The sequence below is a fragment of the Syzygium oleosum genome, unplaced genomic scaffold (genome assembly GCF_021117445.2).
Source record: "Syzygium oleosum isolate NSW1041296 unplaced genomic scaffold, Sole_v2.1 Sole_v2.23, whole genome shotgun sequence".
Classification (NCBI taxonomy): domain Eukaryota; kingdom Viridiplantae; phylum Streptophyta; class Magnoliopsida; order Myrtales; family Myrtaceae; genus Syzygium; species Syzygium oleosum.
Genome location: NW_026607507.1, coordinates 6,100,446 through 6,219,422, shown reverse-complemented (window position 1 = coordinate 6,219,422; position 118,977 = coordinate 6,100,446). Strand labels below are relative to the sequence as shown.

General features: G+C 42.4%; 14 protein-coding genes, 1 long non-coding RNA gene and 1 pseudogene across 22 annotated transcripts; 8 read left to right on the top strand and 8 right to left on the bottom strand.

The window, feature by feature from the left end:
* The first annotated feature begins 7,749 nt into the window (after positions 1–7,749).
* On the top strand, positions 7,750–10,555 carry LOC115662045 (protein IQ-DOMAIN 33). The gene is made up of 6 exons (XM_030584211.2): positions 7,750–8,069; positions 8,155–8,427; positions 8,585–8,791; positions 9,458–9,571; positions 9,651–10,016; positions 10,210–10,555. The coding sequence occupies exons 1-6, from the start codon at positions 7,998–8,000 to the stop codon at positions 10,315–10,317; spliced, it is 1,140 nt and encodes a 379-aa protein (XP_030440071.1). The 5' UTR covers positions 7,750–7,997; the 3' UTR covers positions 10,318–10,555.
* A 487-nt stretch (positions 10,556–11,042) lies between these two features.
* Positions 11,043–12,153, bottom strand: LOC115662046 (eukaryotic translation initiation factor 1A-like). 2 transcript variants are annotated; one of them, XM_030584214.2, is made up of 2 exons: positions 11,992–12,153; positions 11,043–11,731 (listed from the first exon to the last, which is right to left on the bottom strand). In XM_030584214.2, exon 2 carries the CDS (start codon positions 11,706–11,708, stop codon positions 11,271–11,273), a length of 438 nt encoding a protein of 145 aa, XP_030440074.1. In that variant the 5' UTR covers positions 11,709–11,731; positions 11,992–12,153; the 3' UTR covers positions 11,043–11,270. The 2 variants fall into 2 exon arrangements, with proteins under 2 accessions (XP_030440074.1, XP_056177528.1); XM_056321553.1 differs by lacking the exon at positions 11,992–12,153 and adding an exon at positions 11,897–11,917.
* An 829-nt stretch (positions 12,154–12,982) lies between these two features.
* Positions 12,983–17,504, bottom strand: LOC115666264 (uncharacterized). Its single transcript, XM_056321552.1, has 11 exons — positions 17,302–17,504; positions 16,714–16,847; positions 16,102–16,183; positions 14,734–14,804; positions 14,500–14,601; positions 14,320–14,409; positions 14,055–14,129; positions 13,899–13,931; positions 13,722–13,802; positions 13,515–13,574; positions 12,983–13,436 (listed from the first exon to the last, which is right to left on the bottom strand). Exons 1-11 carry the CDS (start codon positions 17,354–17,356, stop codon positions 13,266–13,268), a joined length of 954 nt encoding a protein of 317 aa, XP_056177527.1. The 5' UTR covers positions 17,357–17,504; the 3' UTR covers positions 12,983–13,265.
* Positions 17,505–34,763: 17,259 nt separating this feature from the next.
* Positions 34,764–38,312, top strand: LOC115664099 (GDSL esterase/lipase At4g26790-like). The gene is made up of 3 exons (XM_056302329.1): positions 34,764–35,218; positions 35,786–36,281; positions 37,907–38,312. The coding sequence occupies exons 1-3, from the start codon at positions 34,823–34,825 to the stop codon at positions 38,101–38,103; spliced, it is 1,089 nt and encodes a 362-aa protein (XP_056158304.1). The 5' UTR covers positions 34,764–34,822; the 3' UTR covers positions 38,104–38,312.
* A 1,128-nt stretch (positions 38,313–39,440) lies between these two features.
* LOC130134708 (uncharacterized) lies at positions 39,441–41,199 on the bottom strand. Its single transcript, XR_008814243.1, has 3 exons — positions 40,918–41,199; positions 40,382–40,805; positions 39,441–39,808 (listed from the first exon to the last, which is right to left on the bottom strand). It is a non-coding gene; the product is annotated as an uncharacterized LOC130134708 (long non-coding RNA).
* A 5,360-nt stretch (positions 41,200–46,559) lies between these two features.
* LOC115666626 (GDSL esterase/lipase At2g04570-like) lies at positions 46,560–49,235 on the top strand. Its single transcript, XM_056302471.1, has 3 exons — positions 46,560–47,010; positions 47,827–48,316; positions 48,794–49,235. Exons 1-3 carry the CDS (start codon positions 46,645–46,647, stop codon positions 48,985–48,987), a joined length of 1,050 nt encoding a protein of 349 aa, XP_056158446.1. The 5' UTR covers positions 46,560–46,644; the 3' UTR covers positions 48,988–49,235.
* Positions 49,236–51,902: 2,667 nt separating this feature from the next.
* LOC115680612 (uncharacterized) lies at positions 51,903–53,459 on the top strand. Of its 2 annotated transcripts, XM_056321465.1 has the most exons (2): positions 51,903–52,683; positions 53,065–53,459. In XM_056321465.1, the coding sequence occupies exons 1-2, from the start codon at positions 52,045–52,047 to the stop codon at positions 53,095–53,097; spliced, it is 672 nt and encodes a 223-aa protein (XP_056177440.1). In that variant the 5' UTR covers positions 51,903–52,044; the 3' UTR covers positions 53,098–53,459. The 2 variants fall into 2 exon arrangements, with proteins under 2 accessions (XP_056177440.1, XP_030460290.1); XM_030604430.2 differs by lacking the exon at positions 53,065–53,459 and having other exon boundaries at positions 51,906–52,913.
* A 1,466-nt stretch (positions 53,460–54,925) lies between these two features.
* LOC115680737 (centromere/kinetochore protein zw10 homolog) lies at positions 54,926–60,640 on the top strand. 2 transcript variants are annotated; one of them, XM_030604570.2, is made up of 14 exons: positions 54,926–55,570; positions 55,736–55,873; positions 56,111–56,284; positions 56,415–56,576; positions 57,293–57,526; positions 57,603–57,752; positions 58,271–58,363; positions 58,643–58,738; positions 58,893–59,021; positions 59,147–59,224; positions 59,302–59,460; positions 59,531–59,681; positions 59,780–59,862; positions 60,136–60,640. In XM_030604570.2, exons 1-14 carry the CDS (start codon positions 55,010–55,012, stop codon positions 60,217–60,219), a joined length of 2,292 nt encoding a protein of 763 aa, XP_030460430.1. In that variant the 5' UTR covers positions 54,926–55,009; the 3' UTR covers positions 60,220–60,640. The 2 variants fall into 2 exon arrangements, with proteins under 2 accessions (XP_030460430.1, XP_030460431.1); XM_030604571.2 differs by lacking the exons at positions 59,780–59,862; positions 60,136–60,640 and having other exon boundaries at positions 59,318–59,460; positions 59,531–59,617.
* An 836-nt stretch (positions 60,641–61,476) lies between these two features.
* Positions 61,477–64,536, bottom strand: LOC115680757 (triacylglycerol lipase 2-like). The gene is made up of 9 exons (XM_030604590.2): positions 64,259–64,536; positions 64,062–64,169; positions 63,548–63,688; positions 63,204–63,314; positions 62,960–63,103; positions 62,808–62,848; positions 62,599–62,678; positions 62,405–62,500; positions 61,477–62,318 (listed from the first exon to the last, which is right to left on the bottom strand). The coding sequence occupies exons 1-9, from the start codon at positions 64,457–64,459 to the stop codon at positions 61,999–62,001; spliced, it is 1,242 nt and encodes a 413-aa protein (XP_030460450.1). The 5' UTR covers positions 64,460–64,536; the 3' UTR covers positions 61,477–61,998.
* Positions 64,537–65,627: 1,091 nt separating this feature from the next.
* Positions 65,628–68,366, bottom strand: LOC115680627 (triacylglycerol lipase 2-like). The gene is made up of 9 exons (XM_030604445.2): positions 68,178–68,366; positions 67,960–68,070; positions 67,695–67,835; positions 67,499–67,609; positions 67,260–67,403; positions 67,132–67,172; positions 66,625–66,704; positions 66,205–66,300; positions 65,628–66,078 (listed from the first exon to the last, which is right to left on the bottom strand). The coding sequence occupies exons 1-9, from the start codon at positions 68,364–68,366 to the stop codon at positions 65,759–65,761; spliced, it is 1,233 nt and encodes a 410-aa protein (XP_030460305.1). The 3' UTR covers positions 65,628–65,758.
* A 4,256-nt stretch (positions 68,367–72,622) lies between these two features.
* LOC115680626 (ethylene-responsive transcription factor 3-like) lies at positions 72,623–73,891 on the bottom strand (annotated as a pseudogene).
* Positions 73,892–94,583: 20,692 nt separating this feature from the next.
* On the top strand, positions 94,584–98,501 carry LOC115680779 (tyrosine-protein phosphatase DSP1-like). Of its 3 annotated transcripts, none has more exons than XM_056302347.1 (6): positions 94,584–94,887; positions 95,085–95,178; positions 97,495–97,552; positions 97,653–97,696; positions 97,796–97,911; positions 98,132–98,501. In XM_056302347.1, exons 1-6 carry the CDS (start codon positions 94,631–94,633, stop codon positions 98,136–98,138), a joined length of 576 nt encoding a protein of 191 aa, XP_056158322.1. In that variant the 5' UTR covers positions 94,584–94,630; the 3' UTR covers positions 98,139–98,501. The 3 variants fall into 3 exon arrangements, with proteins under 3 accessions (XP_056158322.1, XP_056158320.1, XP_056158321.1); XM_056302346.1 differs by having other exon boundaries at positions 94,602–94,726; positions 94,769–94,887; positions 97,796–98,501; XM_056302345.1 differs by having other exon boundaries at positions 94,585–94,887; positions 97,796–98,501.
* A 2,958-nt stretch (positions 98,502–101,459) lies between these two features.
* Positions 101,460–103,836, bottom strand: LOC115680692 (glucan endo-1,3-beta-glucosidase 12). The gene is made up of 4 exons (XM_030604512.2): positions 103,645–103,836; positions 103,077–103,501; positions 102,003–102,912; positions 101,460–101,699 (listed from the first exon to the last, which is right to left on the bottom strand). Exons 1-4 carry the CDS (start codon positions 103,709–103,711, stop codon positions 101,665–101,667), a joined length of 1,437 nt encoding a protein of 478 aa, XP_030460372.1. The 5' UTR covers positions 103,712–103,836; the 3' UTR covers positions 101,460–101,664.
* Positions 103,837–105,487: 1,651 nt separating this feature from the next.
* LOC115680714 (probable transport protein YPL264C) lies at positions 105,488–110,756 on the bottom strand. Its single transcript, XM_030604543.2, has 10 exons — positions 110,404–110,756; positions 110,037–110,190; positions 109,398–109,572; positions 108,845–108,960; positions 108,176–108,235; positions 107,486–107,633; positions 107,037–107,103; positions 106,523–106,594; positions 106,303–106,368; positions 105,488–105,904 (listed from the first exon to the last, which is right to left on the bottom strand). The coding sequence occupies exons 1-10, from the start codon at positions 110,611–110,613 to the stop codon at positions 105,770–105,772; spliced, it is 1,203 nt and encodes a 400-aa protein (XP_030460403.1). The 5' UTR covers positions 110,614–110,756; the 3' UTR covers positions 105,488–105,769.
* Positions 110,757–110,894: 138 nt separating this feature from the next.
* On the top strand, positions 110,895–113,785 carry LOC115680625 (glycine-rich RNA-binding protein 4, mitochondrial). 3 transcript variants are annotated; one of them, XM_056321616.1, is made up of 6 exons: positions 110,895–111,129; positions 111,651–111,794; positions 111,878–111,946; positions 112,598–112,704; positions 112,831–112,953; positions 113,385–113,785. In XM_056321616.1, exons 2-5 carry the CDS (start codon positions 111,659–111,661, stop codon positions 112,942–112,944), a joined length of 426 nt encoding a protein of 141 aa, XP_056177591.1. In that variant the 5' UTR covers positions 110,895–111,129; positions 111,651–111,658; the 3' UTR covers positions 112,945–112,953; positions 113,385–113,785. The 3 variants fall into 3 exon arrangements, with proteins under 3 accessions (XP_056177591.1, XP_056177590.1, XP_056177592.1); XM_056321615.1 differs by lacking the exon at positions 113,385–113,785 and having other exon boundaries at positions 112,831–113,207; XM_056321617.1 differs by lacking the exon at positions 113,385–113,785 and having other exon boundaries at positions 111,620–111,794; positions 112,831–113,207.
* A 1,198-nt stretch (positions 113,786–114,983) lies between these two features.
* On the top strand, positions 114,984–118,063 carry LOC115680711 (plant UBX domain-containing protein 4). Its single transcript, XM_030604542.2, has 4 exons — positions 114,984–115,729; positions 116,680–116,956; positions 117,282–117,377; positions 117,468–118,063. Exons 1-4 carry the CDS (start codon positions 115,215–115,217, stop codon positions 117,849–117,851), a joined length of 1,272 nt encoding a protein of 423 aa, XP_030460402.1. The 5' UTR covers positions 114,984–115,214; the 3' UTR covers positions 117,852–118,063.
* The last annotated feature ends 914 nt before the right edge of the window (positions 118,064–118,977 follow it).

The window sequence follows — 118,977 nt, the reverse complement described above, 5'->3', positions numbered from 1 at the left end:
TCGTGAGACCGAGGGCTACGAGTTGATCAGTTTCGTTCGTTGAGAATCTCCTCCGAACTCTCCATTCACGATTAGGGTTTTTTTCTCCATTTTATGTAAATCCACCTTCGCGGTGATGAAAATGATGTTGTAATGTTGATGTTGTGCCTCTAGTGTGTGACTAGAGAAGAACTTGGTGTATCTTACTATTCTTGGTCATTAGTGGAAGTTTTTGGGGCGGTCCGTGATTTTTCCCGCTTTGGGTTTCCACGTTAAATATTGGTGTCGATTGTTGCATTTGTTTCCTTATAATTGCGAGCTTATATTGCTGGAATATAGTGGGTTGTTGTTGGAATTAAGTCGATTTTGGTCGGTTTAGTTTCGGGGGAGATATTGATCCTGAATTGGTTTAGTTTTTGGTGAATCGTTGCCGCGGTTCTCCCCAACAGATATATATACATGCAGGTTGCCAGACTAGTTCTCAGGCGGCTGTTTTTTTGCATTGATAATGACCCTTTGTCCACTAGTTTGACATGGTAAAACAACCCGTAACTCTATCTACTTCATTTTCATCTGAGAACGCGTGATCCTCTTTTGGCTTGGGCAAAGCGCGTGAGCGTATCTTTTCTTGTCAGCTGCTATGTCTGTAATTCCACGTCGATTTCTGCAGATATCAAAAGCTAAAAAAAGGGCATCGTGAAGATGATCGTTCGGGATGGCTTGCAACAAATTCTTTGGCGAAATATGTTATTCTTGAGGAGATGGATGATCAAGATGATGAAACTTGATTACTCTGTAGGAATATAATTGTGAGCTTATATTGTTGGAATATAGTGGGTTGTTGTTGGAATTAAGTCGATTTTTGTCGGTTTAGTTTCGGGGGAGATATTGATCCTGGATTGGCTTGGTTTTTGGTGAATCGTTGCCGCAGTTCTCCCCAACAAATTGGTATCAGAGCTAGCGTTGATATTCTAGTATTGAATGGAGGAAACTAGTGGTACCATGTTTAAGTTAAATGCCTCGAATTATAACATTTGGAAGCCTCGGATGGAAGACATGTTATATTGCAAAGATATATTTGATCCTATTGAGGGTGATGAGGCTAAAGGAGATAAGGAAGATAACGAATGGGAGCGTATGAATCGGAAAACGATTGGGTTTATCCGACAATGGATTGATGATAGTGTGTTTCATCATGTTGCTCAAGAAATAAAAGCGGACACTTTGTGGAAGAAATTGCAAGATCTCTATGAGAGGAGAACCCCACAAAATAAAGCTTTTCTAGTTAAAAGACTTGTGAACTTGAGATACAAGGAGGGAAGTAGCATGTCAGAACACTTGAGTGAATTTCAAGATGTTGTAAATCAATTGATAAATCTTGAGATTGACTTAGGTGATGAATTGCAAGTATGTCTATTGCTTGGTACTCTTTTCAATAGTTGGGATACTTTGGTTGTGGCATTAAATAACTCAGCTCCGTTTGGTGTGCTTTCTATGAGCATGGTCAAAGAAAGCCTATTCAATGAAGAAACAAGGAGAAAGGCTTGAATTATGCCTCTAAATCGGAGGCACTTGTCACAGAAAATAGGAGGAGAAATCAATCAAGAAACTTCTAGAATTTTGATAAAAGAGGCAAGTCAATAGGAAGATCGAAGTCCAGGCCGAGGAGGAGTGTGAAGTGCTACAATTGTGGCAAAATGGGACATTATGCAAGAGAATGTAGGTTGCCAAAGAGAGAAAAATTCCATGATAGAAATGAAGATCGAAAGAAAGAAGAAAAGCAAGTTACAACGGCAGTGGCATCCGACGGCGAGACTCTGGTTGTTCATTTGTGATGACACTTGTGTGAACCTTACATGCCAAGACTCTAGTTGGGTTGTTGATTCCGGAGCTTCATTTCACGTCACCTCACGGCGTGACTATTTTACTTCCTATCGCAGCGGTGATTTTGGTTGTGTTAGGATGGGAAACAGTGGTGTTTCCAAGGTTATCGGCATAGGGGACGTTCATCTAGAGACCGACGTTGGATGTAGTTTGCTTTTGAAAAATGTGAGACATGTTCCGGATATTCGACTTCACTTGATCTCCACAGGTGCCTTGGATGATGATGGTTATTGCAATATCTTCGGTGACGGCAAATGGAAATTGACCAAGGGTTCCATGATAGTGGCTAAGGGTAAGAAGACATGCACTCTTTACACCATGCAAGCTAAGTTGGTCAAGGAAGATGTGAATGTAGTGGAGGACTCCTCAGTTGATCTATGGCATATGAGACTCGGTCATCTCAAGTGAGAAGGGGCTTGAAACTCTTGCGAGAAAGAATCTCCTACCATTGAAGGAGAAAAATCTGAAGGAATGTGCTCATTATCTTAAAGGTAAGCAACATAGATTCTCATTTCATAGTTCCTCTCTACATATGAAATCAAATGTACTTGATTTAGTTCACACTGATGTTTGCTGCATGGATGCTAGAACACTTGGTGGTGCATTGTACTTTGTGACATTTATTGATGATTGTTCTAGAAAAGTATGGGCTGTTGCTTTGAAATCTAAAGACCAAGTGCTTGCGGCTTTCAAACAATTTCATGTCAATGTGGAAACAGAAACCGGGAAGAAGTTGAAATGTGTTCGAGCTGACAATGGTGGTGAATATAGAGGCCCGTTTGAACATTATTGCGGGGATTATGACATCAAGCTTGAGAAGACTGTTCCAAAAACACCACAACAAAATGGAGTGGCGGAGAGAATGAACCGAACAATTAATGATCGGATTCGGTGTATGCTCTCTCATGCGAAATTGCCTAAGTCATTTTGGGGTGAAGCGATGAAAACAACAGTAGACTTGATAAATCTTTCTCCATCAGTTCCTCTTAAGGGGGATGTTCCCCAAAGAGTTTGGAGTGGGAAAGATGTTTCATATAATTACCTGAAAGTCTTTGGTTGCCGGGTATTTGTGCATGTTCCAAGAGATGAAAGGTCAAAGCTTGATGACAAGTCTAAACAGTGTATCTTCTTGGGTTATGGACATGAAGAGTTTGGCTATAGGTTATAGGATCCAGTTGCAAAGAAAATCATTAGAAGCCGAGATGTGATATTCTTTGAGCATCAAACCATTGAAGACATTGACAAGCTAGGGAGGCCAAAGAATGTAGCTCAACATTATGTTAGTTTCAGCCCAAGTCCTCCTACCGTATTGGGTGGAAATCACGAGGGAGAAGTACATGGAAATCACGAAGATGGTGAATCCTCACAAAATGTTGATCCTTTAGATGAGACAGGTGAAACAGTTGAGCAAGAATAGCCAGTTGAGCCAGTTGAGTAAGAACAGCCGGTCCTACCTCAGGTTAAAAGATCTGAAAGAGAACGTAAGCCCTCACAGAAATATCAGCCACATGAGTATGTGTTACTCACCGATGCAGAAGAGCCGAAAACTTATGAAGAGGCTATGTCATGTGATAAAAAAAACGAGTGGTATGAAGCCATGCAAGAAGAGTTCAAATCATTGCATGAGAACCACACATTTGAATTGGTGAAGTTACCTAAAGGCAAAAGAACATTCACAAATAAGTGGGTGTACAAGTTGAAGACGGAAGAAAGTAGTTTGCAACCACGATACAAGGCTAGGCTTGTCGTGAAGGGCTTTCGTCAAAAGAAAGGAATTGATTTTGAAGAAATATTTTCACCGGTTGTAAAAATGCATTCTATTCGAGTTGTTCTTGGATTGGCCGCCACCTTGAATTTAGAAATTGAACAACTTGATGTAAAGACTGCTTTTCTTCATAGAGAACTAGAGGAAGAAATATATATGGAACAATCGGAGGGTTTTATAGTCGAAGGCAAGAAGCATCATGTATGTAGATTGAGAAAAAGTTTGTACGGTCTCAAGCAAGCACCAAGGCAATGGTATATGAAGTTCGAATCATTCATGGAAGATCACGGCTATGGTAAGACCAACTCTGATTCTTGTGTTTTTATTAAAAGATTCTCGGATAATGATTTTCTTATCCTCCTACTCTATGTGGATGATATGTTGATTGTCGGACATGATGATAATAAAATCAAGAGTTTAAAAAATGAGTTGAGTATAGCTTTTGCAACGAAGGATTTAGGTCCGGCAAAGCAAATCCTTGGCATAAAAATTACTCATGACAAGTTGAACAAGAAACTTTGGCTATCTCAAGAGAAGTACATTGACAAGGTGTTGGAAAGATTCAACATGAGCACATGTAAACCGGTAAGTACTTCACTTGCTAGTCATTTCAAGTTGAATAATGACCAGTGTCCTACAAGTAAGAAAGAGAAGGAAGAGATGATGAAAATTCCTTATGCATCGGCCATGGGTAGTTTGATGTATGCAATGGTTTGTACAAGACCAGATATTGCTCATGCAGTTGGTGTTGTGAGTAGGTTTCTGTCAAATCCTGGTAAAGAGCATTGGGTTGCTGTTAAATGGATTTTGAGGTACCTTAGAGGCACTTCCAGATTCTGCTTGTGTTATGGAAATGGAATGCCTGAGTTGAGTGGCTATTCAGATGCGGACTATGCTGGTGATGTTAACTCTCGAAAGTCCACATCGGGTTACATGATGATTTTTGCAGAGGGAGCGGTTTCATGGCAGTCAAGATTGCAAAAGTGTGTTACTTTGTCTACGACTGAAGCGGAGTATATCACTATTACCGAAGGAGGTAAAGAACTTTTGTGGATGCAGAAATTCCTACAAGAGTTGGGCTTAAAGCAAGAGAAGACCGTTCTATATTGTGATAGCATGAGTCCTATCTATCTTAGTAAAAATCCGGTGTTGCACTCAAGATCGAAGCACATTGATGTGAAGTATCATTGGGTTCGAGAGAAATTAGAAGAGAAGTTTTTCTCACTTGAGAAAGTCCACACCGACGACAATGGATCTAACATGATGACCAAAGCCTTGCCCGTGATGAAACTTGACTCTTGTAGAAGCAAAGCGGGCATGATGGAACTTCCCACATGAGGTGGAGGGGGAGATTTGTTGACTGGGTCCACCTTATGCGGGGCCCAGTTAGTACTTAAACCAAAAATAAACAAAACAAAAGAAAGTCAAAAGGTGAAAAAGAAAGAACAAAAGAGGGGCTGCTTCGTGTGTGTGTGCCCAAGTGAGAAGGAGAGAGAAAAACAGAGAGTGACTTTACCGAGAGCTCACCAAGAAAGCAGGGGAAGCAAAGAAAGAAAATGAGCGCATCTTCGCGGCCCGATTTCGAAGGCTAAACATTGTCGGAATTGGCTCAAATTTTAGTATGTTGTTCGTGAGACCGAGGGCTACGAGTTGATTAGTTTCGTTCGTTGAGAATCTCCTCCGAACTCTCCATTCACGATTAGGGTTTTCTTCTCCGTTTTATGTAAATCCACCTTCGCGATGATGAAAATGATGTTGTAATGTTGATGTTGTGCCTCTAGTGTGTGACTAGAGAAGAACTTGGTGTATCCTACTATTCTTGGTGATTAGTGGAAGTTTTTTGGGCGGTCCGTGATTTTTCCCGCTTTGGGTTTCCACGTTAAATATTGGTGTCGATTGTTGCATTTGTTTCCTTATAATTGCGAGCTTATATTGCTGGAATATAGTGGGTTGTTGTTGGAATAAAGTCGATTTTGGTCGGTTTAGTTTCGAGAGAGATATTGATCCTGAATTGGCTTGGTTTTTGGTGAATTGTTGCCGCGGTTCTCCCCAACAGATATATATACACGCAAGTTGCCATACTAGTTCTCAGGCGGCTGTTTTTTTGCATTGATAATGACCCTTTGTCCACTAGTTTGACACGGTAAAACAACCCGTAACTCTATCTACTTCATTTTCATCTGAGAACGCGTGATCCTCTTTTGGCTTGGGCAAAGCGCGTGAGCGTATCTTTTCTTGTCAGCTGCTATGTCTGTAATTCCACGTCGATTTCTGCAGATATCAAAAGCTAAAAAAAGGGCATCGTGAAGATGATCGTTCGGGATGGCTTGCAACAAATTCTTTGGCGAAAGATGTTATTCTTGAGGAGATGGATGATCAAGATGATGAAACTTGATTACTCTGTAGGAATATACGATCCTATACTCTTGATAAGTCTCAAGTAAGTTTATCTCCACCATAGCTGGACAGCTTAAGTTGCTTGATATCTCATGACTGTTGCACTTCAGTAAATCCTTGGAACTGTGCTTTAGTGTCATGCTTACAAATCTTGCCCGCAAATGCATGACGATGCAAAGCAATTACATATTTTTTTCACAAAGCATCTTTTATGGTAAGTCTTCCATGCACGTGTCGACGCCGATCATAAGCCTGTCAAAGTTTGTGAAAGTCTTTCATTGGACCCGAAGGTCTGTTGAGGCGAAGGTGCGTAGCCTTACCCTTAATCCTTTTTACCTTCAAGTTAAAGTGAAACATCCTAACCATTATACCAAAGCTTAGGCACATTCAAGAATGAGTAGCGAAATTCCCCCAGGATAGAAACGGTGGAAATATTTGTTGATCCTTTTTTAGCATGACGAGGGGAGGTCAATTCTTGCCAGCTCGATGACTAATTTCTTGGTGATGCCACTTTCCTAGGACCCACCACGAGTATCTTGAGAATACCTCGAGGGGAATGAGTTATGACCCGGCCCCTGACCTTACGATTAGTCTAATGGTTGGAGTCATCTTGCGCGGAAATAATGTCGAGTAGGGTTGTTCCTTGATCACTTGAACTTGGGTGCGTTTGTTTGAGGGAAACCATTTTTTGGGAATTCGTTTTCTAGACTCTCAACCGTTTGGCTAGCCGAAAATAATAAATCAATCGAAAACACTTTCCGGTCGAGGAAAACATTCAAGTATAAAATACACTCTAAACTTTATGAAACGACTAAATACATATCGATAACTTATTTTATGAATAATTTGAGGAACAAAGAAACCGTTTGAAGTTCGTGTTTTTCAACTGAACACGAAATGCCAGCCTCCGCGTGATGGTTCGCCTGGCTTTTTTGACATGTTATTCACTTGCTGCAGCAGAACAAATTTTAGCCTGGCCAATGCGCCAAGGCATGCGAAACGGCACGGGGCAGAGACAACATTGGTGGTCCTTTTTTGTGAATTAACATGACGGAGGGATCAGCCAACAAAGATGAACATTCGTCTTCCTCTTTTGCCCCTTCCTTAGGTCTTCCCCATCACTGCCTTTCTGCCCTTTAACTCCTCTGTTTCCTGTGAGATTTCGATGCCCGGGAACTCTTCATCGACTGAGTCACTAAGGAATAGAAGCGAGTGTGAATTAGACGTACAATGCAAGTTCAATTCCTCATGACACAAGTTCAATAATTTCATACCTGAATTACCTATTCAAATTACAAGTCTGTTAAAATCAACGCGCTACAAATTCCATTGAAGAACTATTCAATCAAAACACAAGACCCACTTTGGGACCATTCATGCTTCCTTGCCTGATGATGATCAACCGAAGTACCCTGGAGGCAATTGACCCAAGAAAGGAAGGGATAGACTCAGCCAAGGAAAAGGCTGAAGAAGCAAGAATAGACAGACATAGCCCACCCACCAAGCAAAGCTCGATTCCAAGAGGCCAATGGGGTGAGAGCCATGTGCACAAAGTGACAGGCCACGAAAGAAAGAAAAAAAGGCTGAACTGAATTGTATGTCCGTCTCGGATCCATCCATCCTTACCAACTCAGCCTCACTTTTTCAGTTTCCCTCATCTATTTTCTGATGATAAAGGGTCCTTCAAGTCCAGCTCTAAAGTATTGTTTCACAGGCATGCCCCACAGAACCTGCATATGTACTTAGCTAACATGTGCTGATTAACTGATCATCCCGTTTTTATAAGGAAACTGATCACCCAACAATCACCTTCCATATGAGAAGATTTCCCTTACTTATACCGCTTCTCTCTATTATAGGATTTGCTATAAATCTGAGAGGACTTTCATCATTTCCCCAAGCTTCAGTGTGATTTCGGGGAAGACTCATTTGAGAATTCCTGCTCTCTGTGGCTGGTGGGTGGAGATCAAAGATGGGTCTCACTGGAGAGCGGGTGAAGAGTGTCTTCTCCAGAAGCCGACCCTCCTGTCTGCACGAGACCAATGTATGTTCTTCCCCTTGAAAATGCGTCTCGCTGTTAAGATCATGTCAGTAACTTGTGTTAGTCGCGATCTATTTGATTCTATCAGGCAAGAAGCGGTGTGGCCGAGAGGACGAGATGGAGCGTCGTGAGATCATACCTGTGCGGTGACGAGTTCAATTCAGTTCTGGCGGAGGAAGATTCTGCTTCTGTCAAGAGCTATGAAGCCACAATAAGCCCCCCGTTCGTAGAAACTGAATCAGACATCGATAGTAATGGAGAGAAGGAAAGTTTGTTGGAAAAGCAAAAGAATTCAATGTCCAGATTGTTCCATGAAGACGATGCAGCTATCATCATTCAATCAGCTTTCAGAAGATTCCTGGTGAGGCCACAATATCAAATTCTAGGATACAATCCACTAGCACAAAAAGTCTATCTTGGACCAGTGTTTTCTCGTCAGCAATGTCAATTAGGATAAGTTAGTTACAATCACCATTTGTGTTATAAGTGCTAAAACATCGGATGGATTACAAATTCAGGCTAGGCGTAAGAACATGGAAGATATATCAGTGAGTCTGAGCGAGCAATGTGCTGTATCGGCAGCAGAGAGCCCAAGCAAGGACTCCATCGGTACATCCTTGGAAGTTCAAACAGGAAAGTCTGTGCAAGTATTCGCAGTACAAGATGAGAAGTTGGCCTTCAGTCACCAGAAGCATAAACTCAGAACTCTAGTCTCAAAGCCAAAGGTAAAATTCATGGCCACAGTGGCTACTTCTTGTACGTACCTGCACCTTAACAGCCAGAAACTTCACCGTACATGTTTGTAATTAATTGGGCCATTTTACGTCAAGCACCGTGCCCCCACAGATTTTCACTATTAGATCGAAAAGCAAATCACACCCATTCGGACTTAAATCTGCCAAACGGCTGAGATCTGTCGAACGTCAATCCAACAGTCTATGAGGGCACCGGGCCCCGTAGGGATAATAGCCTGAGCCATTTTACCAAGATCATCATTGTTATTTCTCTTCCACTTCGGCTTGATTCTCGAATTCAATTAGTGACGAACGCATCCTGAGATGAACTCAGTTCCCAGAGAAGAAACCAAACTTTTTTCATTGACAATCCTATATCAGTACACATGAACACTAATATAAACACCTTTCGCCAGTTTTTATCAACATGAAATATATTTCCAAATCAAACGAGGTACACACACGTCTAAGTGTTGAAGAACCACAGAAGTTCCTTTCACACAGTAAGGTACCAGGACTCTAGAAGTGATTCGAAACTGATCCCGGCTCTCCCTAACATACTGTTGGACAGCAAAAACCATGCTTCAGAACCTCCAACAGTAATCCCAAAAGTTAAGGCTGTACTGTGTGTAACTTCTGTGCGCATCAATGTTGCAGGAAGAGTGGAACGATAGCACAGTAAGTAGCAACATATCGAAAATGAGGATTCAAAGCAGACTGGAAGCTACAACCAGGCGTGAGAGAGCTCTGGCATATGCATTCTCCCAACAGGTACATCCAACCAACCTAAAAAAACACGGTTTGACAACTAGAACTGGGCTCAATTATATAATAATCTACCTGTTTGTAGCTAAGGATTTGTTCTAAGAAGAGGCAAGCAAGAACTGAAGGAAGAGAACCCAACATGAGTTGGAGCTGGCTCGAAAGATGGATGGCAACTCGCGTTTTAGAGAGCCCATCAGTCGGAAGTCATGTGGACATGCAACTTCCGCCAAGGAACATAGTCAAGAGAAGATTGCTTGATGTAGCAGGAGAAGAAATTGAAAGTTGCGGATCTAACGAAGTATCTGTCCATCTCGATGCCTTGTCATTCAGAGCATCAGGGGATGGGAAGGACTTAAAACCAACTAGGAACAGGCCTAAAGCTACTAATAAGAGAAGCGTATCGAGGCGGAAAACAGTGCCAAGCCAACAATGTCCAAAGGCGTATGCAAAGGTATAACTTTTTTTCGAGTCTTAGCTCAGAAGAATTTATAAGGCACTTATATAGCAAATCGAGCACGCATGCTCCGGAACGTTCACAAATTTAGGAGCCAAGTAGCAGAACTAGTTTGGATGGTTCATTCGCAGTCAGAAGATTCGCGCAATATAAATATAATTTACTGCCAAGAAAAACCCTGTTTTTGCAGGTATCCAGGGAAGACTCACCAGATGATGTTCCAAGTGGAACAGACAGAAAGCGCAAGCAGCAAATGGAAAGCAAGAACGAAATCGAATGCGATGATTCAGAATCCTAGCAAACGCTTCCCAAATGCAGACAACACAGCGTCCTGGTGCTGGCAAATTAACCCAGCTAGACAAGTCAGTTCTCCGTTGGAATGCATCCAAGTATATACAGCAGTTTAAAACTGCCAGATGCCAACCCGAATTTTCTCTGTAAATGCATGAATCAAGTGCTTTCACATTATCATATGATTTGCTAGACATGGGCGTTTCATGACTGTTCTAATAAGTTCGATATCAGGCCTGAACCAACTTATGGAATCGAAAATACTCACGCAATTGGAATGCCTCTTTGACCAGTACCTGCTGTTAGGAACATCGATGAAAGAAAAGTAGAGGCACAAGACATTACAACACCATCATTCCCCTTCACTGTAGTGCAGGGGATAGCCAACTAATGCACGTCAAAATAGCACTATCGTGTTGCGAATGATGGGTGTCCTATCCTCAAGATTGTTTCACTTTCTATTTCCCATGAACCTGCAATTAGCTCACTTCACCTCTGTGACCCAAAAAAGAAGAAAAAACGGCACACATGACCAGCCGAATTGCCTTCAAACTCCCTAATCTTAACAAATATGAAATAAATACTCGCAGACGAATCTCCTAATACCTTTGCCAAGGGATCGATGTCCCTTCAAGTACAGAACTCCGTTCTCACAACTTAAGTGCCACCCAACACCAAAATGCATTAGCTTAAAGACCGGTGTTGGGATAACAAGAGAGGTGCAAGTATAAATCCTCAGGAACAATACTTAGCATAGAACCCTAAAGCAACAACACTTGCACGACAAGAAAATTTATGAAATATGGTGCATAATTCCAGTATTACACATGTGTTCACCCCACATCTGGGATCCACTTATAGCGCAAAATCTCCCTTTGGCCAATTCGCTACATTAAACACAGCTCAATAGTATGAAACATCCCACAACTAATGCAAACAGCTTCCAGCAATTGAAACAGATCATATCTTATCAATGTCCTCGTCCTCGAACTCGATGTAATCATCGCCGGGACCTTCTTCATCCTCCTCAAGACCCCCGGCGATACCCTCGTTGAGGCGGGTGCTCTCGGGGAGCTCTCCGTACGCCTTGAGGAGCCTGGCCTCGTCGGGCATGTACTTGAGGATCACGTCCGCCTTGTCGTCCTGGTAGTCGCGGAGGCCCACGAGTATGATGTCCCCCGCCGCGATCCACACCTTCTTGTGCATCTTCCCCCGGATGTGGCAGAGCCGCTTGGTGCCGTCGATGCACATGGCCTCGCACCGGCCGTTGCCGAGCATGCGGAGCACCTGGGCGTACTCCTGCCCGTCCTCCTTGAACACCAGCTCGCGCTTCTCGTCGTCGGCCTCGTTCTTACCCCTCTTCCGATTCTTACCTCCCTTACCCTTGTTCTTCGGCATGGCAGCAGATTCCCCTCAGAAAGCTGAGACACACGCGCACACAAAAAACCCAGAACTCAATCACACCTCATCGTATCACCATCGACACAAATCAATCAAAACAACCTTCGGGACGGCGGGTATCGGAGAAATACCAAAATCACGCCATCCGATATGCAAATCGGCTCAAAAAAATCAGAACTTTATACCCTAAACCGGTCGTGCTGAATCGATTGAAGCGCGTCCCGAGCTCGGAAAAGGGAAAGATGGAGGGAGAAATCGAAGATCGAAGAGAGAGGAGTACCTTCTGGAGAGAGGAGATTGCGAGCAGCGAGTGGATTGAGGATTTGGGGGAAAATCTACGCCAAGTCGTGAGCAACGCAGGGAAGCTTCCGAGCCCTAGGTTTTATAGTCAGAGTCCATGCGAGAAAGGATGTGAACGAGACGCTTCCTCTTGTCATGACGACGATGGTTCGTGGCGGAAGAAAGCGTAGGATGCCTAGTCGGTTTCGGAGTTGGCCGAATCTGGGCCCGGCCCAAAAATGTACCGGGCCGAACCTTGGAAGAAAGCCCAAATCAGTTGCTCCTCGCCTTTCCCGAACCAACCGTCAATTGGATGTGAATGTATACTGCAATCGTCGATTGGAGATGGTATCATATCATAATCATTTAACCTTACTACATATATCTGAAAATATAATTATTGGAAATAAGACATGTCCTCTCAGAATAAGAAATTGAAAGAAGGAAGGCACCCATATTGTAACTGGAATTTTGTTGTAACTTCACGAAGACGAAGTCAGCAAACCGCAACATTCTCTCGCAGCAACGGACGCTGGCTTCGACAGGTTGACGAGACATTTCGCAGCACATAAGCAATTAGCATGCCGGTAGCGTGACCGACGATACATTTGAGGCCCGATTATTTCCTCATCAAGATCAGCCAGGCCTCGACTTCAAATCTGATGGGTTCATGAGGCGATAAATGTTTTGAGAGCTTAGAGTTGTTGAAAAGAGGCTAACCATCTCTCCATCATACAGGGAACAGAGGCAGAAACATAATTGGTCAGTGTATCTTTTATCATTCAAACGTACAAGTTCTAACATTTCAATTTTAAAAACGTTAGCTCGACATAGACATCACAAACTGTCAGAAGACCAATCACGTCGTGTCCCTGTGTTCCTAAGTTCAAATAAACTACCCTTTGAAGCGACGAGTAGAAGTAGTACAGTGGAGAGGAAGGGAAACGATCATTAGGGTGACGATCTCCCACAAAAAAATCAGGAGAAGCAACTGAAACAAGGAACAGAAATATAGCTCCCTCCATGAACAACTTTACAACAACTTAGATGCATTATCTTCATTTACAGCCGGCCAAAAGCTTATTGACACAACAAATGAAATCAAGTAAATATTTGGGCAGAATGGAAGAAACTGCATACGAAAGCAATCGGATGCAATAACGCAACCTATAAATTTGATAATCTAATCCCACATTCTGGGATTCAATAAATAGAAGTAAGTCAGGTAACTAACGATATAATTTTGTGACCAAACAAAGAAAAGGATCATGGGTTTCAGATTATCCCCCGAGCCAATGAAATCCTAACTGGATAAGATCTGTGTATTCTGCGTGTAGTAATTGGGACCTTTTCCGTAACAAGACTGTTGGAATCATTCATCTTCGCACTGGTGACTGAATTTTCAATGTCGCTCAATCCATTTGTTTCGGAAATGAATTGAAGCCCCTGAAAGTTTTAACATAACCATTAGAGTCATTGGAGAGCCACAGTAAAGGAAGTGACAATATATCCTTGAGATCATACCTTTGCAGAAGTCTCTTCATATGGCAATCTCAAGTTGTTGGCTAGTGTGCCACTGACATCCTGCCAACGTAGAAGGCGAAAACTAGATGCATAAATCTCCTTGCAGACAAGATTCGTCACTCCTCACTTGTCAATAATACAAAATCCACATCCAAATATTATTCAAAGGATTATTCTTCTTTTTTTTTCAACTCAAAGGAGGCTGACCTTAATCTTTCTGCTGTTTTGGGCATCTTGAAAACCATCCGCTAGTTGACAGAGATGCCATAAACCCGAGTTGGTGACATCCTGCATAAATCAACAGACCAAGTAAAGTTGATCAATTCCAAGAACTATGAGCAATACTTCTTAAAACAGGCGCATGAATATGTTAAAAAATCTCACCTGTTTGCTCTCAATCAACTCAATTTTGTCTTCCTGTCAAAGAAGAAAATCAACATCAGGGCTATCGGAATGCTCACCAAGCAAGTTCCAACTTTCACTCCAGCAAGTCAAGAAAGCTTAATCATTACAATAACATAAGTCAAAATTTCTGCTTACCAACCCAGAAACCATCTGGTGGATTACTTCAACATTGAGCCCTATTTGAGATAGGTTCAACTTCACGTCAAATACCTGCATTAGTGCAGGTATAAATTAACAAGTACATGCGCGCATTATGCTCGACTAAGCAGAAGATTGTACTGACTATTGACTATCAAGTTGGTTCTTTTTTTTTTTTCGGGGGGGGAGTTTTATGAGTCATCTAAATGCATATTTAGGCAGATGCATATAGATACATTCCGTTAGAAAGAGAATTCATTACATCATCTGCAATAAGCTTGGATATCTCCTTTTGCTCGTCGAGCTTCCAATCCAAGCTCTCAAGCCTCTTTGATAGGTGCCTCCTCGTTGTCTGCATATTTGATGCTTATAGTATATTAAACATGCACGAAAAGAACCTGAAAGGAGTAATTATAGATTAACATCATCTCTCTTGACTTACTGCCAATGTTTGAGACACATTCTCTAATTGTTTTGACACAGTTTCAACAGCATTTGCCATATTGCGCTTTGTAACAAACATTGCATCAGTGAATGACCAGCCCTGTAAAGTCCATTTTTATATCAGTACATGTCCTTGTAACAGTAGTCGGCAATAATAAGGGTGCAAAGGAACACAAATCAGTAATATTTAGGCAGCAAAAACTGTAAGTTGAGTATGGGTCAAAAACATTGCCTTCCACCACATGTAACAATACCCCATTGCTCCAAGTGCAGCAGCTGGTACTAGGTAAGAAGCATAACTCCCTGCAATCACAAACAACAAAAGTATCCATAAACAAACAAGCAATCGATGATGCTAACATGAGATATTATGATAAAAAACTACGAACAAGTAAAAAAGCCAGAGCTGCCAGATGATTGAAACACAAAAGCACAAAATACGCAAACCTTTTTCACCCTATTGCATAATTTACACAGGTCAGGCACCATAAATCATTTAACTGGCAGCTCTACCATTTGCAATCAAAATGAAGGCGTTGGTTGGAGTATAAAGCAAAAACTTAGCAAGTACAAATCTAGCAAGCAGTTCCCTAAAAATGCAACTAAACCTCCGAATTGGACACGGAGATTTGGAAACTGTTCATTGAATCCTCTCGTCAGAGTACTGGAAAGTGGAAACTGTTTCGCTCTCCAGGATATCTCATGTCTTATTAGTTATTCCTCTCAAATGACGGTTTTGGAAGATCACAATGTTGAGTCTAGGAAAAACCCAGTAGAAAGTACAGTGCCCGCATCATTTAATGCACACAGAAAAAATCTCCTCGCAACAACTTTTCCATCATTCACATTATCTACAACTGGAAATTCTTCACCTCTTTCGACTATTCTCACACCTCACTAAAATGGCAGCCCAATTTGCATTTCTGTAGCTTCTTCAGATCCTATCAAACTATTAGGCCTCAATTACCACTCATAAGTCCTGACTTTGATAGTTGGCAACATAACAAGGAAAACCAAGAAGTTGGCAGATGCTATGAAACCACTCATGGACTGTATCCGGTGCTCGTATCACTCTTTCACAGTATCTTTTATTACTTGCTTTCTCTAAGAAGGAACATAACTAATTCCCTCTCCCATTCTTAGTGATCCCAAAGGGATCGTGTTCAAGAAAGAAACCCTAGATGAATAATCCCAGGATTAGACACCGAGGATTCTTGGGAGCAGCTAAAGCAAATTCTACATGAAATTCTCTTTAGGCAACAAATATTTATTATCATGATATACTTTCAGATTCTTTTCTTCTCATACCCTCAAATAAATTACTCGAGAAAAATTGGCTCCTTCAGACAACTTTTTTCTTTTGATCTAGAAGAATTTTCCTTTAACTGCACTACATGCTGGTAAAAATTCATTATGCTCCTCTTATAAACAAACAAGGTAGCAATTTCGTGAGGAAAGAGCACTTACTCATTTCGTAAAGATTATTTAGAAAAGACAACAAGAAACGGAAAATCTTTTATTAGACACAGTAAATAGAAAAGCTGTGACATCATCGAGCCATATAAGCTTTGCAATGTAGTATAGGAAAAAATGTCCATACCACTTGACGTTGAGTTCCCATTATAGATGGTTATCGGATTGGACAAGGATAACTCCTTGATATCTTGTGCCAATTGCCTAATCTGAAGGCACAAAGAAAAATGAGGCACTAAGAAAAGGAAATTTCTGTTGAGGATAAAGAAGAGATGGATGTGAATCCCAGGAGAGTGCATGGTCTGCTCATTAAAATATCAAGAAAGATTAATGATAATCGCAACTGTATGCAATGAGATTAAGTTGAGCATAACCAAGTAAACCTCTATATGCTTAGGTAAAGTGTCAATTTCAGCAACTAGATAATCTATTCATCACTCTTCATTAACTATCATTATCAGTTCAAGCGAAAGTGATGACCTTCAATAGATATAATAGACAATCCTCAATCCTCTCACGTCAGGACAAAGGATTCTATTACTAAGCCAAACATGTGCATCATCCTTCTATATTCACTCAACACTATAATTCCAGACAGTGCAGTATTCACCAACAAAAATGGTTACTCAATTGCATAAGGATCTCTTACTTATAAAAAAAAACTCTTTGTCAAATTTAGAGGCTAACGAATGCATCAAAAAATGAAGTTAATTAAGGATAGCAAATAGCTGCGCAATACCTGAGCTGCAAGAAGAGCGCTGTCGAACTTGTTGGACGAGACATTGGCCTCATCCACGCCCTTCAGAATTTCCTGAAGCTGTGAAACGAGCTCCGCAAGTCGTCCGCTATTGAAAACAATCGAACCAGTCAAACCTGTTGCACCATAAACGGAGACAGACGGCCAAAGGTTATCGGAACTGCGTAATCAGTCAGACGACTGACAAGTGACAAAAACTCAATCCTCGACCCAACAAAACCAAAACACTTTGTAGCAAAGAGAGCTCATTGTCTGAATTCAGAGCGAAATATTTCAACTATTGAACTTAACAAGACAATCTTCACGTCAACAAAGTACGCCTCATCGACTCATCAGCAGTAAGAACAATCAAAATCATAACCACAAATTAACGACTCTATTCACAAAGCAAGGCTCAAGAGCAATCAAAATCACCGCGTCGGAGCTGGAAAATCAACCGAGAGAGACACATTTGGAAACTTCAACACGAATCCCGAATCAAATCCAATCCGGCGACCAAATCACAGGTCCGATGGAACCGCCGGTGGTCGCGATCGAACGTGCGGAAGCGGAACGGACGAGGGCTATTACCTGCGCCGACGAGGATCAGGACCTTGGAGCTGGAAACCCCAGTCTGCAACGCCATCGCTTTCCTCCCGATTGTCGCCGCGAAGCTGCTCGGCGAGGAGCTAATATCGCCGCGTTAAGCTCCGCAATCGGCGGATTTCTTGCCGCCGCGAGCTCGAGAGTAGAACCAGAGCGGCGCCTCCGCCGCCGCCGCCGCCGCGAGGTTTCGGAGCCAAACCACTCAGCGCGTGAGCTCGTGGAGAAGGAGGAGGAGAGAGAGAGAGACAGAGAGATTACACCGTCCACGACGGTCGTGTTTTGACCGTCGCGGTACTCTATATTTTATGTCGATATAGCTATTAGAAAATAGGAAAAATATCACAAAAAATTCTAAACTATTCCACTTGTTATAAATTTATCTTAAACTTTTTTTTGTGACACGACACGAAAAATCCCAAATTATACTACTTGTGACACATTTACCCCACAATACTTTAGCCAATGGGCATTTTCCTCTTTTTCATTTTTCTATTTTTTTTCTTTTTTTTTTCTTTTCTTCTCTCTCTTCGGCGAGGGCTGCTCTCGCCGACGTCAGGCAAAATCGCTCTCGCCAGATTTAGGAAGAGATGTGTTTTAAAAAGAGAAGACGTGTTCTTTTAGAAATGGTTTTTATTTCTCGTCCAGAAACAGAAAATCTACTTTTTTTTTGTTCTGATTTTTGGTCCATAACCAGTTTTGGAGCAAAAAGTTATTCCAGAAATAGAAAAATAGAATTGCGTTATCAAACGGGTTTCTGTTCCAAACCTATTTCCGTGAACAGAAAACTAGTTCTGGACAAAAACAGAACGGTTATCATGCACACCCTAAACCTTTTTTAGACTAAATTGGTTTCTTCGACCCGGAGCAACCCTGAACTCTCGGTCCTTCGACACCAAATCACCCCTCGCACCGGAGCAACACTGAATTGGGTTCGTCGACCCGGAGCCACCCTTCGCTGATTCATGTTTTGTCCCTCTCCCGAAGCCTCAAGCCGGTAGCCGGACAGCAGATCGCTCCTCGCCCTTTTCAAGTTCATTATCGCAAGGTCCATCGTCAGTTGGATGAGAAGGAGCGCCAATTCCATCTCAGGAGTTTAGAGAGGCCTGGCTTCTTTGATTCCAGCTCGAGTCCATTGTTGACACCAAATCTCTCCTCGCCCCTTTCAAATCCATCATTGCGAGCTCCATTCTCAGCTGGAGGAGCGTCAATTCGATCTAGATTTTGGCGTCCTCTAATCTTCTTCGTTCTGACCGAGTTCTTCCGGTTTGTTCATTCACTCGATTGGAAATGGAGGGGCAATAGGGTAAGCATGGAAGGAGGCAATGGTGCGAACGTTTTGGACCGAAGCTAACCCTGCATGGCGTTTTCATGCATGTCTAAAAATCCGAGTAAGTGTACTGATTTGTAAAAATTGGGACGCCTTCTTTCTTTGATGATTGCAGATTGTTTGTGTGCATATGATGGCAGGATAGTGGATGAGAGTTCAAGCATTGGAAAGTATGAGGAATCCACATATAACTCATTATTCAATTTGGTGTTTTTTGGCCAATAAGCATGCGGCCCTCCTAGTAAAGGGATTAGGGGTGGGGAACACTAGTATCACGGGTGCGGGGTCCAACTCCCGCACTCTACGAGAGGCGGAGCAAAAGTCAGTGTGAGGAGAGTTAGAGACGGGATAGACAAAAAAAAATATTGGTATTTTGGATTTTAAGACCCTTTATTTCACCCAATTGCAAATTTTTGACCAAATTATCCTTGCTTTGTCATTGGAAAAGCTAATCGATGAAAATTTGGCTAGACAACAAATTCAAGCATTTGTTTGATACTAACTTAGCCACTTTATGCCATTATTTAAAATAAGATCCATTCAAAATTCTTCCTTTTAGAAACAGCTCCGCTCCATGCCTTCATTTAAAATTTTCCAAAATAATTTTAATTGGGAGCAAGACCATATAAAAGCGATGTTATCTTTTCAAGAAAAAACTTAAGGATGCATAGATCAAATGATTGAATTTCTTTGTTCGCGAAACAATTAATTAATTGAAAAGCCTCGTGCGCAGCACGAGTTCAAGGATTGGTATGATTTGGAAAATAAATAACATTTGAGGTAGAATCCACTCGATCGGCGAATGTTCATAATGTCCGTATAAGTAATTGGCAACCCTTTTCTTCTAATGGAGAAAGTACAAATTTTATAGTATAGCATGACTCTCAGCTAAACTTGGGAGAAAACATATTGCCATCTTCCTTTGGCTAACTCAGCATTTCAAAAAACTTTATCTATTGATCATAACGAGTGCTCTTGAGGTATTTATTAAGGAGACATTCTTTACGAGTAAAAATGTAATTTTGAAATCCACAATTAACTATAGTGCCAAAGATGATCAAATAACAATGCCAAGGCCTGCTCTGCAACCCTTTTCCTTGATCGAATTATCATGTGAATACCACCATCCATAGCAAGTGCGCTTAACAATTTCCTCTCTCCTTCTCTTAAGGTTTCCTCTCTTTCCCGGCCGCCAGCCCCTTCTCTGAAGTTCCATTGCTCAGTCTCCCTCCCTATCTCCCTATCTCTTCCTCTTCAAGACTTCTTCGTTGATTTCGTGGAAGACGCTGTTTACTTCCTCCACGGAAGTGGAGAGTATTGTCCCTGTGAGCTCTAAAGATCGAAGTGCAGGTGTCTCTAAAGAATATGCTCTCTCCGGATATGCTCGCTTGCTTTGGCTATAGATTCTTGCTCTTGAAAGTCGAGCACTCCGCAAGTCTCCAAAGCTCCTCTTCCACTGTATTCAATAGTGGGCTTATCTTATTTGAAAGTGATTTTGTGACCAACTAGTATCTATTTTGCAGCTCTTCTCTCTCGATTTAAAGTTAGATCTAGATTTGGGTTCACTTCTTTTTTTATCTAGATATACATCTGGGATTTACAATGCGTTATTTATGCTCTTTTCAACCTATTGGTGTTGTTGTTGTCTCTATATGATTGTCGCGACCTACCCGAATCGGCCCCGCCGCCTAAGGGGTTAGGCTAATGGATTACTAAGTTAAACCTAGCTCGAGCTCTTTCAAGCTCATACCAATTCGCGACTTAAGTTGAAGTTATTAACATGGAAATCAATTTCACCTAGGAGTCGCCACTAATCAGTTTTTGGTAGGTCGATTAGACACCCAAGTAAAATACGGGAGAAATGCTTCACTTCTACGAACTAGAGATTCAATGGGTACGGGAACTTGATTACACTAGCAATCCACTAGTGCCCTTTCGGTACCTAAACTTGATTATTTGCGAATTAACCACTAGTGTCAGAGGGAGAGTCACGGGGAAGAGCTGCCCTTTGTCTTCTCTCTCTCTTATTATTATTTATTATTTTTCATTTTTAAAATTTTTTTAATTTTTTTAAATAAATAAAAATAAAAAAGAAGTAAAATAATCGAAAATATGTTTCACTAAATCTATTAATGCAAATGCGCCTAATGTCTACATGCCACACAATTTAATGAAAATATTTTTGTTTAGGGATTAAAAATCAATCCCTAATTTTTCATGCAATTAAACCCTAAATGAATAGGTAAAATTTAGGTGTCAACAGCTGCCTCTCTTTGAAGGGGAGTTCGAAGAAGTTCCATTCAAAGATAAAAGACACCTAAATTTTATTGGGGGAAGGCATGGGATGGCACAATGCTTGAGACATGGGGGTGATTGATTTTTTTTTTTTTTTACGGATACCATCCAAAAGGGGAATCCTTTTATTCGACAAGGTCTTACCATGTAAGAATGGTTTTGACCAAGAAGAAAGCCATACCGTGTAAGAACGGGCTTTCGACTACATGAAGTCTTGCTATGTAAAGAAGGAAACTCTGGGCTGCGAAAGCTCGCCAGGTCGATGTGGTACTCCGGGTTGCGAAAGCTCACCGGACAAGGAAAGAGAAAAACTCTGGGCTGCAAAAGCTCGCCAGGTCAATGGGGTGTTCCGGGCTGCGAAAACTCACCAGGCAAGGAAAAAGACAAACTCTGGGCTGCGAAAGCTCGCCAGGTCGAAGGGGCACTCCGGGCTGCAGAAGCTTACTGTGCAAAGAAAAGGACTCTGGGCTGTGAAAGCTCGCTAGGTTGAAGGGGTGCTCCGGGCTGCAGAAGCTCACCGTGCAAAGAAAAGGACAGACTCTGGGCTGCGAAAGCTCGCCAGGTCGAAGGGCTCCGGGCTGCAGAAGCTCACCGTGCAAAGAAAAGGACAGGCTCTGGGCTGTGAAAGCTCGCCAGGTCGAAGGGGTGCTCCGGGCTGCAGAAGCTCACCGGGCAAGGAAAAAGACTCTGGGCTGCGAAAGCTCGCCAGGTCGCAGGGGTGCTCCGGGCTGCAGAAGCTCACCGTACAAAGAAAAAGACTGTGGGCTGCGAAAGCACGCCAGGTTAAAGGGGTGCTCCGAGCTGCGAAAGCTCACCGGGCAAGGAAAAAGACTCTGGGCTGCGAAAGCTCGCCAGGTCGAAGGGATGCTCCGGGCTACAGAAGCTCACCGTGCAAAGAAAAGGACAGACTCTGGGCTGCGAAAGCTCGCCAGGTCGATGTGGTGCTCCGAGCTGCAGAAGCTCACCAGGCAAGGAAAAAGACTCTGGGCTACGAAAGCTCGCCAGGTCGAAGGGATGCTCCGGGCTGCAGAAGCTCACCGTGCAAAAAAAAGGACAGACTCTGGGCTGCGAAAGCTCGCCAGGTCGAAGGGATGCTCCGGGCTGCAGAAGCTCACCGTGCAAAGAAAAGGACAGACTCTGGGCTGCGAAAGCTCGCCAGGTCGAAGGGATGCTCCGGGCTGCAGAAGCTCACCGTGCAAAGAAAAGGACAGACTCCGGGCTGCAGCTCGCCGGTCGAAGGGTGCTCCGGTGCAGAAGCTCATAGGGCAAGGAAAAAGACTACGGGGCTGCGAAAGCTCGCCTGGTCGAAGGGGTGCTTCCGGGCGAAGAAGCTCACCGGCAAGGAAAAAGACTACGGGTCTGCGAAAGCTCGCCGAGGTCGAAGGGGTGCTCCGGGCTGCAGAAGCTCACCGGGCAAGGAAAAAGACTCTGGGCTGCGAAAGCTCGCCAGGTCGAAGGGGTGCTCCGGGCTGCAGAAGCTCACCGGGCAAGGAAAAAGACTCTGGGCTGCGAAAGCTCGCCAGGTCGAAGGGGTGCTCCGGGCTGCAGAAGCTCACCGGGCAAGGAAAAAGACTCTGGGCTGCGAAAGCTCGCCAGGTCGAAGGAGTGCTCCGGGCTGCAGAAGCTCACCGGGCAAGGAAAAAGACTCTGGGCTGCGAAAGCTCGCCAGGTCGAAGGGGTGCTCCGGGCTGTAGAAGCTCACCGTGCAAAGAAAAGAACTCTGTTTTGACGTTTAGGGACTAAAACCCTGTAAACATCGAAAATTCCACCTAGGGATTAAAACCCTATGAGCAGCTAAGATCACGCCTAGGGACTAAAACCCTATGAACGGCAATAGGAACAACACCTTGAAAGAACGCTTAGGGACTAAAACCCTACGAACGTCTAAGATTCCGCCTAGGGGCTAAAACCCTATGAACGGCAAATTGCACTCAAGACTTTGAAATATCTAATGTTTTTCACTCGGGATTTTAATGTGCCTAAGGTTTTCACTTAGGACTTTATGTTGTAAGAAACATGATTTAAGGATAGACCTGTGAACTTTTTAAAATCAGGGTTTCAAAAAAGACACGGAACCTTTTGAAATCGGGATTTAAGGAAAGACACAAAACCTTGTGAACTCAGGGTTTTAGGAAAGACCCAGAACCTTTTGAAGTCATGGTTTAAGGGAAGACCCGGAACCTTTTGAAATCGGGGTTTCAGGAAAGACCCGGAACTTTTTGAAATCGGGGTTTAAGGAAAGACCCGGAACTTTTTGAAATCGGGGTTTAAGGAAGACTCGGAACCTTTTGAAATCGGGGTTTAAGGAAGACCCGGAACCTTTTGAAATCAGGGTTTAAGGAAAGACCCAGAACCTTTTAAAATCGGGGTTTAAAGAAAGACCCGGAACCTTTTGAAATCAGGGTTTCAGGAAAGACCCAGAACCTTTTGAAATCGGGGTTTAAGGAAAGACCCGGAACCTTTTGAAATCGGGGTTTAAGGAAGACCCGAAACCTTTTGAAATCGGGGTTTAAGAAAAGACCCGGAACCTTTTGAAATCGGGGTTTAAGGAAAGACCCGGAACCTTTTGAAATCGGGGTTTAAAGAAGACCCGGAACCTTTTGAAATCGGGGTTTAAGGGAAAATCCGGAACCTTTTGAAATCAGGGTTCAGGGAAAGACCCAAAACCTTTTGAAATCGGGGTTTAAGGGAAGACCCGGAACCTTTGAAATCAGGGTTTCAGGAAAGACCCAGAACCTTTTGAAATCGGGATTTAAGGAAAGACCCGGAACCTTTTGAAATCAGGGTTCAGGAAAGACCCGGAACCTTTTGAAATCGAAATGTTATGCAATAAATGCACAAACCTTTGCATTGCGTGATTTAAGGACAAACGCACAAACCTTCAGAAAGCACGATCTCACGTGGGGAAGACTTCTCATGTAAGAATGGTTTCGGGCTGTTAGAGATTGCCGTTCCTGTCAATCAAAAGATTCCAAAATGGATACTGCACATTTAATGGAATGTGTTATACCAAATGCTCTGGTAATGAAGGCATACCAAGCGAGATCAATATCTTTTGATTATATGTCATGAGAGACAGTATCAAAAGGGTACCATCCATGAGAAAATATTGATCGTATGAGCAATTCAGGATGGATTCAATTGTTTGGAAAGCATTCAACATCCTTCAATATCGCAAAATTGCCTTTAGGCTTGAAAGACGTCATTAATCATCAAATTTCCTTAGGAGAAAGTCTTTTGTCAAAATAATCTTAACTCATGAAAAGGGCTTGTTAAGTATGCCAAATGAGAACTCCTTAGTCGGAAAGGACTTCTTATATACTCTTCTAGGAGGCAGCTCGATCCCATCCATTAATGTGGGAAGTAAACCTGATTTCTTTGTATACCTCACACTACCAATGTCGAAGGCTTCGAGAATCATTCGCAATAAGCACACATTGACCAATCCAAGAGGTTTTTTGTAAGGACTATAATGCGGGCTTGGTCATGGTTTCAACAACGGATAAGCATTGACGGCTAAGAAATGAAATAATCATTGATTGTCATTTTCGCCAGGTTTACAAGTCAAGAAACCTTTAGATAAGATAAGACAACCTTGCCTCCACTTCTTCAAGCAACAGCTTCTTTGTAAAGTCCCTATTTTCACTTGAATCATCACAATCAAAAGAGACCTTGGGAAAGGGTTGTAATATTGGTCCGATGAAAGTCTCGAAAGGCTCAGAAATTCTCAAATGGGATTTAGGAGTTGGTGATTATCATGGCATCATTACCATATCATCCAATCTTTTTGAAGGCACTCAACTTTTTGAAATCCAACTTGTCTCAAAAGTCCATTGGCTAATCATTTCAATGCAAGAGCTTTGCTCTTTTCTCTAGTGACTTTTGCATTTGTAATAATTTTCTCTTCATGCAAGCATTTTGCTTTTGACACTTTTTCTTGCGAAAGAATTCTTCTCTTGATGCTCCTTTTTTTGCTTTTTTTTTCTTTTTTTTTCAATGGGCATTGGCCTTGCTTTTACCAGGCGCACTGCTTTTTCATGCCCCCTAATTTTCATTTGACTTTTGCTCATTTGAATCTTTTGAGCTCTTAAAACTTTCGAGATGTTTTTCACACTGTCTCATGAGTACCAATTGTCTTGATAAATCACGTGCTTTGCCCCAGTGTAGGGAGATAATCACCATTCGGGCTTTAGAAATGAATATTCAGGCTCAACTTGGCTGAACAAAGGGTATGAGTGTTTGGATAGAGAAAGAAATGCTCATCTTTATTTTGGGATGTTTCAAGCTTTCATAAGGACCCACCTGAAGTTATCACAAAAAGATTAATACAAGTAAGGGCAAAGAAGTCTTTCTCATCTTTTCCTCCAAAGAATGTCAACTAAAACCTCCGAATTTGCCCCATTGTGGGGTGGTTCTTGACAAGGGTATTTTGTAGAAATTCTCCACATGTATAGGCTCAAAGGGGCTTGACTATGGTCACCTGTAGTGTGTAGGATATATGAAAGAAATGCCTCTTTTCATTTTGGTCTGTGTACTACTCGCGAATGAATCTCTTGTCCTTGAACAACACATGTTTTCTTTTCCGCTCAACTCTCAAAGTATTTACGGGACGTGTTTAGAAATGGTTTGCCTTTCCTCATTCTAAGTATTTCTCACTTGGCATTATTAACATCTCCCTTTCATTTTGTTGAGATCATCACGGATTGATTAATCTCCACAATGAATTTTGATTCAAAATGAATGATCCGCCAAGCACCAAGGCAATTTTTGGATAAAGATGATATTCAAAATTTTTGTGAAAAGTTTGCTTTCACAGTTCTACTTTTGTGCTCTTTTCTCAAATACATCAGAAACTCCCCCATTTTTTCATGAAGAAAATTTTCATTTGATTTTCATTTGAATTTTGGAAGAAGGGTACTTACCTGTGACATGGCGACTTGGTAAACCTGTAAAGAATAAAATAGAATGTGTTAGTGCATGAATCTTTATAGATCGAAAGATTGGAAACGACACATCATTACCCTTCACTTGCATTTGTCCTTCATTTTTTTTATGCTTCCTATCAAGGGAAGAAAGAATCACATCAAAAATGGAATCAAAATGGGCAATTGGAAACGATACAATTTACCCTCATTTGAATTCGCTTTCTCGGGTGTTTGACAACTCCTTTCATTCGAATTTGCTTTCTTATATGTTTGACAACTCTCTTCATCCGCCTTCTTCACCTTGACTTTTCGACATTATTTCGATATTTAAGGGCATTGTCCCTTGGATGCTTTGCCCTATCTATTGCATGCTTCCTTGGTAGGAGGTGTCGCCTCCGCGGTCAATGTGCGCCTTTGTCCTTTGAGTGACCTGCCCTGTTTACCACCCTGAAAAAGGAAATGGAACATGTTATCTCCACTCTCGATTGAACTTAATTTAGGAACGATATATCCTTTTGTGCTAAATTGGATGTCTTAGCATGACTTGTTGGTGAGAGGCCTTGTTCTACATATGTTGCCCCATCATGCTTGCTTGGTGGGGGGGAAGGAAAGACTTTGCCCTTTGGTCAAATGCTTCACATCGAGTTAGATGAAGTTTGGCATCTGGTCCTCAATCCATCTCCATTGTCGTTCCATTGTGCTTTGTTTGGGAATTTCTTGAAATATTGTGCCTCTCCAATCTCGTCTCCGTTTTGGCCACATTATCTCCCTATTAAGTGCTCTCGTTTTATTGGCATTGCAATGACTTATCATGTTTGCTTGCAGAACTCCGCTCATTTTTCATTATTCCTGCATATAGAAAGGAGAGTATCACATTTATCATGACTCCAATTATCATGAGGGACAAATCACGACATGAACTAAAACGAGGAACGAGATACACCCTTTTATGGTTGGGCGATTGTCTGTCGTTTCTCTTCTACTGGAGTGATACACCTTCTTAAAAGTCAGCTGCGCCATTAGAGTCCTTCATTTGTCATCTCACGCTTCGGTATTACCCACTTTGCAATTATCTACTTCATCAGAATCCATCATAGCTCCTTGTAAAGAGTGTTGAAGAAATTGCATAGCAATTGAACGACAAGAAGTATTTCTCTTAACCTGTTTTGACAAAAATGGATGAACGAGTCAGTTGTTGCACAAAGAGTTCTTATTGGAACGATTACAGAGTTACCATCTCACGATGTCCTTTTGCAAATCAACCTGCAAAATTGGCCAGGTGAAGAGATACAATTTTATGCAAGTCGTTCTTGAAACTCAATTTCACAACATTCTGAAGGTAAGGCATAAAAGCCTAACTCGATGACTCAATTGGAAATACTGCAATTACTTTCAAAGGACAATGATCTAAATTAGAACTTTATTACTCAAAGACGTGAGTTGCGTGATTACAAAAATATCGATTGGGTTCACAATTAAAACCCAAATTAGAAAACATTGGTTCCCAATAAGAATAAAAATAAGGATAAAGTTTGAAAAACTCTTGAATAGAGGAGTGCAAACAAACAATTCTCGTTCTAACTCTAAAGTACACTTCCTTGCATGATTAAGCAAGAGAATTCCAAGGGATGACTGTTACGCATAACCTGCGAAAGGAAGACAACGTTAGTATGTGAATGAAAAAGTGGTCTTTCACTGATGCCGCCTCTAATGACGAAAGCGAGGCAACAATACATGCCCCCATGGTTCCTATTTGTGGGCATTTAGTATTTCACCAAGATTTCATTGTAAGTAGAGACATCATTAAAAGATCAAATCGCGGTTATCAATCGAGCGCCCTTTTTATTCCAAAAGTTTCACCGCAAAATGCGGCATATCAAATTTGAAAGACTGATTTGCGATTTCATTTTTGCAAAAATGAGGTGATTCCTATTTTAAAAAATTAATACACAAAAGGTGATTTGAATTTTGATTCCGAAATGCGAACAAGAAAGAATTTTATTGAAAATGTGATTTCAATTTTATGCCCCAAAATACCATCTTGACTTGGAAGAATTTCTATACAAAATGTGATTTTAAACCCATAATTGAAAATTTAGACAAAACCATCTGTTTTGTAAGGCCAAATCAGAGGTGTTTGAGTTTTATGCTCAAGGCTCACTGTCAAGAGTAATTGCCCGAAATTTTCAATTATAAGCTTAGATCACCTAGGGCATTCAATTTATTTCCGCGAATTTCAAAAATGAAAGTTTCAACCAAAAATAAACAAGTAAAGAGAGAAACCATACTTACAGTGGATGACAAACTTTCAATCACATAAACATGCGAATGTAATGTGCGGCTCGACTTCTACTCTAGATGGCTTAACAAATTGAAGCTAAGAGGGTGATCTGACCGTCGCAGTCTCGCGTTGGTGTCAGGTCCTCTTAACTCCGGCTTAGTCGAAAGAGATATCCTATAGTCACGCGGTCTCACGAGCAAGGATAAACACTTACGACACCAAGAAAGAATTTTTCGGGGAAAAGAAAGGCAATCTCTACATCGCAGTCTCGCGTTCGAGGTTGTATCTTTCTTAACACCATCCTAAAGTATCCTATCGCGGCCCAGGTCCGGCGGCACAGTGGTGTGTGCAACAGTGTAGTGCTAAAACATTTAAGCATGCACAACAGTTTATACACAAAGCACTTCAAGAGTTCGAAAGAGAAAAACATTAATTCCCAAACTCCAAACCTACAAAACAAAGGGTCAACAATTACTCCACCCCTTATAACTCCCAACCTGCAAGACCATTTAACACTTTGTTAGCGGACTTACCTTAGGCTTCACGATGCGCTGCCATAAGACCACGTTAGTTAACAAACAATCAAGATATACTAGGCCTAAGTCCTCAAGTCCCCAGCGGAGTCGCCAAGCTGTCGCGACCTCCCCGAATCGGCCCCGCCGCCTAAGGGGTTAGGCTAATGGATTACTAAGTTAAACCTAGCTCGAGCTCTCCCAAGCTCATACCAATTCGCGACTTAAGTTGAAGTTATTAACATGAAAATCAATTTCACCTAGGAGTCGCCACTAATCAGTTTTTGGTAGGTCGATTAGACACCCAAGTAAAACACGGGAGAAATGCTTTACTTCTACGAACCAGAGATTCAATGGGTACAGGAACTTGATTACCCTAGCGATCCACTAGTGCCCTTTCGGTACCTAAACTTGATTATTTGCGAATTAACGTACCAGGCAGCCTATCGAAAAAGCTAAAATTCCGTCTAACCATGCTAAAAATAGAAAATAACCAATAAATTAAAGGTGCGCAACCAAATAATCACAAAGAAAACAAGCAACTAGCGACCTAGCATTGTCTCTAAAAAAGAAAAGGTAATCAAAAGCCTTAAAGTAAAGCCCTCATGGCTTATCCGATTTTTGAGAATTTTTTAGAGGGTTTTTTCTCATTTTTTCATTTTTTTTGTTTTGAGTTTTTAACCTAAAATCGAGTGAAATTAAGCCCAAAACTGATTTCTGAACATCTCCTAATTTTTTGATTTTTTTTGGAATTTTTTGAATTTTTCTGAATTTTTTAATATTTTTGAATTTTCTGAAATTTTAAAAAAAAATTTAATGTTTTTCAGACTTTTAATTTTTTTTGGATTTTTAAATATTTTCGAATTTTTTGGAATTTTTAATATTTTTAATATTTTTATTAATAAAATAAGAACTCCGGACCGGGTCCCCTGACCCGATCCGCCCGACACCTGACCCGACTCTCTCTGACCCGCCCAGGATCCATTTTTCTTTTTCTTTTCTGATTTTTTTTATCCCTCTTTTCTTTTTCCTTTTTTTTGTTTCGTTTTCTTTTTCTGTTTTTTTTTTTAATTTATTCTCTTTGACTTTTCTTCCCCTCTTGCGTGACTTTCTGCCCAGAAAGTCCCCTTCTTCACTGTTCTTCACCAAGACAACTTCTGATGCTTTCACCAAGAACTTCTTCACGCGTCCAGCCGAGACCACGCCAGGAACCTCATGGCCAGCCATCGGCTCGGGCCGCTAGCGCTGACGGCGAACGCTGTCCGTACGCCGTCACCGCCAGACGACGCTTCGGCGACCACACCAGCCACTTAGAGAAACGGCCACAACTTTCCATGACGACAAACGCACTTTCCGACCACCCAGCTTTCGGCCTCGACGACAGACTCTAAGTCTGAAACAACAGGCATACACGCACCAAGCAAGGCATATAAAACTGACACAGTGGGGCTCCAAACCAAGGCATCACCGGAAAATAAACAATAGCTCCGACTCGTACACTCGTCCGTGGCCGATATCGTGGACAACGGAATATGCCATGCAAACACGTAAAAAGGGAAAGCTTGGGGTCAGTAACTACACTAAAACCATTCAAGCATGTAACAAAACTTTAGGGCGTCGGTATTACAAAAACGGATTCGGAGTTTCACTTGGACATTTTCTCGAATAGGTGGTGGGCGACAAAAAAAGGATCCATAGGTCCGATTTTGACGGGGTTCACGACATGTTCTCAACATACAATGCTCAAAAAAGGTTTATGGAGTATCGAATGAATGTTAGCCTCTGTCGACGGGACCGGGCGACCACCGAATATGCTCGGTGTGCCCGGCACCCGAGAGGCAAGGGAGGAGGAAGCAAAACAGGGGAGCAGAACCAACCCTCACCTGGTTCGTGTCTGTCCCAGACGAAGCACAGCGGCTGGGGGGATTCGGCGGCGTCTCAGGTGGCCCTTCGGCGAATGGGTAAGACTCAAAACTCACCGATTTCACACAACTCTCTCTGTTTTTTTTTTTTTTTTTGCTCTCTTCCCTTTCTTTTTGCTCTTCTTTTTTCTCGGTCCCTCCCTCGCTCTCTGTGTTCTCTCGCTCTCTTTAAGCTCTCTGTTCTTCTCCTCCTTCTCTCTGGTCAAACTCTCTCTTAACTTCCCCTCTGCATGTACAGATTGTAGGTTTTCCTTTTTCGAGCCAATGTCGACGGAGACCGGAGAGATAGCAAGAAAGGTGCGCCCCTCAGTCCATGGAAGAGCTCTCCCTCTTGTCTTTTCCTTTTTGTCTTTTCCTTCTTCCTTCCTTGTTCTTTTTTCGGTTTGTGCAGAACCCCTCTTTTTCGTCCTCTTCCCCCTTTTCTTCTTTTTCGCAAGTGTCAGAGGGAGAGTCACGGGGAAGAACTCCCCTTTGTCTTCTCTCTCTCTCTTATTATTATTTATTATTTTTCATTTTTTCATTTTTTTAATTTTTTTTAAATAAATAAAAATAAAAAAGAAGTAAAATAAAGCGAAAATATGTTTCACTAAATCTATTAATGCAAATGCGCCTAATGTCTACATGCCACACAATTTAATGAAAATATTTTTGTTTAGGGGTTAAAAATCAATTCCTAATTTTTCATGCAATTAAACCCTAAATGAATAGGTAAAATTTAGGTGTCAACAATGATGATGATGCTAAAGACACTGAACCTAGGCGACATTGCGTTTTGGCAAAACCGTAGCTACCAAAGAGAGAAATTTTGATGTGTGCTCATCACTTGTGATGATGCGAGTTTCGATGATCGGCCGCGGGTTGTGTTATAATGCTATGGCAAATTTGTTTCTTGTGGAATGAGCAAGTCTTTACAAGCTGTACCAAATTGATTCATTTTTCAGATTTGCTTTGGACTATAACTCTTTGAGATTGGCTTTATCTTGAAATAATGTATATCTCTTTCATGTAAAATGAAAATTTTCCTTCCAACAAAAAAAAATCCACTTAACAACATCACAATTCGTCTTTTTAAGAACATACAAAATATTTGTACACGCCCAATTTATCACGAGATGTCAGATTAAACAAGGCCCACGTGAAATCAATAAATCAATATGAATCGACAACTCATCGTAGAAACAACCGAAGCGAATAGAAGAGTTGGAAGCTGCACTTAACGAAATAAGCAGAGAATTTTTTTTTTTTCTTTCGTGGCCAGGGTCTTGCAAAAGCAATGGAATTTTGTACGTTATAATAAATGTGTGAAATGTACGGGCAGTTTATGATATCGTGCTTACTATTAGATGGATCTGATTGAGAGGCCTCGATTGACATCAACTCCTGCTCCTGTTCTTCGCACGCTTCACCAGTTGTCACAGGAGAAGCTCCCTCTCCCTCTCCCTATTCAATCAATGCAACGTCGATGGAAGCTCTCAAGCATCAGATCTTATTAATGAGCTCAACCAATTCCTCTTTGCTCCAATCACAGGTCTCTTCTTCGCAATTCAAGTGCGGTTTGGTAAGCCATATTGACCAATGGCCTTTCTGCAACCTCGCATACATATCAATCATACCAACCCACCAACCCCTCAAGGCAAGCCTTGTCTTGATCTTTTACATCTTCGATCTTCCAAGATTTGAGCAAAGAGGGTCCCTGAACTTTTGCCCCCCTCCACAACCATCGTAAAAAGCAAAATGACACAAACAATCCTTGAATTTTAGCTTAATATGCAATGTGGTCCCTGAATTTTTATTTTATTCAATGTTATTCATGAACTTTAATCCAATATGGTCTTTGAACTTTTAATTTGTTCAATGTCATCCCTGAACTTTTATTACATGTTCTATTTAGTCCCTAAACTATATAAAAATATTCAATGTAGTCTCGGACTACATTGAGTATTTCCATATAGTTTAGGGACTACATTGAACATGTACCAAAAGTTCAGAGACCACATTGAACAAATTAAAAGTTCATGGACCACATTGCATATTAAGCCAAAATTCAAGGACTATTTGTGTTATTATCCCTAATAATAAAAGAAAGAGGCAAAGCTTTCCCCATTTAACTTGAAAAAAAAAATTTAAGGGGTTGAAAGCTGTTGTCTCGGGACGGTCGGACAGGAAACAATCCTAAGCGAGGTCGGAAGGGGACTAATAGCAAACGTCTCACGAGAAAACGAAAGCAGGGAACTCAACAGATCAATCGAGACGCGAAGTTGGTGAGGCGTGGAGAAGACTTCTGTAGAAGACTTCATAAATAAGCAACATATTAGAGCCAACTTTCTTGGTTGGGAACTATTAAGTCCTTATCAAATCAAAGTCAAATTCTATGCTTTAAATGCCATAGGGTCTCATTTCACATGTATATCTCAAACATTTTATGTCCACAGACTTTATTGGAGAGAAGTACAAAAAAAAAATCCTAAAACTATTTGAATTGTGCCAATTCAATTTTAAACATTTTAATTGTGTTAATCGAGTCCTAAATCTTATGACGATTTGCCAATATAGTCCATCCGGACAATTTTGACATGAAATTGTTGATATGGAAGCCAGCCATCTTAAGTAGCACAGCCGGTGCTGACATTGAGACGGCTGGTGTCGACAATTAAAAAAAGATTAGGTTTTATGAATTTTTTAGTACTTTTTTTGTTGTTTTCTTTTCTTTCCTTTTTCTTTTTTAACTGTGGGCCGGCGAGGTCGCCAGCCAGAGGTGAGGTCCTCGCCCGTGGCTGAGAAGGGTCACGACGCCCTCGCCAGCCCAGAGTTGTAAAAAAAAAAAAAGAAAGAAAAGAAAATTATAATAAAAAAATTCAAAAAAATATTAAAAATTTCTAAAATTTATCCACATCAGCATTGGTTGTGCCACATAGGATGGGCGTCTATGTCGGTAATTTCCGTTAAAATTAGCCGGATAGATTATATTGATAAATCGTCAAAAAAATTTCGACTCATTTGGTACAATTGAAAGGTTCATGATAGAATTAGTACAAATACAATAGGTTTAAGCCTCTCTTTTTTTTTTTGGCTTTTCCCAGCTTTATAGTTTCATGCAATTTTCTGGACTCCACCCTGACAAGATTTGGTGAAGAATAAAATCTACATTATATTCCACATTGTCCATTAAAATAATTGAGTAATCATTTATTGCCAATTGCAACACTCACCACATTTTTGCGGCCATTCTCACCGACAGTTGTGTTGGTAGTGGTTACATGGGTCTCCTCATAATCAATGTCCGGGCCTATAGTAATCAAATCACTTAGATTCTTCATGATGCTATCTACATTGGACATAGGATGAGATAACAAAATGTTCTTACACATAACGATTAATGTAAAGCTACCGTACTATGCACATTTGCGCGATATTACTAATCCAATCACGAAATTTGCTTCTAAATCCTAAGCTCTTGTGTTTAAAAGTCGCGGGAGTTTTGAACCAAGAGCCCACATAGAGTAAACGGATCACCTGGATAATTTTCGAGTTATCACATGACTAAGGAGTCGCTACGCTCTTCAAAGGTTATATTTGTCTCGAGATTTTTATTATCGAGTATCCCAGTCACTTTTTATTTGTTAAGCAATCAAATAAGAAATTTTTTCTCATAGTTTTTTCAGTGTATTACTCTTCTCATGTCATATTCAATCAATTACTTGAAAATGGAAAAATATCTTGTGTACTATATCTACGATTTTGTTAAACAACTACTCAGCACCAAATGAAAAGAAAAAAACTATTATCACCAATGCAATACATTTCTCGCTTTACGTTAATATTTTGACAATCAAAATTATATGTTTCGGATACTTGTTAACAATACCCTTAACGAAAAAATCGGGGAGGAACCCCAAACTCTTGGAAATATCACAGATTGTACACGACTGAAACCTAATTAGTGGAAGTTCCTTCGATTTCATCCTCTTTCTTGGAATAAATCCCTTCCACAATTTCAAGGCTAACCAATCTACCATCAGCCACAGCGAGAGAGAGAGAGCAACAGTGCTGCACAGCATCATTGATTGCTGCAAAAATTTCATGCAACTGCAAAACCAAGCCAATTAAGCCGTTGCATTAATACTCCCACCAAACTCCTTTCCCCACATTTCCCCACCAAGCTTTTCCTCCGTTACGAATCCCTCGTCTATATATCACATACCCATTTCTTGCTCGTCTCTGAAAACTCAGAAGATCGGAGTTACATGCATAGCATGGCACGCATGCATTTCCCACTTCCTAGCAGGCCCTTCTTGTTGCTCCCGCACTTGTTCCTGCTGCTGGCGGCCACCGTGTGCGGAGCCAAAGTCCCCGCAATCATCGTGTTCGGGGACTCGTCCGTCGATGCCGGGAACAACAACGCGATCTCCACCTTCCTGAAGAGCAACTTCCGGCCGTACGGCCGGGACTTCATCGGCGGCCAGCCCACGGGGCGGTTCTCCAACGGCCGGGTCCCGACAGACTTCATCTCGGAGGCGTTCGGGCTCAAGCCGACCGTGCCGGCCTACCTGGACCCGATGTACAGCATCAAGGACTTCGCCACCGGAGTCTGCTTCGCTTCCGCCGGGACTGGGTACGACAATGCCACCTCCAATGTCCTAGTAAGTGCGGAACTATAATCCTCAGTGCCCAACTCTCATCATTCTTCTTTCATCATTGGAAAAGAGATTTCAAAATCTAAAGTAGATTTTCCGGCTGATTTTATCCTTCCACTTTCTTTCCCCTTGAGTGTCTGAACTGCGATATCAATGATTCGATATGGAATCCTAGAGCTGAAATAATAGGCACTGTGCAAGCATAGAAAAACTATTTGAGCCTCTGCCGCGAGACGGGCAACATCGGAAATGTCGAAAGTGAAAGGTCAATTGACAAAATTCAGATTGGGTACTATGTTGCATGCATGTCCATTTATAATTATTTTCACTTTTTTCACAGACAGAAACGACCAGGATAGTCATATAAATAATAACCCCGCGAATAAATGAAAACCCTAGTCATTAGCAGAAGTTTTTACTAGGATATTGTTCTGGGAAGATGAGTTATCTTAGATGAATAAGAACACTAGGAATGCAAAAAAAATCTCTCATTTACTATAGAGAGTGCCCGAGAACTTACATCATACGGTCACCAACTGAGGCATTAATGGCAGTCGTCGCTGTCTGTCGCAGAACGTGATCCCCATGTGGAAAGAGATGGAGTACTACAAGGAATACCAGCAGAAGCTCCGGTCGTACCTCGGCGACGACAAGGCCAACTTCATCCTCTCCGAGGCGCTCTACGTGGTCAGCCTCGGCACCAACGACTTCCTCGAGAACTACTACTCTTCCGTTCCCGGCGGCCGGCGGTCCCAGTTCACGGTGCGGCAGTACGAGGACTTCCTCGTCGAGCTTGCCGCCGGCCAGATAACAGAGCTGCACCGCCTCGGCGTCCGGAAGGTGTCGCTGACGGGGCTACCCCCGATGGGGTGCTTGCCGCTGGAGAGGACGACCAACTTCTTCGGGTTTAATGAGTGTGTGCAGGAGTACAACAACGTGGCAGTGGAGTTCAACGGCAAGCTGAGGAAGGCGGTGAACAGGATGAACCGGCAGCTCCCCGGGCTGCGGATGGTGCTGTCAGATCCCTACGAGCTGTTCCTTGAGATCATCAGGAAGCCCTCTTCCTTCGGTGAGTTATTACCTCTTCACTGGTCTTACAAAGTAGAGCTAATAAATTAAGCGGGCTCGCACCAGATCGGTCCCGAAGGGACCCTCTGACGACCTTCGCGCCTAGCACCTTGCTTAGGCTCATCATTTTTCGAAATGTCCGAGGAGATGTTCGGGGCGGACCGAGGCTGATCCTCGGAAATTAGGGCGGACCAAGTCCTCTAACGTTAAGTCGCGTATGCTCATTCGACCCTTTCGCTTTCTCCGGCTTGAATGTGTCCGAGTGGCTGGTCGGGCACACGAGGTCTACTAACAAGTGCATCAACCCACCAAAGAGTTTAGATGAAATAATTTCACGAGCACATGATTTCCTAACACGTTGATAAACATCACTGTTTCTACTTCTATGCTACTACGTGGAGGGAGCACAATGTCACGCCTTAAATAAACAATAACAACCTTCTAAATCATCTACGAGAAATTTAAAGTGCGAACTTATAAATACCTGTGTCTATAACATCTGCAAAACAAAGAAACTGTGCAATTTCTCTGACGGGGACCGAACCTAAATCAAGACTTTTGTTTGGACGTTGTTTTCTCTTTTCTTGTTCGGTCCATGTTGGGACAACGTTAATAGCCACTGGTTCTGGTCAAGTGACCAGAGCCAGAAGCGCACGGTGACCAATTGACTTCTCCCTGAATGAATTACTACTGACCAAGTCCGAGCCGAGTATGAATGCACAGGCATTAATGAAGAGTTGGCGGGCCGAGCAGGTTTCTTGACCTTTTCACACCACCACCCACACCCACCCCACCCCCCCTCAGATATAAAGTTGTTTGTAGTTGGGTCACTGAACCACGGGTCCCCGACCGCTCAGCCGCGTCACAGCCGATGCGTAGGCCTTTGCCTTTGGACGTGCCTGTTGCTCGTGAGTCCCGGCAAGGCGAGGGCTCGCCTCCTCAGCCTTCGCAATCTCACGGGTCACGGTTAAGATTCAGACCTCTATCGATGTGGGGGTTGGCATAACTTTGATGTCTGTTTTCTTTTTTAATTTTCGGTGTTCTCTTCTTCTTTTTTCCTTTTTTTAGCAGATTTCATCTCCGGTAAGGCACAAGATATTGCATTAGCTTCTCGTGAAAAAAACAAAACAGAAATCAGTAGAAAGATGATCAGAATGCATGAATTCCAAAAAAAAAAAATGAAAAGTTTAGTGTACACTGAATGACCTTAATGAAGGTTCGATGACTCAATTGCAAGATTCGTCAACGTTCAATGCACAAAAAAATAGCACAGACCCAGTCAAATTGATAATGACTTTGTGACTAGAAAATTGGTCGTTGAGGTCTATAATTTTTGTCCAGCCTTGATCACCGTGACTGCTTCTCCAAATCACACTTTAGTTTCTCGTCATTGCTAGTATTTCGCCCTCACGCGCATGCGTGACTTTCTGAAATGCTTTGACTGCAAAAGTGTAATTGAGAAATATATATAAAATCACTAGCTGAAAATTTACATATCTAAGGAAGGTCAAGGTGCAATCGAATTGCAACACTGGCTCTCGTTTGACCATTTTTTTTGCTAAGAATTGCCGGATGATGTGTGAATATAAAGCATGCTAACCCCAAGTCCAAATTCCATCTTCACAGGGTTCAACGTTGCGCAAAGGGCGTGTTGCGCGACCGGATTGTACGAGATGAGCTACATGTGCAATCAACAGAACTTGTTCACGTGCACAGACGCTAGTAAGTACGTGTTCTGGGATTCCTTCCACCCGACGGAGAAGACGAACCAGATACTCGCGGGGTATCTGACCAAGGAGGTTCTCCTACCTGCGTTTTCTTGATCGAGTGTACGATGAATACATGTGATGTGTGACTCATAAATAGACCCTCCGCTTGTCCGGCTATTTGGTGCCGTTCCCATGTGCAAATCGCGATTGTCAGTGTCAAAAATCGTATGGAAAAATCATAGTCGGATCGAACGTGATGAACAATATAATGTATGGAGCTCGAATAACTTCCATGCGATGAAACTATTGATTGATTTGCTTTATTGTATAGTTTTCTCTTTTAGGTAGAAAGCCAATCTATCTATAAGGTGCAATGTGTTTGAAAGGAGACTACTAATAATTACATGTTCCCGAGGTCATTGACTTCACTCTCTTGCGCATGGAAAAGTAGAATGCACGTATCAGGCTCAAGACATAGGGCAAAGTCTCCAGATTGAGCTGACTGTTGGGAATGTCAGGATGTCACTTATTAGCTTTTGAAATGAAGAAGGATTGTCTGTCAAACGTTGGAGAAAAGAAAAACTCATGGGGCAACTCAATATTTAACTAGCGTCTTATCGAATTCATGATGTTAACAGGTATTTCATAACCCGATTTATCTTCATATAAAGGGAAAAAGGACAGTAGAAGTATCAAAAGTTATGTACGGTGCTCACTTTAGTACCAAAAGTTTTTTTCGGATCACTTAAGTGCCAATTCCGATTTGGGTCACCGAAAATCCGATGTGGCTATTTTTTATTAATTTCTCAGCCCTAGTGGCTCGCCGGCATGTCCAGTCAGCATATAGCCTCTAAACGACATCGTTTAAAAGTTGTAAATAGTGATCATTTGAGTGCCAATTTTTTTTAAAAGTAATCACTTTAGTGTCAGTCATTGTTAAAAAGTGATCACTTCAGCGCCAATTGTTATTAAAAAGTGATCATTTTAGTGCTAAGCAATCGCCCAAGTAAGTGCTAGTGCAATTTTGTGCTTTGCATCAGCTGCACAAACATGCGTTGGTGCAAGCACAAACCAGCAGCAACTAACTACACCACCTCGTGTAGCTTGACCAATAAACGCAACTAAGAACCCTTCTTCGACAAGGTAATTTCATTCCTCTCTTTCCTACTTTGTTATGGATAAGGGTCCACGAAACCTATTCGTAAATCACTGAAAATCTAAGTTATTAGTTGATGATTGGTGATGACATTGTTGTTCTAAATACTGATTTTAGATACCACAAGCACATAACTAGTGCAACCACAAGATGCACCAGCACTAACTTTGCACCAACAACACATAGTTGGTGCATCTTGTGGTTGCACCAGCACATACAATAGTTGGTGCAAGCACAACCAACAAAACTATCACACTAGCACAACCAAAAGCAATATATGGAAATGGCAAAAGCATAGACAAAATAAAGTCCATTGATATTAAACTTCGTATTTACATTTGGTCAATTAAAATAACCAACTAGAACATCCCAACATCCAGGGGATGGCTTCCCACAAACAAAAACATTCAACTCAACAGCTAACAATAGGCTTAGGCTTTCCTCGCTAAAGCCCGCTTTTCACTTCAAGTGCTACTGTACTTCGCTTAGGTAGGATGACGGTCTCTACATCAACACTTCTCTTCCTCGGGCCAAGACCCTCCGCTTCAAGGAACCACCGTTGCTGCTGTTGCTGCGCTTCGCCTTCTTAATCTCCACTCTGATCTTGTTCATCACAGCCCGCCTCTTCCTCTTGCTCTTGATCCTGCACGCATTGCACAGAGACTGTAGGACCAAAGCACAGATTGATCACAAGCTACGTCAAAATCAAAACAACTATTGAGTGGTGAAGTAATCTTTGCTGGCTTATCATTCTCCATCACATTGACAAACTCAACCTCAAGGGGAGCTTCACTAGTGTCATAATCATTCAAGTCTTGAGACAAAACTTTTTGAATGCATTTTCCCTCCATGTTGACCTTCCTCGTGATCTTTTCTTCTGCAAGTCTCCCACAAAATCCCAAATGTACTATATTAAAAGCGATTAAACAAAGTATTATCTCCACTTCTGGATGGAATCGTTGCCCAAGACAACTCCATAGGGCTTTTTGCCCCCTTTTAGGCCAAAACTAACAGAGACCTCAGTTACAAGTAAAGAACTAACAATAGTATGACAAATCAAAAGCCCGTTGTAGGCCAATGAAACTCCATATCAGCATAAAGGAAAAAGAGCTCAAAAAAGATATTGCTTATAAAGCTTCCTTAATTGTGAAATGGAATATTAGCCAACTTAAGTTAACATAATTCAAAAAAAATTCAAAGGCATAAATTTTCTTCTTTAAAAGCAATAAGAGACACCTGTTTATGAAAGAGATGAAGTTAGAAACACGCATTGGAGCAACCTCAAAATCGCAGACAAATTAGCAAAAAAACCAACGCACGGAAAAACTGAGAAGATAATCCCTAGAGGAGAGTCGAATTCAGTAATCACCGAGACTGAGGAATGGCGTGATCATCGCGGAGATTGCGATCGTCTTCAACGACGGATGATGGCTCTTCCACCTCTGCACCGAAGACCATCGATCCATGATCGTCTTTGAAGACAGATGATGATGGCTCTTCCACCTCTACACCAAAACCCACAGATCTCCGGAGATCATTACTTCACTGCAAAGCAATAAAATTCAAAAAAACCCTAAACGAGAAACAAAAAAGGCAAGAGCTAATCAGAGCATGTCTTCTTCCCCTCCACTGAAGCTCCGTCGGAACAATCCATTGATCCCTACAACAATAGCGAACCAAATCGAGCGATTTCAACCGCCGAACCAACGCAAGAATTTCGAGATCTCAACGAGATGGTCTCGCATGAAGTCCCGATCAGTGCAACCACTAACCTTTTCACCCAGATCTGGCATTTGCGTCAACTCTCAGTAAGATCTAGCAGATCTCCGAAGCTGGCGAAGTACGACAAACCCTAGCAATTGGTGAAGGACGACCCCTAAGCATCGGGATTGGGGGCGAATAAGCGATCGCACTATGAAATCTATTGAATTGAAGTAGGAAGAAGGAGCTGGAAGTGAATCAAACACAGAATGAGGGATTGAGAGAGAGAGAGAGGTTAGTGATGATCTTGAGGAAGCTAAAAATGGAGCCGAAAAGCACAAACAAAGCAAGAGAGAGAGCGAGACTCTGCCCCGTTTGGTTCAGTATTCTCAATGCTCATTTGGCCTCTAAAGTCCCTTGGCCAAATGCAAATGGCGTTTGGCAATTTTTTTTACTCACTTTGAAAAAATGCAATTGCATTTGGAATGCTCCCAAGGGACCTTTGGCCAATGCACCTCTGAAGGTGCTTTGGGAAGTTGCATTTTCGGAATGCAACTTGTACTATTCATCGACACTGTTCATCTTCCCTAAACCGAGGTCCGGCAGCCGGCGGCCGCCGCTTGAGGGCTAGCCCAACTCCGGCGACCATCGCCAGAGGGTCGCGGGACCCCGGCGACCGCCGCCTGGGGTCGCCGGACCTCGGGCGGTCGCCTGGGTCGCGCGACCCAGGCAACACTTCGCCTGGGTCGCGCGACCCAGGCGATCGCCCGAGGTCCGGCGACCCCAGGCGGTGGTCACTGAGGTCGCGCGACCCCAGGCGGTGGTCGCCGGCGACCAGATCTGGCCGTCGGCGGTTGGCTGGCGACCAGATCTGGCCGGAGGCTAGATCTGGCCGGAGGCGGTGGCCGGCGATGTAGCTCCACCGGAGCTTTTTTTTTTTAAAAAAAAAAATAGCAAAAGTCCTTTAGCCCAAGTTGATTTTATAAAACACTTACCAAACGCTACTTGCATTTCGGAAAACCCCTTTAGCCCAAAGGTATTTGCATTCCCCCAAATGCATTCCCCCAAAGTCGAACCAAACGGGCCCTATAGAGAGAGGGGCAAAAATCCACATGGACTGGATTTTTTAACAAATACGCCAACTCAGCTTATTTTTTTTAATTATAAAATTCACGTAATCATTTTAGCCGGAATTTCTCGCTGTTAGCACTTAAGTGATTGTTTTTTCTCTGATTTGTCACTTAAGTAAGCCGGTAAGAACTTTTGGCACTAAAGTGAGCACTATACATAACTTTTGGCACTTTTGGTATCCTTCTTCCTCATATAAAGTGCTTTCTCATCATAAAAAAAGAAAAAGTAAATATGAGACAAACAAAGCAATTCTAGGAAAGATTTTTCGAGGAAAGAGGGCAACAGGCATTGCAGCTATTACGAAATAGTGGAAATTAACGGATCTTGTAATTCAAGTCAATCGTGGGAGAACCAAATTATTAAAGAAATCAACAAGGAATAATATGGTTCAATTCAAGTGTCGATACCTACTCCATGGGAGAGCCTGTCACAGAAAATCCACTAATCAATCGTAGAATTACTATGATCGCTTGCACACTAAAGTGTTTCTCAATCCACTTTGTCTAGCCTCACATAATTACTCGATAAAATAAATCACGAAGAATACCTCACGACTCAAAATACTCAAGTCTCTGTTAGAATATATAAATGTTTTAAAACACTCCCTTCATGCGTAAGCTAGACTATAACCTAAGTCTAAAGTGTGGAAATATGTTATTGGAGAGGCAAATAAAGGTCTAGACTTTCTATTCTAATTCCATAAGGCTACGTTTGGTAGTCGGGATAAAATTCAGGATAGGATAAATTTTATCATATCCCGTGTTTGGTGCCTGCACAAGATAGGATAAAGTCCGATAGAGGAGGGATGTAGCCCGGATAAAATTATCTGAGGAGGTGGGATAAAGGTGAATAGGATTTCTAATATATCCATAATAAAAAATTTATTTTTCTCGAATAACAAACTTGTTAAATTAATAAAATTAAAATAATATTTGAAAATAAATAAATTTTCAATTTTAATATATAAAATTCAAAATAACAAACAAATAAAAATAATTTCATTTTTATTTATTCTTATTTTTATTTATATAGTCCAATTTTTTTCTATCTTATGATATAAATTTCATATATAAAAATAAATACATTTAGTATGTATATTTTTATTACATATTTTAGGTATATTAGTATATTTTTTATATTTAATAAAAATTTATTAGAGAATTATGGAAGGAGAAAAAAGAATTAAAAAAGAGAGGGAAAATAATAATAAAAAATAAGCAAAAAAAATGAAGTAAGTAAGAGCGTCCTGAGAGATTTTATAATCTTCGTTTGTGCAAACTTTAAGTTCATTCACACCGATATGATGTTCATAGCAAATAATGGACATAGTAAGATATGAAAATATTCGCCTTTATTACTACAATTCACCAAATAATATATGGGATATAGCAAATCCCTTAGATTTCATATTCTATCCTATCCAGTCCTATTCTGGCTAAAAATCTAGACGACCAAACGTAGCCTAAAAGTTTTCGTGAAATTACTGTCAATTGTTCTAAAGGCCTTAATTATTAGATGAAGGCACACCTACATGAAGAAAACACGTCAATTGGGGGTAGAATTCTCCGCACAAATCATCGTGGTTGTTGTCTTCTGCTTCTAACCAGCAATGACAAACATACGAACCTCAATACCCCACTAAATGCATCATTTTACACAAAAGAAGCGAGCCTTGGTAGGAAGGTGAACATGCCCCCACACGAGGAATTCTAATCCAAATGGGGAAGTGAATTATTAGGATTTCTTTCCTACAATATTCGGTTTAAAGTACCGATCAACGGCCTATCCTCCAATCTGGTCAGGCCGCATGCACCTGTTCAAGCTCGAAATATTAAGGGTGCGTATGATAAACATTCTGTTCCAGAATGAATTCCTGAAACAGAAATAGATTTTTCTATTTCTGATTCCAGGATGAGTTTCTGATAAAAGAAACCTGTTTGATAACGACCAAAAATTTCTATTTCTGGAACAGAAACCCGTTTGATAACAGCACAAAATTTCTATTTCCTGAAACAAAAACCCGTTTGATAAACAACACAAAATTCTATTTCCAGGAACAGAAATCCATTTTTTTAGAAATGGAATAAAAATAATTAGAAAATCCGAAAAATTCCTAAAAATCTCAAAAAAATTCAGAAAATCCAAAAAAATTGAAAAATTCCAGAAAAATTCATCAAAATGTCGAGAAAATAAAAAAAAATTCAGATTTCGGGAATATAGGAAATTGTTGAATTTTTTTTTAAAAAAATCAAGAAATCAAAAATTTCAAAACTTCACAGAATTGCTTAAAATACCTGTGTCCACCTACTTTTTGAGTAAATTTTAATATTTTTGAGATGCCTAAAAAAATAAAAAATTTCAAAACTTCACAGAATAGCTTAGAATACTCGTGGCCAACCATTTCGAGTGAAATTTAATTTTTTTGAGATTCCCAAAAAAAAATTAAAAAAAAATCAAAAATTTCAAAACTTCACATAATGGCTTAGAATACCTGTGGCCACCCACTTTGAGAGAAATTTAAATTTTTTTAGGTGCCGAAAAAAAATAAAAAAATAAAAAATTTCAAAACTTCACAGAATGGTTTAGAATACCCGTGGCCACCCACTTTGAGCGAAATTTAAATTTTTTTAGATGCAAAAAAAAATAAAAAATAAAAAATTTCAAAACTTCACATAATAGCTTAGAATACTTCTGGCCACTCACTTTGAGTGAAATTTAAATTTTTTGATGTGCCCAAATGGTATTTTTGATTTTTTGCTTTTTTAATTTTTATTTCATCACCTAAAAAAAATTAAATTTCACTCAAAGTAGGTGGCCACAGGTATTCTAAGTCATTCTGTGAAGTTTTGAAATTTTTTACTTTTTTTTTTCGGCACCTAAAAAAATTTAAATTTCGCTCAAAGTGGGTGGCCACAGGTATTCTAAGCCATTCTGTGAAGTTTTGAAGTTTTTTATTTTTTTTATTTTTTCGGCACCTAAAAAAATTTAAATTTCGCTCAAAGTGGGTTGCCACAAGTATTCTAAGCCATTATGTGAAGTTTTGAAATTTCTGATTTTTTATGTTTTTTTGGGAATCTCAAAAAAATTAAATTTCACTCGAAATGGTTAGCCACGGGTATTCTAAGCTATTCTGTGAAGTTTGAAATTTTTTATTTTTTTTTATTTTTTTTGGGCATCTCAAAAAATTTAAAATTTACTCAAAAAGTGGGTGGCCACATGTATTCTAAGCAATTCTGTGAAGTTTTGAAATTTTTGATTTCTTGATTTTGTTTTGAAAAAATTCAACAAATTTCCTATTTTCTGAAATCTGAATTTTTTTTTATTTTCTAGACATTTTAATGAATTTTTCTGGAATTTTTCAATTTTTTTTTTGCGTTTTTTGAAGAGAAAGAGTTCTCTCATAAATGATTCTGATTTTTGTTCAAGAAATAGAAAACCTACTTTTTTTTTGTTCTAATTTCTGGTCCAGAATCGGTTCTGGAACAAAAAGTTGTTCCAGAAATAGAAAAATGAAATTGCGTTACCAAACAGATTTCTAGTCTAAAACTATTTCTAGGATCAGAAAACTAGTTCTGGACAGAACCAGAATGATTACCATGCGCTACCTAATTAACCGCCGCTCATTTTATTTTGTACATAATGGAGGAAGCTCCATTAATGGCCAGATCAAGGCCACCTCCTTTGCTGGTGGAAAACTTTCAATGCTGTCACTTACATTTGAAGTTCTTTTTGCTTTCCAAGTCCTTTCGCTATCTTGGGCGGTTGCAACCACATGTTGATGCCATTAACTCTCTCTTATGCTCTTTTAATGTCTTCTCGTGGACTTTGGTGCCAATGCTGTGTTCTCTTTCGGTAGAGCGGTTGGGCAAGATCCGTCACTGTGCCGTTCGTAGTTTCCACTTTCATAATTGCGAGTCATTAAATGACACTTTGGTGACGCCAGTCGTTGGATGATAGACGCGCTAAAAAAGTTTCAGAGGAGTGTGCGTTTTTGTCAAACACCCTGCTGCATGAATGGTTTCTTTCGTGACATGATGAGTTGACTGTCTACGGCAATGGCCTCAGTCCTTTCTGATCTGGCTCCGTACGAGCTTAAAACGAAATGGGGTTGGATGAAACTGCACTGACGAGTGCATGATGGAACTGTGAGTGCCGTGCCACACGAATGATGAATCGTTCTTCAAGTTCAAGGATTTGAGCTGTGTATTGACACCATCAGAATCTTATGAGTTCACCGAAGGATATAAGAGAGAATGAGAGAGTTGCAGTTCTAATCTTTACTCGAACAATAAGTATGATGATGTCTCAGATCTTAAACTGAGCAGTGATCAAGGAAGAAACTGTTCAATGGTGGTCTTAAAACCAGCCTTTTTGTTGGATTTGACGATGCGCAGCTACTCTTCTCCTGTATGTTATTTCGGAGTCTGAACAAACCCTAGAAACACCTTCAAAATTACGTGTATACTTAGCACAAAATCAAAATCTCTCAGGCCCAACCATTAAATCATGCCAAGTACAATCCAACCGGTACACATTTAACAATTTCAACGACCTCCTCCACCTTAAAAACCCTACCCAACATCTCTTATTTATGACAAACCCCCTCATCACAACACCCTCCAATCTCCCCTCAAGCACCATTACACAGCAAGACGAAGTAACAAAAAATGGCCCTCATCCAGTACGACATTGCGCTGCTCCTGCATTTCCTCTGTTTGGTCACGACAGCAAGCGCCAAAGTCCCGGCACTAATTGTGTTTGGAGATTCCACCGTCGATGCGGGGAACAACAACTACATCCCTACTATCGCCAGGAGCAACTTCGAGCCCTATGGTCGGGACTTTTACGGCAGCAAGCCAACCGGGAGGTTCTCGAACGGCAGGATCCCATCGGATTTCATTTCAGAGGCCTTCAAGATCAAGCCAAGCATTCCCGCGTACTTGGACCCAGCTTTTAGCATATCGGATTTCGCCACCGGAGTGACCTTTGCCTCTGCAGGAACAGGTTATGACAACGCGACATCCGATGTGCTCGTAAGTCTCTCTTCTTAAGATACCATATGTAGCTAGATTGATGCATCTGTTTAGTGGAATGTGTAGATTATACCTAGGTGAATAGTGGCATCACTATCAAAAAAATTTCACGAAGACAAAAATCGTGAAAGACTAATCTAGGTAAGATATAACATCACGGCTTAAGAACCTCAATCCACGAAATGAATTGTTGAACATAAACTGATATCGACGAAATGAATTTTTTTTCTTTTTCTTTCCTTTTTTTCCAGATAACGAAGAACTGCAATTCCAAGATATTAGGTTAACCATTTTTTAGGCTCCGTTCGTTTGGCGGAAAATATTCTCCTTTTGGAAAATATTTTCCCGGAAGTTATTTTCCTGAAAAATGTTTTCCCGGAAAATAATTTTCCGTTGTTCGGCGACCAATATAAAAAAGTTTCGGAAAATATTTTTCGCCGGCGACCGGTGGCGGCGGCGGCGGGCGGCGAGTGACCGCCGGCGACCGGCGGCGGCGGCGGCGGCGGCGGGCGACCGGCGACCTGCCGCGGGCGGCCAACGGCGGTGACCGGCGATCAACTTCCTCTCCCACGGAAAACATTTTTCCTCCCATGGGCAATTTTGCCTTCACTTTAGGGGAAAATGATTTCCTCTTTGTGAAAAGAGGAAATCATTTTCCTCAAAACAATGAAGGATTTGGGGGTGGGGAAGGAAAATGTTTTCCGCCCCCGAACACCGGAAAACGCGAAAAATGTTTTCCGGAAAAATATTTTTCCGCAAACGAACACAGCCTAAAGTGGCGTTATCATAATCACGTGTTTATCTTTGCCTTGCAAGTCTGTGATACCCCTGTGGAAGGAACTTGAGTACTACAAGGACTACCAAAAGAAGCTAAGATCGCACCTCGGACCGAGCTCCGCGAACCAGGTGCTCGCCGATGCGCTCTACATGATCAGCATGGGCACGAACGACTTCCTCGAGAACTACTACACGATGCCGGGCCGCCGCTCGCAGTTCACCGTGAGGCAGTACGAGGACTTCCTCGTCGGGATTGCCGAGAAGTTCGTGAGGGAGCTCTACGGCCTTGGGGCCCGCAAAATATCGCTCGGGGGGTTGCCGCCGATGGGGTGCCTGCCGCTCGAGAGGACGACAAACGTGATGGACCAGCACGAGTGTGTGGATAGCTACAACAACCAGGCCTTGGAGTTCAACGCCAAGCTGAAGGTTATGGTGGCGAGGCTGAGCTCGGTGCTGCCTGGGATCAACTTGGTGTTCTCTAACCCGTATTACATCCTCATGCACATCGTTCGGAGGCCTGCTTTTTACGGTGAGCCCTCTTTAATCAGCTCTATTCTTCGTATATATCCGTATAACTTCGTGTTAAGTCAACATTTCGGGCAGCTTGTTGCATGCCATAATAAGCATTAGTCACATTCAAGAAAAGTATTCATTAAACAAGTCACGGGACAAGGGGTGAGGATGCGACCTAAAGTAGTATGTATATATGCATGCTGATTTATAGTGTATGCGTGGCTCTGGTGCTAGGTAGATACGTGCATCACTTGTAAATTTGAATCTATGAAATCAACCATAGTATATGGCTTCGTCTTTCTCTTGGTATCGACAATATCACGTAGCAAATCACTCGAATTCGTACAATTGTATATTAATCTCATGATCTGGGTCTAGGAAAGCTCGAATTGATCTTGAATCTCATCTCATTTAGGATGCAAATAGAGTAAAATTTATATCGTGTTCGTTCAATTGCCAGCACGATTTCCCCAACGCTCTTGGATGTTTGTAGGGTTCGAGTATACATCGGTCGCATGTTGTGCGACGGGACTGTTCGAGATGGGATACACATGCGCACGAGACGGCCTCCTCACGTGCCAGGACGCGAACAAGTACGTGTTCTGGGACGCTTTCCATCCGACCGAGAAGACCAACCGCATCATCGCCGATTATGTCGTGAGGACCGTCTTGGCCAGATTCCTTTGATCACTGCCCACCATCTACTACTTATCCATATGCAATTCGATATCGTATGATACTACATATAATAGAGTCTATGTCTTTTCGTAGAGTCTACAATGCTCTTAATGACTACATGTCTACGTGATCTTGTGGATAGTGTAAGCACTTTGCGCCAGTGCTATTGGGTGTGATGCTTAGAGTTTTAGTCGTATGAAGTTTGGTGTACTTGGATTTGATAGGATAAAATAATCATCTTGAATATTTTTTTTTTTTATATCTTACTATGTATTTATCTTTGAAAATCACCCTGCACGTCTATATTACCACGGGACGTTAGTGGCAATTGCCAATTGAGTCTTAAATCAATATCCGTGGTTTTGTATAAGAGTTATTGGCCTTGAGACATCGCACAAGTTACGCGACACAAATTTGATAGGTTATCCTGAAAATCGATGATTCGGAAATAACCAAATAAGCATTACTAATTCAATATAGGATTCATTCGAGGAAAAGTATCAAAAAAGTCATAAATCTTTTGCATTAATATCAATTTAATCCTAAACATTTTCGTGTTTTGCCAATTGAGGCCGGAAATTGCTGACATTGATACCGGCCGTCCTATATGGCACAGCTGGCGTTGACGTGGACATTTTTTTAAAAGGTTAATTACGAAAAATCCCAAACTAGTACACCTGTGATAAATTTACCCCAAACTAATTTTTTGATCACCAAAAATCCTAAACAGGTACACCTGTTACAATTTTACCTTTGTTAGTTTATGTTAATTTTACCGTCAAATTTCTGAGTTATATGACACGTGGCAGTTGACGGGTGTACTGGTTTAGGTTTTTACCCTCCGTTTGTCACAAATATACCAGTTTGTGATTTTTCGTGGTATTAATCCAATTTAACGGAGGGTAAATTTGTTACGAATGTATCAGTTTGGGGTTTTTTATGGTCAAAAATTATTTTTGGATAAATTTGTCACAGGTGTACCCGTTTGAAGTTTTTCGTGGTATTAACCCTTTTTTCAATAAGTTTTTTCGATTTTTTTTTCTTTTTTTTTTCTTTTTTCCTTGTTTTCAAAACGTGCAAAGGTTTATGATTAAAGTTCGACAAAAAAAAATCCGTTCAATTAAAAGATTTATGATTGAATTGGTATCACTGCAATCAATTTAGGAATTTTTTATACTTTTCCTGAGTCACTCGTTTATCGACAAGTTATATCGAGACACATGTCATCCTGTCCGGTGGCGAACGATTCTTTAGATTTCTTGATCAGTTTATCGACCGTTTGATGTGGACGTCGGAGTGGGAAGAGCTGTATTTCTCCGTAAATGGCCAATGAAAGCAACCGATTTTTGAAAAGTTTTCGAGGACTTATAGGATTTCGGGGTTGACAAATCTCCTCGCTCGCACCGCGCGACACGACGGTCTTCGTTCGAACCGTGTCACGTAATTTTCATCCAGAAACAAAAAAGAAAAAAGCAAAACCGTGTAATATAAGAGTAATAAGTCTGTCGTATTGGTCTTCCGATTTCCGGGCACAGCACCACTCCAACTCGAAGCGCGTGCCGCTCACACGCGCCCGACTTTTTGCATTTTGTTTATTTGTCTTTGGTATAAAGGCAATAACTTTTACCCGGTCAATTCTTTTTGAGCCACGAAAAAAAACGAAGGAAAAATTCTTTTTGGAGCTTTTTTTATTTTTATCTTTTTCGCTTCGATGCTGTTGGGGCAACTCGATGTCAATTAGAAAAATCCGGTCTTCGTTTTCTTTGAACGTTTCAATCCTCTTCCTTTCTTGACCATTCTGTAATTACTACTACAGTCACGAAAGTCCAAAAACTGTTAAGGAAGGGATTTCAAAAAATCGATGTTGACTGAGATTGAAATTACGTCTTTCTTAGAAAAGCCTGCATCCTTTATGGACCACACTAAATGAGGACTAAGCTCATATGAAATGTAATACCTTTTTTTTTTGTCAATTGTGAGTTTTGGAATGATTAATTTAGGATCAACATGTGTAAATGTCGAATTTGCCTTTTGAATTGGGAAGCACCTTAAGGTTTTATTTATTTTCCATTTTTATTCTTTTTAGATAAAACATTTAAATATAAAGAGAAAAATGGCCTAATAAGCGGATTTCGAGAAATTCGAAACAGTTTGAGCTTGCCCAATGAGTGGGTCTTATTGTCAAGCCAAGAGCAAAGTAATTGATGAAGATTACAAAGCCCTCCTCGGGTGCTATAGGACGACCCTCAATAAAGTTAAAAAGATCCTGAAATAGAATAGTACCCTCCATGTAGAGTTTCGACGAGCTTTATTTAATATTAAGTTTGTTAGATAAATAATTTTGCAGTAAATGCAAAGTATTTGAAAGTGCAAAATAATACGGTTATGCATGTGTATATGTGTGACATATTTGTTAAAACTCCTCCTCACATGTTACAAGAACTTACATGTGATCAAATAAGAAGTAACAAATAGAGAATTGGCAAATAGACCGAAAATAATAGGAGTTAATACACTAAATTACATGTGAAACAAAAAGTATCCCAACCCAAATTCATCGTCTACACATTGATGGCATCAACTATTCGTTTCAAAGATTACACGGTCAACAACATATATCAATATATCGCATCGAATTTAAACTTTCGATTACATCTTAAACAGACAAATATGCTTCAATCGTGGGTTTTTGACCTCTTCGAAGCACTATTTCAAAAATCCCCAATTAATTATCGACACAATATCCACCGATGGTATTGCCAGCATAGTAATAATACCGGCATTTATTGAAATGATTCTTGGAAAAAATTCTATCAGCTCTTTCATTTCAGAAACCCTAAAACCAATATTATACTTTTCCTCTACTATCAAGAAGGCGCGTAGGCGTGTCTTTCTTTTCTTTCTCATATTCCCGACCCAATAAAAAAAGGCTGGATCTTTTCAAACCCACCACCGTTATTCAAAGTTCAAACTCCTCTCAAGTCTCAACCCAATTCGCAAGAAAGAAGCAAGAGATTCTCAACCCATTTTGGCAAGAAAACATCCATCCATCGCGACCTCTCTTCCATGGCCAAGCTCTACAACAAGAAAGGCAAGGTCCACCCGTCGCCGCCCTCCGTCGCGGACCAGCTGGCCCTCCTCCCCGCGGCGATCCTGACCCTCGCGGCGGCCCTCGCGCCCGGCGACCGTGAAGTCCTGGCCTACCTCATCTCGTGCTCCAACCACACTACTAGCCGCCGGGGAGTCGGGAGCGACGGCCGCAAGAACGGGGAGCACGAATTTCCCGGCGAGGGGGACCACCCCCCGATGTTCCAGTGCGGCTGCTTCCGGTGCTACAAGAGCTTCTGGTCGCGCTGGGACGCGTCGCCGAACCGCCAGGCGATCCACGAGATCATCGACGCGTACGAGGACGGGCTGTTCCGGAGCAGAGGGAAGGGCTCGAACGCGAAGAAGAAGAAGCAAAGGAAGGGCCGGAACAGGGTTGCCGATTGCGGTGACGACAGAGCCACGGCGGAAAGAACCGCAACCGCGGAGGACGAATCGGGCGAGCAGGGGATCGGCGGCGGCGGCGGCGACGACGAAGCGGAGGCGGCGGCTGCGGCGGCCGGTGGCGGCGCCGGAGATGGGGAGGCGGGATCGGAGAGGGGGGCGGTGAGGAAGATCGCCAGTTTCATCGGGGAGAGAATCTGGGGTGCTTGGAACAGGGTGTAAAAGGTCATCTTCTTCTTCGTTCCCACCCATCTCGCAAAGGATGATTCATTCTTTTGGTTCCTGCTTCTCTTCCAGTTTCCGAACAATCTCTCTGTTCCCTGTAAATGACCGTGTTCATAACGGGGCCGCGTAGTGTAACTCTTTTTGCCCATCACTGGGTTTGGTTTCAGCTAAGTTTTTTGAATCTCAAGAGTAGTAATGTAACGTTTCCTCCTCTTTGCCAATTCGCGTCCTTCTTGATCGATCTTGTTCGAGCAGTCAAGCGAACCGCTCCGACATCGGTCTCGTCTGGTCGAGGATGTTCTTGAATTTCGTGGATTCTGCACTGCCATGTCGAGTGGAACGGCGGTGACACGTGTTGCTTGTGTTTGGTAGGAAAATGGGGAACGGTCAATATTCTGCAGCTAGCGTTGTTCAACCGCAGAGGACCAGAAAGAAGGCTCGCGGTCGTTTCTTTCGGTCGGAAAAGTTGACTGTTGTGGCATGAAGGATGGCTAGGGCGAGGGGGAAGAGTTAGTTCCCACTTGTTTTTTTTTTTTTTAACTTTATAACTGGTAATTGCGAAAAAGTTCCAGAAAATCGACTAGACTAGCTCACGGGCCCGAAGGAAAGATGTGAAGTAACTATGGAGGCCGATGTTGCATAAATGTCTGGTTCATCGGATATTGATGCCATCTAGACTTCCCTGTTGGAAAAGATAAAGTATTTTGCGTGGTGGATACACCATGTTATAGTGATGAAATGTCATCTTACTTTGCGCCTTGTGTGTATATCTGCGTACATGCATCTCACTTCCGATTTATTTTCTACACAACGTATCGACAATATGCGATACATTAGTTAAACAATATAGCTTCATTGAGAGAGAGATTTGAGCCCATCGGTTTAACCTTGCATCGATTCTTTTCTTTGAAAACTCGTCAAGCTTTGCTTTAGAAGCGCTTTGATAGTTCGATATTCGGTTGAAGAAACTCAAGTAAAGTGACTTTGAAGCCGAAGGAAGTGTTGGAGATATCTCCTGTTAATAAGTTAAAGGCTAGTTTGCGGGCGATGTGTAATAATTACGACTCAATTCGAACATTATGTAGAGGGTGTGGGACCTTTATATAGCTCTAAATAAAATCGCTAATGTTGGTTGTCCCTCTCTACTCTATTATTAACAAAAAAAGAAAAAGCCAAGGCTAATTTTTTTTTGGACATATCTAAGGCTAATCTATGTGTACATAAAATGAGAAAGTGTTAATTCATACGACATCATAAGAATCGATGCAAATCACAAGATATCTCGCCTCAACCAAACATTTCAATCAATTGGTCCAACTTTCCTTAATAAACAAAGTAGATTAACCACAGACAATTGTTGTCCAAATTTATCCAAAATATTTATAAAAAAAAGTGCAATAAATTGAGTGGTTGGTAGATTAATCAATTTGATGGTTCGATTAGTTTGAGGAATATTTGCCCAAAATAGACCTCACAAGAAACATTATACCAATGTCCAGTGGTAGGTCAATGGTCTTTCTCTCACTTGTTGTAACGATTTTGGAGAAGTTTTTAAGTCAAATTTTGGACAGAATCTATATAGATGACCGGTTCCATTCTTGAATCTCTATGCCCCGTGTTCTCATTTTTCTTCATAGGGTATACCAATATTTGACTTTAATGCTATCTTTTTCATGTATTCATTTTTTACCTCCGCTATCGGAATATTTTAATCCATATTAAATTGTCATCATCAAAGGATAAGTACCCATTAAGTAAGGTAAACAAAAATTATCCTTTTCTCAAGAATTTTAGTCAAGAAAAATTTTCAAAAAGTCCTAAACATATTGTATAGCGGCCAATTCAGTCCTAAACCTCTCGATTTTGCTAATGTAGTCCTAAACCTTTTGAAAACTTTTCAAATATGTCAATTTGGTCATAAACCGTATGATAACTCGCCAATTTAGTTTTAAATCTTCTAACGATTTGCCAATTTAGTTCTAAATTTTTAACGATTTTCCAATTTTTTCCTAAATAAATTAACGATTTGTCAATTTATACAATTGATTTAAGACTTTTTGGACAATTTTTCATTTTCTCAATAATTCTTTTAAAATGAGTGGGCTTGAGCGACTCGTTGGGCCAGACGCCCTTCAATTTCGCAAGCGGCCCACAACCAAAAGGGCCCATCACGCTTCCGGCGCACGTTAGCCTTCTCCGCCGCCAGCTTTCACGAAACTCTCGATTTTCCAATTCACGTCCCTCGAATCCTAAACTTCTCGATCCTCGCGCCCCGAACGGAGGACCCTCCCTCCGATCGATCCCCCCCGCCGACGAGATGGACGCCCTCTTCGACACGATCAACGTCCGGGACCTCCTCTCCGCCGGCGACGTTGGCGACCCGGCGTCCCCGCTCTCTGCCCCCGACCTCCGCCTCCTCATCCAGAGGCTCGACTCCCACTCCCGCGGCATCAAGTCGCAGGTCCAGTCCTACCTCCTCTCCCACCACGCCGACTTCTCCGCCCTCTTCTCCCTCTGCGCCGACGCCGCCTCGCGGACCGACGACGTCGCCGCCGAGCTGGGCGGCGTCCTGCGGCTGGTCTCCGACCGCCCCGTCGACGTCCAGATTGGGGAGGCCGTGTCCGAGATCGAGGTCAAGACGAGGGAGGCGAAGCTGAGGAAGGAGCTGCTGGAGCTGGTGAAGGTCATCGCGAGATTGAGCGAGAGGTTTGGAGGGGCGAGGGAGGCGCTGAGGAGCGGGCGGCTCAGGTTCGCCGCCGAAGAGATTAGGAAGCTGAAGTTGGCGGCTAGAGTTTGCGATGCGGAGGAAAAGGTTGCGGGGAGAGAGCCTGTGGTGTATGGGCTGTTGAAGGCTCAGTGGCACGAGTGTTTTGAGGAGGTGAATTTTCTTCCTCCCTTTTTTTCCCATTTTAATTCAAGATTGGTTGATAAGGGACTGGACTGAGCTCCTGAATTTGGGCTTTTGTTTCGTTGAAAAGCTTTTAATTGGTGATCTTTTGAGTTCACGATTGTCCTTTGAGAGATTTTGGATTTGGGTTGCTAGATACAAGAGCTTTTCTCGAGGTTTGTGGAAGATGCAGTCCGATTTGAGCAGCATTCTAACAGAACTCGGGTGAAATACCAGCTTAGTGTCGATGGAATTGCTGGGGTAGATTTCCAAGAAGTTTTGGAGTCAATGGAGGTGAGTTTGCGCTTATGCTTGAGTAGAATTTATGCAGTTCCACTTCCCATTGTAATCTTCAGATGAAGATTATATAAATTGGTGAAGTACTTTCAATTATGGTAGCAAACTCCTGCGGTAGATAGGAACTAGCCATGGCAAATGGAATCTCTCTATTTCTTAATGTATTTGGTTCGCTTGGTGGCAAGACACCATTTTTGCAAGTTCACATTTTGACATTGTTCATGTTCATTCTAGGTGGTCGGCCTTTTAGATTATGGACTTGCTAGAGTAGCTGATTTGATGATCAAGTATGTTATCACACCAGTCATTAATTCTGGATCGGCAATTGCTTTTGTAGAAGAATTGAAACAAGAGTCAGGAAAAATGACTGAGGCATTTTTGAAGATGGTGCAGTCTCCGGATCAGAAGGTGATTATTATGAACGTTTCTTATAGGTGATATATTGAGCCACATTCTCTGAATGCAAAAAGAATCTTCTTTGGTGAAGAATTTACCAACCCATGGTTTATTTGTTTCATTTGTTTATTTGTTCTTACAGATTGGAACTGTGGATAGCGAGATGATCTTTTCCAAGATTATTGAGATTGTTAAGTTTATTTGTGAATGCATTTGCTTCAAAAATGATTCGTGGATTCGATCTTTTGGAAGATTGACATGGCCAAGGATATCAGAGCTGATAATAATTAACATCCTCTCCAAGGTTAGTTGATTGAGCAATCAAATTGCCTTTGATACAGTCACTAACTATTCATGCTTGGGTGCTAGAAGTATGAAGTCATCCGGAGTTTGTGCTTGAAATAATCTCATGACTTGAAGCAATATAAGTTCTAAACTATTATGTCTACAATGGCATATATATTACATTCAGCAATATTGGTAAGATTATGAGGTGCTTGGCTGCAGTGGTGGGACATTTAAGTTTTTGTCCCTGTGACATTGGAAATAGGAAAATTCTCTGCCTCATCTAGCCGTTTCATATGTCAAATTATTTGTTCAGCTGATAAAACATTTGTTATGACAACGAAGTCCACCTTAGGCAGGTAAACCTGGACCTATGATATCCCCATAGCTGGTAAATTGCTACATTCTCCCTTTCCAGAGTTCACTCGATGTGGCTTGGAACACAAATTCTGCCAGCTGACAAAGTACCTCGTAATTGGGAACAGAGTCTTTATCCGAGTTCTTCCCATGATGTTGTGCTATAGCTTATGTGGTCATGCTTACTTTATAAGAATTGTCAATTGAAAGTTTCTTCTCTTCCGTCTCAGGATTTTATTTGTCTTATTTTACAGAGCACATTGATGTGAATTCTTGTCTGTATTTTGGTTGAGGCACTTTATATGAATATAGACACTGCCTCATAGATTTTAGAGCATGTCAACTGGCTTTTGACATCCTTAAGACTACTACTTTCAGGTTGTTCCAGAAGATGCTTCTGAACTTGCCAATTTTCAGAAGATCATTGAACTGGCAACTGGATTAGAGACAGCTTTGAAGGACTTACGGCTTATTTCATCCTCTGATAAAAAGGATGAAAGATTGAGCAATTTCACCGAAAATATTGAGGTTCACTTTGCATCAAGGAAGAAAAAGGAAATCTTAGGAAAGACCAGAAAGCTGCTTCTAAGTTGTGATTTTGCCATTCCACAAGTGAGATTTTTAAAATGTTCTACAGATATTTCATATTTGCCGCAAGTTAGCTTTTTCGCTGACATTTGTCTGGCAGGAATATACTAGGCAACGTCATTCACCAAAAGATGCTGAAATCACTGAGGATCCTTCTGCTCATGCTGTTGACTTACTTTTTCTGTCAGAGAAATGTTTGGTTTCTGAAGCTGCTTCTGGATTGATGAAGATAGTGCATGATACTCTGAAAGTAAGTAAAAACTGTGCATGATGTAGGATGAGACACTCGTGTTAAATTTTGCCTTACAAATATGTTCAAATCTAGAAAAAGAAGTTCCGTTTTACATGGCGGAACTATTGAAATGACCATTATGTCATAGAATATTAACTTGCCATGTCTTAGGCAAGTGCACTTTAATTACTTATGCTGCAGAAGTGAGGGTATACATGTAGACTTTAATTACTTTAAAACTATATTTTGCAGCAGAATTCTAATTGCAATATCTAACTGCTTTGATTGGTAATGTAAATACTTTAACGTTTTTTAGTGAATGTCATAAAGCTTGTTGTTTATCTTTATGGGACAATATCGTTGTTCCATTACTGTTCATAGTCTTAATCTGTGAGAAACATAACTCTCCATGCCTTCCATTTTGGTTGCCTAGCATTATATATGAAGGGTGCCAGTGGCACAAAATGATGGTTTTATTTTATAGAACAGAGAGAAACAAAGAAAATAGGATAATTGTGACTTGTGACCTCATGCAGGATGTTTGCTCATCGTCCACTAGAGTTGCGTTGGAACTGTACCATGCTGCAACGGATGCTATTCTTCTTTACGAGGCTATTGTTCCTGTCAGGGTGAGTGACATGACCAGCATATGCATAACTATGGTATTAACATGTGATATTGTTGTATATATACTAGAGTTTGATTTGATGTCTGCACTGGAAAATTTTCTTGGCTAATGATATAGAATGGTCAAGATTGCTGCTTTTCCCCCCTTGCCTGGAGTGAGTAATAATTTGTATTGTAATTAGATAAGAGGGTACAGACAAAAAACTCAACAGTTTCCTGCATGTTACTACATACATCTCTGTATATGATGTGATCTTGATGGTCACTTTTGGGTTATGAAGCAAGAAAGGCAGCTTGATGGCATCAACCAGGTTGCTGTTCTCATGCACAATGACTTCCTTTATCTTGCTCAGGAAATACTCGGCCTCGCATTCCAGGTAGGCGTGTATGAATCTGTTGGTTTCTAAGAGAAGTTTGAAAATTTGAGGCCTGGTGTGGTTTCCTTTTTTCTATGAATATCAACAAACTGCTTTAGAATTACTTGAAGAAGATTTTCTAATAAGATTGCCCACATTAAATGTGATGTTCCAGTACCGCCCTGACTTCCCAAATTCCATTAAGGAGCATGCTGTTTTTGTTCATTTGGCACCAAGATTACATTTGAAGGCGGAAGAAATGTTGCAACGACAAATTCAACTTGTAATTTTCAATTTAAAAAAGGTAAGACTTTCTATGTAGATGCACCTCAGTCATTTGTGGCAGGGTGAGATCCTTGAAGTTACCTGCCTCTGTTATTCTGGAAGTAACTTTACTTTTCACTCTTTGCTAATATTGATTATTATCAGGCCTTAGACAGTGCAGATGGATTCCAGAATACTCATCAAATGCAGCAGTTTGAATCTGCTAAATTCAGTATAGACCAGGTATTTTTGCTACAGGTTTTATTTTTCTGCTTCTGCTGTCTTTATCTCCTGGTCTGCATCTAATTCTTGTTAATTAGGTGGTTTTCAATCTAGAAAAAGTGCACATCATATGGGAGCCCCTCTTGCTGCCTTCAATCTATCATAAGAGCATGTGTCTTGTCCTGGAATCAGTTTTTTCCAGAGTCGCTCGGGACATACTCTTTTTGGATGATATGGCGGCAGAAGAAACATTACAGGTACTTAAGTTCTCGTTGGTTGTTTCTGCTGGTTTCTGCCAGAAGTGGTCTAATACATGATTCATTTCAGCTCCAGAGGCTTATATACCTGATGCTGGAAAGTCTGTCTGATTTATTCCACTCCCTGAATGCCATAGACCAAGAGGGACAGTCACAAGATTCCTCTTTACGCTCCCTTGATGATTTCATGCCATCTCTTCGTAAACTTCGTAAACTGGCAGGCATGCTCTCTTACGATTCTCAAAATTTTCTTCAAATTCGCGACCCTAACTTCTGTACTGCAAATCTGATTATTGTGTTTCATTCTTGCACAACTCAGAGCTGTTGGATATGCCTTTGAGATCCATTACAGCAGCTTGGGAAAGTGGTGAATTGGTCACTTGTTGTTTCACATTGCCTGAGGTACTATTTATGACGTATTCAGGCAATCAGTACACTTGTTAAGTCGCTGTTTTGTTTTACATCAAACTCTTCTTTGTAAACTGTTATGCTGTTTCGGTGTTAGAAGTACTTTAATCAGGAAGGGAAATAGCTGTGGGTTTCCACTATCTAATTGGAGTTTGTTCATTTTTCATACCATATGTGTATACTCCTGTTTTTGTTAGATTCTTCTTTGCCTTTTTGGTCAGATAATTCGTTGCTCTTTGAACATGCTTTATGGTGACATGTTTACAGATCAAGGATTTCATCAAAGCTATATTTACCGATTCGCCTCTAAGAAAAGAATGCCTATGGAGGATAGAAAATGCCAGCTTCTAAAAATTACTGGATGACTGCGTCCATCTGTTTTGAAGTCCAACTGAAAGAAAGGAATGAGCAGTCTTCTTTTTGGCTACAGCTTCATCATTAACAGCGTTCCTTCCTGGTATAAGCTATGCGGGATTACCTCGTGGTGTAAATTTCTTCTTTTTCTTTCTTTGGCTAGATTTTCTTTTTCTTGACATTCTGTTGAGGGAGTTTGAGGGAAGAAAAGGGCATACTTCTCGAGTCCGGAGGGATTTTTCTAGGGCCACTATGTTGTAAATTAAGATATATGGGTCCAACTTCCTGAGTTATTGATAGAGGGTCAATTAATGTTTTTCTAAGATCTTGAGATCCATCAGTGAATTCTGTTAATCAACATTGTTTGGATGTATTTATTTAATGTCATCTTATGGCATCTACAGGCATTGTCCACCAATTTGTTGCGGTTTGCTGCCCCAGTCTTGCATGCTCTTGCTAAAATTTACTCTTTTCTTTTTCCTGGTCCTTCATGCTCATTCAGCACATGACTTGAGAATTAAAATTGTGCTTGTGGCTTCCTGTACACACTAAAGTAATTGCCTTGCGACTATCTACCCGCTCACTGTTTTAATGGATCCACATAGATCTTCCCACAACGGCGGTATTTATTTGCTTACACTTTCTTCGGAGCACATGTCAACAGTATTACCATTGCTTTGGATAACATGTGAGACCGACCAAATCCTTGCATCTGAGTATTTTGTGTGTGCATGTCCGCTGGTACATAATTATGTACCGTCGCAAACATGCATGCACTTGTAAATTTCTACGAATTCGTTTAGGTGTGCACATGCGTGCATGTCCCTGAATTCGTTAGTCGAAAAACTTACAATTATCATGTGCAAGGCAGTAGCTGGTGGGTTGAAAAATAGAACTACGGATGTCTGCGTAAAATTGCCTATATCCCTAGCGTCGGACCCTTACTAATATGATGGTAGATGGCGTTTGAGAAATTCGAACTTTACATGTCCGCTAATGGGCTTCAGTATTGTCATGGGGTTCCTGGACAAAGCATGGTGCAATGCAGTTGATGTGAATTATCTGATTCCTGCATTCGTGCCCGTGTTTCATTGGCAACGTTGATTGGTACACGGTTGAAACCAATCACCGTCCTATGCTTCTCATATTAGCTTTACTCGGACAAATTATCGATCGCCTCTCCCATGCTTCTCATGTTAGCCTCCGCCTTTTACTCGGAACATCAAATATGCGAAAAAGTTGGGAGTTTAAGTTTCAGAGGCCAATCTAGTCATTCAGATTCCTTAGCTTCACCTTCACGTCCAATCCACTGCGCAGAGTTCATCGCCGGGTTCACTTTGATGTGGACGATCCAATCATGGAGTGCCTACATTGCAGCCCTGAGTCACTTCTCTCAGGCATAACATTCATCTTTAACTTACTCTTGCTACTGATTTTGTTAGTCACAGTTCATGTAGTGCAGCTTCTGATAACAACAAAACCTTTGCGTCGAAAGTGATGCACGATGAATCTACCTAGAGATAATAGATTGAAGTAATGATTTCCTGTTGTTTAAGGGACATTCAGAAGATTGCCGAAAATCACTAGACATTACTTCGTACCACTCAAATTACATCATACTAAATGGGACATGCATGTCGTAGATTTGCAGCAGACCTGTTTTAAACGCGCCAGATAGAACATTCCTATCTGCACTCATCTCGCTAATAATCCATACAGAGAGAGAGAGAGGACTAACTTCTATCCTAAATTTGTATACATAGTTCTGTTCCACACTCAGTGAAGGCGGAAGAAGGCCATTACAGGCTCATATATGACCTGATTCGCATTCACGCCAAAGACGAAATCGGCATGAGCATAGTCTTCCCTGTACTGGATCACCAACTTGTCCCCGTCATGATCCTTGAGGCAACCAAGCAAGACTTTCACATCATCAGGATCGGCAAGCAGGTCTTTCCCTCCATAGCTAAGGTAAAGAGGGAGATCGTTCGGGATGCTCGTCATGTTATATACAGGAGGAGTTGGCTGGCCATAGTGGTTCATGTTATCGTCTTCGTTGCCGTAATCGAACATTTCTATGGTTCCGGTCCTGATCACTGCTCAAGTACAGAGATCGCATAGGAAAACGTTTTAACTATGTCCGTAGCCATGAGACAATAGCTACAGAATCAAAGAGGCTTACTCTGGGCCAAGTGGATCATGTTCTTTGTTGCAGTCGATTGCGGTTCATGAGCAAGGAAAATATCCGACCTAGAAGAATTTAAGCAACAATTCTGGCCTACAACATATACCAGTGAAAACCGGCCGTCAGTGAAAGGCGAAAAATACAACTTGAGGACATTGTCTGAAGGCAGTGGACACCAAAACTCGGATTACCTGTAAAGCCGGACATCAAGTTTGAACAGTCATTGCCTGGTATGTTGCATATTGCTTGTATAAGATTGTTCACAGCGTCCCTGTCAAATTGACACTAGCTTCAGACTGTGTGATTCTGGTTTTAAGCTAGAGGGTGAAAGAAATTAATTATACGCACGACATCGACATATTTGTGATCACATAGCCCCATGATTGTGAATTATACTCACCCTTTAGGAATGAATTGGTGGAGACCTAACCAGTAAACGTCCTGGTAAAACAGACCATTGTTTAGTAAGCTTCCTGCTGAAATTATCACTCTTCATTGACAAATTTCTGTTCTTTATAAAAAGGGAAAGAGGATGATATTAGTTTAGGTTACTTCAGCTAGGAAGATCTGAGCAGCACTTCTTGCGAGCGGGGAGGGCATTTGATTCATATAGGCGATCGGGCTAAGCAAAACAGCTGATCTTAGCATGTTCACCAATTCCTTGTGGGAGAAGGCGGCCAGCGCAATTAAAGTTCCCTGAAATCAAATTTACCACAGTATTATGTTTTTTCAGCAATATAATAAAGATTTTTAATTGCCACGAACTTGACGCGAAGATCGAGCGAGATTTATTCACCAAGGAATGCCCAACATAGTGCATATTCTGGCCAGTGAGTCTGCGCACGTGCTGGAGTACGGCGGGCATGTCATGAGCAACTAGTTCATCCCAGGACCACTCCCAGTATGCCTGAAGTACAGAAACTAAAATGTTACTTAATCTCACCGATTGAAAGCGGTTCAATAAGAAGTTGAGTTAAGCAGTTGCTCGGAATGCAACAATCTAGATTCCGGGCCTTTCATATACTCGAGACTGAGGACAATCCGTTTTCTTTTAACAAAGAAGTGGGGGATTTAGAGTAAGCCTGTCCATTGCAGAGAATGGAATTAATAGTAGGAAATTCTAGGAAGTGACTTGCGAACCGGATCACTAGGACTGAGAGACGTGTGCTGGAGGCTGGAAGTAGTTCCACGAGAGTTGGATAGCCATACATCGAACCCTGCATCTGCCAATATGAATGCCAGCGACTCATCCGGCAGGTTCATCAACCATGTCACGGCATCCTGTCAAATGTCATTGAAAAGCAATCTCTCTATCAGTTGTAAGTCTCAAGATTGTAAGTCTCAAGATTGCCCTTCTTCTGCCACATCCACCAGAAACGAATACATGCTTTATAATTGTCTGAAACCCATTAACACGTGATCTAAGAAAATTTCTTGCACGCACCACGTGCCTGGTGGTTCAGATTCATCACAGATGGTAATACATGTACGATTAATGCTCGGCCCATCACATGCTGCAATAGATGTGGCCGGCTCCAAGCCAGAAATTTGTTTTGCTTATAGGTTATCTCGTAAACAGGAAAACAGAAAAATTTACACATTCAGTTCATTTCGTCAAGTCCTTGTTATGAATCATCGGTTTGGAGCTACTGACCATCATGAGACCATGTTGTAGAAGAACCGGAGGCTTATAAGCCAACCGACCCGACCGTGATGCTGGAATCCTCTGAAGGCCGAGAATGTAACCATCTTTCGTCGTCACCTGAAACCCATGTCATCATTAGTTCAATCAAATCCAACGTGAATGAAATAAAACAGAATATGATATGAAATAATTATAAGTGTATTAACTGTATGTTCTTGGCAAGCATAGCCTTGTGTGACCACCAAAGATTTGCAGATACCATCAGTAGCAGCTGAAGATCTGGTGGAGTAGAGCCTCGCTCTTCCCGCTGCAACCGAAGCCACGCAAAATAGAAATGTCGCAAGAATCAGCTGAACCTTAGTGTTAGCCATAGCCAACTGCTTATTTTCTATATCCAAATGCCCCATTTATTTATACCATGCAAAGTCCAGACAAAACAAATGAAGACAGAAGAAAATGGTTGCCTACAATATAGGCTCGGTGCTTGAACTGATCAAATAAGAAGGGAAGATGTGTGGGGTCTAATGCTGCGGGCTTGCTCTTTTTTTATTTTTTCACTCTCCGTTACTTCTACGATGAAATTTGTTTATTCTGCTGCCCATGCCTCGTCATGAAGTCAAATTGGGCAATGATAAGAACTAGGAGATAGCTCGAAATCTGCAGAATCAATGTGAACGTGGGAAGAGAAGATGTTGATATGTAGGCTATTGAAAGACTAGTGTGCAGATAATGTTAAAAGAGCACTCGATTACAAGACAAATCTAGAGTAATCTTTTTTGATTAATTATTCCATTTCGATGAGCTTCGTGCAGAAAAACGGTGTGAAAATGCAGAACAGGATGCGGTACGCAGACGTTCTTGAAAGTTAAATTGAGGCTGTAGCTACACAAACGCGGCCTATTGTTGTTGGTAAGATATTTCTGGTTTTATAGTAAAAAACAATGCAAAAAGGAACCCTTTTGAATGATGTTGGACTCTGAAGCTGACAAAAGAGTTTGAAAAAGATATGCATGAATATTTCTGTTTTGTGCTGAGATGAATTAGAACAGGTCTTGGGTATGAGAAAGTCGATATCATTCTCGGTCCCATTACCCGATTTTTCATTTAGGCTTGATTTTGATAGAATACAAGTCATTTATTAACTTTTCTCAGATCGTTTAGGTTTGTCGTGTCTGTAATAAAATTTAATCTGCCCTGAAATTTTGCAATTTGCCTAGTCAAGAGAATGATCTAGCACTCTTTATTTTAATGTTGCGAGGAATATACTGCAGATATAAGTCCACAAGGAAACAAGGGAACGTGATCAACATCAAACAAACAAGATGATTTGCTTACCAACCAAAGTTAATTAAGTAGGCCTAGATTGAGACCAGGATCAATCAGTCATGTTGGATTAAACAAGAAACTGTGTGGCATAGATGCTTAATGACTCCACCACTAAGGTTGGTTTATAGACTTTTGTAAGATCACACTGAGGAATGAACCTAAGTCAGACAGTCATCCTGTATGTTCCTGTTATTGTTTCCTCAAGCATTCAACCGCTGACCGATAACAAACAAAATCAGACAACAAATCTGAAGAATCTATAATTTTCTATAAACATTCCCATTGTCATTAAAGTTACGTAGTTCCTTTTTACAACATTACAATCACAAGTTTCTACCAAAAAGAATCTTTGAAGAACGGGCTTTCCTAAAAGTACATCCTCATTGCAGCCTGAGAAAGGCCAGCAGAGGATCATACACCACTTCTTTAGCATTCTCTCCCATTACGAAGTCCGCGTGAGCGTAGTACTCTCTATATTGAATCACTAGCTTGTCCCCGTCATGGTCCTTGAGGCTGTCGAGCAATAGCTTCACGTCGCGCACGTCCGACAGAGCGTCGGCCCCGCCATAGCTCAAGAAGAGGGGCAGATCATTCGGAATGCTCGACATATTGTACAGGGGAGGCATCGCCTGCCCATAGTGCTCCATGTTCTGGCCTGTGTCGCCATAGTCATACATCAAGATTTTTCCATCTCTAACCACTGCTCATTTATCATGAGGACAAACTATAGGTAAATAAAGATTTATTTTGGCGACTCAAATGCAGTGTATAACTTTACAACTGAAGAACATCATGATTTAGCCCTATTGGAAATTCGTCCACTTACTCTGAGCCAGATGGATCAAATTCTTCGTCGATGTGGGTTGAGGCTCATGGTCCAGAAAGACATGTACTATGGTGGAGTTCAGACAGCAGTTTGGGCCTATAGATGTTCGAGCATGCTTTCAAGTCAATAATGAATGTCAAATAATCTTGAAAGTGTTTATTCGATCCATATACTTGAAAATACAAAGATTTTAACTATATAGTTGATTGAATGATCAACCTCTTCATTTTTAAAAACACATGGATATAACTCGTTAGTTCTCTTCGCACAGGTAAAAGGTTTATCGAAGAAAAGAGGCGCTTGTTGCACCAAAAGCATGACAAATATGGGGCCTTGGAAACTGATAAAATTGAAGGGCGTTCAGTTTAATTTTTGTGGAACCATTTACAGATCAGTCAACACATGATGAACATATACTACCTGTGAAAGAGGTCAACATGTGAGTGCAGTCAACTCCGGTTTTCTGGCAAATATCTTGCAGCAGCTTCACTACCGCTTCACTGTATGCTCAAGAGAAGACAGATCAGTATTCTCTCTGAACATATTCTGCCGAAATTTCAATGTTTGTCTTGGAACAATATTAACAAATAAAAACTCGATAGAATTAAATGGACAGCAACCCGACTACCAATAACTAAAACTACTAGGAGAAAAGGCCCCTCCTAAGTGGTCTCAATATCGAGTGATACCGGTGCATCTTGGCTTGGTCTATCTCTCGGAATAGTTTCTAATGAGAATGTTCCCATGGATGCGATATGCACAGTTCTTTCTCTGGCCGTCTACTTGGTAGCCTGGTAATACTTACATTTAATGTAGTTTAGTAGGAAGTCTAGACATTTTACTTGCAAATGTTGCAGGACAAGTTGAGGCACTACGCTTCTTACACTATCTGCCAGAATGATAAGGGATCGAATCAGATTGTCTCACCCTCTCGGATCAAATTCATCGACGCCCAACCAGTAAAGAGCCTGTCAAGAGGAAAAAAGTGAGAGATTCTGGTCAAGTTTTATCAGTTTAGCCTCTCTGCCAGTACCGACAGAAAATGGGGTATTTACCTCAGCTAGGAAGTTTTCTGCCGCACTTCTTGCAAGTGGAGAGGTCATCTGACCAACATAGGCGATCGGACTAAGTAAAACGGCCGATCTTAACATGTCCAAAAGTCGTTCCTTGGAGAAGGCGGCTAGAGCCATCAAGGTCCCCTGCAAGAAAACACTCAAGTTGCTGATAAATACTTAAATCTGCACCCTGGTACAGCTTCTAAAACAAGTCTATTTCGAAATTGAGCGGAACCCACCTGGGAGTGGCCAACATAGTGCAGTCTCTGCCCTGTTTGATCGTACACGTAGTTGAACACAGCAGGAAGATCAGAAGACACCAAAGTATCCCATGTCCAATCCCAGTAAGCCTACAAGGAAAGAATGGACTGTTCATTAAAGAAACATCGGAAGGCCAAAGGAGAACCCGGTATTGAAGGGGGAAATGTTCATTACCGCATCATTAGGACTAAGTGACGTGTGTCCACGGCTATATTTGGTTCCACGGGTGTTAGCGATCCACACATCAAAATTATTATCTGCTAAGAGGAACGCCAGCGATTTGTCCGCCGGCAATAGCAGCCACGTTTTTCCGTCCTATCACCAAAACACAGCATGTTATGTCTCTAAGAAATAAAGGATCTTTTTGGTCAACCTATCTTGCGCTAAATTAAATCAACAAGATCCTAATTAAAACGCTATTAGCTGCTAAATTGCCAACCATGAAGACCCCGTGCTGTAACATTACAGGAGGCCTGTCGCCAGTTGTTCCGCCTGATTGTCCCGCCATAATTCTCTGCAAGCTCAGGATATAACCATCCTGTGTTGTTACCTGAAAAATTATGCAACTTACATTAATCATTTTCATGTTATGTAGTCACTGCAAATGGGGAATCAAACCGTCAATATGTGATCAAGTAAAGGGAGTCAGCAAATTACAGTATGTTCTTCACAGCCATAGTTTTGGGGCTCCACCATTAATTGGCAAATACCATTATCATCTGCAACTGCGTCCAAGCTGGACTGGGGCCGCTGATTTCTGAGTGAAAATGGTTTTGTTCTCGCTGCCGTGGCTGATCGACAGAGAAGAGTCAGAAGAAGAATAATCGTTGCTAAAGCATTCGCCATTTTACTCCTTTCAGTGCTTAAAAAACACTCAGACGCTAGCCATTTATACAAAGGTGAACTAGCATCCAAACGGGATGTAGCATCTATCGTCACTTAAACCTCGTTTGACAACAGTCTAGTTATGGTTCCATTGAGGCATCTTCAAGAAAAATCCCAGGATCGCTCTACATCCCTTGATGATGACTAGGCGTAATCCGTCAAACATGTTGGCCAATTCATGTAAAGTACCAAAAGCTACAGTTTAAAGCTTTCTGTTGTCTGATAACCCGAGGCTTAAAATATAGCTCCAAAAGATTCCATAGGAAACTGAGACTGTCGCCTTCACATGGAAAAATTTCTCCAAAAACTTTGCAAAACAGCATAGACATTGCCGAGAAGTTAGTCCATTTGATGCGATCAAAATGGAGTGCCTCAACACCAATGAAACTCCATCGATGGCATCTTGTAAAGCAGAACTTCCTTATTCGTCCATGTAACGACATCAAGAGGGAAACATTGGCATAGCGACACGAATAAATTCATCTAGCAAAAGGTGTTTAGATGATCAAAAGATCACATTAGCGTAAAGACACTAGAGGAAATAGGACAAGGAAGAGATTCAGCTACCGAGGTGATTGTTGCCAAAGCCACGTTTCTTGCAAGTACAAAAGGAGTGTCCAAGTCATTGCATACCAGACATCTACTATGAATAAATTGAAATGGAGCATCCATGACATAAGAATCTAAAACTGGCCTGACATATATACTGATCATCGTTCTGATCATAACATGTAAGACAAAAGGTTGCTATGACCTGCAGGAGATTCCTCCATTAGGCTGTGGTGAACTCCAAGCAAGGAAAACACACTGAAGAATAATAGATCTTGTCTTGTGCCTAATGCCTGAACCTGAGAGCTCTGACTGTTGACAGAGTTGGGTGACTGCGGACCTCAGTTCACATTTGGAGTTCTGTTACTAAAACCAGATAGCCGAATCATAGTGCAGCTCCATCCATACACACAATTAATGGTCTATATCATAAGAACCGATTCGCCCAGAGATGTTGGGTGTTGGGTTCAGTTATCTAGATCATGGCTAACCGTCTAGCCCTTCAATTGGTAAAAACCCGCTTGCATCGCACTCCGCCAGATTTGATAGTCCAGATTTTCCCGCTATACCCATGAAAGAATGGTTCTTCCAGAGAGTCATGAGCGCAACACCAGCCAAAAAAAAATTGTAGTGATTGAATCACCTTCCGGCTTGAGTCGTATTCATGTCGCTGTTACTTATGTTTATATCAGTTTAGATGGATTGCCCAATACCTCTCGTACAGTGTTTATCACTTACAATCCCTCGGAAATAATCTTTCGATCTTTCAAAGGAATTCTCAAATCTTACCGCAAGATTCGTTGGCTTTAAACACAGACGGGTCCTTTCATGGATGCAACTCACGGTTACCCCTTATACTCAAGAAAATTCTCCACGAATATGAATGGAAGCCACCAAGCAGATCACATTCTGCACATAGATGGCATCAACACAAATACCACCTCTTGGATAACATAAATTTTTAAAGTGCAAAGAAGAAACTTTCTTCAGCCGACTCCAACATTGGATTTGGAAATTGTCTTGTTTTCTAAATAGTTAATACCACGAAAAACTCCAAACTTGTACGCTTGTGACAAATGTACCCCAAATATTTTTTTGACTATAAAAAAAAATCAATAGCTTTGGTTTTAAAAAAATACGGTAAACATCAATGGATCAAGTGTTTCTGTAACGAGTCGTTCCAAGGTTCGGACAGCGACGCGTTGGAACGCCAATTGGGAGGAGGAGGAGGAGTGATTGGCTTGATGGAAGACTTCGTTAAGGAGGACAAATATGAGGACACACGAGGGAAGCATGCAGAGATTATGCTGCGATTCTCGTTGACTTTGTCTAATCTCATATCTTTTTCCCGTCCACAATCACCCGACATTTTTTCCGTTTAATTGAAAGAAAATTATTTTCAAGAAAATATTTTTTGACTTTTTGGTATTTTGACGAAGGAAAACTAATCGATATACAAAAAACGTTTTTCATGAATTTGAAAACGACAAGCTTAGATCGGAAGAAAACGACTTCTCCTTCTAATAATAAGAAAATGAATTACCCTGGATCACCAAACAAATAAAAGCTAATTTCTTTGAAAATGATTTTCATGGAAAACATTTTTCTTTATCATAAAGTTTTCAGTGAAATAAAGATATCTTTAAAGTGTGTTTGTTTCGCGAAAAATGAATAATTTAGAAAATATCTTCCTAAAAAAACCCAAACTGATACACATGTGACAATTTTACCCCGAGCTAATTTTTTGACCACCAAAAACTTTAAACTGGTATACCTGTGACAAATTTACCTTCCGTTAGTTTCCGTTAAATTTTAATGACAAATTGCTAAGTTTGATGACGGTGATAGTTGACGGATATACCAGTTTGGGGTTTTACCCCTTTGTTTATCACAAGTTTATCAATTTGTGATTTTTCGTGATATTAATCCAATTTAATTGAGGGTAAATTTATCACAAATATATCAGTTTGGGGTTTTTGGTGGTCAAAAAATTAATTTGGGGTAAATTTGTCACAGATGTACTAATTTAGGATTTTTGTGGTCAAAAAATTAGTTTGAAATAAAATTGTCACGCAAGTGTACCAGTTTGAGGTTTTTCGTGGTATTAACTCTTTTCGAAACCTACTTTACATGAAAATACCTTATCTTCAAAGTCTTGTGCACATGGTTTTGAACCTTTAGAGGCGTTCAAAATAATTTCAAAAAATTTCAAAATTTCTCCGCATTAACTATACTAATTCATGCAAAAAAATTAAAAAAGAATAAGAAGCCAATAGGTAACATCTCGCTGACAGCAAACCAGACCAAACAGTAACATGCCCCCCACAATGTGCCGGACAATTACATCAGGTCATGTGAACAACAGCCGCGTAACTTAAGGGTCTCTAGGTACGTTGAGTTAAACTTCTCGTTTCGATCACTCAGAAGCAGCAGCAGCAGCAGCAGCCCAGACCAATGTAACCTTGAAATGGCCTCCAAAAGAAAAAGCAAAAGAGGAAATGGCACGATGGATCATTATTACGTTCACCCGCAGGTCAGGGCTCGGATGTGAAAAAAAGCCTCCAAACCCGACAGTGAAAAGCGAACGCCCGTACAAAGCATCCCCCCCTTCTCTTCTCCTCCTTCTCCTCACCCTTCTTCTTGTTTTGGAGAGAATCCTATGGTTAAAACCAAGGTACCCGGCACTGTTAACTCCTCTCTTAAGATCCGAGTGGACACTTTTTATCTCTTTTTTTTGGACACTTAACAGGCACACAGACTGTCAAAAATGAAACCAGATTCCTCTTTCCCCACCCACTCCCTCGATACTACTAGACACATCACCAGTCACCACACAGATAAGAAGTCTCACAAAAACCTCATTTCAACACCCCACACATAAAAAAAGTCCTAAACTCTCATTTAATTGTGAAAAACAGATTGAAAAAAAGCTTTTAGACACATGCACGAACCACTAAAATGGGGTCCTTGAGTTGAGTCGTTCTTCAACGGTTGAAATCTGTTGCGTTTCGATTCTATAACTAAATACTACAGGGGCATTGAGCATAAAATCAACCGGTAAAATGTGCACAGGATTAACAAAAATTGCCCAAAAGCAAATATTTGCCCCTGCCAGAATCTTCCAGTGGAGTCTGTGCTTTAAATAAAGAACAAAAGGAAAAGAAGCAAAGCATGCACAAACCCTTTGCTTGAGCAATGGATAGCTGCAGCGTAGAGTAATAAAGAAAAAGGTTAGGGAAGAGTGCAGAGCCTCGGAATGCGGGGCTTCTGATGCAAATCCCAGGCTTTGCCAGAATCCCCATTAAGCCCCCCCCCATGTGCATTCAATGCCTCTTATCGACAAACCCTATCTTCACCACCGCCCTCACCCAAGCCCCTCCATCCTCAACCATCTTCCATCTTCTTCTGGGTACGTCTGCTCCACACTCTAGGTCATAGGGCACATTCATTTCCACCAAAATCTCACGCAAGCTACGCAATGTAGGCTAATGTGTCAACACTCGAGCAAAATGATCGCCATTTGCCCTTGACCAAGCAAGTTCCCGACTTCTGAATCCTAAACCCATCTTCTGTACGCATATGGACACAACGTGACCCCCAATACAATAACCAGAGAAACAATGGCAACCAGAAAACAGAACAGAAGAAAGAGGGGGGGCCGCCTGGAGTCATGAAGATTATTCTTAGCCCAAAAAAGATGAAATTTTGTACACACAGATCAAGAAGATCTGATTAGCAGATACATAAATCTATCCGTAAGCCCATCAAGTTCATGGACAAAAAGCATAATCTACAGGAGGATCTAAAAATAAGTAGATTATCTCTGGAAACAAAAAGCAAGATGCCCAAATCTCTCCGCTTCTCTTATCATTTTTCCCGGAACACGATACAAGATTAGAGGTTGTAAAGTGACGAAATGGCCCCAAAAAAACGAAAACTTGATATCAAATCCTGGTCGTACAACAGATCAAAGGCACAGGGCAGTGGCGCGTAGCTCGTCGCCGTCAAGATCCGCGTCGTCGTCCAACGGCGGGGGCAGGTTCAGATCGAACGGCAACGCTTTCCGGAAGCAGGAGGACGCCAGCACGCAGCACTCGTCCGCGTCGTCGACCACCGACGACGACGAATCGCAGTCGCTCCGGCAGTCCTCCGGGGGAGCCCTGGGGGCGGCCAGGACCCTGGGGACCGTCGGGGCCGGATTCGAGACCCGGGGGCCGCTGTACGACTCCACCGTGCTGCTCAGGCTGCTGCTCGTCGGCCGGTTGACGTGGAAATCCTCCGCGGGCGGGGCGCGGCGCCGCCGGCTGCGGGGCCGGGGCCGCGGGCGGGGCCTGGGAGCGCCGCCGCCGCCGCCGCCGGCGACGGCGCGGCGGCCTGGGGCAGGCCGGTGAGCGGGTCGAGGGGGAAGTTGGTCTTGGCCTTGGGGCCGCGGAGGGAGAGGGCGGCCTCGTCGTAGGCGCGGGCCGCGTCCTCGGCGGAGTCGAAGGTGCCGAGCCAGATTCGGGCCTTCTTCCACGGGTCCCGGATCTCGGCGGCGAACCTCCCCCAGGGCCGCCTCCGTACGCCGCGGAACCGGTGCTCCCGGGCGGGGCCCGGGAAATTCTGGGTCGCGGGGATCGGATCTGCGGCCGTCGCGGCGGCGGCGGCGGCGGCGGCGGCTCCTCCGGTCTCGGGCATGGATGGGAGAGGCGGAGAACGACCAAGAAGCAACCTTTTCTGCTCCTCCTTGTTCCCCCCACCTCCTTGGGGTGGGAGGGCACCCGGGAAGAAGAAGGAAGGGTCTCTCGCCGGCGCAAGATCTCGACCGCCGCCTCCGTCAATGGCGGGGTCAGTAGTTCTTGGGTGTGCTCTCCACGTCTGCGTCCATGGAGGTTCTCTTCTTCCTTCTTGCGCTCTGTTTTCGTTCTTGATCGTCGCCTGCTTTATTATTCCGCCTTTTCTTTATTCCCCGCGGAGGCACGATTTATTATTATTATTATTAAAAAAAAAAAGGAAAAAAGAGAATGGGGGAGGGGAAGAAAATATTCAGCGGTGAAAAGACGGTTGTGCCATTCTCGAGCTCCCCTCGAGTCACGGATGAGGCGAAAATTTCCCCCGTTTAATTTTGGTTTTTTCTTTTTCTTTTCTTCGAGTGGTTCTGGAGTCGTCCATGAGTAAAAAGAGAAAAAGGTAATATTCAGCGGCGAAAAGACGATTATGCCGTCCTCGAGCTGGTTTGGGTCATCGACGAGGTGAGATTTCCCATTTATGTCATATTTGTTTCTATGGTCACGCTGGGGCTGTCAAAAAAAAAAATCAAACCCGTCCCGAAATTTTCGGATATTTTAGGGTCGGGCCTTAGCCTGCATCGGGCGAGGGTTCGAATACGTGGGTATTGTTACGTTCGGGTTAGGTTCGGGTTACAACCCTTACCCGCCGAGCCGGAGACCCTCCCACTCAAACAGTGACGCCTTGCGGGTTTTAATTTTCTCTCTAATTAATTTCATAGATAATGGTTCATCCAAAGCGTCTAAGAAATGTTGGAATCTCTGTGCAAAATTAGCGCTCTCTTTTTCTTCTTCTTTTTTTTGACAATTTTTCGTTTTTCTTGATCAATTTTTAGTTTCGTTTTTCATTTTTCGGAAATATAATTAGCTCAATTTTTTGGGCCAGCGGTTAAAATAATAATACAAAAATTTGCTATTTATTGCAGCAAAGTTATATGTGTGGTCCTTTCTGTTTAATAATTGTTGCTTCTGATTTCCGCCTTTCTGACTCGTGGCAACTGGATCGATTTAAAAGCATCATCCTATAGCCTCCGGCACTAGCTACTTTTACAAATACAATTTCTTTCTCTGGCCCAATTGCCTTAAAAAAAAAAAATCTAAGTCAGAATCTCAATTCTAGTCCGTACTTTTTTGTCTCGTGAAAAGGAAGCAATTTCAAGTTTCAAATCCAAATCTAACCCACGTTAATTTATCGTCTAAATTCATGTCAACGCCAATTATTGATTTCAAATTGATATGGAAAATCGTAGCGATTAGGGTTCCATTCTTACGCTTGAGCCTCCGAAACTCGTGATTGATCTGTCTTCCTAACTTGTACTCTTGCCCACAAACTTTCCCTCGATCGCTTGAAGGAAGCGGTTTCAATTTTTGGAATTTAATTTCTTTCATTCCATGGCCGTTGTCATCCTCCTCCTCATCCGTGTCAGTATGTTACTCTCTCTCTTGGGGCCACCTTTCGAAAATAGCAAGTAAATATCAATAAAAAAATAAGAGAAAAAAAATATTATTGTCGGAATGACTTCATAATTTCAGTGTTCAATTACGTTATTTTCACACCTCGCGATAATTAAAACAATTTTCAATTCCGGCGGGACATTGCAAAAATAGCCAAACCAAACCACCTTCCCCTCGCACTTTTCCTAATCGCCACACGAGCGGTGCGTTTCACGATGCGAAGCCCTCAATGTAAAACGTAACAACGCGAGGGCCGATAATTCTCAAAGGAAAAAAAAAAAAGACTTCTCGATTCGTCGCTGTCTCTATCGCCAAACTTACTAACCTCGCAACGAGGCGCGCAAAAAAGTTTATAATATTTTCATCATACTCACTTAGTGCACCAAAAAAATGTGCATGTTTGTATTTTTGTGTGCTTACAAAGTAATTACGTACATTTTATGTAATCAACGTTAATGGCCAAAACAATAGCTCAATGGACTATATAAAAGAGGACGGCAGCAAGCCGGCAATGAGTGGGATGGAACGTAGAATATGCGGGGCAGATTCGGAATAACGCCAATGCTTATTGCTTAATTAATTATCTTATATGTTTTTTTAATATTATTAGGGGTTAATTTTTTGATTTAACTCCAACAGTCGCTTTCCACCATCTGTCTATTTTCAAAGCCAATGGAAATTTTATAATTTTGGCTCGTTTTGTTGGCTTCGATATCTCCAATTCCTTTGTTGCCCCCGTCGAAATCAGAATAAATGTCCCATTTTTTTTAAAAAATATTTCCCCATCGGGAGCTTCTTGTCTCTCTCGAACAATATGCCAACTACGCTAAAAAAAAAATTAATTCGTAAAAACTTTGGCCAAAATCCTCAGAATTTTGGTCTGCGTGTATGAGAAATTATATGTTGTGAAATAAAAACGGGTATTCTTTTAGTTTCGAGACCCTGAAAAAGTTGTTTGGGATGCGTGATTTTGTTACGGCGATACGAATAGAAGTGAATCTTGGGCCCATATAGTATCCTGTTGCTGTTCGATTATGGACTCATGGTCACTTTGGATGATTTCGTCCCGTGTTCTCTCTAAACCCGAGCATCGTTACGTGAGATTTCACTAATCAAATAACAAATATTCCATGAGATTTGACAAAACTCACCCCTCTTAAAATTGTAATTATTTTAATAAAGGGAAAAATGAACAAATGTGTGCAATACCGTCTCGAACTTTTAATTTATCCGCTGTGGTCCATGAACTTTTGGTACATTTTCAATTTAACCACTGCACCTTATGAAAATGTTTTATGTTGTCCTTGAACTTAAATTAATATAATGATAACATTACATGTTTTCATATGATATAGGGAATAGATTGAACCTATATAAAAAGTTCGGGGATAATATCGAACAAATTAAAGTTCGAGGACGACATTGCATACAAGGTTAAAGTTCGAGAATTATTTGTGTAACTATCCCTTGGTAAAGAGAACATTTATTCACATCGAACGTTTTCACATAGTTCGGGGACCACATTGAACATGTATCAAAAGTGCAGGGATAATATTGAATAAATTAAAAATTAATGGACTACATTGGACACTAAAATAAAGTTCATGGACTATATTGAATGAATTAAAAATTTATAGATCATATTATATATCGAGCTAAAGTTCCAGAATTGTTCGTGTGATTATTCCGATTTTTTTGTCGGGGGCATGAGAGCAATGAGGATAGAAGTGCAATTAGCTTCTGCCAGAAGGGGGCAAATGCGTCGTCGTTCGAGCAAAAGGAAAACGGGGACGTCCACGAAAGAACAGCGTGGACTGAGGGGAGGGGCCCCACATGGGCGTGCCTTCTCTCTCTCTCTCTTTTTCTTTTTTCTTAAAATTTTTTTTTAAAGATGTACATAAGATTCTTACCACATTTTCTTTTCCAAATTTCCGTCCTGTATATTAACCCAAAAAATGAAAAGAAAAAAGAGAGGATCTATTCGCAAATTACCTCTCTATTAAATAATAAAACGACAAAAAGGAAATTGCATAATTAACCCATTCCTTTCGATTTCGTGTTTCATCCGTCGCCTCGCACGAAGTGGGAGTATTTCCTTTCTATAAAAATCTAGAGGCAAGGACGTAAAGACCCAACTACTTAAAAATTCATGAAACGCCGTGCGATACTTGTAATCGGAAAGACATTACCTAAACCCACTCATCGCCTTTCTGACATCCTAGGGTCGAGCAAGCCACTCGTCCCATTGATTACCTCTAGTTGTAATTTACGAAATCTGTTATCGAGTCTTTTCGAGACATTTGTTAAATATACAAATAATTAGATATTATAAACCGCATGATTGTTAGACAGAAAAAAATAAAAAAAGCCGGTCAACCTCATTATTATTGTTCCCGGTATTTTGTCAAAACGAGTGAGACCTTTTTTATTAGGTAATCCAAAGAAGAAAATAGCAGTGTGTAAATACTAACATTTTTATTCAAAAAATCTAGGACTCTAATAGGATCGGCGAGGATAATCCCGGCCACGAGCCTCATTATATCTCTGTTCCCAAGCCACGCCTTTTTGACCGCTTTGCTTCCGTACTGTTGTGGCGTTCCGATGCATCATGGTTTGCGTGCGCCGCGCCGCACGGAGGCTCCGCCGCTCGACGCCGCTGGCCTTTCTCCCTCCTCCTCGTCGGCCCGGCACCGCTGGCGCTGCGGTTCTTGCGGAACGATCGCCCGCCGTCGTGCCGGATGTGCATTTCGCGCCAATGACCATTTCAGACCCAACACATCCCGTGCTTCGCGAGTGAATTCTACTCGTTTTAGCCCCACTACAGATCGAAGAGCTCTGGTTACAATGGATCTAAGCATCGTTCCGCAGAACGTGTTGTGCTGCCGATGGAGAGATTCGTTCCCCTGAGGGCGAGAAATCTCTCTCTTGGAACGCGAGAGAAGGAGATCGACAGGACCGAAAGCCCCATTTTTTGATGCTGCCGCATCGATCGCATCGAAAAGAAACGTTAACGGAGGCGAAAGGTGGCGTAGAAAACGGTCCTGAAATTTCAGGCCCGACCCGGCCCGGCCCAGAAAGGAAGAAAAAGAAGCAACTTCCTCGTACGCCCTACAGACAAGTTGGGCCCGAAATAGGTTCTGGCGTCGGGTAAACGGAGCGGATCACTTCGCTTTTCGGGCCGAACATAAGGTCGGGCTTTTAGTTTGGTTCGGGCCGCAGCGGTCTAAAGTTGACTAGGCCTAAACCGATATTTACATTATAGGAGAGCTAGGCTGCATTTTTTTCTCAAAAGATATGACATTTCTGAAAAAAGTTTTTCGAGAAATCATTTTTCAAGAAAATAATAATATTTTCTGATATTTGGCTGAAATCTTAAAATGAACTGAAAAATATTTTCCGTCATTTGGTAAGGAATCTCTCATTTGATTTTCCTAAATATATACACACTATTTGAACGCCAGTGACTTGCGCATAGGTAGCCAAGAAACCCAGCAAGGGCACCTGGGTCTCAAGCCGGGATCCTCGACTCCCCGCGCACGTGCCCAGCTCCCGGGTGCCCCAACCTAGGTCTACAGAGGCCGAGCCTAAGTCCTCGGCGCCTAGGCCTGGGTCCATCCAGGCCGAGCCTCGTACCCTAGCGCTTGGGACCAGGACCTCGGTGCTGGGGCACGAGTCAATAGAGGCCAGGCCCTGAACTTGGTCCCTTGCGCTCGAACCCGGGTCCATCGAGGTTGGGCCTAAGACCTTGGCACCTGGGCTTGAGTCCATCAAGGCCAAGCCCCTGTCCTCGGCGCCCAAGCCCAAGCCTGGGCCCAACATCGATGGACCGGAGTGCAAGCACAAGGGACTTGGGTACGGGCACAGGAGTCCTGGGCTCAAGCTCAAAAGTTGGGGACCTGGGCATGGGCGTCGAGGGTTTGGGGCCTGACCTCGATGGACTCGGGCATGGTGGTCAGGGTCTCGAGCACGGCTCAGATGGACCTAGGCTGGGGCGCTGAGATAACCATATCGGAACAATGATCGTCCAATTTGTTAAAATTTACGCTTTTGATTCGTTATGTTCTATCAACTTTTTTTTATTTTTGGTCCAATACTTTGCATTGCGTATTACAATTGCTCCGCCATGCTTGGGAAGCTCTCGGTTTTTTGATCGAGATTTTTCAAATTTTCGTGAGACTATGCATATATAGATATCACAACTTTTAAAAATTATAAAGTACTCGTACGATCCACTACGACTTGGATTCTTAAGTCGAATTAATGAGCCCAAGTATATCTTTATGACGACAAAGCATTAGTTAAATTGTATTTAGGGTTGTTTTTTTCTTTGGGTATGTGTATTTAGGGTTGTTGATCCGGTAAATTTTAAATGTCACTTTCTTTAAATGTATATGATGTCCATTTTTTTTTCTTTTCAATGCGAATATGAGTGCCATAAGAAATGATCTTTTTTTTTTATCAGAAGTGGATTTACAAAAATATTCTTCTGTCAGGAAAAAAGTAAATTGCTATTCCATCAAATTGATAACATCAAATCTGACTAAAGATCCATCATGGCATGAAAGCACATTATTTTCTGAGATTATTGACCCTAATCTAATCTTGTCTGAAATTTATTGATGTGTGATAGCTTGAGCGGCAATTCGTGTCATTTGGTAATTTTCTTTTGTTGACGTCAGTCCTTCTTGAACAAATTCTATGAGTTAATTTATTATTTTCATGTACGAGCAAAAATGTTTAGTGTTAAGTTGTTGGTAACTATATCAAACACAAACCGAAGTTTCCACCAGCAATGGACTGAACTTTGCAGGCCTAATTTTGAAAGGGTTCTTGAATAGGAAACTCGGCCTGCATTCTCAGAAAGTCACGGAGTCTTCTTTTACAAACTGGTTCTCTGTAGATTGCATGGAGTCACTGCTATCTGCTGAAAGACACTAAGTCTATGGCGAGCGCAATACGAGGCGAACATAAACACGAGCTCCGACAACTGTAACGTACTATGTTCGAGCTTGCAGTAGGCAAATTACATTAATTAATCACTCTCCAAGGCAATACATCTCTATCTGAAAGTGAAAAGCACATCGAATTTCGCCGACAATGACTGATCAGCTGGGGCGTGCGCGCGAAAGTCTCGCGTTGCTGAGGCAAGTAACTTTGAACAGGGAAAAGAACACATTAAAAAAGGCAGGAAGGATTGAATACATGGCGTTCATTTATCTCATTGCAGAAATCAAGAATCAACTTTATCTGTTTTAAACCGTTTTCTATTGATAGAAATGCTTCCCCGAAAAAGTCGCTCCGGACGCAAATCGCAATCCCATACGACAGCAGTTTTCGGTCTTGATCTCTCTCCATCTAAGAAAGACATCTTTAATCCTGCCTTCCGGATAACTACTACTCAAGCCAAAGATAAATTAAGACACACAGAAGCCCGAGTCAACACAGTTTGGTTAGAACCTTAAACAATCCCAAAGCGATATCGTCGGACATTATTCCCACGAAACCCCCGAACGATTTGTTGTCATCTCCGACACGAATCACTCATCCTTATTTAGGGTTTCGTCAAACATCGCCGGCTTTGTGTGGCGTAATGTGATTTGCTTATTAATCGAGTTGTTAATCACTTTGCTCATGCCAGCTCTTTCTGGGTGAAGATAGATCAGTGATGTGTCGCGGCTTTGTAGACAAGGACGTGTTTTGATTCCTTGAAGACGGTCAAGAGATGAAGATGGGCGGTGTTTGCCTCCGTGCAAGCAACACTTTGTGTGCTAAACAACTTGATCACTCCAACACTTTTCTTGCTCTTTGGACGTCTGCGTAAAGTTCGTATGCTTTAAGGGAAATAAAGTCGGCTCCTAACAATCTTTCGTAGAAAACAGAACCGCATCGAGAAGTCGACGATAATACGATGACAGGAAGAAAGTAGACAACGTGAAAATAAGAGAATGGGAGTTGCTGACTGGTGCTGATTTATCGCGTGAGACTATTATATTAAGCAAAACCCTAGGTCGTCAAGAAACGAGCGGCACCTCCCTAAAGGGAAGCAGTCAGGCTTAGCTTTGATATGTATTGTTTTTCTTGAATTCACATGAAGGATGACTAAGCTCCACATCTGCCTTGAAGTCATGGTTTGAACTCCAAGAACTAATTCGGCCATTAATGCATGACGCCCGATTCAATCAAAGAGTGCAAATTGTCAAAGCTGTTGGAGAACGAATATACCCTTAGGAGCTTGGTGGCGTTGGGACGTAAAGTGAGTGATGCAGAAGGGATTATCAACTAGTTCGTGGGAGTGGCATCGGGGTGGTTTGTACTAGGAGTTCTAAGTTATAATAAATATGCCCTTAAAAGCTCTGAAAGCGGGGTTGGCCTCCCATGCACACATTGATTGGAAGCCTCTCCTGATGAAGCCATGGCAAGCCGAAACCAGTTATTGTACGTAAAGTGTCATGCGTGTCTTGCTCGAGGGAAGTGATACAATTCGATACGAGGATGCTATTCGCCGTACTATTCTTAGAAACAACTATAAAATGAAGGATGGCCTGGGGGTTTTCTTGATTCGTTAGGCGCCGCATAGGCTATTCTGCGGCCAAGAAATTGTCGACCCGTGACACTTAGCTTTGATATGTATTGTTTTTCTTGAATTCACATGAAGGATGACTAAGCTCCACATCAGCCACAAAGTCATGATTTGAACTCCAAGAACTAATTCGGCCATTAATGCTTGACGCTCGATTCAATCAAATGCAAATTGTCAAAGCTGTTGAAGATGACTCTCATTAGAAGAAGAAGAAAGTGATCTTTAGGCAACTTTAATGCCACATCAAGATAGAGTAAGCTAAACTTAAAAAAGATTGGATGAGTGTGGTCATGTGCCGGAATAGATGTGATAGAGACCTTATCTCGATCGGCCATGAATGCTTTGCACCCGACACATTTCATGAGTGGAGCTTTACCCAGTGCGCGCGAAAGGGCAACCCATGTTCATTTGTCGAATTTTGTCGAATCAATAAAGGCTAGACCTAATCACTAGGGCTTCTCATTTTTTTCAGGGGGAAAGTTAAAGAGAGGGAAAATGACGAGGTTAATTATCGCAGAAAGAAAAAATACACAAGATCGGTTTTCACGCATTTTCGATGTCTTTCTAAACATGTAAAAAAATTTCTATTCACAGAATTGCTTGCGAAGAGAAAAGGTGAATCGAAAGAGAAGGGAATTATTGGCACTACATGTTGAAACAAAAGAGACATTGTCAATAAGACAATAACCCATCAAGGTGTGGTCTAGAGGCATCAATTCTTGCATGACTCCGTCTACTTTGCTTTATGACTTAGATCGTGACTTGACGTGCCATCTAGCAAAATTTCAGTTTTGGTCCTAAATCAACAGCAGCCTCACTCGAAGCAAACATCATCCATTCAACGAGAAGGATAAGAGAGTGCCATCTTTATTTCTTCTTTTTTATAAGGTAGGCCCTCTCATTGCTTGTGGCATTAGCCATTCGCTTTTAGATTTTGGTGTTGGGGCTTCAAACTCGACCAAAATGACACTATTTGATGTGGACGAGACTTGCTTGGTCAAGGCCTACTTGATAAGACCCTTTTAAAAAGTTAAAAAAGCAACTTCTTGTCTTCTTAAAGTTACAATGCAACTCAAATTCCGTAAGATGACGATAAAAAGTTTTATGTAGATTTACGTGTGAAAAGCATCCGCGAAAGTTAAGGATGTTTCGTGCAAAGAAATTTTTTTTTTTTTTTTGATAACCCAGGGAACCCCCGCACGGCCGACAGCCGAGAGGTAAACCCTGGGGGCGACACGTGCTAGCCACCACACACGTGCACCGGTTAAGTCACCCTGCGGCGCCCGGGATTCGAACACCCAACCTTTTGCGAGAGGAAGAGTGCCATTTCCAGCAGCGCCACCCAGGCGGGTGGTGTGCAAAGAAAATATTAAAGTGCATTCATTGCAAGATTTAGATTAAATAATTTAGACACGTAAAATTACGTTCTTTGGGTTAAATTGGGATTTAATAGAGTACCCGATCTGCCAAAACTCAAATGAAATGTAAACATGTAGCGGATTTGGAGAAGCAGGATGGGTATAGGGTCAATTACCAAAAAGCTTATAGGTTTTGAGATTTTATAGTTGGAAAATCCGATAACGAAGCCAACATGTATGGTAATTCAAATGTTGTTTATTTCATTTATATTCCTTTAGTGGTTGAGTAAATATACATAATTATTAACTTTTCTAGGATTTCGACCAAAAAAAAAAACTCTTCTAGGATTTATAGCAGTTTTGAGATTTTTTAAGATGGCCTTATTTTGTTAAACTTCTCTGGATTACTTATAAATTTGTGAATATTGGGAACAAATTTAGTACAATATGACATTTTTCAACGATGGACGCCATTTCACACTGGCTTCCAATTTTTCTATCTTAGGCTTTCAAAACCGTCGATCTTAAATTCTTTCGATCTTATTTTTTGAGACTTGCAGATTTTTTAACTGGAAATTCACAATGCACGAGTTTCGATCAAATGGATTCGAGGTTGTTTTTTTTTTTCAAATAATATTATTGTATTTACCAAGTACTCCGGCAGGTTGCCATATCCAATCTAAACATGACTACTTTGGGCTAAATCTATAAAAATGGATCATAAATCCATTTCTTAACTCATATTTGATAGACTGTGTTGTTATATGGGTTAGTTAAATTCAATAAATAGGTCATAAATGGATTTAGAATGGTAAAACTTTAAAAAATATGAGTATTAAATAGGTCCATAACTTACTTAGACTCAATCCATCTTTATGATTCTCTCTCCCGTATACTCAATCTCGCGTTTGCTTACTCCGTACTCTAACCTCAGTTTAGGTATGAGTTTCCTATATTGAATTAAATTTAAAAATATTTTAGCAATATGAATCGGGTCAGAAATATGCTGGGTACACGGAAATAGGTCAAAACGGGTTAAATGGGTCAATTTAAATCTGATCATTTTCCACCGGCCCTACCTACCTGTTTGACAGGTCTACTTCGGGGGGACACTTTAAGAAAAAAATTAAGGTCGAGATCTGTGACTCATGTCAAAGGAATAAAAGGTTCTCCGGATTACTACATTAGTTCAAGATTATTAGTTTTATCAGTGGATAAATAGATACGTACACGCATCGGAGCTGTAGGAGGGCTTGGGACCAGTCTCGATCCGATGCCGGAATCACCAATTATTGATACGACAAGTCTATAATTTCGATATGTTGGGAGTCTTGATTTGAAAGAGGACGTGAGAAATCAATTCCGAGACAATCAACCTCCAATGATGCAGTCACTATTTCCATCGAGCAGATAAGATGTAAGGGGACATAGAGTTCGATTCTAGACGTAATTCAGCAGCACCACCGTCTTGCGGGATTCAATCCTGGTCGTTATTGATATGTTCACATCTTTCCATGCACCAAGAAGATATTTTGCGTATAAGAGTTATTGAAATTCGAACTTAGATACAACCGATCGATATACATACAGGAAAAGGTTATCCAAAAAGTCCTAAACTTATTACACGGCGGCCAATTCAATCTTAAGCATTTTAATTGTGTCAATTTATTCCTAAACATCTTGACGATTTATTAATTTAGTTCTTCCGATTAATTGATATACAAGACTTCTCTGCTCTCTTTTGATATGCTTCGATACCCATGATTAAGCTCCCGTTGAATGGTTTGATGAAGTTGATGTGCATTGTCGTCCCGCTAGCTAAAGCTTAAAGCTGCAGCCTGGCCACTGAAGAAGAAGTCATCAACCACCTTGTTCCCCCATGAACTCTACATCAAGGTGAGTGTGCAGATCGATTCCTCCTGAGATACGGTTAAGATGACTAATAACCATCTTGATCAAATTGTCATAATAAAAAAATTGCACGTGCAATGGCATGCCCGAAATTTGGACGACCTCGATTAGAAAATCATCTAAGCGTTTAAGACTAAATTGACCAAATTGAAAGATTTAAGACTGAATTGATATCCGTATAATGATTTACGACTTTTTTAGTAATTATCCCAACCAATTGATATTCATATCGCACAAGTAAGAAGATTGACCAATTATATCATGTTGTCATTAATAAACTTTCTATTATCCACGGCTAGTAGGAAATGTATACACGCGGACGGTACGTTAGATGATCAATATGCATGTAGCCGGTATTTCGAAAGCCGACATTTATTCCTTGGGAAAAGTATTGAATAAGTCTTAAACCTTTTGGGGTGGTGCCAATTTAGTTCTAAATCTAGTTTTGGTGCCAATTGAGTTATAAATCTTTTGATATAGTGCCAATTCAGTCCTTTTGGCCGAATTTTGCTGACGTGGACGTCAGCCGGCCGGCGACCGGTCACCGGCGCTGACGTGGACAAAATTTAATAAATTTTTAATTTTTTTTTTCCCTCTTCCTTCAGCAGCTCGCCAGAGTGGCGACCAGCCGGAGGCCAGTGGTCGGCCACTGGCGAGGCTGTGCCTCGCTAGATCCTGCGAGGTCGAGCCTCGCCCAGCCATGGCGAGGCTCGCCTTCGTCGTCGCTGGCGAGGGCAAGCCTTGCGTTGGGCTGGCGAGGCTCGCCCGGCCCTCGCCATGGCTGGGCGAGGCTCGCCCTTGCCGACGACGGCGAAGGCGAACCTCGCCATGGCTGGGTGAGGCTTGACCTCTCCGGATCTGGCGAGGCACAACCTTGCCTTGCCAGTGGCCAGCGTGGCTCGCCTGAGGCTGGCGAGGTCAACCTTGCCGGTCTCTGGCTTCCGGCCGGTCGCCGCTCCGGCAAGCGGCTGAAGGAAGAGGGAGAAGAAAAAAAATTCAAAAAAAATTAAAAATATTATTAAATTTTGTCCACGTCAGAGCCGGTGACCAGCCGACATCCACGTCAGCAAAATCCGGCCAAAAGGACTGAATTGGCACTATATCAAAAGGTTTAGGACTTAATTGGCATAAAAAATAGGTTTAGGACTTATTCAGCACTTTTCCCTTTATTCCTTTAACCATGTTTTGATGGAAAACACGTGTCTATCACGAGGCTAAAACTACACCCCGTGCTCCGGGAAGGGGGCCGAGGACAAGACTCGAGTTCAAAAAACCCAAGTTTCTCGGAGCCCATGTGAAGAGAAAAGCAAAAGGGATGGGAGATGCCAACATACTGAATTTGCCTAAGCAAAAGGGTCTCTCACGATCCGAACATTGAATCGGAAACAATGACACCAACGGCATCGATGCATACCAAACAAACGGCCTTTCGGAAAAGGTAGGAGCAATTGCAATTGCTTGAGTATATTTGCATATTTTCCACATTTCATATATTTTCACGAAAATATAAGAGAAAATCATTGCAATCCAACTACAAAACAAGGCCAATTCTAGACAATTTCAAAACAAAACGAGCTCTAGATAACAAGAAGAATCATCAAAACAATGTTTGGGGTCATTTGCTCAGAGAGTAAATCTGTGACTTCTTCAAATCAAAATCGGCGACTGATCTCCGAATCTATCGTGAGTAATAAGCACATACCGAGATCTCCATATTTTGCTATAGCTTTGCCTTTTAGCGGTGCACGCCTAGGTTTGGCGGTGCGTGCCTAGGTTCGGCATCCCCAACATTATCGTCGTTCAGAGTAACAACACTTGTGAGAGCGAAACTTTCACTAAACTCCTCCGATCTCGTTCGAAATCGGACTTGTACATCAATGAAACTCGAGGGAAGTGAAACCCTGAAATCATACACGCAAAAATCTCCAAATCAAGATTAGATCGGGATGGAAATCCCCAAAACGGGAGAGAGAAAAGGAAAAGCTATATGCATGTATGTTTATTTCACGAGGGGGTAACAAAAGAAAAGGCTTTCGCCGAGACAAATCTGCCCGGCCGTCGAATGTGAGCCAAGCAACTTGGCGCACCATGTGAGGCTTGTGAGGGGACCAAGCAAAGCAAAGCAAGGCAACTTGGTACAACTCGAACCAGACGCAGACAGCCATAATGCAATGACAAGAATTCGACGATGGAGAAGACGGACCATGATTATTTAAACACTGAATTATTTGCACGTTCTTATTGGCAGACAAATTGGGTCCAACATTTACTCGATTGTGCGCATTAAGCTCGATGATTAGAAAAAAAATTAAATCGTGGAGGGAAATCCGACGGCGCCCTCGAACAATTTCAACTTTCGAGGTCGCTGTCGATCTCGGGTTGTCAATAATTGATGGTTTGGGGAGGGGGGATTGCCCCCTTTTGCGGCGGGAGGACTTGCTCCCCTCGTTCTTCTGGCTATTTGGTTATGCAACAATTAGACGCATCTCTCGTCGAAAGCGATAGACATTGATCAAAATTAATTTAATCATGTAGGTCTATAGCCAGCCTACCCCGTCGTAAGCTTAGCTTAATCTCGGGGATTATTTAAAGCGGTGGCGTGTCTTCGCTATTCCACGCCTTTGTTCGGTAGTTTTGCTGCGTGATTATACCACCCCAGAAAGAGTTTAAACAAATTAGCCTTTCGTTAAATTATGGTAATGGGGATTATAGTTAAGCACTTGATTGCATCATGCGTGATTGCTCTTTGATAAAATTCTGTGTCATTCTTTTATTTGTGGGGGAGGGGGGAGGGGGTGTTAGTTAGGGTTTGGGTTTTATAATGGTTGATATTTTGTATACTTATTCGATTTGCGGCGGTTAGACACATTCATCTTTGAAAGCGATAGGCGACTGATTAAACGAAAGGGATAGGATTTTAGATGTATTTCGTGTTGGAATATCTCGCGTTTGAGTTTGATATACAAAATCCGACCCGAATTGAAGTGCGTGAGAGCTCAGATGGGATGCTCAGATGACATTGCTTCCGAGTCCAGATTGGACTCTTTGTTCGCGTGCAAGAATCCATGATGAAGTTAGTCTCTCCATAAATTTTATTTTATTGAGCAATTAATTGCGGCTAAACAATGTGGGTTCGGGTATAACTAAGGGCTAAGAGATTTGAGTAATTGTAATTCTGCAATTCTCCTATTGAACAGTGAAGTCTTTGCGGCTGACTCTTCTTGTGAAGTAGAGCATCGATACTCGGACTGCACAACGTAAATCTCTCACGTTCTTTATTTTTCCATTGTTGATTTCTTTGGTAAGCTTGAGTTGAGGGCGAATAAGCGCATAATCGTGAGTTGTGCACATAAGGTGAAAGGCTATCGACCGTGATGCATTGATCTCTGATTACCCTGTGTTCTAGTTAGCAGAGACGTGATCTTTTAATGAGACCGTAATGTTTCAATAAAACAGTCTTGAGACACAACCAGTCGAGCAAATGGATCATGGAATTAATAGTAAGGTGGAGATTTCAGAAACGTCGAAAGTAATAGATATTGAAACCGTGAATGAGGTCGCGATTTTTAAAGTCGGTGATACTGAACAATCAGCAAAGTCGCAGTATAAATCAGTGGCGTGACGGAAATACACGAGCCTTCATATAGTTACGTTGAGTCTTTATGTTGTGCAAATAGTTACGTTGATTCTTTATGTTGTGCAAAGAATATGACATGATCGATAATGTCACGCTATTGACCCCGATGAACCTTGGTATTCCATCCTACCTCGGCGTGCATTGCAAGGAAGAAAAGGACAACAAACAGGACTTGATCAATCGATCATTATTGGTCCCCGAAAAAAGAAATTCGGATTATGTATTGAATAATTCAGCAAAACTTCTGACAATAAACGTCAGAGACCACAGCAGAATACGTATATATAGAGAGACGTTTTTGGAGTCATCCATAAGTCCAAAGGACACAGTGTCAGCAATGACAAATGGACCCATCATCACTTGCCAACCCATGGAGATAAAATGCACAGAAAATGGTAAAACACACCGAGCACTGAACGACCGGGCAGACGACGGCCATCGGGTCAAAGCGTACGCTGCGAGAATTTCCTCCTGCATCCCTATTGGGACGAAGTGTCGCGTGTGGGAGCCGACTCATTGAGGTGCTATCCGTTTTGACCCGTTATTTCGCCGGAATTCGCTCTAGCGACGAAATATAATTCACCGAAAGTCATTTTTCGACCTTTTTGTGAGAGAGGACCGGGTTTTGTGGCGATTCCGGATAGACAATGTCCAGAAAGACAAAAAATCAACAGGTTTACTTAGAACTTCGAACCGAATTGTACATACAAGTCGTGCCGGAATTTAATCGATGACAAAGCTTAAAAATATAGCTACACACGTACACAAAGATGTAACGCCGGAATTTAATCGACGATGCGACACTCGAGATAAAGATACACGCCGGAATTTAATCAACGACGCGAATCGAAAAGCTACAGCTCAGGTAAAGTAAAGTGCGGTACAAGAAAGTAAAGATAATTGAAAGATAACATGTTTGATTTGTCAGAAGGAGGGTCTCCAGTAGATGGCCGGTGATATTTATAATGGTTGTGTGGTAACTACTCCTTAGCGGTTTCCAACGGTTGTACCAATGTTCTTCCATTCCGAAAATCTTGTCTTCATGTGATGTCATGATCCTGCTTTCAAGATAATTTTTCTACAATCTTGTCTACAAGTGATAACTGCCTCATGATCATGCTTCCAAGTAACTGTTCCCTCAAAAAACACATGCATGCTCTTTAGCGGTTTCCAACAATTGCGTTGAGTCCACTACCTTGACGGTTTATTCGACTCCACTACTTTGGCGGTTGCTTCGACTCCACTATGTTGACAGTTACTTCTTCGACAGTTGTATCCGAGATTGTCGACTCCACTTTTTGTCGATTCCTTCAAGTTCACAATTCTTCACTGAAGTGTCTATCCTTTTTCTCATCCTGGCTAGTCACGACCGTCTACTTCCTTCCAAAATCGACAACTCTACAGTGATTTTCTGAGGAAACTCAAAACATAAAAGTTGTAGATCCATGAGTCTTCGTTCTTTTGGCTTTGGAATCAGGTCAATCCGATATGTATCAATAAAGTTATGACCATTTTCTCAAACTGGTATAGAACTGAAATTTCTGCTCGTTTTTCCTATCTTGTCGATAATAACAAAAAATGGGTCATTTTTGGGTGTAAACATATACACATAACACGTGCCTCTGACATGTGTCCCTGTTTACACAAAAAAATGGCCAACTTGTCGACATGGTTCGTTTGTGCCAAAGATCATCAAGGGACAAATGGCGGAGACTTGAGGTAACGTGGAAGCAAATATCATCAAGTTGCCAACATAAGGGACACATGTCTCTAACATGTGTCATGTGTATATATTTACACCCAAAAATGACCAATTTTTGGGTATTATTGACAAGACTGGTCATGACTTCATCTTGTCGATGACTTCGACGAAATTGCTGTTCTGCGCTAGTTCGGGAAAATGGTCATAACTTCTTCGAGACAGATCGGATTGACCTGATTCCAAAGCCAAAAGAACGAAGACTCATGGATCTACAACTTTTATGTACTCAGAAAATCACTGTAGAGTTTCGACATTAAGAGGAAGTCGACGGTCGTGACTTCATCTTGTCGATGACTTCGACGAAATTGCAGTTCTGCGCTAGTTCGGGAAAATGGTCATAACTTCTTCGAGACAGATCGGATTGACCTGATTCCAAAGCCAAAAGAACGAAGACTCATGGATCTACAACTTTTATGTTTTGAGTTTACTTAGAAAATCACTGTAGAGTTTTCGACATTAAGAGGAAGTCGACGGTCGTGACTTCATCTTGTCGATGACTTCGACGAAATTGCAGTTCTGCGCTAGTTCGGGAAAATGGTCATAACTTCTTCGAGACAGATCGGATTGACCTGATTCCAAAGCCAAAAGAACGAAGACTCCTGGATCTACAACTTTTATGTTTCGAGTTTACTCAGAAAATCACTGTAGATTTTTCGACATTAAGAGGAAGTCGACTGTTGTGACTGGTTGGAGATGCAGAAAGAAGAAGTAACCGTCAACATAGTGGAGTAAAAAAAAAAAACCGTCAAGGTAGTGGATTCAACGTAACCGTTGGAAACCACTAAGGAGCATACATGCGTATTTTGAGAGAACAATTACTTGGAACCATGATTATGAGGAAGTTATCACTTGTGGACAAGATCGTGAGACAGTTATCTTGAAAGCAGAATCATGGCATCACATGGACATGAAGACAAGATTTTCGGAATGAAAGAACATGGGCACAATTGTTGAAAACTGCTAAGGAGCAGTTACCACACGACCATTATAAATATCACCGGCCATCTACCGGAGAGAGGAACTCGACAAAATCAAACAACATGTTATCTTTCAATTATCTTTACTTTCATGTACCGCACTTTATTTTTCCTTAACTGTAGCTTTCCGATTTGCGTCGTCGATTAAATTCCGGCGTGTATCTCTATCCTGAGTGTTGCGTCGTCGATTAAATTCCGGCGTTACATCTTTGTGTACGTGTGCGGCTGTATTTTCAAGCTTCGTCGTCGATTAAATTCCGGCACGGTTTGTACATATAGTCCGGTTCGAAGTTCGGAGTAAAAGTTCGCCGTTTTTCCTTGTCTCCCTGGATATTTCCTGTCCGGAGTCGCCACGGAACCCGGTCTCCTCACATTAGGAACCGAAGAACGACTTTCGGTGAATTATATTTCGCCGCGGGAGCATTTTCTGGTGAAACAGTCCCTTATGTTGGCAACTTGATTTTTGCTTCCACATTGCCTCATGTCTCTATCATATGTCCCTTGATGATCTTTTATACAAACACTCATCGATCACGACTGAACCATCATCAATGCACTAAATGAATATCACTTTCTATAATCGTTGACGACGGGATGCGTAATTCATGCCTTTGTCATGTATTTCCCATGTCGACAAGTTGGCCATTTTTTGGTGTAAACACTCGTTTTATACTACGTACAGGTGAGCACCTTCTCAGGAGGTCATCCAACTTGAGAGTGCTCCTACCCGATCGCGCTTAATTGTGGATTTTCAAAGTTAAAAATTATCGTTACGTCAAAAGGCGCCTTCTCATAATCACTCTCCCACTTTTCGATGCACAATTCGATTTATTCCTGTCCCATTCGTCATCCTAGAAGCCTGAAGGGAGCCCCTCTTTGTCCAGGCTCTCCGACCCGTCGACCGCTCCTCGTCCTCGTCGGACCGGATCCTTACACTACTTGCCCAGTATCGAATGAGAGAGGACGCGTCCGCGAGACTTCATTCATAAGCGCTATCCACTCGAGTGGGTGGCGATACCCGAACACTCCTTTCGGGAGAGCCTAATCCCATACGGATTCGGGCGATGGTCACAAGAGGCCGAACGACCCGACCCGACCCGAATCCCACGACATCGCACGCCCACGATCCTCCTTCCCTCTTTATCTCTTTCAAAAAGCACCCAAGTTGAATGGACACCCCCAAAGGCCCGAGTAGGCTAGGAGAGCAAACCGAAAGCGCACCGAAGACGATTTCATTCATTGTTTTACAGCGCAAATAGGGGGCCCCCCCCCCCCCCCCGGGATGAACTTCACGAGAAGGAGCCAAAAGGATCGGTGTCCACCGAGAGGGAGAGGCGAAACGAGATCCGGCTTCCATAATGCGTCAAAAGTGCGTCCCCCCCTTCTTTCTCTTTTGTACACTTTTGTGGCGTGGAACCCTTTTCGTCTATTCAAAGTACGTGGCGGCCGGGCCTCGCAGCGCCAGCGGCAGCGCAACCCAACAAATTGCAACCCCATCCGCATATTCCTTTCGAATGTGCCCTTCCTCCCCACCGATTTCTCCTTTTTTAACATCAATTATCGTACCCATTTCTTCCTTTCTTCTTTCTATTTTTTCTCTTTATTTTTGGTATTTTGTACCAATCGATTACAAAAGATTATTAATTTTTTTTTCTTGGTGGGCGTTTCAATAAGTGCCCTGAAGCTGAAGGCACTCATGAAACAAGCTCTTTGTCAAAGTAGCATCACTGGCCCCTTTTCTCTTCTCTTTTGTTCGTCCGTCGTCACGCCGTACTTTTTGAAGGGAGACATATGGGGGTTCGATGCAGCCCCGTTGCTACGTTCGTTAGCTATGGGGTTCCTGTCCGTGATGGCTGTGCTTGTCCCCGGGCGACGGTGTCTGAGTAGGCACGGCTCGGCATGATTGCTCGCCAGCTCGAGCCCGGCGGATCCAGAACCGAGTTGGAGCTCGACTCGGCTCACGTACGTACTCCGCATTTCGAGTTTAATTTGAACTCGGTCGAGTATTAAAACTTTTTTGTTTCTAATTTTAAATGAGTTAGATACTCGAGGTTCGAGCTTTCATTGATTAGACTACAATTAATCAAGCCATGAAATAGCTTGAACTTGGATTCGAGCTCGATAAGCTTGAAAATTTGTTTTTCCCTGCATTTATACGTATACAGGTACACATGCAACTTGAAATTTTTCGTGTTCACTCGTAGCTTTTTAGTTTTCTTTTTTAGTTAAACAGAAGGATACTTGGCCAAAGTGTGACCCATTAGCCCATAAGTAAGTAGTGCAACGAAGCGGCTGTTGCTCGCTCGACGCGATTGTACGTGGTCATAATTCACCCAACACGATCATCCGGGGTGAACAAGAATTAGGGTATCGGAGGCGGGCGAAATTTGCGCCAATGGCTGCCCTTCGCCCCCCTTGCATAATCCTTCTGAATTGTAATTTCCATCGAATCTACAAGGCTGTCGAGCCGGGTAACGCCGAGTTTGAGCCCAAACTCGACGGGCATACTCGAGTCATACGATCTGTCGAGTAAATCATCGAGCCGGTTCCGAACTACTCGCCAATACGACCCGGCATCAGCCCTTCTCTCGCGGCGACGAGCATTCGATTTGCCGGGGGCCGCGAGCTCCACGTCGGATCCATACACCCTACCACGAGGCGTTTAAAACCGATCAAGAGCCGTCGTATATATACACAACGATCTCAGACGTGGTTGGTGTACGCTTTGCACAGTCCCACTCATACAAATACAAAACATCTCTACTTCCGTACGTTGTCTCGCAATTCGAGTTCAAGTAATATAGATAGCCTTGCCCTTTACGGCGTTCTCTCGTTATTATTATTATTATTATTATTTTTAAAAATGAATTTCGTCACGCCAAAATTCGTACAGTATTTTTTTTTTCCTTCGAAATAACGAGAAAAAGAAGAAACGAGTTTTCCCAATCTCACGTCAAAATTTTGACTTCCGTTCCGTGAAGTTTCGCAACGGCGACTCCCACCGCCCCCCTTTCCGGAAAACCGCCGTCTCTCTCTCTCTCTCTCTCTATAAATAGTTACCTCTTTAACCACCAAAACCACCTCTCTCTCTCTCCCTCTCTCTCTCTCTCTCTAGGTTTTAGCCTTAGCCTTCTCCTCTTTCCGTAACCGTCGAAAGGTGAAAGAACGAACATCCTCTCCGATCCCCCCGGAGCCGCCCGCCCTCATCTCGAGAAGAGAAATCCGAACTCATGAAGGTGGACCGGGCGGCCGAGCGAGGGGGCGCCGCCGCCGCCGCCGCCGACGCCGACGCCGACGCCGACGCCGCCATGTGCAAGACGATCGAGGTGGCCGTCTCCTCGCCCCCGGCGGGGGCGGGGGCGGGGGAGGAGCTCCACTTCACGCCCCCGCTCAACTTCGCGATGGTAGACAATGGCATCTTCCGCTCCGGCTTCCCCGACTCCGCCAACTTCTCCTTCCTCCAAACCCTAGGCCTCCGCTCCATCATGTAAGTGCCGTGCGCGCGCGCGCGCGAGATTTTTTTTTTCTTTTTTTTTTTTTGCGCGCATTTTCTTCCTTCCCTCTTTTTTTTTTTTTCTCTTTTCCCAATCCATTTCCGCCGCTTACCGTACGTGTTGAATTCCGTCCACCCCATTTTTTTTTGTCTTGGCGCGCCGGATCGATCTGCCGTGGACGACGGAGCAGATGCTTGTGCCCGGAGCCTTATCCGGAGGCGAACATGGAGTTCCTCAAGTCCAACGGGATCAAGCTTTTCCAATTCGGAATCGAGGGATATAAGGTGAATATTCTGTTCCTCGGGTTACGCCTTTTCCGCTACTTTTGACGTCGCTGTTGCTTTTTCCTCGTTTCTTTATTCCTCGGCTTCCGTCTTCTTTATTGTGCATGATTGCCTTGTCCCCCTACTTTTAGAACGGCATTCATCGCGAGCTTTGGCTGCGTTAACCTCTCCATAAGCCATCCTCGAGGAGTTGATGTGATTTCATTTATTCTAGCCACGGTACGGGTGCGACGTTAGAGGGTGTTTAGGAATTCGCATCATCTCGCTGTTATGGCTCTAATTTGTTCTTGCACCGATCATGTTTGCTCGGTGGTTTGAGTGGAGCATGGGGGGGCCAAGGATCCAGAAAGTAGGGACAGATGGAGGATAACTGCCACTGGGGTCTGGGGTGTATTGAATTGCATGAGCAATTGGTGTACCAAAATGGTATCTTGTTAGTTGATTGAGCATCATTTTGAGTAGGTTCTCTACGTGCATATTCAAAGTGTGGGGAGAGATAAGAGCCCTTTCTCGAGAATCCCAGAAGAATGCTCATTGCTCACACCCGAGTTATGAGTGTCACATGCGTTCATGTTTTTTTTTTTTGGTAGATAGGGAATCCAAAAAGTTGGCCGAAAATTTGATCCGACAACAATGGCAGTGTTGTAATATCATGTCGGTAGTGGGAGTCTTTTCGGACGATGAAGTCGGAGAGTATATCATTTTTCTTTGTAGATATCCTTGTTCAGCGGTATAAGCAATTTACTGTGCACGGATCTGACTTTTGTTGGTAAAGCTCAGATACGTGGTAAATCTGGCTGTTTGGGAGGGTTGGGTTTTGATGATGTTCGACATGATTTTTGGGTATCTCATGCGTTGTAAAACTGATTTGGTTTTGAAGTCATGTGATGAGCACTCGGTGTATCTTTGTCCTGTGCACCGGAAAGAAAAGGCAAAACCATGAAACAAGCGAAAATTACAAGCATGGTAAAATAGTTCCGGAAATGATGTCAAGGACAACTGAATATTGTATTTTAGAAATCTTCAAGAAGGGACTACTAATTACTCGGTTGTTTGGTCCACACCTCACTGGTTTGACAACTTGCGTCTTTTGATGAGTTTTTAGATGACTCTTTTACTCATCCCATGGGTACATCTTCTTCAGTATCTTTACTTTCTACCCCCAAAAAACGTTGGAAAGCCTCTTCCATGCATTTTTTTCTCTCTGGTCATTGGGCCTTATCTTAAGACATCCTGAAATTGAAACGTCCCTCCTCATTTAAATCTAAGTTTTCCAATAAAGTAACCCAAAGGAGCTCAGATTGAATACACTTTGGAATCAACAGTTTGGTTATAAAAATTTGAATTTTCTTTGACGATATTGATTCTTGCTCAATGAGTAATCTTATTGAGGGCCTTCCTCTTTCTACTATTGCTTTTTTGAGGACACACACAGATATATATGTTATACACACATATATATGTAGAGAGAGAGAGAGAGAGAGAGAGAGAGAGAGAGAGAGAGAGAGAGAGAGAGAGAGAGAGAGAGAGAGAGAGAGAGAGAGTTTGCAAAAAGAACTCAGAGAATGCATAAACTTGCTGTTGTCTATGTTTCTTAAGTTTTCATCACTGCGGAACGTTGATTTGTGAAGATTTCCAAGTGAAAGCTACTAAATACCAAACTTGCAATCCTAGGATGTTGACTCGAGCATGATGAGTGAAAGAATACAGATCACTAGATTTGCATCTAGAACTTAGCATTCTGTGAGGACAAGTTGGTTACTTTTTTCAGCCTTCTTAACATGAAAATGCAAGCTACACATGAAGTTAAATTATAGAAGATTCTGGCCGGTAAACTTTTCCTTGTAGCTAAACAATAATACATGTTCCTGGGCCAAAAATTGGAATAAAATCTCCATATTTTACTTGGTTTAGAACTTCTCTCAATGGTTTACAAGCTAATAAACTGACAAACCCCAACGTTGTTGCTATTGGTTTCTATTGTTTGACAAGCCTAAGCAATTGGATTAAAAGATGAGAACTCAAGCTGGTTTTTTTAATTATTTTTCTCTGGATTTATTTTCGTATGCAAGCACTAGCGTAGGTGGTCCATTTGAGTGGTTCTGTCTAAGTAATTTATCTTTTCTGCGTTGCCTTCAGGGTTAAATGTGTGCATTCATGATATTTGTTATTGTTTAGTGGTTCGTATCTTATTTTTCGCTGACCTTATCTTTTATCACTAGCTACACTAGAGACTAGAGTAATAATGACTGTGAAAGAAGATAGATCCGTTTGATGTTGAGAATTCAAAAACGATCACCATGGGTGTGGTTTCAGGAACCTTTTGTATATATTCCAGAGGAGACAGTTCGTGAGGCATTGAAGGTTCTACTTGGTATGACAATGATTCACTCTCATCCTATATTTACCTGGATGCAGTAATCAAACTTTGTTTGAGGATCTTAATGTTTCTTCTTGTCCATTTTTTAATGAAGATGTAAGGAACCATCCTGTTCTAATTCACTGTAAGAGAGGAAAGGTATGTTGCTTCATCCATATAGCTAGTTAATGCTGCAGTTTAAACCAAGCGTTGCTTTAAAATGGTTTTGACTTTTGGTGTTTTCCCTCCTATGTGCAGCACCGCACGGGCTGTCTGGTGGGCTGCTTGAGGAAATTGCAGAGATGGTGCCTTTCATCCATATTCGACGAGTATCAGCGATTCGCAGCAGCGAAAGCAAGAGTATCAGATCAAAGGTTCATGGAGTTATTTGATATTTCTAGCTTGAAGAATGCACCATTGACATTTTCATTCTCAAAGAGGATCTGCTCGCAGTATTAAGCAGATATTTTGCTTTCCAGCGGTGGACGCAGATCGATCGTCTTGCTTTAAAATTAGTAGGAAAGGGTTGATGAGTTTCCTGACTGCTTTGCCGCGGCTAAGGAATAGTGCTTATTTGTTTTTCCTCTCGTGCAGCTATTAATAAGAAGGACAGAGACTTCTATGGGGGGCTCTTCGGATTCGTTCATCGGTCCTCTAGTTCATTTAATTAGCAAGAAGAATAAGGTGCCAATTCGCGTAAAACGTGTGTATGAACCGACGGCCAAAATTACCGCGTCTGCTTTCTGTCGTCAGCTGTTTTTCGCCCATTGTTATATTAGAGGCCTGGCAGCTGGGAAGTGGAGCACTTTTTTAGTGTTAGGATTTTGGTCAAATGAATTTTGCGGGTTGTAAAGTTACTGGGATCACACATGTCTAGGCGCAATTTGAGGGGAATCTCCTTTTGCGAATGTAATTTTCCCAAGTGCTTCAGCAATATGTTGAAATGACAATTCGTAATTATACTGCATTCATTTCCATGTAGTCCTCATGCATTTGGGTTTACATGTTTTCCGCGCCCTTAGACTAGGTATAAGAGTAAATGGTGAAGTGTCATTGATTGAATATACATGGAGAGCGAACTACTGCTCCACCGCGAATTTCCGCTGCGCTGCACTTGCACTGATTTGATTTCCAAGCATTAAGGTTGATTCCACAACCTTGATGTTGATATGTTCACATACAGATTTAAGGGGGAGCAATTAATAGAGGGGACAAATGCACTTTGGTGCTCGAAATGCGGAAGGGAAGAACGACAGGTGAATCCCGAGAGAGCTCGTCGATGACGAGGATTATATTTCGAGACGTCCATCTTTTCAATTCACCAAAAAGCAAAGAAGCGCGTGAATCGCTGAATGCTGCGGATCAATTATTGAAGGGTAGGGTTACGACTCAGCAAGCTGTTTAGGGCCAGGAATCAGCAAATGAGCTAACTATAACGCAAAAGCTTAGGCTATCAAGGCATTGACGTTAAAAAAGGGGGGGCTCTGATGTCGACAGAGAGAGGGCCTCGCAGTGACCGCCTGGGACACAATCCACTGCATGCCCTCTGTCACCTGTGCACATAATTGTCGTGTCGTGAGCCCATTTCTCGAAACGCCTCTCTCTGTATCTCTAAAATTTCTCTTTTCGTAATGGAATACGAGCACAGGATACGTCCATATACGGTGTCGGATCAAGGGGGGGTGGTAGTGGGAAGCGCGAAACGAGTGGGAACGCGCGGGATCCATTATATCTTTTAGTAGTAGTGAGGGGAAAAAGGGAAAAGGATGCGGACAAGAGTCTTGAAGAGCAATGATTCACCCCATGTGATGCGGGTTTTATATATTGGCAGTAAGTAAGAAAGCCAATTAATCAAGGGGAGGCAGGACGAATCTCTCTCTCTCTCTCACTGCACCTCTCTTCCCCCCAAGCACATACGAGATGCCGAGATGGTGGAGGACCACCCCGTCATGTCTCCGCCTAGTGTGCGTGCGGCGTGCGGCGGTGTGCCTGCCCGCCTCTTTCGTTTTATCTTTTCCTTTGTTTTCTGCCCGTCCCATATTTTTTTGACCAGCTAGGGTGATTCCGGTTTCATCCCAACTTGCATCCGGTGGTGGTGGTCGGCGACGACGAGCTCGTTTCGACCGCGTACGGGAACAGGCCTAAGAAACTCTTTTCTTAGCGGGGGTCAATGATGCGGAGTAGTATTTCGTTCGAGCTTTGATTCAAGCAAAACATAAATTTTCCATTCGAGCTCGATTAAAAAATTCGAGGTTTGATATTTAAACTTATAGCTCGAATCAGTTCACATTGCATATCTCAAACTTGTGCCGACCTGATACATGTTTTAAAGCTTCAACTCGACTCTTTCCTGTTAACGAAAAATAAAATAATTTGACACTCGGATTTTTTATTTCCCAAGTAGAAAGAAATCGATAGTGCCACATACCTATTTCGTGTGATGGAATTATGTTTGTCTTGGAAATAGACACTATATAATCACGAAGTACAGCTTGTGAGCCACTTGAGAGTTAAGGACTTTCGAGATTATCTTTAACTCGACGAGTTCCTCAACCTCGTTTTGTACACCCAGTGTTGTAAACTTACCTCGTAAGCCATCATTGTCCGCATGTGAAGCCTAATTTCACATCGTAAATTGGGTATTCTAAGCTTAACAAAGTGAAGTTTTAGTATCAAATGTTTAGTGGGCGTCCAAAATCTACAAAACATATCAAAGTCATCGATAACGGCCACTCTTTCCCACCCTTTTTTGTAACAAACGAAAAACAAAGTAAGGCTCGGACATCTACAAAGTCACAAACTCCGTAAACACGGAGCCGGAAAGATTCGAAGCAGTAATATCGCGACAACGGCTAGAGAAGATGAGTAATGTTACCAGTAGCGTGAGCAAAAGTGTGTAAAGGTGGGGGAGGCACATGGGCCAACATGGTCGCAACTTTCCTCCTCGTGTTTAAGCAATATATATAAACAAAGGGAAGAAAAAGGACGGAGTGCCACTCGTGGTTTCCGAGCCGTCAACGACAACAGATGGCTGCTGCTGCTGCTGCTGCTATTGCGAGCCCAACCTAATTTAGCGACCTTCACGTGGATCATGATCCACTGGCTCATCGTACTGGTCGGACCAGCTCCACATAAATGTTGGTTCTCTGGAGTGAAGCAGTTCACACATTTCTTCATTTTTCGACCTTACATGCGATCTCTGCTATTGCGAGCCCAACCCAATTTAGCGACCATCACGTGGATCATGATTCACTGGCTCATCGTACGGGGCGGACCAGCTCCACATAAATGTGGTTCTCTGGAGTGAAGCAGTTCACACATTTCTTCATTTTTCGACCTTACACGCGATCTCTTCTTCCTGTTGTTTTGGGTTTTTATCGGGTTTGGTCTGAAGGGATGAACTCGGGCAAACGTCACGGGCCCTTTTTCACAGATTCGATGGAAGAACCGTGAAGAAGAACAAATCGAATGTGGACAAAACGGGTCAAAAGAGAGGGGGACAAGTAGGGGTGAGCATGGTTCCAGATTTTACCTCGGAACCTGAGAACCTAACCGATGAGAATATGTAGGTTTCAGGTTCAGAAAATTGAAGAACCTGTTTCGACGGGTAGGTTCCAAGTTCTAGATAGGTGGAACCTGAAATCTGAAACTTGAAACCTAAATAAGTTTTTTGTGTTTTTTCTTAGTCTATGTCTTCACGTAATCCTGTTGTGTTTCATGACATTAAATGATGAGTGTATAATCTGAAACCACTAGTCTGAGCTTTTATTTTATGACTTGTTAATGTTATTAGGTTTCAAGTTCCGACGGATAAGTTTAGTAAGGAATCTATACTAATAGTAAATTTCATGTTCCAGCTCACCCCTAGCGACAAGGACAAGGACAAGCAGCAGCAGCAGCAGGAAAAAGCAAGTGTGGAAGGGAAAACATAACATAAATGTCAAATCTCTCAATATGGACAAAGCTACAGGTAGTGGAAGATTTAAATAAATACAAAAGCTACACGGACCCACCCAAAAAATGTAGAATTCTACATTTCAACCCCCGAAAAAGCTAAAAAACAATAATTTCAATCCCCCCCTTAGCCCCCCTTGATCTCTCATCATGACCATCCATCATTCAGCTTTTCAGTATCCCGTGGGGAACTCGCATTGCCCAAACTCTGCAAACAAAAACAAAGAAAAAAAATGCAAAGAGGAGAAAATTATGTTATGATTATTTTCCAAATCTTCCAATCTAGACCAGTTAAAAAAAATTGCAGTAGCGGAGAAATTAGAAAAGAACGATTAAATTTTCTCAGACACACATTCACGTGGTTTGCTCTGACCATTTTTGACCCTTTTTTCCTCATGACCTGGACTCCACCACCCTTTGGACTTTACTTTCACCATGTGTTCTCTCAATCAATCATGGAGGGTTGGGATACGGTGCAAATATACGTATAGTGGGTGGATAGGTTACGTACTCGGTGGCTGGGATACGATGGAGGCGGCCCCGCCGAAGTCGCAGGTCCAGAAGGCCCGACCCTTCTTCTGGTAGTAGCTGTTGAAGGCGTACGACGCGTGCGCCTCCACCGTGTTCGGGTTGTAGCACGGGGAGCCCGGCTGGATGGCGCGGCAGTCCGCACCTCCTTCCCCGCACGCGAAGTCCAGCGCCGCCTGCAGCTTCGCCTTCCCGGCCTCGCTGCTCGCCACGCACCAGGTGTTAGCGCCCGACGAGCTCTTCGACACCCCCCCTCCGCCGTTCGCCGGCGCCGTCACCGTCCTCTGCCCGCCGCTGACCGGGGTCGACTTCCCGCTGTCGTGGTAGTTCTTGAGCCCCTCCACGGTGAAGGGTATGTCGTAGACCTTTTCCTCGTTCGGGTAGAAGAGGCCGTAGTTCTGCTCCGACGAGGGGCCGGGCTTCTTGTTCTCGTTGAAGAGCGCGAACAGGTAGACCGTGAGGTCGGCCTGCGGCCTCAGCGGGGTGCCGCCGCCGGTGAGGATCCGGCGGACGAGGTTGCCGTTGTAGGCGGCGGCATTGTCCTTGCTCGCGCCGACCTCGTTCTCGTCGCCCTGGGAGGGCCAGCCCGTCTCGGTGACGACCATCTTGATGTCGTCGTACTTGAGGGCCTTCATGGCGGCGAAGACGGCGTCGATCTGGGCGTCGAAGAGGCTGAAGTAGCGCAGCCCATTGCCGGAGTCCACGACGCCCGGGTTCTCCCGGAAGAGGGCGTAGTTTTGGGAGATGACGTCGGAGTTGGACTCGTAGGCGAAGAAGGGGTAGGCGTTAACCATGAGGTAGGAACCGGTCTGGCGGAGGAACTCGAGCATGGGCTTGAACACCGGTTCGATGAGCTCGGGCCGGAACGAACCGGCCGAGGAAGGGTACGAGGCCTGCAGAACAACAAACAAAAGGGCGTCGAATCGTCGATCCTTCTTTACACTAAAACAGAAGAACACAACTCGAAACCAAAAAAAAAAAAAACATATCTTGACCCGACCCGAGCACGATTCAAGGCGTCTTTGAGACGACACAAATTGACGACAGCCTCTCGTACCTGCAAGGCGCTGAGGGCGATGGGGGAGGAGATCTTGATGGCGTTGTGGAGGTTGTACTTGACGAGGGCGGTGTGGATGTTCCTCATGGCGGGGACGAGGAACTTGGTGGTGTGGCCGGGGTCGACGAAGACCTCGTTGCCGACGGCGATGGCCTCGATCTGGGTGGCGGGGTGGTAGGCGGCGACGTTGCGCTGGACCCAGACGAGGGAGTAGGACAGGCTGCGGGCGGCGGCGAAGAGGAGCTCGTTGGGGAGGTCGACGGTGAGCCGGATGCCGGTGCCGGCGAAGGCGTGGAGGACGGCCGGGTCGGCGTCGTAGATCTTCACCTTCTCGATGCCCTGCGACTTGAGGAGCTGCACCACCTTGGATGCCGACGGCAGGTTGTTGGCCACCCGCCCGTAGTTCACTCCGATGGAACCACCCTCTGTCCCCACCACCACCACAACAACAACAACAACAACAACAACACCCATTTAGAAGAGAGTCGGGAAAGCTGCCAACTTGAGCTGCATTTGAAAGAAAACATGGCGAACTACGAGGAAAAGAAGAGAGACCTCCAGAACTTACCAGCAAGAGAGAGAACAGAGAGAAGCAAGAACAAGAAGAAGAAGGAAGAAAGAGGAAGGCGCTCCATAATGCCGGGGTGGTGGGGGGTTCTTCGGAGGAGAAACAGAGCAAAGGAGAGGAGGAGGAGCGGAATGCCTCTCCCCTCTGTTTCTTCTCCTGTCTGCGAGTGCGAGCCGCGAGGGGAGTTGGTGACGACAGTGAGTGGAGTGGAGTGGGAGTGGGAGTGGAGTGAGTGATAAAGAGGAGGGAAGGAGGAAGAAGTGCCGTTGCGAAGATCGAGATGGTGAGGAGGTGGGACCCGGGGGGGGTCTGATCAGGCGTCGTGTGGAGACAGAGGAGGAGGAGGAGGAGGGGAGGGGAGAAAAGTCGTCACCCGCCCCTCGTGTGGGCCCCCACGTCACACTGTGTCACGTGTCCCCACGCACGCACGTCGTACTGTTCCACGGAAAACTCGACCGTTGGATGTGGCGGGTCCCCCAGATGCAACCCAACCCCCCCTTCCCTTGGATCCCGCTTTTTGCGTTATTAATAAAAAGCGCTCGCTAATCGCAACGTTCCGGTATAATTTAGGAATTGGGGGTAAAAGAGATGTACCTTTTACTTCCCCTTTTTCTTTTTTATCTTATACCTTACCTCTATACACTTTGAGAGATACTTGAAGACCCATCGATCTCTCGTAAAAGCGACGACTTTTCATCCGCATTGTAACTCCTTCCTTTGTATTTGACCCCCCCCCCCCCCAACAAAAACAAAAAAAAAAAACCTAAAACTTTTTCTTTGTAACCTCCCACAATTTGTTTTGTGTACCTTTGCTGTTTAGTGTTCTCGTTAAACATAACACTAGATTCATTCTTCCTATTGTCCTCACACTTGTCGGTCCCGACGTGATTGCACAGGAGATGCTAACCATGCGCGCCTAGCCCGCATTGAGATTCCCCATTGAAAATTAGACGCCGTAGCGGCAACGAGGTTGTCGGCCTTAGAGTTTCACAGCATCGACGATGCCTCGAACAAAAACTCCCTGCTTTCTTTGGTCCGGCCACAAACCCAAAGGAGAGACGTCGAAACATCTCATATTTGATCTCATCTGCTATTTATACATGTTCCGCCGGAGTCGCCGATTGAAGTAAGTGATTATGTTTCTTGCGACATACAACTCGAATTAAATGAAATTAGGCTCTCGGATCCATTTCATTGCGAGCTTCTTATGATGATGCAATCATGACCCGTGCAGTGCTTTACCACCCCGATCTCTTTCTCTGTAGCTCCGGATTTTCGAACGTTGGCAGCAGGTACGGCACCGACAGATCCTTGTCCTGATGCGGGCAAAACAGGGCTTGTCGCCATTGTTGGAAGATAGTTCAGGAACTTGGGCTTCTCCTCGGAGAAAACGACGGTGCAAAGAACGAGAAGTAGACCTCGGTTTCATCACGGGATTGATTATCTCTTCGCGAAATGGAGAAGAGACATTTTGTTCTTTTCTTAGTCTATCGTTCTTGTTTCAAGATTTTCATTTGCCTCTAAAGCCGGCAAAAAAAAATTCCCAAATAACAGGGCAGCCCTCGTTTCGTACTTCTAAAAGACGCATTCCTCGAGAAGTATTTTTTATTCTCGGTGTATTATGGACACGTTGAGCTGGTCTACATGTCACTCGGTACATTTGTACGTACACCGACATCATATGCACGGTGCAGTGCGAGAAAAGCATTGCGCATCATCGGAGAAGAGCAAAAACATGAGAGCAGGGAAGTAACCCTAGCCAAACATGCTGTGAAGTGAAGATAACTCCAGAACCCCCATCCATCCATCATTTTCCAAGAAGACTCTAATAAGAGTAATGATCTGTAAGCAGTTTGCTCCAAAAGAGGGAGCGTGTGTATATTTCTTCTTTATGACCTTCTCTAATTACAAAAAGTTAGAAGGCCTTCTTGCCTTCAAAAATACTGTGAGGGGTGCAAATGCCAAGAGTGAAAAACCGAATACATGGGTAATGATAGACCCAGTTCATTTTCATGCAACATTTTACAACGCTTACAAAGAATGAGTGCACCTGGTGCCTGGTGGCAACTGGGGAATGTTTGCTTGAGAAATGGAACTAAAAGAATGCCTCTGCTACTGTTTCGCCTCAGGCAGTCTCTTTATCGGGTCCACTGTACATGGTGCTGCACGCTGAGATTAGGATGAGAAAACACCCGACAAGCCGCCCAAAAGATGGAGATAGCCTTCGTGCACCAATTCCCCATAACTGTGATAGCGCAACCTAAATAACAAATGAAAGTAAAGGATTGTGGATAAGTCAATGATGTAAGATCATAACGTGTTAAATGACAGAAATGAAAGTAAAATATTGTGACTAAGTCATTGATGCAAAAACTTCAATCCAAAATCAACATATCGTTTATCAATAACGAAGTAAAAAAAAAAAAAATAATGATCACAACTAGCTGAAATCATAGCGGATACACTTAGGGAGGCGCACCGCACATTGTCAAAATTACTTGTGCAATTGGGTATAAGATGCATATGCTTCTCTAATCGGAATGCTGTGACCAATTAGAACCTTGCAGCTAGTAATAGAAAAAATAAACATATAATGCAGCAAATATACAGTGCAACCATCGACAAGGACAGAACGATAATTGAAGCAAAAAAGAGTACCTCGATGAACTGGATGTTCGAAACTTTGCTAGTCTTTTCAAGCTGAAGAGCACGCGCCAACAGCAGCTGCAATTCAACACCAGAGTCAGACCCCAGGAAGATGCCATAGCCAGTTAGCAGACCCAACAGAGAGAGAGGTTGGGGGGAGGGACAATTTAGTGGCTGCAGTCAAAGCTTGCTAACGGTGGAGATAAATAAGCACAAAAAATGCTAGGATCACCTCTGCCAGAAAGGCCAGCCCACCATATACCAACATCAGGAAAACTGTGTAATAGCTAGGCAGCACAAAATCCTGTACCACAAAGATAGCAAATACATGTGAAATTGCAGTGGTTGTAGCGTGAAATTGCAGTCACTGCAGCATGTGTTAACTGATGTCAATAGCGGCATCAGGAAATAACCTGATGTATTTGGTCAGTACATGAAATTATAAAAATGCCGATATTGGGATGGGCACAGGTCTGATGCAAGCCTGTGCCCTGTACTTGACTGTACAGTATCTAGCCGTCCAACCAACATATTCGACAAGTAAATATCTTTAGTTCATATACAAGCACTTGAAGGAATAAAGGTATCAAAGAATTAGGTCAATCATGCTGATCCTAAAACAAAAACTTACAGAATTAGGTCAAATCTATAGTAAGTTTAATACACATAGCTAAGAGCCTGCTACTTTAACCTGAGTGAACCAAGAATTTACTTCAAAGGAAACACACCAAGTCCCATGAACTTACCTCAAAGGAAAATGCACAGAGTCCAGCAGCAGGGCTAGCCAGCAAGGTAAACGAAAACACAGTCATCCTGAAAAGTAGATGCAACAGAAGCAATAAGTTCTATACACAATTTCCAGAGGAGGAAAATAACTATCTTCATCATGATATTTTCAAGGTTACACTTATCCACTTCCACCAAAGAGTAGGAGCCAATTTACATCAAGATCTGAGAGGACTACAACATATCATACTGAATGCAATATAATTTTCCAAGGTTTCTTTAGAGAGAGAGAGAGAGAGAGGAAAGACTTTTGTATCATTGTATTAGATATGTTCTAATGCATTTCAAGATTCAAGCCATGATCAAATAAAAAACAACTGCATCTATGCTCCAGTTCACTATGGAAAGGCCTGCAAATGACAGAATATGTCAATCTATAGCATAAGCTTGATCATGTAAAAAATTGTACATAGGTTGATCCGTTTCTCTGGCTCCTGCTCGAATAAGACAAAAGCTGATTCCACCAGTTATTGCTGAAAATAAGCCAACTAGCACTGCCAATATATGGTGACTTCCCTTAGCATAAGCTTGTACTTTGCCAGCTTTATTTAACCCCCCTGGAAAAGTCGATAATCAGTTTGAAGTAAGTTAACACGTTTCTAATCTTTCATATACAGTTGGTTCTTACAACGTAAAATACTAACAAAAAATTCCATGTTTAATTGATATAAAAAATAATCCAACTCCCGTACCCAGTACAACAGGCTCATTCCCAGGTTTGAGCATCAACCTTTTCACTAGAAGGAAAATCCACAATAATTGTTCACAGAACTGAACCATGACACTATTGATACTCATGACAAGCTCGGTCTAACTCAATTTTTTCGCTTATAAACTCGCACTCTTCTCCAAAAGTAAATATCAGGGAAACTGAGAGGAACCGGTTAAAAAGAAGATGACCCAATGGAGCAATCAAGCCTAAAATTGCAGATGCTTTTCATTTGTTTTCCTTTTTTGGTTTAGCGTGCCTGTATTATCATGAAATCAGGACATATTAGCGCGACTGAAATCAAATCAGGCATATTCCGTGTTATTAACATTCTCAAAGCAATTGACATCCAGCATCTACTTTAAAGGTTCTGCAAACTCACTTGTATACCTTGTGAGACAAGCATCTGCTGGAAGATAAAAAGCACACCAAAGTAACTGCAAGCAAGACCTAGGACAAGATAAGATCAAGAAAAGCAGTCAGGCACTGGTGAACCATAATACCAAGGCAGCCTAACCAGGTCCCGGTTCCATCAAATAGCTATATAACAAGTTCCATTAGAATAGCATCCAGTACTTAGAGAGACATATATGATCAAAGTTCCAAAGGACAATCAGGAGAGTTTTGATAGGATATAAATATATTCGATAATTGCCCTTCTCAAATAGTAATATCAATGTATACATTGCATTGCAGGAACTCCAAACAGCCAGGGCCTCAAAATTGACTAGGTAGCACAAGTAAACGCAATGAACTCAGCCTTGTGACCCAATCCAGCAGACCACATTTTCTATCATGTACACAATACACATCCCTATCTCAAGCATTTATACTAAGTCTTTGTCCAGGAACAAAGCATCTTTCACTACGGCAGCTATATATGTGGAAAGAAACTGCAAGTACACCGTTTTTTTTTTCTCTCTAGGAGTGTTCTGACAAAATAAAATGGAATCATCTCTCTCTCTCTCTCTCTCTCAACTGTCAATCTATATAGTAGACATGACTTCATAAGAAGGCATTTGCATAGTGAATATAATTCCAACTGAAAAATGAACACACCTCCTATATCCCCAATTCTCAACTTCTCCCGCAATATGACTCTTGCCGCTATTGAAGCCATAATTGGAGTTGTGAAGCTCAAAACAATGGCCTGAGACAAAGGTAATCTTTGAATGCTGAAATGAAAAGGAAAGAAGGTTCAACTCAATTTAGAATAAATGGTACTTGAAAAACTTCAATACAGTACAAGCATGGGAACGTAGGAAAGAGAACAGTCAGAATATTTGAAATCATAAATGCAAGCAAAGAAACTAAGCATAAGCTGATTTGAAACGTCATATCATGTCTATGGTAGAGGCCAGCTTTCGTGACAGCAGCCAGTCATGCATATTTAATGGATGCCCAACCAAGAATATAGAGGTGATGAGTCTATCCTATTGACATTGCTGAAGATTCAAATGTGTACCAATGGGGATGCATTGTTCTTTGAAGTACAAGAGATACTCCAGATGGACTTAAGAAGGAGAACATGAACAACTCTAAAGCAAAAAGGCACTGCATAAGCATAAGAATAGGATGAATTCAGGAACAAAGCAAATCTAACGTCACTTACCAATAAATAAAACTCATTAGTGAGAGATATCCAAGTACAGCTCGTGAAAACAAAAGCTTTCTAGCATGTTTGGGCTCAAATAATGGCTGTCCACCCTTCCTCAACCACAGATACGATGATATCAAAATTAGTGTACATCGAGCAAACGCGGTCTCAAACAATGGAATTGACTGAGCTGTCATAATAGAATTAAGGGGAAAAAATCAGTCTGCATCCAAAACAAATGACATCTCAATTCTCGTCCGAATAGAATTATATCAAATGGACGTCAATAAGTGTAAGAATGATTATAACAAACAATGTATTATGTTGCCCTGAGATTGGAGAAGATGAGAAAGAAAACCACTGCAGAAGTACTCCATCGAACATATTTTAGAATAAATAGTTGCAATCTGAATTACCTAGTTCTCAACGTACTATAAGGGTTAGAAGGCAAGACATACGGTAAATGGGAAAGTAGCTTCTATTCTAAGCTAAACATGATGTGAAGCTCTTCTCCGTGGTTGCTAAGGCAATACATTAGGCAACTGTGATTCTACGGCGATGTTATATATAATCAGACTTAGATGTGTGTGAATCAAGGTGTTTCATTCAACAATAGGCACCGAGACTCGACACCGGTGAAAAGCAAATACTAACCAGCGAAAGCATCGGAAACAGCTTCCATCAAAAAGTAGATCATAGACGACGCAGCCATGCACAACAGACCAGAGTATCTGGATCCACTCCACACCCACAGAGCACACTGAACCGCAGGAGACACCTCGGCATCGTGTGATCTGATTACTTGCTCCTACAAACGCATTAACATGGTCAAACTCACTTCTCCAATCGCGGCTTCATCTTCAAAATCGCAATTACGCAACGCACAACAGAGAAACTCAAACACTATCAATGAAACATCCACGAGCGTCAATCGGTTCAGCACAAAACGATTCAATGAACACACTCCACAAGCTATTCCGATTATACTACGTCGGAGCTGAAATGAGGTCAAATTCGTTACCCTAGTGTTTCGTCGAGGATAGGAGACGGCGAATATGTTGATCTTGGGCTTGTCGGACTGATTCAACAGAGGCGTTATCTCCGGAGCATCGCCATCAACATTGGCGGCGGCGGCGGCGGCGGCGGCGGCGGCGGCTTCGGGCGGTGAAGATGCGCCGCTCACGATCAGCTCCACCGCACGATCTCCTTCGTTCGCCTCCGTCGACGCCATTCGCACATCGAAGCTCCTCAACGATGATGGATCGAAAGCCGAAGTGATACGGGAGACGACGGTAGGTCAACGGTCATTCGTCGTTACCATTCCAATTTTTGGCGATTGGCGCATTCAAAATTGTAGTTTTTTTTTACCTTCTGTTCTCGTCGAAAGGTGAAGAAGTAGGTCTCCATCGAAAGCGACGCGAGAACCGTCAAACCGAGCGAACCGGTGCTTACTGGGCCGGTTTACCGGTCGAACCGGGAGAAAGGCATCGGCTCATGGCTCGTTGTCCAGAAGAAAGAGGCCCACCCTCCCAGTCTTCGACTTCGCCTCTCTCAACTCTCTCCACCGTCGCGCCTGTACGCTCAGCCAACCAACCGCCACGCCGCCGCCGTCGCCGCCGCCAGCGACTCCGGATACGGCGAAGGAACCACCCCCGCAGGCAGCCGATTGCAACGACCGCCGCTCCAGTTCACAGCTGAAATAACCTTCAGGAGAGATTGGGGGATCCTTAGCTTTCATCGCGGCAAGGTACGCGGGGCCGTCTCAAGAAGTTAGACTTGCTCGAGCGAATCTCTTCACTGCCTAGCTAGTTCCTTCGTTCAGTAGCCAGAAGCGAAACCTGATTTTAGAGAAATTGAACTCTCGGCTTCAGTTTTAAGGTGGCCGTCTCTTGCTCGAGCACGACGGATGGGCAACTAGAATATCGAAATGCTGCAGATTGCATGATTGATTTTCAGAACATCGAATTTTTTTTTTGGGGTCATTGGTCGTGTTACATGAGATTGAGGAACATAGGGTGCCTTTCTCGAATACTAAAATTCCTGTTGCATTTGAATGATGATGATGTCCTTGTGTATTTGTCTGCCCCGTGTGGAATTAGACCCCCTGTGATGTTGTACTAGATTATACGACTTGCATGTGACGAACTTCTTATGGGTGTCCTGCTTCTGTATGCTGATACTCTTTAACTTTTGAGGAACATAGGTTTGTTGCCATCATTTGTGCATTTCTCTTGAAGTATAAAGAGAAGAGCTTCCTTTTGGTAGCAGGGCTCAGTATGGACAGGAGTTTGATGTTCCTGGTGCGAAGAGCTTTGACAGTTCGAAACCCAAACCAGACCTTTAGCTCGCGCTGCTTTTGTTCTCCACCTGTGCCGTATCCCTCTCCCTCCAATAGTAAACTCTTTGTCGGCGGTGCGTTCTGTTCTCTCGGCTTCATTCAATTAGCATCACGTAAAGCGCTTGGATGTGTAATTTTGCGGATCTTGGTGTGATAGGACTGTCGTGGTCAGTTGATGAGAAGTCCTTGAAAGACGCTTTCTCCTCATTTGGGGAGGTCACTGAAGGTAAAGCAATCTCCAAAAGCCTAATGTTGATGCGAATTCTGTACTGGTTTGCTAATTCATGTTCTAGATCATCAAAGCGTCTCATGTGAACAAAATGAGACTCTGATTGTGAATGGAAATGTGTTTTGGTTTCCCATTTGGTCAAATAAGTGGGCAAAAAGAACATATGCAAGTGTGGACAGCTGACTGGTAAACTATTGATCTTTTTGATAGGCCCACTTAAGGATCTCTTCGATAACTAGATCTGATATTTTTGGAGATGGCTCAATCTTTTTGTAAGATACTTCACCCCTATGCTCTGTGGGTTTGAATGCTGCCATGCAACGCCCATGATGGCGGCTGAAAAGCTATATAATTGCCGCTCACTTGTACTTGTCAAATTTGCAGTATTGTTTAGTTCTGAGACTTCTTGTGTTGATTCTTCCAAAGTTATTTGCTTCTAAAAATTCACCTATTAAAACACCATTACTCAAAGGAAGACATGCACCAACACAAGTACCGGTCATGTCTCTCATTTCTCGGTGTTAGTGATGGTTAACATGCTCAGGATTAGACTTTAGAAAGACAATGGGGAAAGATGTTCTTACTTTCTGACAGTGTACAACTGTGTCTGAAATTTTCTTTGGTTAACTGCCTCGAATTTTGTTTCAGTTAGGATTTTGTATGACAAAGACAGTGGTAGATCAAGAGGCTTTGGTTTTGTTTGTTTTACAAACCAAGGTGATGCTACATGTGCAAAAGATGCCATGGATGGGAAGGTGAATAAGTACGAGATTTCCCCATTTCATTTTCTTTTTTTTTTCTGCGTTATATTAGGTTCAAGTTCTGCTCGTGTTTCTCAAAATTCGAAAACTATATTCCAACTATGGCACTTTTGATTGTAGGCATTGCTAGGCCGACCCTTGAGGATAAGCTACGCTCTTGAAAAGGTTCGTGGTGCTCCAGTTGTCGTCCCTCGCCTCTCGAGTAATGGTGATGACACCAGCCTGAAGCGGTGATCTTTCCTGGTATTTTGTTTGTCTCAGCATCGACTACCTGCAAAAGGAGTAGCTAAGACACCTAATTGTCCGTGATAGCCAAATATCCTTTGGTGCTCCTTTATCATCGAATTTACTTTGAGAAAGAAAAGGGCTTTCTTGCATGTACCTAATATTAGTAGGAATTAGAACTCGCAGAAAGCTTATCAAGACGCAATCTGTTAATGCAATTAGCGCAATTACAGGCCGAAAGATCAATGTGAGGTCTGAGCCTCGTCTTTTTAGTTGCAGTCCACCTTTAGCTGCTTATAGCATTTTGACTCATATGAAGAGTTGCAAGTAGTTCTGCTCTCATATGCAGAAACAGAAGACGAGTAATTAGCACTATTGTACTACACGTAGTAGTAGTAGTAGTGATCTTTTTGATATCTTTACCTTTTGGACCCTTCTACTCTATGCAGCTTGAGATTGAGACTGGTCTTGGCAAAGGAAGTGAATCAACTCGCCCGGTAAAAAGGGAAACGGCCATAATCCATACTTATGAAGCTTGGTCTCGTTTGCCTGGAGGATCAAATACTGATGAAAGCTTGGTTTTAATTACTTGGAGGATCTATTTCTGAGATCTAAATCATCAGCTATATTGATAACTGTGTCATTTTGCCTTTTCACCTCACAGTAATATCGGTCACAGGCTGTTGAGGGCCATATATCATGCTAGTCACTGGAAGCCATAAGTATGCCTCAGTGGGTACTCATTGATAACCTGCGCTAGTGGGGATTGATGCTCTCATTGAGGGACTTGATTATTGTTTGATGAACGATTGGCCCTTCCTACTTATGAGGCTGAAGTGTTATTCTGAACCATCCTCTCTTTCTAGTCTTCCATCTGTTCGCCTTAACATTTTCTTTGTTCCTGCTCCGGTATGAACTTGCTGTAGGAATACTTGATCAGAGGTGTTCTAAAATGTGTTCATGTTACTTCTTTTGTTCTCCAAGTCGCTTATTTCTTTAACTTCATTTTCCTCGAGATTTATTTTCATCTGAAAGCAATCAGAGACAACCAATTGAAGAGGCGAATCAAGAACTTCAGCAATCTACACTTAACCAAGGTCATGTTTGTTCCCCTTTAGCCTTCCGGGATCGGAAGAACGGAGCATTTGGATTAGCCAATCTACACTGTCACGCCGTTTAAATGGATCTACGTGGTAACCTCCTCTTCTCGTGAGAGCTCCTCTCTTCTCTCTATGAGCTTTCCTTATCCATGGTGATAGCCTGATAGGTAACCCTAAAAACTCCTAAAGTCCTGTGTTTCATCTCTATTTATGGCGCTCCAACCGAATCTGTACCTTCTTACTAATCTTCCTTTTTATGGAGTCCCTTCTCCTCATTGATCGTTCTCCCCTTGCCTCCCACTCTCGGATCTGTCTCTCCCTGTTTCCTCTAGCGCAGAAAACAACGGTGAGCCTAGTCCAAAACCCTAACATTTATGGCCGCCAAAGCCTAGTTCCGTGTGCTAATAGCTCCGTTCATCCATAATTCCTTTTAAGGTCTTGCTTAGAAACACAATTTTCCATCTCTTATGCCATTTATTTATTTTTATATTTTGACACGATTATATTGCTTTATACACTTTTTCAGAGTTTTACCCGTTTGAATTTTGTACCTAAAAGTTTTAAAAAGGGTTAATACCACTAAAAATCCCTAACTGTTATGCCTATAACAAATTTACCCCAAATCATCAAAAACATCAAACTGGTACACATGACCATCCGTTAGTTTCCGTTAAATTTTACCGTCAAATTGCTGAGTTAGATGATACGTGACAGTTGACTCGTGTATCAGTTTGGGGTTTTACCTTATGTTTGTCACAGGTGTACCGGTTTATGGTTTTTCATGATATTAATCAAAGTTAACAGAAATTAACGGAGAGTAAATGTGTCACAAATGTATAAAATTTGAGATTTTTTATGGTCGAAAAATTAGTTTTGAGTAAATGTGATTTCGGGTCTTTGCGGGCCTCCACAAGCCCATAAGATCCACGTGGGCCCGGCCCGTCTGTACTCAAGGCCCATATATCGAGCGATGCATTGCCCAAACTACTCCAAAACGACACGCCGTTTTGGTCCCGGGGACAGCGAGATTTTCCACCGAAGCGGTGCCGTAGCAGCAAAGACAGCGGCGACGGATCTCCCCCGGTCACTCCATCGATATTCGAATCGCGGCTGACCGAGAAGCAGAAGCACCCGCACAAGCAGCCGCTCCACCGAAGGATCTCGCCGCCGCCAATCGCCATGGACAACGAGCCCATGGAAGCGGCGCTCAAGGGCGGCGAGGACAACGCCGCCACCATCGGCTCCTTCCGCGAGATCACCTCCTCCTCCCGCGAGGAGGCCGTCTTCTTCCTCGAGAGCCACAATTGGGACCTCGACGCCGCCGTCTCGACGTTCCTCGACAACAACACCCTTGCCGATGCTCCCCCGCTCCCCGTCCCCGCCCCCGCCGTCGCCCCCGCCCCGGCCTCTCCTAACTCGCCTTCCCAGTCGCCCTCGGTTTCGCCGGCGCGGTCCCCGTCGCTGTCGTACTCCCCGTCGCGGTCCCCGTCGAGGTCCCGGTCGGCTTCGCCCGCCAGGGGCCCCTACGAGCTGCGCTCGCGCCGCGCCGCCAAGTCGAAGAAGAAGCCGGACAAGCCGTCCGGCAGCAGGGCGCGCGGCGTCCGCACCCTCGCGGATCTGAACCGGCCAGTTGATCATGACTCCGACAGCGACTCCGATGAACCGCAGGAGTACTACACAGGCGGCGAAAAAAGGTCCCTTTTTTTCTTGTCTCTGACGTTCACTTTACTTAGATAAACTATCAGCTATGCTGGCGGCGGCGGCGGCGGCGGCTTGCATCTGTTTCAATAATCTATGCGTGGAATCGAGTTACAGGAAATAAGTGACCCGCGAGTAGTTTCCCCATCTCTCTGGAAATGAGAAGTTGGGGTCGTTTGCTTCTTTGATAATTGTGAATTAGGCGTAATTGAAGATCGATCTAGAGCTGCCGTTGTTTGATCTGTTAGGGAGTGGTGAGTTGCTGGAGTAAAACATGCGTTTAATCTTTTCATACATGTCGGTCGGAAACGATGTGTACTCCTCTTTGGAACTAGCAACGAAAGCTAAACTCTTTCTCAGCCAATGAATTCCGTCATCTCTCCGTGTAATCGTTTTGAAGATGAAAAATTTGAGCTTTTTATAAGATTTGGTGATAAGGGTCTACATTCATTTACTCAGCTTGCCTATCGATTTTGCCTTTCATATTTTACTGGTCTAGTTGATAGAGTAGATGTAAGATGGATGTTTTGTCAGCACTGGGTGATTCTTATCACTCTTTGAACCGTTCCTAGAATGACGGTAAAGAGGATATTAGACGGAGAGATGAATCCTGATGTTCTTGTGTTATCTGGTCGTGACGAACCAACTCTAAGACCAAACTAAAGTAGGTGATGTTGCAATGAGCGGAAAACGTCTTGGTGTGGTGTAGCATCAGAAGCCTTTTTGAAAATGAAACCATGAACTTTTTTTTCGCCGAACTAATGTAGGTGATTTTACAATGACCGGAAAACCTCCACCATTTCCTTCTTCCTCTTCTAAAAGTCGAAGGGAAGAAGAAATAAGAGAACATTTGTCCCGTTATGCGATGTTCCTACTAGTATTGTCACATTAGATTTTGTTTGATTAGTGATTTACTGCTATTCAATTTAATGATCTTCTGGAGCAGTGGGATGCTTGTCCAAGATCCCACCAAGGGGAATGATGTGGATTCAATTTTTAATCAAGCCAGACAAAGGGGTGTGGAAAGACCTGCTGATAACCAGTCATCAAGATCAAGAAGTTTTACCGGACGAGGGAGATTGCTTTCTGGGGAGGTCGTCTCATCGGCTCCTGAGCACCCTGAAGTGATCACTCACACAATTACATTTTGGCAGAACGGATTTACTGTTGATGATGGTCCTCTGCGGAGGTTGGATGATCCTGAAAATGCTCAATTCTTGGAGGTATGTGTCGTGATTCTCTCAAGGCTTTTTCTTGTGGGTATTAACTTCCATCTCTGTTATGACTCTTGTAAAAAGTATGCATTAGGCCTGTTATTTGTGGTTAAGTTCAAGAATTTGAGGTTCTTACTGCTCAGGCAAGATTGTGTGATCCATTTCTTTAAAGCCGCTAGAGTTACATTTAAGCTAGCCACTGGCTATTTAAGTTCTCAGCTCTGTTTATATTGAGTCATGTCATCACTAGAAAATGGATGATATTCTTGTGTTTGCTATTTTCAATAGTTGGCTAGTTTGTTGCATTACTGATTCCTGTTAATTTTACATGCAGAGCATCAAGAATTCAGAGTGTCCTCAAGAACTTGCTCCAGCTGATCGGAGAACTGCAGTGCATGTTGATCTTGTGAGGCGCGAAGAACCCCACGCTGTAAGTCTTCCTTTCCTTCCCAATTCGCTTCTGCTAGTCCTTTTGTCACTGCAGGGATGAGATTATGAGGATCTGTTCTCTCCCCTGCAGGAACCAAAGAAGCGCCAACTTCCATTCCGTGGAACAGGAAGAACTCTAGGCAGCATAAGCAGCTCTCCTGCTGCCTCTGAACCCACTGCTGCCTCCTCTTCCCTTAGTACTCCGCCAACTCCGTTCATGGGTCTAGTGGTGGATGATTCGTTGCCGTCCACTTCAATCCAACTCAGGTTAGCCGATGGGACGCGCATGGTATCACGCTTCAACTATAGCCATACGATCCGGGATATTCGTGCCTTCATCGATGCGTCCAGGCCTGGCGGGGATAGAAATTACCAGTTGCAGACCATGGGGTTCCCTCCCAAGCAACTCAACGATCTGGATGAGACGATAGAGCAAGCTGGAATAGCTAACTCGGTGGTTATCCAAAAGTTCTAAATGGCTTCTTGGGAGAAGTCAGAAGTTCTACTCTCAGATTAAATTAAGCTCCGTCGCATGTTTATTATTCACAAAACTTGCCCTTGAATGAGGATCCAAACGACCCTTAGGAGCCATATTCTTGCTGCAAAGCAAGAGTTTTTGCTTGTTAAGTGTGGATGCCAGTCTCATTGAATTCCTCAGTTAAAACTGTGAAGAATAGATATTTCCTTCTTGCCCATCATATTCGGTGTCGGCGCCACTGAATCATGTTATATAATCCACATACACAGGTGTGCCTTGATTCACTGTGGCTGCTCTGGAAAGGAAATGCTGTCGATCCACATAAGAGTAGAGTTTGTCATCTCGTTCATTCGCGCGACAGATGATTGATTATCTTGCAATCCCAACTCGATGTTTGTTGGGACATTATGAACTCTTTGAAGCAGGACCGAGAAGGGCTTATCTTTGCATTATGAGCTTGAGGCAATGTTGTCTTCTGTCCTTGCAAATGCTCCCAGGTATGGTGGTTGGCGTTGTTCTGAATGCTGGAAATGTACTGATTCCAAGGGCGGTCAGCGTCGTTGTTTCATCCTTCACCTTATAATAATGATTCCAGTAGAAATTCTAGCCGTGTTGGGGACGAAACAGAGATATAGAGATGGCCCAACCTATCATTCATATCTACAAGCGTGAGCCGAAGCGTCCAACCTGACCGGACTCTTTGTTGTGATTCTCGTGAAAGCCGCGGGTATAAACCATCTTGCGCAGTCAGGCTTTGGTGGGTTTCGAACATGGACGAATTAGCGCAGTCTTCTTCACGAAGTCGCACGACCTACATAGCTTCTAGGCATGGTCCATTTGACCCACGAAATCTAGAGTGACGAATTGAAGCGACGTAGCTTGAACCCGTTTCGACATCGACGGATTTGGTCACGAGAACGAAAAGAAGTAAAAGCAAAAACCAGGAGGGTGGGTAATTCCGTAATTACAGCAGTAGACAAGGTATGAACTGGGGCCGAAAATGAATGGAGTCAACGTCGCTCCCGCTTTCTTGAAAGCTCATTTATTTTTCTATTTTTTTTTTAAGTTTAGTTACTCCCTTTACCTTTTTTTTTTTTAACGTAGCAAAGCAAATATTGCGCGA

Excerpts from the sequence above, each read along its gene's own strand:
- LOC115680779 (XM_056302345.1), top strand. The coding sequence starts at position 94,631 with ATGAAGGTGGACCGGGCGGCCGAGCGAGGGGGCGCCGCCGCCGCCGCC. Across the intron at positions 95,179-97,494 it reads TCGGAATCGAGGGATATAAG|GAACCTTTTGTATATATTCC; the intron begins GTGAATATTCTG and ends GTGTGGTTTCAG. Across the intron at positions 97,553-97,652 it reads GGCATTGAAGGTTCTACTTG|ATGTAAGGAACCATCCTGTT; the intron begins GTATGACAATGA and ends TTTTTAATGAAG.
- LOC115680627 (XM_030604445.2), bottom strand. The coding sequence starts at position 68,366 with ATGGCGAATGCTTTAGCAACGATTATTCTTCTTCTGACTCTTCTCTGT. Across the intron at positions 66,705-67,131 it reads GATGAATTTGATCCGAGAGG|TGAAGCGGTAGTGAAGCTGC; the intron begins GTGAGACAATCT and ends TTGAGCATACAG. Across the intron at positions 66,301-66,624 it reads CATGTTGACCTCTTTCACAG|GCCCAAACTGCTGTCTGAAC; the intron begins GTAGTATATGTT and ends GAACATCTATAG.
- LOC115666264 (XM_056321552.1), bottom strand. The coding sequence starts at position 17,356 with ATGGCGTTGCAGACTGGGGTTTCCAGCTCCAAGGTCCTGATCCTCGTC. Across the intron at positions 13,803-13,898 it reads AGTTGATTGAGAGCAAACAG|GATGTCACCAACTCGGGTTT; the intron begins GTGAGATTTTTT and ends TGATTTATGCAG. Across the intron at positions 13,437-13,514 it reads ATGAAGAGACTTCTGCAAAG|GGGCTTCAATTCATTTCCGA; the intron begins GTATGATCTCAA and ends TAAAACTTTCAG.
- LOC115666626 (XM_056302471.1), top strand. The coding sequence starts at position 46,645 with ATGGCCCTCATCCAGTACGACATTGCGCTGCTCCTGCATTTCCTCTGT. Across the intron at positions 47,011-47,826 it reads ACGCGACATCCGATGTGCTC|TCTGTGATACCCCTGTGGAA; the intron begins GTAAGTCTCTCT and ends TTGCCTTGCAAG. Across the intron at positions 48,317-48,793 it reads TCGGAGGCCTGCTTTTTACG|GGTTCGAGTATACATCGGTC; the intron begins GTGAGCCCTCTT and ends GGATGTTTGTAG.
- LOC115664099 (XM_056302329.1), top strand. The coding sequence starts at position 34,823 with ATGCATAGCATGGCACGCATGCATTTCCCACTTCCTAGCAGGCCCTTC. Across the intron at positions 35,219-35,785 it reads ATGCCACCTCCAATGTCCTA|AACGTGATCCCCATGTGGAA; the intron begins GTAAGTGCGGAA and ends TGTCTGTCGCAG. Across the intron at positions 36,282-37,906 it reads CAGGAAGCCCTCTTCCTTCG|GGTTCAACGTTGCGCAAAGG; the intron begins GTGAGTTATTAC and ends CCATCTTCACAG.
- LOC115680757 (XM_030604590.2), bottom strand. The coding sequence starts at position 64,459 with ATGGGGCATTTGGATATAGAAAATAAGCAGTTGGCTATGGCTAACACT. Across the intron at positions 63,689-64,061 it reads TACAACATGGTCTCATGATG|GATGCCGTGACATGGTTGAT; the intron begins GTCAGTAGCTCC and ends GACATTTGACAG. Across the intron at positions 62,501-62,598 it reads CTTGATGTCCGGCTTTACAG|GCCAGAATTGTTGCTTAAAT; the intron begins GTAATCCGAGTT and ends TATATGTTGTAG.
- LOC115662046 (XM_030584214.2), bottom strand. The coding sequence starts at position 11,708 with ATGCCGAAGAACAAGGGTAAGGGAGGTAAGAATCGGAAGAGGGGTAAG.
- LOC115680625 (XM_056321616.1), top strand. The coding sequence starts at position 111,659 with ATGGACAGGAGTTTGATGTTCCTGGTGCGAAGAGCTTTGACAGTTCGA. Across the intron at positions 111,795-111,877 it reads TAGTAAACTCTTTGTCGGCG|GACTGTCGTGGTCAGTTGAT; the intron begins GTGCGTTCTGTT and ends TTGGTGTGATAG. Across the intron at positions 111,947-112,597 it reads ATTTGGGGAGGTCACTGAAG|TTAGGATTTTGTATGACAAA; the intron begins GTAAAGCAATCT and ends ATTTTGTTTCAG.
- LOC115680714 (XM_030604543.2), bottom strand. The coding sequence starts at position 110,613 with ATGGCGTCGACGGAGGCGAACGAAGGAGATCGTGCGGTGGAGCTGATC. Across the intron at positions 110,191-110,403 it reads ATCCTCGACGAAACACTAGG|GAGCAAGTAATCAGATCACA; the intron begins GTAACGAATTTG and ends ATGCGTTTGTAG. Across the intron at positions 105,905-106,302 it reads CGAACATCCAGTTCATCGAG|GTTGCGCTATCACAGTTATG; the intron begins GTACTCTTTTTT and ends TTTGTTATTTAG.
- LOC115680737 (XM_030604570.2), top strand. The coding sequence starts at position 55,010 with ATGGACGCCCTCTTCGACACGATCAACGTCCGGGACCTCCTCTCCGCC. Across the intron at positions 56,577-57,292 it reads TAATTAACATCCTCTCCAAG|GTTGTTCCAGAAGATGCTTC; the intron begins GTTAGTTGATTG and ends TACTACTTTCAG. Across the intron at positions 59,682-59,779 it reads TAAACTTCGTAAACTGGCAG|AGCTGTTGGATATGCCTTTG; the intron begins GCATGCTCTCTT and ends TGCACAACTCAG.
- LOC115680711 (XM_030604542.2), top strand. The coding sequence starts at position 115,215 with ATGGACAACGAGCCCATGGAAGCGGCGCTCAAGGGCGGCGAGGACAAC. Across the intron at positions 115,730-116,679 it reads TACACAGGCGGCGAAAAAAG|TGGGATGCTTGTCCAAGATC; the intron begins GTCCCTTTTTTT and ends CTTCTGGAGCAG. Across the intron at positions 116,957-117,281 it reads AAAATGCTCAATTCTTGGAG|AGCATCAAGAATTCAGAGTG; the intron begins GTATGTGTCGTG and ends TTTTACATGCAG.
- LOC115680692 (XM_030604512.2), bottom strand. The coding sequence starts at position 103,711 with ATGGAGCGCCTTCCTCTTTCTTCCTTCTTCTTCTTGTTCTTGCTTCTC. Across the intron at positions 103,502-103,644 it reads CTCTGTTCTCTCTCTTGCTG|AGGGTGGTTCCATCGGAGTG; the intron begins GTAAGTTCTGGA and ends TGGTGGGGACAG. Across the intron at positions 102,913-103,076 it reads TCGCCCTCAGCGCCTTGCAG|GCCTCGTACCCTTCCTCGGC; the intron begins GTACGAGAGGCT and ends GTTGTTCTGCAG.
- LOC115662045 (XM_030584211.2), top strand. The coding sequence starts at position 7,998 with ATGGGTCTCACTGGAGAGCGGGTGAAGAGTGTCTTCTCCAGAAGCCGA. Across the intron at positions 8,070-8,154 it reads CCTGTCTGCACGAGACCAAT|GCAAGAAGCGGTGTGGCCGA; the intron begins GTATGTTCTTCC and ends TGATTCTATCAG. Across the intron at positions 8,428-8,584 it reads CAGCTTTCAGAAGATTCCTG|GCTAGGCGTAAGAACATGGA; the intron begins GTGAGGCCACAA and ends TTACAAATTCAG.
- LOC115680612 (XM_056321465.1), top strand. The coding sequence starts at position 52,045 with ATGGCCAAGCTCTACAACAAGAAAGGCAAGGTCCACCCGTCGCCGCCC. Across the intron at positions 52,684-53,064 it reads TCTGGGGTGCTTGGAACAGG|GAAAATGGGGAACGGTCAAT; the intron begins GTGTAAAAGGTC and ends TGTGTTTGGTAG.